The following is a 144,179-nucleotide window of genomic DNA, read 5'->3' as shown; positions in this document are numbered from 1 at the left end:
CAAACGAGACTCTTGCGTGTCCCTGGGGACAGACACATAGGAAGATCCAGGGCCTGGGGCTTCCTGTTCCACGCCGCAAGGATGCATCTTTGCAGAGGCCTTGAGTGGAACTGGGCGAATGGAACGGCCTCGAAGGAGGCGACCATTTTCCCTAACAGTCTCATGCACAACCGAATGGGGGAAGATCTTCTGCCCAGAATTAGGTGCACCAGTCCCCCAAAGGCCAAGGCTTTTGGCCTTGGTAGAAACACCCCGCCTTGAGCGGCATCGATGACCATACCCAGGTACTCCAACCTGGTAGCAGGCTGTAGGAACGATTTTTCTAGGTTTATAATCCAACCTAGGCGTTCCAGTCTAGTGTTCTGGTAACACTGTGGTTCAGGAGCGCTACTGTTTTCTCTATGAGAAGTAAATCGTCTAGATAAGCCACGACGGCTATACCCTGAGCTCTTAGGTTTGCCAAGAGAGGGTCCAGAATCTTTGTGAAGACTCGAGGAGCCGTAGCGAGCCCGAACGGCAAATTGAAAATGGCGCCGCTCTAACGCGAACCTTAGATACTTTTGGCTTGCGGAAAATATTGGCACATGAAGATATGCATCCTTGATATCTATTGATGCCATAAACTCTCCCCCTTGCAGGGAGGAGACCACAGCGCGTATTGACTGCATTCGGAAGGACCGGATGCGTAAAAACCGGTTCAGATCCTTCAGATCCAGGATAGGTCTGACACTTCCATTTGGCTTTGGAACGGTAAGGAGATTTGAGTAAAAGCCTGAACCCTGTTTTTTTGGGTCCACTTCCACTATCACCCCCTGGGATAGTAAGTGATCTAAGGCCAGGAATAGCGGTCTTTGCTTTACTGGATCCCTGGGGATCCTTGACCTTAGAAAGCAAGAAGTTGGAATCTCCTGAAACTCTAGCTTGTAGCCCAGAGATACCAAGGAGACTACCCACTTGTCCCGGATCTCTTCCCGCCAGGCTTCTGCAAACTGCAGGAGCCTTCCCCCCACTCGGTCGAGCGGGGGCACCCCTTCACAAGGAAGCTTTTGGGCTCTGCTTGGCAGGCTTTCGCCCCCAAGTCTTTTTCTGTCCCTGGGCTCGGCCTTGAGCCTTTCCTGTAGAGGAGGGTTGAGAAGGCCGTCGCCACTGCTTAGAGCTTGATGCTCCGGGAGAGAGAGAACACCTAAACGATGGACGTTTGCTCCTTTTGATTGGAAGGAGAGTAGATTTACCCCTGAAATTCTTTGGACGAATTTGTCTAATTCTTCTCCAAATAAACGTTGCCCCTTAAACAGGAACCCAATCAAATGCTTCTTGCATGATAGCTCAGCTGCCCAATATTTTAGCCATAGGGCCCTTCACATGTGTACCAAAAGGAGAGACAAACGAGATGCTTGTTGGACAGAATCCAAAATCGCATCAATCATAAAACACAGAATTTGAGGTATTTCTGCATAGTTCTCCACTTCCTCACTGGAAAGGAGGCCAAGCATCTGCTTAACTTGTTCCTTGAGGAACTGACACAACCCCACGGCTGCGACTGTAGGTTGCACTACTGCGCCAGTCATGGAAAAGGAGGCTTTCAATAAGGTTTCCAACTTCTTATCAGCTGGATCCTTAAATACCTGAGCATTATCCAAAGGACAGGTCAGGTTTCTATTCACATAAGAAACAGCCGCATCCACAGATGGGACCCCCCATTTCTTGGCGAAACTTTCCTCCAGAGGATAAAGCATAGAAAACCTTTTAGGAGGAGCAAACAGTTTATCTGGATGTCCCCAATCCTCATACAACAATTTATCCATTAAGGGATGAATTGGAAAGGAAAAGGCAGTCTGTGGGGTTTTCCTGACCCCCCAGGGAAGAAACAGAGGATGTTGCGACCTCAGCAGCAGGCATTCTGAATGTGGTACGCACCAACTCAATATAATATTGCACCTGTTTTCTGAGCGCCTGGGAGGAGGGGATTCTCTCCCCTTCCTCTGATTCATCTGACTGCTCATGATCCCTGTCCCAAGATAGGGATCTCTCCTAATTGTCAGAGGTGTCACCTGAAAGAGGAATCTCAGCAGAGGGAGGGGGGATCTACCCCTTTTCCTGCTATCTTTTAGGGAAGCTGAAATAAAATTCATGATTCTCCCTTCAAAACCCTCCAATGTAGCCCTAAGGGAGTCCTCAGTGACACATACCGGGGCTGAAATATTAGGAGAGGCTGCAAAACCTACCAGGGGCACTAACTCATCCTGTGAGGCTGGCTCCAGTCTTGCAAGAGGGGATGGTAACCTACAGGCCTTTTTAGAACCCCCAGACCTAGGCGGTGATTTACCAGTGCTTTTGTTACCTCCCCCTGAGACCCTCTTACGAGGAGACATAGTCCTAAGCTACAAAGCAGAGGTACTAGTACAAAGTGTAATCACTGTTGTGCTCAAAGTCTCACAATAAATATATATGCTTAAACTGCACAACCTGATGCTGAGTAGGTGTCTTAGGCTTGCCTGGATCCAATCCCTTAGGATGCTTACTGCCCACAGCTACTTTGTCTCCACTTACAGCCCCCTGGTGGTCTGGGCTTTTTTAAAATTGCCGCCTGGCGCCTGCGCAGTACAACGCCGTGCACACCGACGTGCACGGCTCGCAGCCACACTCCCCCCCTCCATTAGCATGGGAGCGCGCTTAGCGCGCGTGCATGAAGACCACTGGATGTCCAGGGGGTAAGGGGACCACCATCGGAGCTGCGCGGGACCCCCAGACTACGTGGGACCCCTGTATTACCTTTATTGTGGCAGGGGGTGCAGTGGAAACGTGAGTCATCTGGAGGAACCAGGCTTCACTGAGCGTGTGTATCTGAAAGGCATGTAAGTATGCATCAGGCTGCTCTTACTCCCTCTAGTGGTGGAAACCAGGTAAGACATTCAACTACTCAATGAAGAATCCATAATATACATTTATATAGGATTAACTTCCCTTACCTGTCCTCACCGCAGGAATTACTGAAACAGACAGATTCCAGCCTTCACCTATCACGGCAGGCAGAGTTGTGCCAACCTTTAGGATTTTTTGGGGTTCCTTCTCAGAGGAACCTCCTTCCTGGACCTTGTAAAAGACTCTGCCAGAAACTTTCTTGCCACTATGTAAATAGTACACCAAGTCTGGTTTTCCCAGAGCCCAGTCTTCCAATAGGAGAAGACTTACAGGCAAAACCTTGTTTCTTCGGATGATGAGGCCTGGGTACCATACCATCTTGGGAGTCAAAATATCGGCCCGAGATATGGATCCGGTTTGTTGTAGCCCTTAGGCTCCAGCAGGGACCTGCAAAGAGCTTTCTTCATAGCATATGTTTTACGTGGGGTTATATAGGGGAGGAATTCTCCTTAATTGAGGGTTAACCAGTGTCCAATCACCAGAGGTGCCTATATAACCCACTATGTAATGAAGCTCCTTTGTCCCGTGATGTATGATTAAGAAAATTCCTTTTCTTACTTCATGCTCGAGCGTGCACCATCAAACGGGACCACTAGTTCTGAGCTTTAAGCCTCTGACATTGATGGCTCAGCCGACATGTTCAGCTGGCTGATGAAGTTCACAATTATAGTTATGTGCTGCTTTCCATCCTCTGCAGCATGGGGTTCCTCACCATTTAAATAGCCCATCATCTTATTTTATCCTCTAGCGTGCACCATCAAACGGGACCACTATTTCTCCGCTTTAAGCCTCTGAGATTGATGGCTCAGCCGACACGTTCAGCTGGCTGATGCTTTTCACAATTATAATGATGTGCTGCTTTCCATTCTCCGCAGAATTGGGTTTCTCAGCATTTAAATAGGCCCTTTTCTTATTTTATGCTCGAGCGTGCACCAACAAATGAGACCACTAGATCTCAGCTTTAAGCTTCTGACATTGATGGCTTAGCAGGCACGTTCAGCTGGCTGATGCTTTCACAATTATAATGATGTGCTGCTTTCCATATTCAGCAGAATGGGGTTCCTCAGCGTTTAAATAGGCCCCCCTCTTATTTTATGCTCTAGCGTTCACCAAAGAATGGGACCACTAGATCTCAGCTTTAAGCCTCTGACATTGATGGCTCAGCCGACACATTCAGCTGGCTGATGCTGTTCACAATTTTGATGATGTGCTGCTTTCCATTCTCCGCAGACTGGGGTTCCTCAGCATTTAAATAGGCCGTCATCTTATTTTATGCTTGAGCGTGCACCATCAAACGGGACAACTCGTTCTCAGCTTTAACCGGTTCCCGACCAGCGCACACCGATGTACGTCGGCAGAATGGCAAGGGCAGGCAAATGGGCGTACCTGTAAGTCCCTTTAAATTTGCCGCCCTGCCATCGCGAGCGCGCCGGCGGCGGCGCGCTCGCGTGCTGGTCGGGACCCCAGTGAGTCCGGTCGCGGGTCCCACAGACTCGATCACCGCGGTCATACCCGCGATCGTCTCACTGGGCGGCTGAGTGGAGAGATGCCGTTGTAAACAGCATGTCCCCGTTCTGCCTAGCAACTAGTGACGCTGATCTCTGCTCCATGTGATTGGAGCAGAGAGCAGTGTTCACTAAATGAAGGGCCAGCCCCCAACAGTTAGTTACACACCCCTAGGAAAACGTAACCTCTACGCTTCCACCCACTGGTTAACCCCTTCACTGCCAGTGTCATTTACACAGCAGTGATTGCTGTATAAATGACAATGGTCCCAAAAATGTGTCAAAAATGTCCGATGTGTCTGCCATAATGTCGCAGTCACAATAAAAATCGATGATCGCCGCCATTACTAGTAAAAAAAATTATTAATAAAAATGCCATAAAACTATCCCCTATTTTGTAAACGCTGTAACTTTTGCGCAAACTAATCAATAATCGCTTATTGCAATTTTTTTTACCAAAAATATGTAGAAGAATATGTATCGGCCTAAACTGAGGGAAAAAAATGTTTTTTTTATATATTTTTGGGGGATATTTATTAAAACAAAAAGTAAAAAACAATGCGTTTTTTTCAACATTGTCGCTCTATTTTTGTTTAAAGCGCAAAAAATAAAAACCGCAGGGGTGATCAAATACCACCAAAAGAAAGCTCTATTTGTGAGAAAAAAAGGACGTCAATTTTATTTGGGAACCACGTCACATGACCGCGCAATTGTCAGTTAAAGCGACGCAGTGCCGAATCGCAAAAAGTGCTCTGGTCTTTGGTCAGCAAAATGGTCCGGGGCTGAAGTGGTTAAGCCTCTGACATTGATGGCTCAGCCGACACATTCAGCTGGCTGATGCTATGCACAATTACAATGATGCACTGCTTTCCATCCTCCGCAGAATGGGGTTCCTCAGCAAATAAAATAGTCCCTTTTCTTATATTATGCTCGAGCATGCACCAACAAATGGGACCACTAGTTCTCAGCTATAAGCCTCTGACATTGGTGGCTTGGCCGACACGTTCAGTTGGCTGATGCTGTTCACAATTATAAGGATGTGCTGCTTTTCATTCTCTGCAGAATGGGGTTCCTCAGCAATTAAATAGGCCCTCTCCTTATTTTATACTCGAGTGTGCACCAACAAACGGGACCACTAGTTCTCAACCTTAAGCCTCTCACATTGGTGGCGTTCAAACAACCACTCTGAATGAGTTCCTGCCTATCATCTTCCCATCTGGAAAGATGACCAAGTCATCAAACGGTGGCAGCATCTGCAGAGAGCAGCACTGCCAACAGGAGTCCTAATGAGACAAGAACCCTAAAATTCATCATCGTGGAAGATGAGTATGGACACTTTCGAGCACATTTCTCCCTTTGCATCCTACAGAAATGATCCCTGAAAGTATACTCTTCCCTTTTCTTATTTTATACTCGAGCGTGCACCAACAAATGGGACCACTAGATCTGAGCTTTAAGCCTCTGACACTGATGGTTCAGCCGATACGTTCAGCTGGCTGATGCTGTTCACAATTATGATGATGTGCTGCTTTCTTTTCTCTGCAGAATGGGGTTCCTATGTATTTAAATAGGCCGTCATCTTATTTTATGCTTGAGCGTGCACCATCAAACGGGACCACTATTTCTCCGCTTTAAGCCTCTGACATTGATGGCTGAGCCGACGCGTTCAGCTGGCTGATGTTGTTCACAATTATGATGATGTGCTGCTTTCCATTCTCCACAGAATGGGGTTCCTCAGCATGTAAATAGGCCCTCTCCTTATTTTATGCTCGAGAGTGCACCATCAAACGGGACCACTAGTTCTCAACTTTAAGCCTCTCACATTGGTGGCTCAGTCGACACGTTCAGTTGGCTGATGCTGTTAACAATTATAATGATGTGCTGCTTTCCAATTCTCTGCAGAATGGGGTTCCTCAGCAAATAAATAGTCCCTTTTCTTATATTATGCTCGAGCGTGCACCAACAAATGGGACCACTAGTTCTCAGCTATAAGCCTCTGACATTGGTGGCTTGGCCGACACGTTCAACTGGCTGATGCTATGAACATTTACAATGATGTGCTGCTATCCATCCTCTGCAGAATGGGGTTCCTCAGCATTTAAATAGGCCGTCATCTTTTTTTTATGCTCGAGTGTGCACCATCAAACAGGAGCCCTAGTTCTCAAATTTAATCCTCTGACATTGGTGGCTCAGCCGACACGTTCATCTGGCTGATGCTGCGTACAATTATAAATATGTGCTGCTTTCCATTCTCCGCAGAATGGGGTTCCTCAGCATTTTAATAGGCCCTCTTCCTATTTTATACTTGAGCGTGCACCATCAAACGGGACAACTAGTTCTCAACTTTAAGCCTCTATCATTGGTGGCTCAGCCAACACGTTCAAATGGCTGATGCTATGCACAATTATAATGATGCGCTGCTTTCCATCCTCCGAAGAATGGGGTTCCTCAGCATTTAAATAGGCCCTCTTATTATTTTATGCTTGAGCATGTACCAAGAAACGGGACTACTATTTCTCCGCTTTAAGCCTCTGACATTGATGGTTCAGCCGACACGTTTAACTGGCTGATGCTATGCACAATTATAATGATGTGCTGCTTTCCATCCTCCGCAGAATGGGGTTCCTCCAGCATTTAAATAGACCGTTATCTTATTTTATGCTCAAGCGTGCACCAGCAAACGTGACTGCTAGTTCTCAACGTTAAGCCTCTAACATTGGTGGCTCAGCAGACACATTCAACTGGCTGATGCTGTTCACAATTATAATGATGTGCTGCTATCCATCCTTCGCAGAATGGGGTTCCTCAGCAATTAAATAATCCCTTTTCTTATATTATGCTCGAGCGTGCACCATCAAACGACCAGTAGTTCTCAACTGGCTGATACTGTTCACAATTAAAATGATGTACTGCTTTCCATCCTCCGCAGAATGGGGTACCTCAGCATTTAAATAGGCCGTCATCTTATTTTATGCTTGAGCATGCACAAACAAACGGGACCACTATTTCTCCGCTTTAAGCCTCTGAGATTGATGGCTCAGCCAAAACGTTCAACTGCCTAATGCTTTGCACAATTATAATGATGCGCTGCTTTCCATTTTCCGCAGAATAGGGTTCCTCGAGCGTGCGCCAACAAACGGGACCACTAGTTCTCAACTTTAAGCCTCTGACATTGATGGCTAAGCCGACGCATTCAGCTGGTTGATGAAGTTCACAATTATAATTATGTGCTGCTTTCCATCCTCTGCAGCATGGGGCTCCTCACAATTTAAATAGGCCGTCATCCTATTTTATCCTCTAGCATGCACCATCAATCTGGACCACTATAACTCCGCTTTAAGCCTCTGACATTGATGGCTCAGCCGACACGTTCAGCTGGCTGATGCTATTCACAATTATAATGATGTGCTTCTATCCATTCTCCGCAGAATGGGGTTCTTCTGCATTTAAATAGGCCCTCTCCTTATTTTATGTTTGAGCGTACAACAACAAACGGGACCACTAGTTCTCAACTTTAAGCCTCTCACATTGACGGCTCAGACGAAACGTTCAACTGGCTGATGTTATGCACAATTATAATGATGCGCTGCTTTCCATCCTCCGCAGAATGGGGTTCCTCAGCATTTAAATAGGCCGTCATCTTATTTTATCCTCTGGCGTGCACCATCAAATGGGACCACTATTTCTCCGCTTTAAGCCTCTGACATTGATGGCTCAGCCGACACGTTCAGCTGGCTGATGCTGTTTACAATTATAATGATGTGCTTCTATCCATTCTCCGCAGAATGGGGTTCTTCTGCATTTAAATAGGCCCTCTCTTTATTTTATGTTTGAGCGTACACCAACAAACGGGACCACTAGTTCTCAACTTTAAGCCCCTCACATTGGTGGCTCAGCCGACACGTTCAGTTGGCTGATGCTGTTCACAATTATAATGATGTGCTGCTTTCCATTCTCTGCAAAATGGTGTTTCTCAGCAATGCAATAGTCCCTTTTCTTACTTCATGCTCGAGCGTGCACCATCAAACGGGACCACTAGTTCTCAGCTTTAAGCCTCTGACATTGGTGGCTCACCGGACACATTCAGCTGGGTGATGCTATGCACAGTTATAATGATGTGCTGCTATCCATTCTCCGCAGAATTGGATTCCTCAGCATTTAAATAGGCCCTCTTCCTATTTTATGCTCGAGCGTGCACCAACAAACGGGACCACTGGTTCTAAGCATTAAGCCTCTGATATTGATGGCTCAGCCGAAACGTTCAACTGCCTGATGCTTTGCACAATTATAATGATGTGCTGGTTTCCATTTTCCGCAGAATAGGGTTCCTCTGCATTTAAATAGGCCCTCTTCCTATTTCATGCTCGAGCGTGTACCAACAAACTGGACCACTAGTTCTTAACTTTAAACCTCTGACATTGATGGCTCAGCTGACACGTTCAGCAGGCTGATGAAGTTCACAATTATAATTATGTGCTGCTTTCCATTCTCCTCAGAATGGGGTTCCTCAGCATTTAAATAGGCCCTCTTCTTATTTTATGCTCGAGCGTGCACCAAAGAACGGGACCACTGGTTCTCAGCTTTAAGCCTCTGACATTGATGGCTCAGCTGACACATTAAGCTGGCTGATGCTGTTCACAATTTTGATGATGTGCTGCTTTCCATTCCCCGCAGACTGGGGTTCCTCAGCATTTAAATAGGCCTTCATCTTATTTTATGCTTAAGCGTGCACCATCAAACGGGACCACTCATTCTCAGCTTTAACCGGTTCCCGACCAGCGCACGGGCAGGCAAATGGGCGTACCTGTACATCCCTTTAAATTTGCCGCGGCACGCTCGCGTGCTGGTCGGGACCCCAGTGAGTCCGGTCGCGGGTCTCACGGACTCAATCGCCGTGGTCATACCCGTGATCGTCTCACAGGGCGGCTGAGTGGAGAGATGCCGTTGTAAACAGCATCTCCCCATTCTACCTAGCAACTAGTGACACTGATCTCTGCTCCATGTGATTAGAGCAGAGAGCAGTGTTCACTAAATGAAAGCCCAGCCCCCAAAAGTTAGTAACACACCCCTAAGAACACTTAACCCCTACACTTCCACCCACTGGTTAACCCCTTCACTGCCAGTGTCATTTACAGAGGAATCACTGCATTTATATAGCAGTGATTGCTGTATAAATGACAATGGTCCCAAAAATGTGTAAAAAATGTCCGATGTGATAATTTCGCAGTCACAATAAAAATCACTGATCGCCGCCATTACTAGTAAAAAAAAAAAATTATTAATAAAAATGCCATAAAACTATCCCCTATATTGTAAACGCTATAACTTTTGCGCAAACCAATCAATAATCGCTTATTGCGATTCTTTTTACCAAAAATATGTAGAAGAATATGTATCGGCCTAAACTGAGGGAAAAAAAAGTTTTTTTTATATATTTTTGGGGGATATTTATTATAACAAAAAGTAAAAAATAATGGTTTTTTTTCAAAATTGTCGCTCTATTTTTGTTTAAAGCGCAAAAAAAAAAAAACGCAGGGGTGATCAAATACCACCAAAAGAAAGCTCTATTTGTGAGAAAAAAAGGACGCCAATTTTATTTGGGAGCCATGTCGCATGACCGCGCAATTGTCAGTTAAAACGATGCAGTGCCGAATCGCAAAAAGTGGTCTGGTCTTTGGCCAGCAAAATGGTCCGGGGCTGAAGTGGTTAAGCCTCTGACATTGATGGCTCAGCCGACACGTTAAGCTGGCTGATGCTGTTCACATTTATAGTGATGTGCTGCTTTCCATCCTCCGCAGAATGGGCTTCCTCAGCATTTAAATAGGCCCTCTTCCTATTTTATGCTCGAGCGTGCACCAACAAACGGGACCACTATTTCTCAGCTTTAAGCCTCTGACATTGTTGGCTCACCCGACACATTCAGCTGGGTGATGCTATGCACAGTTATAATGATGTGCTGCTATCCATTCTCCGCAGAATGGGGTTCCTCAGCATTTTAATAGGCCCTCTTCCTATTTTATGCTCGAGCCTGCACCAACAAACGGGACCACTAGTTCTCAGATTTAAGCCTCTGTCATTGATGGCTCAGCCGAAAACGTTCAGCTGGCTGATGCTATGCACAATTATAATGATGCGCTGCTTTCCATCCTCTGCAGAATAGGGTTCCTCAGCATTTAAATAGTCAATTTTCTTATTTTATGCTTGAGTGTGCACCATCAAACGGGACAACTAGTTCTCAACTTTAAGCCTCTATCATTGGTGGCTCAGCCGACACATTCAACTGGCTGATGCTATGCACAATTATAATGATGCGCTGCTTTCCATCCTCCGCAGAATGGGGTTCCTCAGCATTTAAATAGGCCCTCTTCTTATTTTATGCTTGAGCGTGCACCAAGAAAGGGACCACTATTTCTTGATCATACATCACGGGACACAGGAACTTCATTACATAGTCGGTTATATAGGCACCTCTGGTGATTGGACACTGGTTGTCCCTAATTAAGGAGAATTCCTCCCCTATATAACCCCTCCCATATGGGAGGCACCTCAGTTTTTTTGCCAGTGTCTATGGTGGTTGGTCACGCAAAACTTTAGCTCTGTGCAGGTCCCTGCGGGGGCCTAAGGGCTACAACAAACCGGATCCATACCTCGGGCCGATATTTGACTCCCAAGATGGTATGGTACCCGGGCCTCGTCAGCCGAAGAATCGAGGTTTGGCCTGTAAGTCCTCTCCATTGGAAGACTGGGCTCTGGGAAAACCAGACTTGGTGTACTGTTTACACAGAGCGCACAAAAGTTTCTGGCAGAGTCTTTTACATGGTCCAGGTGGGAGGCTCTTCCGAGAAAGAGCCCCAGATAAACCTGAAGGTTGGCTAACACTGCCCGCCGTGATGGGTGAAGGCTGGAATTTGACTGGTTCAGCAATTCCTACGGCGGGGACAGGTAAGGGAAGTTAATCCTATATATATATAATTATATGATGGATTTCTTCATTGTGAGTAGTTGTATGTCTTACCTGGTTTCCACCACTAGAGGGAGTAAGAGCAGCCTGATGCATACTTACATGCCTTTCAGTACACACGCTCAGTGAAGCCTGGTTCTCCAGCTGTCTCACGTCTCCACTGCAATCCTTGCCACAGCAAGGTAACACAGGGGTCCCACGTAGTCTGGGGGTCCCACGCAGCTCCGGTGGAGTCTCCTTTCCCCCCTGGATCCCGCGGTCCTCGTGCACGCGCGCGGGTGCGTTCCCGGCCTAATGGAGGAGGGGGGAGTGTGGTTGTGAGCAGTGCACGTCAGTGGGCACGGAGCTGTACTGCGCAGGCGCCAGGCGGCAGTTTTATAAAGCCCAGAGTGTCAGGGGGCTGTAAGTGGAGACACAGGAGCTGTGGGCAGTAAGCATCCGTGGGGATTGGATCCAGGCAAACCTTAGACACCTACTCAGCATCAGGTTGTGCAGTTTAAGCATATATATGTTATTGTGAGACTTTGAGCACAACAGTGATTGCACTTGTACTAGTACCTCTGCTTTGTAGCTTAGGACTATGTCTCCTCGTAAGAGGGTCTCAGGGGGAGGTAGCAAAGGCACTGATAAATCACCACCTAGGTCCAGGGGTTCTAAAAGTGCCTGTAAGTTACCATCCCCCCTGCAAGACTGGAGCCAGCCTCTCAAGACGAGTCAGTGCCCCTGTCAGGTTTTGCAGCCTCTCCTAATGTCCCAGCCCCGGTTTATGTCACTGAGGACTCCCTTAGGGCTACATTGGAGGGTTTTGAAGGGAGAATAATGAATTTTATTTCTGCTTCCCTGAAAGATAGCAGGAAAAAGGGTAGACCCCCTCCCTCTGCTGAAATTCCTCTCTCAGATGATTCTTCTGAAAATGAGGAGAGATCCCTGTCTTGGGACAGGGATCATGAGCAGTCGGATGAATCAGAGGAAGAGGAGAGAGTCCCCTCCTCCCAGGCGCTCAGAAAACAGGTGCAATATTATACTGAATTGGTGCGTACCACATTCAGAATGCCTGCTGCTGAAGTCGCTACATCCTCTGTTTCTTCCCTGGGAGTCAGGAAAGCCCCACAGACTGCCTTTTCCTTTCCAATTCATCCCTTAATGGATGAATTGTTGTATGAGGATTGGGGACATCCTGATAAACTGTTTGCTCCTCCTAAAAGGTTTTCTATGCATTATCCTCTGGAGGAAAGTTTCACCAAGAAGTGGGGGGTCCCATCTGTGGATGCGGCTGTTTCTTGTGTGAATAAAAACCTGACTTGTCCCTTGGATAATGCTCAGGTATTTAAAGCGAAGGTCCACCCTAAAGTGGACCTTCCACTCATTGGAATCCTCCCCCCCTCCGGCGCCACAATTGGCACCTTTCAGGGGGGAGGGGGGTGCAGGTACCTGTACAGTACAGGTATCTGCACCCACTTCCGGGATAGCTCTCTGCAGAAAGGTGTGTAGATTACGCCCCTTTCCGAAAGTCCCCCGCTGCCTGTTGGGAAACACACAGATCCCAGAGGCATCGGGTCCATCCTTATTGCGCAGCGCGACTCGCGCATGTGCAGTAGGGAACCGGGAAATGAAGCCGAAAGGCTCCAATTCCTGATTCCCATACCCAAGATGGCGGCGGCAGCAGCCGAGAGACGATCGAGAGATCGGCTTCGGGTGCCAACATCGCGGGCGCGCTGGACAGGTAAGTGTCACTATTTTAAAAGTCAGCAGCTGCAGTATTTGTAGCTGCTGGCTTTTAAAAAAAAAAAACACGGACTCCCGTCGGACTCCCTCTTTAAGGATCCAACTGATAAGAAGCTGGAAACTTTATTAAAAGCCTCCTTTTCCATGACTGGCGCTGTGGTGCAACCTACAGTCGCAGCCGTGGGGTTGTGTCAGTTCCTTAAGGAACAGGTTAAGCAGATGCTTGGGCTCCTTCACAGTGAGGAAGTAGAAAATTATGCAGAACTGCCTCATATTCTGTGTTTCATGATTGATGCGATTTTGGATTCTGTCCAACAAGCATCATGTTTGTCCCTCATGTTGGTACACATGCGAAGGGCCCTATGGCTAAAGAATTGGGCAGCTTAGCTGTCATGCAAGAAGCATTTGATTGGGTTCCCGTTTAAAGGGGAATGTTTGTTTGGAGAAGAATAAGACAAATTCGTCCAAAAATTTCAGGAGGTAAATCTACTCTCCTTCCAGTCAAAAGGAGCAAGCGTCCTTCATTTAGGCGTGCTCTCTCTCCCAGAGCATCAAGCTCTAATCAGTGCCGACAGCCTTCTCAACCCTCCTCTACAGGAAAGGCTCAAGGCCGAGCCCAGGGACAGAAAAAGACTTGGGGGCGAAAGCCTGCCAAGCAGAGCCCAAAAGCTTCCTTGTGAAGGGGCGCCCCCGCTCAGCCGAGTGGAGGGAAGGCTCCTGCGGTTTGCAGGAGCCTGGCGGGAAGAGATCCGGGACAAGAGGGTGATCTCTTCGGTATCTCTGGGCTACAGGCTAGAGTTTCAGGAGATTCCACCTTCTCGTTTCCTAAGGTCAAGGATCCCCAGGGATCCAGTAAAGCAAAAACCGCTATTTCTGGCCTTAGATCACTTACTATCCCAGGGGGTGATAGTAGAAGTGGACCCAAAAGAACAGGGTTCGGGCTTTTACTCGAATCTCTTCACCGTTCCGAAGCCAAATGGAAGTGTCAGACTTATCCTAGATCTGAAGGATCTGAACCGGTTTTTACGCATCCGGTCCTTCCAAATGCAGTCAATCCGCACTGTGGTCTCCTCCCTGCAAGGGAGAGAGTTTATGGCATCAATAGACATCAAGGATGCATATCTCCATGTGCCAATTTTTCCCGCACACCAAAAATTTCTAAGGTTCGCGGTAGAGCGGCGCCATTTTCAATTTGTGGCCTTGCAGTTTGGGCTTGCTATGGCCCCTCGAGTCTTCACAAAGATTCTGGACCCTCTCTTGGCAAACCTAAGAGCTCAGGGTATAGCCGTCATGGCTTATCTAGACGATTTGTTCTCATAGAGAAAACAGTAGCGTTCCTGAACCACAGCGTCACCAGAACGCTAGAACACCTGGAACGCCTAGGTTGGCTCATAAACCTAGAAAAATCGTCCCTACAACCTGCCACCAGGTTGGAATACCTGGGTATGATCATCGACACCGCTCAGGGCAAGGTGTTTCTTCCAAGGCCAAAGGCCTTGGCCATTGGGGATCTGGTGCGCCTAATTCTGGGCAGGAGATCTTCCCCCATTCGATTGTGCATGAGACGGTTAGGGAAAATGGTCGCCTCCTTCGAGGCCGTCCCATTCGCCCAGTTCCACTCAAGGCCTCTGCAAAGATGCATCCTTGCGGCTTGGAACAGAAAGCCCCAATCCTTGGATCTTCCTATGCGTCTATCCCCAGGGACACGCAGAAGTCTCATCTGGTGGTTACAAACCAAGAATTTGCTGAAGGGCAAAACTTTTCTTCCTCTTCCGTGGAAGATTATCATGACAGATGCCAGCCTGACAGGCTGGGGAGCAGTGTTGGAGGAGACGTGCTCGCAGGGGAAATGGTCTGCGATCGAGAGGCTATTGCCCATAAATATCCTGGAGATCCGGGCAATTTATATGGCTCTCATAAAGTGGTCTTACAGACTACAAGGTCTCCCTGTTCAGGTTCAGTCCGACAATGACACAGCAGTGGCTTATATCAATCACCAGGGCGGTACCAGGAGTCTGGTGGCCCAAAAAGAGGTGAATCGCATACTTGTCTGGGCAGAAAAGCATGTTCCGTATCTTTCTGCGGTCTTCATTCCAGGAGTGGAAAATTGGGAGGCGGATTTTCTGAGCCGCCAGCAGTTTTGCCCAGGAGAGTGGGCTCTACACCCTGACGTGTTTCAGAACATATGTCACAGGTGGGGTACTCCAGACGTAGATCTGTTTGCATCCAGGTTCAACAAGAAACTGGACAATTTTGTATAAAGGACAAGGGATACACTTGCTCAGGGGTCAGATGCGCTGACAGTTCCCTGGGATCAGTACAATCTGATCTATGCCTTCCCCCCGAGCCCACTTCTGTCGCAGTTCCTGGGAAGAGTCAAGAGGGAGACAAAATTGGTCCTTTTGGTGGCCCCGGCTTGGCCCAGGCGACCATGGTACGCAGAGATCATGAAGTTGGCAGTAGGCAGGCCATGGATCCTCCCTCTTTACGGCCAGATCTGCTCTCACAGGGTCCGATTTACCATCCTGCTTTACACAGTCTGAATTTGACGGTTTGGCTGCTGAGACCCACATTCTGAGAGACCGTGGCCTTTCGGGGCCAGTCCTTTCTAATCTGGTCAATGCCAGAAAGCCGGCCTCCAGGCTTATTTGTTACAAAATCTGGAGGGCATATGTTTCCTGATGTGAACTCAGGAAATGGCATCCTAGAAAGTATGTCATTAGCAGGATCTTGGCCTTTCTCCAGTCAGGCCTAGAAATGAATTTGGACATAAGCACTATCAAGGTGCAGATTTCGGCCCTGTCAGTGTTTTTTCAGAAGCCACTTGCGTCGCATTCCCTGGTGCGGGCTTTCATCCAGGGGGCCATGCAGATTAGACCGCCAGTCAATGCCCATGGGATCTGAATTTGGTTCTCTCGGCTTTGCAGGGGCAACCATTTGAACCTTTGCATCTGGCTTCGTTAGCTCTCCTGACTAGAAAATTGGTCTTTTTGGTAGCCATATCTAGGGCTAGAAGAGTATCGGAGCTAGCAGCTCTTTCCAGCAAGGAGCCGTATCTAATTATTCATAAGGACCGGGTGGTCATGCGTCCCAACAGGTCCTTTCTACCTAAGGTGGTTTCGGGATTCCATTTGAATCAAGATGTAATCCTACCATCCTTTTTTCCGGACCCACAGTCCGCAGAAGAATCTTTGCACACTTTGGATGTGGTTAGAGCAATCAGTATATATCTTCAAGCAACTGCTCAGATAAGGAAAACTGATTGCTTGTTTATTTTGCCGGAAGGCCCTAGGAAGGGCCAGGCGGCGTCAAAATCCACTCTCTCAAGGTGGATTAGACAGGTTATTTCTCAGGCCTATAGTGTAAAGGGGAAGATTCCTCCTTTTCAAGAGAAAGTGCACTCTACTAGGGCTGTAAGTGCTTCTTGGGCAGTGCATAACCAGGCCTCCCTGGCTCAGATCTGTAAGGCTGCAACTTGGTCATCAGTCCACACATTCACCAGATTCTATCAGGTGGATGTCAGAGGGCAAGAGGATATCGCCTTCGGGTGCAGTGTACTGCAGGCTGCAGTTTAGATCCTCCGGTCCCTGGCGGTCTATAATTATGATCTGTGTCTCCCTCCCCTCAATCTGAGCATTGCTAAGGGACATCCCACTATTTAATGAAGCTCCTGTGTCCCGTGATGTATGATCAAGAAAATGGGATTTTTATATACAGCTTACCTGTAAAATCCTTTTCTTGAGAGTACATCACGGGACACAGGGCTCCTGTCCCTCTTGGGTTTTACATGGTTTCTTATTGCTTTGCTACAAAACTAAGGTGCCTCCCATATGGGAGGGGTTATATAGGGGAGGAATTCTCCTTAATTAGGGTCAACCAGTGTCCAATCACCAGAGGTGCCTATATAACCCACTATGTAATGAAGCTCCTGTGTCCCGTAATGTACTCTCAAGAAAAGGATTTTACAGGTAAGCTGTATATAAAAATCCAATTTTCTCCACTTTAAGCCTCTGACATTGATGGTTCAGCCGACACGTTCAACTGGCTGATGCTATGCACAATTATAATGATGCGCTGCTTTCCATCCTCCGCAGAATGGGGTTCCTCAGCATTTAAATAGGCCGTTATCTTATTTTATGCTCGAGCGCGCACCAGCAAACGTGACCACTAGTTCTCAACTTTAAGCCTCTAACATTGGTGGCTCAGCAGACACATTCAGCTGGCTGATGCTGTTCACAATTATAATGATGTGCTGCTATCCATCCTTCGCAGAATGGGGTTCCTCAGCAATTAAATAGTCCCTTTTCTTATATTATGCTCGAGCATGCACCATCAAACTTGACCACTAGTTCTCAACTGGCTGATGCTGTTCACAATTATAATGATGTACTGCTTTCCATCCTCCGCAGAATGTGGTACCTCAGCATTTAAATAGGCCGTCATCTTATTTTATGCTTGAGCATGCACCATCAAACGGGACCACTATTTCTCCACTTTAAGCCTCTGAGATTGATGGCTCAGCCGACACGTTCAGCTGGCTGATGCTTTTCACAATTATAATGATGTGCTTCCATCCATTCCACGCAGAATGGGGTTCCTCAGCATTTTAATAGGTCCTCTTCCTATTTTATGCTCGAGCATGCACCATCAAACGGGACCACTAGTTCTCAGATTTAAGCCTCTGACATTGATGGCTCAACCGAAATGTTCCACTGGTTGATGCTATGCACAATTATAATGATGCCCTGCTTTCCATCCTCTGCAGAATAGGGTTCCTCATCATTTAAATAGTCAATTTTCTTATTTTATGCTTGAGTGTGCACCAAACGGGACCACTAGTTCTCAATTTTAAGCCTCTGGCATTGATGGCTCAGCCGACATGTTCACCTGGCTGATGCTGTTCACAATTATGATGATGTGCTGTTTTCCATTCCCTGCAGAATGGGGTTCCTCAGCAATTAAATAGGCCCTCTCCTTATTTTATACTCGAGCGTGCACCAACAAACGGGACCACTGGTTCTCAACCTTAAGCCTCTCACATTGGTGGCATTCAAACAACCACTCTGAATGAATTCCTGCCTACCATCTTCCCATCTGGAAAGATGACCAAGTCATCAAACAGTGGCAGCATCTGCAGAGAGCAGCACTGCCAACAGGAGTCCTAATGAGACAAGAACCATAAAATTCATCATCGTGGAAGATGAGTATGGACACTTTCGAGCACATATCTCCCTTTGCATCCTACAGAAATGATCCCTGAAAGTATAGTCCTCTCTTTTCTTATTTTATACTCGAGCGTGCAACAACAAATGGGACCACAAGATCTGAGCTTTAAGCCGCTGACATTGATGGCTCAGCCGATACATTCAGCTGGCTGATGCTGTTCACAATTATAATGATGTGCTGCTTTCTATTCTCCGCAGAATGGGGTTCCTATGTATTTAAATAGGCCGTCATCTTATTTTATGCTTGAGCATGCACCATCAAACGGGACAACTAATTCTCAACTTTAAGCCTCTATCATTGGTGGCTCAGCCGACACGTTCAACTGGCTGATGCTATGCACAATTATAATGATGCGCTGCTTTCCATCCTGCGCAGAATGGGGTTCCTCAGCATTTAAATAGGCCCTCTTCTTATTTTATGCTTGAGCGTGCCCCAATAATTGGGACCACTATTTCTCCGCTTCAAGCCTCTGACATTGATGGTTCAGCCGACACGTTCAGCTGGCTGATGCTGTTCACAATTATAATGATGTGCTGCTATCCATCCTTCGCAGAATGGGGTTCCTCAGCAATTAAATAGTCCCTTTTCTTATATTATGCTCGAGCGCGCACCATCAAACTTGACCACTAGGTCTCAACTGGCTGATGCTGTTCACAATTATAATGATGTACTGCTTTCCATCCTTCGCAGAATGGGGTACCTCAGCATTTAAATAGGCCGTCATCTTATTTTATGCTTGAGCATGCACCATCAAACGGGACCACTATTTCTCCGCTTTAAGTTTCTTAGATTGATGGCTCAGCCGACACGTTCAGCTGGCTGATGCTGCGTACAATTATGATGATGTGCTGCTTTCCATTCTCCACAGAATGGGGTTCCTCCGCATTTAAATAGGCCCTCTTCCTATTTTATGCTCGAGTGTTCACCAACAAATGGGACCACTGTTTCCAAGCCTTAAGCCTCTGAAATTGATGGCTCAGCCAAAACGTTCAACTGGCTGATGCTTTGCACAATTATAATGATGTGCTGCTTTCCATTTTCCGCAAAATGGGGTTCCTCAGTATTAAAATAGGCCCTCTTCTTATTTTATGCTTGAGCGTGCACCAATAATTGGGACCAATATTTCTCCGCTTTAAGCCTCTGACATTGGTGGCTCAGCCAACACGTTCAGTTGGCTGATGCTGTTCACAATTATAATGATGTGCTGCTTTCCATTCTCTGCAAAATGGGGTTCTTCAGCAATGCAATAGTCCCTTTTCTTACTTCATGCTCGCGCGTGCACCATCAAAGGGGACCACTAGTTCTCAGCTTTAAGCCTCTGACATTGATGGCTCAGCCGACACCTTCAGCTGGCTGATTCTGTTCACAATTATGATAATGTGCTGCTTTCCATTCTTTGCAGAATGGGGTTCCTCAGCATTTAAATAGGCCGTCATCTTATTTTATCCTCTAGCGTGCACCAACAAACAGGACCACTAGTTCTCAGATTTAAGCCTCTGTCATTGATGGCTCAGACGAAACGTTCAACTGGCTGATGCTATGCACAATTATAATGATGCGCTGCTTTCCATCCTCCGCAGAATGGGGTTCCTCAGCATTTAAATAGGCCGTCATCTTATTTTATCCTCTAGCGTGCACCAACAAACGGGACCACTAGTTCTCAGCTTTAAGCCTCTGACATTGATGGCTCAGCCGACACGTTCAGCTGGCTGATGCTGTTCACAATTATAATGATGTGCTGTTATCCTTTATTCGCATATTGGGCTTCCTCAGCATTTAAATAGGCCCTCTTCATAGTTTATGCTCGAGCGTGCACCAACAAACGGGACCACTATATCTTCGCTTTAATTCTCTGACATTGGTGGCTCAGCAGACACGTTCAGCTGCATGATGCTGTTCACATTTATAATGATGCGCTGCTTTCCATTCTCCACAGAATGGGGTTCCTCAGCATTTAAATAGGCCCTCTCCTTATTTTATGCTCAAGCGTGCACCATCAAACAGAACCACTAGTTCTCAGCTTTAAGCCTCTGACATTGGTGGCTCGGCCGATGCTGTGTACAATTATAATGATGTGCTGCTTTCCAATTCTCTACAGAATGGGGTTCCTCAGCAAATAAATAGTCCCTTTTCTTATATTATGCTCGAGCGTGCACCATCAAATGGGACCACTAGTTCTCAGCTATAAGCCTCTGACATTGGTGGCTTGGCCAACACGTTCAACTGGCTGATGCTATGAACAATTATAATGATGTGCTGCTATCCATCCTCCGCAGAATGGGGTTCCTCAGCATTTAAATAGGCCGTCATATTTTTTTTATGCTCGAGTGTGCACCATCAAACAGGAGCCCTAGTTCTCAAATTTAAGCCTCTGACATTGGTGGCTCGGCCGACACGTTCAGCTGGCTGATGCTGCGTACAATTATAATGATGTGCTGCTTTCCATTCTCCGCAGAATGGGGTTCCTTAGCATTTTAATAGGCCCTCTCCTTATTTCATGGTCGAGCGTACACCAACAAACGGGACCACTAGTTCTCAGCTTTAAGCCTCTGACATTGATGGCTCAGCCGACACGTTCAGCTGGCTGAGGCTGTTCACAATTATAAAGATGTACGGCTTTCCATTCTCCGCAGAATGGGGTTCCTCAGCATTTAAATACGCCCTCTTCCTATTTTATGCTCGAGTGTGCACCATTAAACGGGACCACTAGTTCTCAGATTTAAGCCTCTGTCTGATGGCTCAGCCGAAACGTTCAACTGGCTGATGCTGTTCACAATTATAATGATGTGCTGCTTTCCATTCTCCGCAGAATGGGGTTCCTCAGCAATTAAATAGGCCCTCTCCTTATTTTATACTCGAGTGTGCACCAACAAACAGGATCACTAGTTCTCAACCTTAAGCCTCTCACATTGGTGGCTCGGCCGACACGTTCAGCTGGCTGATGCTGTTCACAATAATAATGATGCGCTGCTTTCCTTTCTCCGCAGAATGGGGTTCCTCAGCAATTAAATAGGCCCTATTCCTATTTTATGCTAGAGCGTGCACCAACAAACGGGACCACTGGTTCTAAGCCTTAAGTCTCTGATATTGATGGCTCAGGCAAAACGTTCAACTGCCTGATGTTTTGCACAATTATAATGATGCGCTGCTTTCCATTTTCCGCAGAATAGGGTTCCTCAGCATTTAAATAGGCCCTCTTCTTATTTCATGCTCGAGCGTGCACCAACAAACGGGAGCACTAGTTCTTAACTTTAAGGCTCTGACATTGATGGCTCAGCCGACGCGTTCAGCTGGTTGATGAAGTTCACAATTATACTTATGTGCTGCTTTCCATCCTCTGCAGCATGGGGTTCCTCAGCATTTAAATAGGCCGTCATCGTATTTTATCCTCTAGCGTGCACCATCAAACGGGACCACTATTTCTCCGCATTAAGCCTCTGACATTGATGGCTCAGCCGACACGTTCAGCTGGCTGAGGTGTGCACAATTATAATGATGTGCTTCTATCCATTCTCCGCAGAATGGGGTTCTTCTGCATTTAAATAGGTACTCTTAACCACTTCAGCTCCGGACCAATAAACACCTTAAGGACCAGAGGTCTTTTTGCAATTTCGCACTGCGCTGCTTTAACTGGTAATTGCGCGGTCATGCAATATTGCACCCAAACGAAATTTGCGTCCTTTTCTTCCCACAAATAGAGCTTTCTTTTGATGGTATTTGATTGCCTCTGCGATTTTTTTTTTTTGCGATATAAATGGAAAAAGAGCGAAAATTTTGAAAAAAAAAGATATTTTCTTCTTTTTGTTATAAGAAAAATCGAATAAACTAAATTTTAGTCATACATTGAGGGCAAAATTTATTCAGCCACATGTCTTTAGTAAAAAAAATGTCAATAAGCGTATATTTTTTGGTTTGCGCAAAAGTTATAGCGTCTACAAACTAGAGTACATTTTCTGGAATTTACACAGCTTTTAATTTATGACTGCCGATCTCATTTCTTGAGGTGCTAAAATGGCAGGGCAGTACAAATCCCCCCCAAATGACCCCATTTTGGAAAGTAGACACCCCAAGGAAATTGCTGATGGGTATGTTGAGCCCATTGAATATTTATTTTTTTTGTCCTAAGGGATTGAATAATGACAAAAAAAAAAAAAAATTTTTTTTTACAAAAAGTTGTCACTAAATGATATATTGCTCACACATGCCATGGTTATATGTGAAATGACACCCCAAAATACATTCTGCTGCTTCTCCCGAGTACGGGGATACCACATGTGTGGGACTTTTTGGGAGTCTAGTCGCGCACGGCACCCCGAAAACCAATCACCACCTTCAGGATTTCTAAGGGTGCAAATTTTTGATTTAACTCCTCACTACCTATCACAGTTTCGAAGGCCATAAAATGCCAAAATAGCACAAAACCCCCCCAAATGACCCCATTTTGGAAAGTAGACACCCCAAGCTATTTACTGAGAGGCATGTTGAGTCCATGGAATATTTTATATTTTGCCAAAAGTTGCGGGAATATTACAAACTTTTTTTTTTTTGCACAAAGTTGTCACTAAATGATATATTGCTCACACATGCTATGGGCAGAAGTCAAATTACACCCCAAAATAAATTCTGCTGCTTCTCCCGAGTACGGGGATACCACATGTGGGGGACTTTTTGGGAGCCTAGTTAACTAGCTACCTAGCGACACTAGCGACACTGATGCAGCGTTCAGAAAAATTATCGCTTAGTGACACTGGCAAAAGGGGGTGAAAGGGTTAACTAGCGGAAATCAGGGGGTTAAAACCATTATTGGGTAGTATATCGGGGTACCTAGCGCTATAAAAACCTGGCGGTGAACCTAAAAAAATAACTAGCTACCTAGCGACTGTAGCGACACTAATGCAGCGATCAGAAAAACGATCGCTTAGTGACACTGGCAAAAGGGGGTGAAAGGGTTAACTAGCGGCAATCAGGGGGTTAAAAACATTATTGGGTAGTATATCGGGGTACCTAGTGCTATAAAAACCTGGCGGTGAACCTAAAAAAATAACTAGCTACCTAGCGACACATGCAGCGATCAGAAAAATGATCGCTTAGTGACACTGGCAAAAGGGGGTGAAAGGGTTAACTAGCGGCAATCAGGGGGTTAAAAACATTATTGGGTAGTATATCGGGGTACCTAGCGCTATAAAAACCTGGCGGTGAACCTAAAAAAATAACTAGCTACCTAGCGACTGTAGCGACACTAATGCAGCGATCAGAAAAACGATCGCTTAGTGACACTGGCAAAAGGGGGTGAAAGGGTTAACTAGCGGCAATCAGGGGGTTAAAAACATTATTGGGTAGTATATCGGGGTACCTAGCGATATAAAAACCTGGCGGTGAACCTAAAAAAATAACTAGCTACCTAGCGACACTAGCGACACATGCAGCGATCAGAAAAATGATCGCTTAGTGACACTGGCAAAAGGGGGTGAAAGGGTTAACTCTAGGGGCAATCAGGGGGTTAAATCTTTATTGGGGGGTGATAGGGGGCTACCCTGGACCTAACACTAACTGTCCTGACAGTTTTTACTGTCACAACTGACACTGAATGCATTGATCAGTAAAGAAATGATCAATGCAATCAGTGACACTGTGACTGGGGGGGGAGGGGGGGCGGGGGGGGGATCGGGGGGCGATCGGGGGGGGGGTTCGGGGGGGGGTTTGTGTGCCTGTGTGTACCTACATGTCAGTGTAGTGTTCGTGCAGACTTACTTTTGCTCTTCTCCTCGTAGTCCGGTCAAAAAGACCGCCCCGAGGAGAATGACATCACTTCCTCCTTCCTGTGTAAACAATACACAGGGGAGGAAGCTTCTCATTGGCCAGGAGCGATCCAGAGGGGGTGGCCGAAAACGAACGGCCATCCCCTCATCACGGAGCGCTCCTGGACCGAATCGGACCGCCGTAACCAGCGGGAGGGGGTCCGATGGGACCCCCCACCCGCTGGAAGGCAATCACGTAGATGTACGTGATTATGCCTGCCTGTGCCATTGTGCTGACGTACAATGGCAATACGGCGGTCCTCAAGTGGTTAAATTAAATACGCCCTCTCCTTATTTTATACTCGAGTGTGCACCAACAAACAGGACCTCTAGTTCTCAACTTTAAGCCTCTCACATTGGTGGCTCAGCCGACACGTTCAGTTGGCTGATGCTGTTCACAGTTATAATGATGTGCTGCTATCCATTCTCCGCAGAATTGGGTTCCTCAGCATTTAAATAGGCCCTTTTCTTATTTTATGCTCGAGCCTGCACCAACAAATGGGACCACTAGATCTCAGCTTTAGGCTTCTGAGATTGATGGCTCAGCCGACACGTTCAGCTTGCTGATGCTGCGTACAATTATAATGATATGCTGCTTTCCATTCTCCGCAGAATGGGGTTCCTCAGCATTTTAATAGGTCTTCTTCCTATTTTATGCTCAAGCATGCACCATGAAACGGGACAACTAGTTCTCAGATTTAAGCCTCTGTCACTGATGGCTCAGCCGAAACGTTCAACTGGCTGATGCTATGCACAATTATAATGATGCGCTGCTTTCCATCCTCCGCAGAATAGGGTTCCTCAGCAATTAAATAGTCCCTTTTCTTATATTATGCTCGAGTGTGCACCATCAAACTTGACCACTAGTTCTCAACTGGCTGATGCTGTTCACAATTATTATGATGTACTGCTTTCCATCCTCCGCAGAATGTGGTACCTCAGCATTTAAATAGGCCGTCATCTTATTTTATGCTTGAGCATGCACCATCCAACGGGACCACTATTTCTCCGCTTTAAGCCTCTGAGATTGATGGCTCAGCCGACACGTTCAGCTGGCTGATGCTGTTCACAATTATAATGATGTGCTTCCATCCATTCTCCGCAGAATGGGGTTCTATTGCATTTAAATAGGCCCTCTCCTTATTTTATGTTTGAGCGTACAACAACAAACGGGACCACTAGTTCTCAACTTTAATCCTCTCACATTGGTGGCTCAGCCGACACGTTCAGTTGGCTGATGCTGTTCACAACTATAATGATGTGCTGCTTTCCATTCTCTGCAAAATGGGGTTCCTCAGCAATGCAATAGTCCCTTTTCTTACTTCATGCTCGCGTGTGCACCATCAAACGGGACCACTAGTTCTCAGCTTTAAGCCTCTGACATTGATGGCTCAGCCAACACCTTAAGCTAGCTGATTCTGTTCACAATTATGATAATGTGCTGCTTTCCATTTTCCGCAGAATGGGGTTCCTCGGCATTTAAATAGGCACTTTTCTTATTTTATGCTCGAGCCTGCACCATCAAACAGAACCACTAGTTCTCAGATTTAAGTCTCTGTCATTGATGGCTCAGACGAAACGTTCAACTGGCTGATGCTATGCACAATTATAATGATGCGCTGCTTTCCATCCTCCGCAGAATGGGGTTCCTCCAGCATTTAAATAGGCCGTCATCTTATTTTATCCTCTAGCGTGCACCAACAAACGGGACCACTAGTTCTCAGCTTTAAGCCTCTGACATTGATGGCTCAGCCGACACGTTCAGCTGGCTGATGCTGTTCAGAATTATAATGATCTGCTGTTTTCCTTTATTCGCATATTGGGGTTCCTCAGCATTTAAATAAGCCCTCTTCATAGTTTATGCTCGAGCGTGCACCATCAAACAGAACCACTAGTTCTCAGCTTTAAGCCTCTGACATTGGTGGCTCGGCCGATGCTGTGTACAATTATAATGATGTGCTGCTTTCCAATTCTCCGCAGAATGGGGTTCCTCAGCAAATAAATAGTCCCTTTTCTTATATTATGCTCGAGCGTGCACCATCAAATGGGACCACTAGTTCTTAGCTATAAGCCTCTGACATTGGTGGCTTGGCCAACACGTTCAACTGGCTGATGCTATGAACAATTATAATGTATAATGATGAGCTGCTTTCCATCCTCCGCAGAATGGGGTTCCTCAGCATTTAAATAGGCCATCATCTTTTTTTTATGCTCGAGTGTGCACCATCAAACAGGAGCCCTAGTTCTCAAATTTAAGCCTCTGACATTGGTGGCTCGGCCGACACGTTCAGCTGGCTGATGCTGCGTACAATTATAATGATGTGCTGCTTTCCATTCTCCGCAGAATGGGGTTCCTCAGCATTTTAATAGGCCCTCTCCTTATTTCATGGTCGAGCGTACACCAACAAACGGGACCACTAGTTCTCAGATTTAAGCCTCTGTCATTGATGGCTCAGCCGAAACGTTTAACTGGCTGATGCTATTCACAATTATAATGATGCGCTGCTTTCCATCCTCCGCAGAATGGGGTTCCACAGCATTTAAATAGGCCCTCTCCCTATTTTATACTCGAGTGTGCACCAACAAACAGGAACACTTGTTCTCAGCTTTAAGCCTCTGACATTGATGGCTCAGCCGACACGTTCAACTGGCTGATGGTATGCACAATTATAACGATGTGCTGCTTTCCATTCTCCGCAGAATGGGGTTCCTCAGCAATTAAATAGGCCCTCTCCCTATTTTATACTCGAGTGTGCACCAACAAACAGGAACACTAGTTCTCAACCTTAAGCCTCTCACATTGGTGGCTCAGCCGACACGTTCAGCTGGCTGATGCTGTTCACAATTATAATGGCCCTCTTCCTATTTTATGCTCGAGCGTGCACCAACAAACGGGACCACTGGTTCTAAGCCTTAAGCCTCTGATATTGATGGCTCAGGCCGCGTACACACGGGCGGACTGTTCGTCCAACTTTGTCCGCTGAACAGTGTTTCAGCGGACAGTCCGCTCGTGTTTGGGCCTCAGCGGACAGTTTCAGCGGACAGTCTGATGAACATAGTTTTTCGGAATTTCCGTAAGACTGTCCGCTGAAACTTGGTTTGAGCGGACAGTCCGCTCATGTGTAGGCTTGTTCGTCAAACTAAGTTCCGCGCATGGTTAGAAAGGATTTACACGCCGAAGGTTGCATTGCAGTGTATAGGACTTCGAATCTCTCGTCCCGTCGTACGTGGCGTTCACGTCATCGTGCAAGTTTTCAGCGGACTGTTCGTTCGTCGGGTGTGGTCAAGTCCGCTCATGCTAATTTTGAGCGGACTGTTTGTCAAACTGTTTGACGAACAAAGTTGGGCGAACAGTCCGCCCGTGTGTACGCGGCCTCAGACAAAACGTTCAACTGCCTGATGTTTTGCACAATTATAATGATGCACTGCTTTCCATTTTCCGCAGAATAGGGTTCCTCAGCATTTAAATAGGCCCTCTTCCTATTTCATGCTCGAGCGTGCACCAACAAACGGGACAACTAGTTCTTAACTTTTAGCCTCTGACATTGATGGCTCAGCCGACGCGTTCAGCTGGTTGAGGTGTGCACAATTATAATGATGTGCTTCTATCCATTCTCCGCAGAATGGGGTTCTTCTGCATTTAAATAGGCCCTCTCCTTATTTTATGTTTGAGCGTACAACAAACAGGACCACTAGTTCTCAACTTTAAGCCTCTCACATTGGTGGCTCAGCCGACACGTTCAGTTGGCTGATGCTGTTCACAATTATAATGATGCGCTGCTTTCCATCCTCCGCAGAATAGGGTTCCTCAGCATTTAAACAGTCAATTTTCTTATTTTATGCTTGAGTGTGCACCATCAAACGGGACCACTAGTTCTCAATTTTAAGCCTCTGACATTGATGGCTCAGCCGACACGTTCAGTTGGCTGATGCTGTTCACATTTATAATGATGTGCTGCTTTCCATCTCTGCAAAATGGTGTTCCTCAGCATTTAAATAGGCACTTTTCTTATTTTATGCTCAAGCCTGCACCATCAAACAGAACCACTAGTTCTCAGATTTAAGCCTCTGTCATTGATCGCTCAGACGAAACGTTCAACTGGCTGATGCTGTGCACAATTATAATGATGCGCTGCTTTCCATTCTCCGCAGAATGGGGTTCCTCAGCATTTAAATAGGCCCTCTCCTTATTTTATACTCGAGTGTGCACCAACAAACGGGACCACTAGTTCTCAACCTTAAGCCTCTCACATTGGTGGCGTTCAAACAACCACTCTGAATGAGTTCCTGCCTATCATCTTCCCATCTGGAAAGATGACCAAGTCATCAAACAGTGGCAGCATCTGCAGAGAGCAGCACAGCCAACAGGAGTTCTAATGAGACAAGAACCCTAAAATTCATCATTGTGGAAGATGAGTATGGACACTTTCGAGCACATTTCTCCCTTTGCATCCTACAGAAATGATCCCTGAAAGTATAGTCCTCCCTTTTCTTATTTTATACTCGAGCGTGCACCAACAAATGGGACCACAAGATCTGAGCTTTAAGCCTCTGACATTGATAGCTCAGCCGATACGTTCAGCTGGCTGATGCTGTTCACAATTATGATGATGTGCTGCTTTCTATTCGCAGAATGGGGTTCCTATGTATTTAAATAGGCCGTCATCTTATTTTATGCTCGAGCGTGCACCATCAAACGGGACAACTAGTTCTCAACTTTAAGCCTCTATCATTGGTGACTCAGCCGACACGGTCAACTGGCTGAAGCTATGCACAATTATAATGATGCGCTGCTTTCCATCCTCCGCAGAATGGGGTTCCTATGTATTTAAATAGGCCATCATCTTATTTTATGTTTGAGCGTGCACCATCAAACGGGACAACTAGTTCTCAACTTTAAGCCTCTATCATTGGTAGCTCAACCGACACATTCAGCTGGCTGATGCTGTTCACAATTATAATGATGTGCTGCTATCCATCCTTCACAGAATGGGGTTCCTCAGCAATTAAATTGTCCCTTTTCTTATATTATGCTCGAGCGTGCACCATCAAACTTGACCACTAGTTCTCAACTGGCTGATGCTGTTCACAATTATAATGATGTACTGCTTTCCATCCTCCGCAGAATGGGGTACCTCAGCATTTAAATAGGTCGTCATCTTATTTTATGCTTGAGCATGCACCATCCAACCGGACCACTATTTCTTCGCTTTAAGCCTCTGAGATTGATGGCTCAGCCAACATGTTCAGCTGGCTGATGCTGTTCACAATTATAATGATGTGCTGTTTTTCATTATTGGCATATTGGGGTTCCTCAGCATTTAAATAGACCCTCTTCTTAGTTTATGCTCGAGCGTGCACCAACCAACGGGACCACTATTTCTTCGCTTTAATCCTCTGACATTGATGGCTTAGCAGACACGTTCAGCTGCATGATGCTGTTCACATTTATAATGTGCTGCTTTCCATTCTCCACAGAATGGGGTTCCTCAGCATTTAAATAGGCCCTCTCCTTATTTTATGCTCGAGCGTGCACCATCAAACAGAACCACTAGTTCTCAGCTTTAAGCCTCTGACATTGGTGGCTCGGCCGATGCTGTGTACAATTATAATGATGTGCTGCTTTCCAATTCTCCACAGAATGGGGTTCCTCAGCAAATAAATAGTCCCTTTTCTTATATTATGCTCGAGCGTGCACCATCAAATGGGACCTCTAGTTCTCAGCTATAAGCCTCTGACATTGGTGGCTTGGCCAACACGTTCAACTGGCAGAAGCTATGAACAATTATAATGATGTGCTGCTATCCATCCTCCGCAGAATGGGGTTCCTCAGCATGTAAATAGGCCGTCATCTTTTTTTTATGCTCGAGTGTGCACCATCAAACAGGAGCCCGAGTTCTCAAATTTAAGCCTCTGACATTGGTGGCTCGGCCGACACGTTCAGCTGGCTGATGCTGCGTACAATTATAATAATGTGCTGCTTTCCATTCTCCGCAGAATGTGGTTCCTCAGCATTTTAATAGGCCCTCTCCTTATTTCATGGTCGAGCGTACACCAACAAACGGGACCACTAGTTCTCAGCTTTAAGCCTCTGACATTGATGGCTCAGCCGACACGTTCACCTGGCTGATGTTGTTCACAATTATAATGATGTGCTGTTTTCCTTTATTCGCATATTGGGGTTCCTAAGCATTTAAATAAGCCCTCTTCCTATTTTATGCTCGAGCGTGCACCATCAAACGGGACCACTAGTTCTCAGATTTAAGCCTCTGTCATTAATGGTTCTGCCGAAACGTTCAACTGGCTGATGCTATGCACAATTATAATGATGCGCTGGTATCCATCCTCCGCAGAATGGGGTTCCTCAGCATTTAGTCAATTTTCTTATTTTATGCTTGAGTGTGCACCAACAAACAGGACCACTAGTTCTCAACTTTAAGCATCTGACATTGATGGCTCAGCTGACACGTTCAACTGGCTGATGCTGTTCACAATTATAATGATGCGCTGCTTTCCATTCTCCGCAGAATGGGGTTCCTGAGCGATTAAATACGCCCTCTCCTTATTTTATACTCGAGTGTGCACCAACAAACAGGACCACTAGTTCTCAACCTTAAGCCTCTCACATTGGTGGCTCGGCCGACACGTTCAGCTGGCTGATGCTGTTCACAATTATAATGATGCGCTGCTTTCCATTCTCCGCAGAATGGGGTTCCTCAGCAATTAAATAGGCCCTCTTCCTATTTTATGCTCGAGCGTGCACCAACAAACGGGACCACTGGTTCTAAGCCTTTAGCCTCTGATATTAATGGCGCAGGCAAAACGTTCAACTGCCTGATGTTTTGCACAATTATAATGATGTGCTGCTTTCCATTTTCCGCAGAATAGGGTTCCTCAGCATTTAAATAGGCCCTCTTCCTATTTCATGCTCGAGCGTGCACCAACAAACGGGACCACTAGTTCTTAACTTTAAGCCTCTGACATTGATGGCTCAGCCAACGCGTTCAGCTGGTTGATGAAGTTCACAATTATAATTATGTGCTGCTTTCCATCCTCTGCAGAGCATGGGGTTCCTCAGCATTTAAATAGGCCGTCATCGTATTCTATCCTCTAGCATGCACCATCAAACGGGACACTATTTCTCCGCATTAAGCCTCTGACATTGATGGCTCAGCCGACACGTTCAGCTGGCTGAGGTGTGCACAATTATAATGATGTGCTTCTACTAATGCTCCGCAGAATGGGATTCTTCTGCATTTAAATAGGCCCTTTCCTTATATTATGTTTGAGCGTACAACAAACGGGACCACTAGTTCTCAAATTTAAGCCTCTCACATTGGTGGCTCAGCCGACACGTTCAGTTGGCTGATGCTGTTCACAATTATAATGATGTGCTGCTTTCCATTCTCTGCAAAATGGGGTTCCTCAGTAATGCAATAGTCCCTTTTCTTAATTCGTGCTCAAGCGTGCACCATCAAATGGGGCCACTAGTTCTCAGCTTTAAGCCTCTGACATTGATGGCTTAGCCGACACCTTCAGCTGGCTGATGCTGTTCACAATTATGATAATGTGCTGCTGTCCATTCTCCGCAGAATGGGGTTCCTCAGCAATTAGTCACTTTTCTTATTTTATGCTCGAGCCTGCACCATCAAACAGAACCACTAGTTCTCAGATTTAAGCCTCTGTCGTTGATGGCTCATCCGAAACATTCAACTGGGTGATGCCATGCACAGTTATAATGATGTGCTGCTATCCATTCTCAGCAGAATTGGGTTCCTCAGCATTTAAATAGGCCCTTTTCTTATTTTATGCTCGAGCCTGCACCAACAAATGGGACCACTAGATCTCAGATTTAAGCCTCTGTCACTGATTGCTCAGCTGAAACGTTCAACTGGCTGATGCTATGCACAATTATAATGATGCGCTGCTTTCCATCCTCCGCAGAACAGGGTTCCTCAGCATTTAAATAGTCAATTTTCTTATTTTATGCTTGAGTGTGCACCATCAAACGGAACCACTAGTTCTCAATTTTAAGCCTCTGACATTGATGGCTCAGCCGGCACGTTCAACTGGCTGATGCTGTTCACAATTATGATGATGTGCTGCTTTCCATTCTCTGCAGAATGGGGTTCCTCAGCAATTAAATAGGCCCTCTCCTTATTTTATACTCGAGTGTGCACCAACGGGACCACTAGTTCTCAACCTTAAGCCTCTCACATTGGTGGCGTTCAAACAACCACTCTGAATGAGTTCCTGCCTACCATCTTCCCATCTGGAAAGATGACCAAGTCATCAAACAGTGGCAGCATCTGCAGAGAGAAGCACTGCTAACAGGAGTCCTAATGAGACAAGAACCCTAAAATTCATTGTTGAAGATGAGTATGGACACTCGAGCACATTTTTCCCTTTGCATCCTACAGAAATGATCCCTGAAAGTATAGTCCTCCCTTTTCTTATTTTATACTCGAGCGTGCACCAACAAATGGGACCACAAGATCTGAGCTTTAAGCCTCTGACATTGATGGCTCAGCCGATACATTCAGCTGGCTGATGCTGTTCACAATTATGATGATGTGCTGCTTTCTATTCTCCGCAGAATGGGGTTCCTATGTATTTAAATAGGCCGTCATCTTATTTTATGCTTGAGCGTGCACCATCAAACGTGACAACTAGTTCTCAACTTTAAGCCTCTATCATTGGTGGTTCAGCCGACACGTTCAACTGGCTGATGCTATGCCAAATTATAATGATGCGCTGCTTTCCATCCTCCGCAGAATGGGGTTCCTCAGCATTTAAATAGGCTGTTATCTTATATTATGCTCGAGCGCGCACCATCAAACTTGACCACTAGTTCTCAACTGACTGATGCTGTTCACAATTATAATGATGCACTGCTTTCCATCCTCCGCAGAATGGGGTTCCTCAGCATTTAAATAGTCAATTTTCTTATTTTATGCTTGAGTGTGCACCATTAAACGGGACCACTAGTTCTCAATTTTAAGTCTCTAACATTGGTAGCTCAGCAGACACGTTCAGCTGGCTGATGCTGTTCACAATTATAATGATGTGCTGCTTTCCATTCTCCGCAGAATGGGGTTCCTCAACATTTAAATAGGTACTTTTCTTATTTTATGCTCGAGCCTGCACCATCAAACAGAACCACTAGTTCTCAGATTTAAGCCTCTGTCATTGATGGCTCAGACGAAACGTTCAACTGGCTGATGCTATGCACAATTATAATGATGTGCTGCTTTCCATCCTCCGCAGAATGGGGTTCCTCCAGCATTTAAATAGGCCGTAATCTTTTTTTATCCTCTAGCGTGCACCAACAAACGGGACCACTAGTTCTCAGCTTTAAGCCACTGACTGCTGACTCAGCCGACACGTTCAGCTGGCTGTTGCTGTTCACAATTATAATGATGTGCTGTTTTCCTTTATTCGCATATTGGGGTTCCTCAGCATTTAAATAGGCCCTCTCCTTATTTTATGCTCGAGCGTGCACCATCAAACAGAACCACTAGTTCTCAGCTTTAAGCCTCTGACATTGGTGGCTCGGCCGATGCTGTGTACAATTATAATGATGTGCTGCTTTCCAATTCTCCGCAGAATGGGGTTAATCAGCAAATAAATAGTCCCTTTTCTTTTATTATGCTCGAGCGTGCACCATCAAAAGGGACCACTAGTTCTCAGCTATAAGCCTCTGACATTGGTGGCTTGGCCAACACGTTCAACTGACTGATGCTATGAACAATTAGAATGATGTGCTGCTATCCATCCTCCGCAGAATGGGGTTCCTCAGCATTTAAATAGGCCGTTATCTTTTTTTTTATGCTCGAGTGTGCACCATCAAACAGGAGCCCTAGTTCTCAAATTTAAGCCTCTGACATTGGTGGCTCGGCCGACACGTTCAGCTGGCTGATGCTGTTCACAAATTATAATGATGTGCTGCTTTCCATTCTCCGCAGAATGGGGTTCCTCAGCAATTAAATAGGCCCTCTTCCTATTTTATGCTCGAGTGTGCACCAACAAACGGGACCACTGGTTCTAAGCCTTAAGCCTCTCATATTGATGGCTCAGGCAAAACGTTCAACTGCCTGATGTTTTGCACAATTATAATGATGCGCTGCTTTCCATTTTCCGCAGAATAGGGTTCCTCAGCATTTAAATAGGCCCTCTTCCTATTTCATGCTCGAGCGTGCACCAACAAACGGGACCACTAGTTCTTAACTTTCAGCCGCTGACATTAATGGCCCAGCTGACGCATACAGCTGGTTGATTAAGTTCACAATTGTAATTATGTGCTGCTTTCCATCCTCTGCAGAGCATGGGGTTCCTCAGCATTTAAATAGGCCGTCATCGTATTTTATCCTCTAGCGTGCACCATCAAACGGGACCACTATTTCTCCGCATTAAGCCTCTGACATTGATGGCTCATCTGACACGTTCAGCTGGCTTAGGTGTGCACAATTATAATGATGTGCTTCTATCCATTCTCCGCAGAATGGGGTTCTTCTGCATTTAAATAGGCCCTCTCCTTATTTTATGTTTGAGCGTACAACAAACGGGACCACTAGTTCTCAACTTTAAGCCTCTCACATTGATGGCTCAGCCGACACGTTCAGTTGGCTGATGCTGTTCACAATTATAATGATGTGCTGCTTTCCATTCTCTGCAAAATGGGGTTCCTCAGCAATGCAATAGTCCTTTTTCTTCATGCTCGAGCGTGCACCATCAAACGGAACCACTAGTTCTCAGCTTTAAGCCTCTGACATTGATGGCTCAGCCGACACCTTCAGCTGGCTGATGCTGTTCACACTTATGATAATGTGCTGCTGTCTATTCTCCGCAGAATAGGGTTCTTCAGCAATTAAATAGTCACTTTTCTTATTTTATGCTCGAGCCTGCACCATCAAACAGAACCACTAGTTCTCAGCTTTAAGCCTCTGACATTGCTGGCTCAGCCGACACGTTCAGCTGGCTGATGCTATGCACAGTTATAATGATGTGCTGCTATCCATTCTCCGCAGAATTGGGTTCCTCAGCATTTAAATAGGCCCTTTTCTTATTTTATGCTTGAGTGTGCACCAACAAACGGGGAAGATGAGTATGGACACTTTCGAGCACATATCTCCCTTTGCATCCTACAGAAATGATCCCTGAAAGATTAGTCCTCCCTTTTCTTATTTTATACTCGAGCGTGCACCAACAAATGGGACCACAAGATCTGAGCTTTAAGCCTCTGACATTGGTGGCTCAGCCGATACGTTCAGCTGGCTGATGCTGTTCACAATTATGATGATGTGCTGCTATCCATCCTTCGCAGAATGGGGTTCCTCAGCAATTAAATAGTCCCTTTTCTTATATTATGCTCGAGCGTGCACCATCAAACTTGACCACTAGTTCTCAACCGACTGATGCTGTTCACAATTATAATGATGTACTGCTTTCCATCCTCCGCAGAATGGGGTTCCTCAGCATTCTAATAGGCCCTCTTCCTATTTTATGCTTGAGCTTGCACCATCAAAAGGGACCACTAGTTCTCAGATTTAAGCCTCTGACATTGGTGGCTCAGCCGACACGTTCAGCTGGCTGATGCTGTTCACAATTATAATGATGTGCTGCTTTCCATTCTCTGCAAAATGGGGTTCCTCAGCAATGCAATAGTCCCTTTTCTTACTTCATACTCGAGCGTGCACCATCAAAAGGGACCACTAGTTCTCAGATTTAAGCCTCTGACATTGGTGGCTCAGCCGACACGTTCAGCTGGCTGATGCTGTTCACAATTATAATGATGTGCTGCTTTCCATTCTCTGCAAAATGGGGTTCCTCAGCAATGCAATAGTCCTTTTTCTTACTTCATGCTCGCGCGTGCACCATCAAACGGGACCACTAGTTCTCAGCTTAAAGCCTCTGACATTGATGGCTCAAACGAAATGTTTAACTGGCTGATGCTATGCACAATTATAATTATGTGCTGCTTTCCATCTTCCGCAGAATGAGGTTCCTTAGCATTTAAATATGCCGTCATCTTATTTTATCCTCTAGCGTGCACCAACAAACGGGAACACTATTTCTCCGCTTTAAGCCTCTGTCATTGATGGCTCAGCCGACACATTCAGCTGGGTGATGCCATGCACAGTTATAATGATGTGCTGCTATCCATTCTCCGCAGAATTGGGTTCCTCAGCATTTAAATAGGCCCTTTTCTTATTTTATGCTTGAGCCTGCACCAACAAATGGGACCACTAGATCTCAGCTTTAAGCTTCGGAGATGGATGGCTCAGCCAACACGTTCAGCTTGCTGATGCTGCGTACAATTATAATGATGTGCTGCTTTTCATTCTCCGCAGAATGGGGTTCCTCAGCAATTAAATAGGCCCTCTTCCTATTTTATGCTCGAGCGTGCACCAACAAACGGGACCACTGGTTCTAAGCCTTAAGCCTCTGATATTGATGGCTCAGCCAAAACGTTCAACTGCCTGATGCTTTGCACAATTATAATGATGCGCTGCTTTCCATTTTCCGCAGAATAGGGTTCTTCAGCATTTAAATAGGCCCTCTTCCTATTTCATGCTCGAGTGTGCACCAACAAACGGGACCACTAGTTCTAAACTTTAAGCCTCTGACATTGATGGCTCAGACAACACGTTCAGCTGGCTGATGCTGTTCACAATTTTGATGATGTGCTGCTCTCCTTTCTCCACAGACTGGGGTTCCTCAGCATTTAAATAGGCCGTCATCTTATTTTATGCTTGAGCGTGCACCATCAAACGGGAACACTCGTTCTCAGCTTTAACCAGTTCCCGACCAGTGCACACCGATGTATGTCGGCAGAATGGCACGGGCAGGCAAATGGGCGTACCTGTACGTCCCTTTAAATTTGCCGCAATGCCATCGCGAGCGCGCCGGCGGCGGCGTGCTCGCGTGCTTGTCGGGACCCCAGTGAGTCCGGTCGTGGGTCCCGCAGACTTGATCACCGCGGTCATACCCGCGATCGTCTCACGGGGTGGCTGAGTGGAGAGATGCTGTTGTAAACAGCATCTCCCCATTCTGCCTAGCAACTAGTGACACTGAGCTCTGCTCCATGTGATTGGAGCTGAGAGCAGTGTTCACAAAATGAAAGCCCAGCCCCCAACAGTTAGTAACACACCCCTAGGAACACTTAACCCCTACACTTCCACCCACTGATTAACCCCTTCACTGCCATTGTTATTTACTCAGCAGGGATTGCTGTATAAATGACAATGGTCCCAAAAATGTGTCAAAAATGTCCGATGTGTCCGCCACAATGTCGCAGTCACAATAAAAATCGCTGATCGCCGCCATTACTAGTAAAAAAAAAATATTAATAAAAATGCCATAAAACTATCCCCTATTTTGTAAACGCTATAACTTTTGCCTTTTGTGCAAACCAATCAATATTGCCAATCGCTTATTGAGATTTTTTTTACCAAAATATGTAGAAGAATATGTATCGGCCTAAACTGAGGGAAAAATGTTTTTTTATATATTTTTGGGGGATATTTATTATAACAAAAAGTAAAAAATAATGCGTTATTTTCAAAATTGTCGCTCTATTTTTGTTTAAAGCGCAAAAAATAAAAACCGCAGGGGTGATCAAATACCACCAAAAGAAAGCTCTATTTATGAGAAAAAAAGGATGTCAATTTTATTTGCGAGCCACGTCGCATGACCGCGCAATTGTCAGTTAAAGCGGCGCAGTGCCGAATCACAGAAAATGGTCTGGTCTTTGGCCAGCAAAATGGTCCGGGGCTGAAGTGGTTAACCCTCTGACATTGATGGCTCAGCCAACACGTTCAGCTGGCTGATGCTGTTCACAATTATAATGATGTGCTGCTTTCCATTCTCCGCAGAATGGGGTTCCTCAGCATTTAAATAGGCCGTCATCGTATTTTATGCTCGAGCGTGCACCAACAAACGGGACCACTGGTTCTAAGCCTTAAGCCTCTGATATTGATGGCTCAGCAGACACGTTCAGCTGCCTGATGTTTTGCACAATTATAATGATGCGCTGCTTTCCATTTTCCGCAGAATAGGGGTTCCTCAGCAATTAAATAGGCCCTCTTCCTATTTTATGCTCGAGCGTGCACCAACAATCGGGACCACTAGTTCTTAACTTTAAGCCTCTGACATTGATGGCTCAGCCGACGCGTTCAGCTGGTTGATGAAGTTCATAATTATAATTATGTGCTGCTTTCCATCCTCTGCAGAGCATGGGGTTCCTCAGCATTTAAATAGACCGTCATCGTATTTTATCCTCTAGCGTGCACCATCAAACGGGACCACTATTTCTCCGCATTAAGCCTCTGACATTGATGGCTCAGCCGACACGTTCAGCTGGCTGAGGTGTGCACAATTATAATGATGTGCTTCTATCCATTCTCCGCAGAATGGGGTTCTCCTGTATTTAAATAGGCCCTCTCCTTATTTTATGTTTGAGCGTACAACAAACAGGACCACTAGTTCTCAACTTTAAGCCTCTCACATTGCTGGCTCAGCCGACACGTTCAGTTGGCTGATGCTATTCACAATTATAATGATGTGCTGCTTTCCATTCTCTGCAGAATGGGGTTCCTCAGCAATGCAATAGTCCTTTTTTTTACTTCATGCTCGAGCGTGCGCCATCAAACGAGACCACTAGTTCTCAGCTTTAAGCCTCTGACATTGATGGCTCAGCCGACACCTTCAGCTGGCTGATGGTGTTCACAATTATGATAATGTGCTGCTGTCCATTCTCCACAGAATGGGGTTCCTCAGCAATTAAATAGTCACTTTTCTTATTTTATGCTCAAGCGTGCACCATCAAACAGAACCACTAGTTCTCAGATTTAAGCCTCTGTCATTGATGGCTCACCCGACACATTCAGCTGGGTGATGCCATGCACAGTTATAATGATGTGCTGCTATCTATTCTCCGCAGAATTGGGTTCCTCGGCATTTAAATAGGCCCTTTTCTTATTTTATGCTCGAGCCTGCACCAACAAATGGGACCACTAGATCTCAGTTTTAAGCTTCTGAGATTGATGGCTCAGCCGACACGTTCAGCTTGCTGATGCTGCGTACAATTATAATGATGTGCTGCTTTCCATTCTCCGCAGAATGGGGTTCCTCAGCATTTTAATAGGTCCTCTTCCTATTTTATGCTCAAGCATGCACCATAAAACGGGACCACTAGTTCTCAGATTTAAGCCTCTGTCACTGATGGCTCAGCCGAAACGTTCAACTGGCTGATGCTGTGCACAATTATGATAATGTGCTGCTTTCCATTCTCTGCAGAATGGGGTTCCTCAGCAATTAAATAGGCCCTCTCCTTATTTTATACTCGAGTGTGCACCAACAAACGGGACCACTAGTTCTCAACCTTAAGCCTCTCACATTGGTGACGTTCAAACAACCACTCTGAATGAGTTCCTGCCTACTATCTTCCCATCTGGAAAGATGACCAAGTCATCAAACGGTGGCAGCATCTGCAGAGAGCAGCACTGCCAACAGGAGTCCTAATGAGACAAGAACCCTAAAATTCATCATCGTGGAAGATGAGTATGGACACTTTCGAGCACATTTCTCCCTTTGCATCCTACAGAAATGATCCCTGAAAGATTAGTCCTCCCTTTTCTTATTTTATACTCGAGCGTGCACCAACAAATGGGACCACAAGATCTGAGCTTTAAGCCTCTGACATTGATGGCTCAGCCGATACATTCAGCTGACTGATGGTGTTCACAATTATGATGATGTGCTGCTTTCTATTCTCCGCAGAATGGGGTTCCTATGTATTTAAATAGGCCGTCATCTTATTTTATGCTTAAGCGTGCACCATGAAACGGGACAACTAGTTCTCAACTTTAAGCCTCTATCATTGGTGGCTCAGCCGACACGTTCAACTGGCTGATGCTATGCACAATTATAATGATGCGCTGCTTTCCATCCTCCGCAGAATGGGGTTCCTCAGCATTTAAATAGGCCGTTATCTTATTTTATGCTCGAGCGCGCACCAGCAAATGTGACCACTAGTTCTCAACTTTAAGCCTCTAACATTGGTAGCTCAGCAGACACATTCAGCTGGCTGATGCTGTTCACAATTATAATGATGTGCTTCCATCCATTCTCCGCAGAATGGGGTTCTTTTTGCATTTAAATAGGCCCTCTCCTTATTTTATGTTTGAGCGTACAACAACAAACGGGACCACTAGTTCTCAACTTTAAGCCTCTCACATTGGTGTCTCAGCCGACACGTTCAGTTGGCTGATGCTACTCACAATTATAATGATGTGCTGCTTTCCATTCTCTGCAAAATGGGGTTCCTGAGCAATGCAATAGTCCCTTTTCTTACTTCATGCTCGCGCGTGCACCATCAAACGGGACCACTAGTTCTCAGATTTAAGCCTCTGTCATTGATGGCTCAGACGAAACGTTCAACTGGCTCATGCTATGCACAATTATGATGCGCTGCTTTCCATCCTCCGCAGAATGGGGTTCCTCCAGCATTTAAATAGGCCGTCATCTTATTTTATCCTCTAGCGTGCACCAACAAACGGGACCATTAGTTCTCAGCTTTAAGCCTCTGACATTGATGGCTCAGCCGACACGTTCAGCTGGCTGATGCTGTTCACAATTATAATGATGTGCTGTTTTCTTTTATTCGCATATTGGGGTTCCTCAGCATTTAAATAGGCCCTCTTCATAGTTTATGCTCGAGCGTGCACCAACAAACGGGACCACTATTTCTTCGCTTTAATCCTCTGACATTGATGGCTCAGCAGACACGTTTAGCTGCCTGATGCTGTTCACAATTATAATGATGTGCTGCTTTCCATTCTCCACAGAATGGGGTTCCTCAGCATTTAAATAGGCCCTCTTCCTATTTCATGCTCGAGCGTGCACCATCAAACGGGACCACTAGTTCTTAACTTTAAGCCTCTGACATTGATGGCTCAGCCGACGCGTTCAGCTGGTTGATGAAGTTCACAATTATAATTATGTGCTGCTTTCCATCCTCTGCAGAGCATGGGGTTCCTCAGCATTTAAATAGGCCGTCATCGTATTTTATGATCTAGCATGCACCATCAAACGGGACACTATTTCTCCGCATTAGGCCTCTGACATTGATGGCTCAGCCGACACGTTCAGCTGGCTGAGGTGTGCACAATTATAATGATGTGCTTCTATCCATTCTCCGCAGAATGGGGTTCATCTGCATTTAAATAGGCCCTCTCCTTATTTTATGTTTGAGCGTACAACAAACAGAACCACTAGTTCTCAACTTTAAGCCTCTCACATTGGTGTCTCAGCCGACACGTTCAGTTGGCTGATGCTGTTCACAATTATAATGATGTGCTGCTTTCCATTCTCTGCAAAATGGGGTTCCTCAGCAATGCAATAGTTCCTTTTCTTACTTCATGCTCGAGCGTGCACCATCAAACGGGACCACTAGTTCTCAGCTTTAAGCCTCTGACATTGATGGCTCACCGGACACATTCAGCTGGTTGATGCCATGCACAGATATAATGTGCTGCTATCCATTCTCCGCAGAATTGGGTTCCTCAGCATTTAAATAGGCCCTTTTCTTATTTTATGCTTGAGCCTGCGCCAACAAATGGGACCACTAGATCTCAGCTTTAAGCTTCTGAGATTGATGGCTCAGCCGACACGTTCAGCTTGCTGATGCTGCGTACAATTATAATGATGTGCTGCTTTCCATTCTCCGCAGAATGGGATTCATCTGCATTTAACCACTTTCAGACCGGACCATTTTGCTGGTAAATGACCAGAGGTCTTTTTACACTTTGGCACTGCGCTGCTTTAACTGGTAATTGCGCGGTCATGCAATGTTGTACCCAAACAAAATTTGCGTCCTTTTCTTCCCACAAATAGAGCTTTCTTTTGATGGTATTTGATTGCCTCTGCGATTTTAATTTTTTGCGATATAAACGTAAAAAGACCGCAAATTTTGAAAAAAAATGATATTTTCTACTTTTTGTTATTAGAAAAATCCAATAAACTCAATTTTAGTCATACATTTAGGCCAAAATGTATTCAGCCACATGTCTTTGGTAAAAAAAAAGTCAATAATTGTATATTTATTGGTTTGCGCAAAAGTTGTCACATCTACAAACTAAGGTACGTTTTCTGGAATTTACGCAGCTTTTAGTTTACGACTGCCTATCTCATTTCTTGAGGTGCTAAAATGGCAGGGCAGTACAAAACCCCCCCAAATGACCCCATTTTGGAAAGTAGACCCCCTAAGGAAATTGATAAGAGGCATGTTGAGCCCATTGAATATTTTATTTTTTTGCCTCAAGCGATTGAATAATGACAAAAAAAAAAATTTTTTTTTTTTTACACAAAGTTGTCACTAAATGATATATTGCTCACACATGCTATGGGCATATGTGAAATGACACCCCAAAATAAATTCTGCTGCTTCTCCTGAGTACAGGGATACCACATATGTGGGACTTTTTGGGAGCCTAGCCGCGTACGGGGCCCCGAAAACCAAGCACCGCCTTCAGGCTTTCTAAGGGCGTAAATTTTTGAGTTCACTTCTCACTACCTATTACAGTTTTGAAGGCCATAAAATGCCAAGATGGCACAAAACCCCCACAAATGACCCCATTTTAGAAAGTAGACACCCCAAGCTATTTGCTGAGAGGCATGTTGAGTTCATGGAATATTTTATATTTTGCCACAAGTTGCGGGAAAATTACAAACTTTTTTTTTTTTTTTTTTTCACAAAGTTGTCACTAAATGATATATTGCTCATGCATGCCATGGGCATATGTGAAATGACACCCCAAAATAAATTCTGCTGCTTCTCCTGAGTACGGGGATACCACATATGTGGGACTTTTTGGGAGCCTAGCCGCGTACGGGGCCCCGAAAACCAAGCACCGCCTTCAGGCTTTCTAAGGGCGTAAATTTTTGAGTTCACTTCTCACTACCTATTACAGTTTTGAAGGCCATAAAATGCCAAGATGGCACAAAACCCCCACAAATGACCCCATTTTAGAAAGTAGACACCCCAAGCTATTTGCTGAGAGGCATGTTGAGTCCATGGAATATTTTATATTTTGCCACAAGTTGCGGGAAAATTACAAACTTTTATTTATTTATTTTTTTTTTCACAAAGTTGTCACTAAATGATATATTGCTCACGCATGCCATGGGCATATGTGAAATGACACCCCAAAATAAATTCTGCTGCTTCTCCTGAGTACGGGGATACCACATATGTGGGACTTTTTGGGAGCCTAGCCGCGTACGGGGCCCCGAAAACCAAGCACCGCCTTCAGGCTTTCTAAGGGCGTTACAGTTTTGAAGGCCATAAAATGCCAAGATGGCACAAACCCCCCCCCAAATGACCCCATTTTGGAAAGTAGACACCCCTAAATTTAGGGGTACACTAGTGAGACTAGGTAATAAATGGCGGGTGCCCTGAAACTATAAAAAAATAACTAACCAACCAGCGTCACCTGTAACAGTTATATGGTGATCACTGGTGAAAGGGTTAACTAGGGGGCAATCAGGGGGCTTTATGCGGTAGTATATGGGGGTCCCTGGCGCTATAAAAAGCTGCAGCGAACCTAAATACCTACCTGCCTAACTAGCGTCACCTGTGACACTAATACAGCGATCAGAAAAACGATCGCTTATTAGGCTGGGTTCACACTGGAGCGATGCGGGAACGCCACGAATGCGCGGCGGGTTCCCGCATCGCATGCCTCCCGGCGGCAGTTCACACTGCCCTATGCGAACTGCTGGGAGTGTCAGTGAAATGTTACTGACACCCCAGATCAGTTCGCATATCGCAGTGCGATCTGCAAACTCGGATCGCATGGTGTGAACACCCATGCGATCCGATTCTGCTGCGGGCCAAAAAAAGGGTCCCGTGCGAATTTGCGGCGGGTGCGGCGAATGGCTGAACTCGAATCGCACAGAGATCGGATGTGATTTGCACTGCAGTGCGGTGCGAATCACATCCGTTCTCATAAACCGCTGCAATGTGAACCCAGCCTTAGTGACACTGGCGACGGGGGGTGATCACAGGGTTAAACCTTTATTGGGGGGGTTAGGGGGGTACCTTAGAACTAAAGGGGGCTAACCCTAACTGCCCTAACAGTTATTAGTCACAAATGACACCCGCCGGGTGATCAGGGGGTTAAACCTTTATTAGGTAATAAATGGCGGGTGCCCTGAAACTATAAAAAAATAACTAACCAACCAGCGTCACCTGTAACAGTTATATGGTGATCACTGGTGAAAGGGTTAACTAGGGGGCAATCAGGGGGCTTTATGCGGTAGTATATGGGGGTCCCTGGCGCTATAAAAAGCTGCGGCGAACCTAAATACCTACCTGCCTAACTAGCGTCACCTGTGACACTAATACGGCGATCAGAAAAATGATCGCTTATTAGGCTGGGTTCACACTGGAGCGATGGGGAAACGCTGCGAATCCGCGGCGGGTTCCCGCATCGCATGCCTCCCGGCGGCAGTTCACACTGCCCTATGCGAACTGCTGGGAGTGTCAGTGAAATGTTACTGACACCCCCAGATCAGTTCGCATATCGCAGTGCGATCTGCAAACTCGGATCGCATGGTGTGAACACCCATGCGATCCGATTCTGCTGCGGGCCAAAAAAAGGGTCCCGTGCGAATTTGCGGCGGGTGCGGCGGGTGCGGCGAATGGCTGAACTCTAATCACACAGAGATCGGATGTGATTTGCACTGCAGTGCGGTGCGAATCACATTCGTTCTCATAAACCGCTGCAATGTGAACCCAGCCTTAGTGACACTGGCGACGGGGGGTGATCACGGGGTTAAACCTTTATTGGGGGGGTTAGGGGGGTACCTTAGAACTAAAGGGGGCTAACTCTAACTGCCCTAACAGTTATTACAGTCACAAATGACACCAATGCAAAAAATAAAAATAAATAATGACATTGGTGTCACTGTGACTGGGGGGCAGGGGTAATTGGGGGGGTGATCGGGGGGTAAAGGGGGGGGTGTGAGTGTGCCTGGCATGTTCTACTGTGTGTGTAGAGTGTTGGTGCAACTCACCGATCCGCTCTCCTCCGTGTCGGAACGAAAAATACCGACACGGAGGAGAGAATACATCACTTCCTCTCCTGTGTTTACATTACAGGAGAGGAAGTGATGTCACGGGGGATTTCTATTCGTCGGGAGCGATCGCGAGGGGGTGGCCATGAATGAATGGCCGCCCCCTCGTCCCGGATCGCTCCCGGACGAAAACCGACCGCCGCAGGCACCGGGCGGGGGCCCGATCGGGCCCCCGACCCGCGGGAGACAAGGGACGTACATGTAAGCCCTTATGCCTGCCCGTGCCATTCTGCCGACGTACATCGGCGTGCGGCGGTCGGCAACTGGTTAAATAGGCCCTCTCCTTATTTTATGCTTGAGTGTGCTCCATCAAACGGGACCACTAGTTCTCAACCTTAAGCCTCTCACATTGGTGGCGTTCAAACAAACACTCTGAATGAGTTCCTGCCTACCATCTTCCCATCTGGAAAGATGACCAAGTCATCAAACGGTGGCAGCATCTGCAGAGAGCAGGAGTCCTAATGAGACAAGAACCCTAAAATTCATCATCGTGGAAGATGAGTATGGACACTTTCGAGCACATTTCTCCCTTTGCATCCTACAGAAATGATCCCTGAAAGTATAGTCCTCCCTTTTCTTATTTTATACTCGAGCGTGCACCAACAAATGGGACCACAAGATCTGAGCTTTAAGCCTCTGACATTGGTGGCTCAGCCGATACGTTCAGCTGGCTGATGCTGTTCACAATTATGATGATGTGCTGCTATCCATCCTTCGCAGAATGGGGTTCCTCAGCAATTAAATAGTCCCTTTTCTTATATTATGCTCGAGCGTGCACCATCAAACTTGACCACTAGTTCTCAACCGACTGATGCTGTTCACAATTATGATGATGTACTGCTTTCCATCCTCCGCAAGAATGGGGTACCTCAGCATTTAAATAGGCCATCATCTTATTTTATGCTTGAGCATGCACCATCCAACAGGACCACTATTTCTCTGCTTTAAGCCTCTGAGATTGATGGCTCAGCCGACACGTTCAGCTGGCTGATGCTGTTCACAATTATAATTATGTGCTTCCATCCATTCCACGCAGAATGGGGTTCTTTTGCATTTAAATAGGCCCTCTCCTTATTTTATGTTTGAGTGTACAACAAACGGGACCACTAGTTCTCAACTTTAAGCCTCTCACATTGGTGCTCAGCCGACGCGTTCAGTTTGCTGATGCTGTTCACAATTATAATGATGTGCTGCTTTCCATTCTCTGCAAAATGGGGTTCCTCATCAATGAAATAGTCCCTTTTCTTACTGCATGCTCGCGCGTGCACCATCAAACGGGACCACTAGTTCTCAGATTTAAGCCTCTGTCATTGATGGCTCAGATGAAACGTTCAACTGGCTGATGCTATGCACAATTATGATGCGCTGCTTTCCATCCTCCGCAGAATGGGGTTCCTCCAGCATTTAAATAGGCCGTCATCTTATTTTATCCTCTAGCGTGCACCAACAAACGGGACCACTAGTTCTCAGCTTTAAGCCTCTGACATTGGTGGCTCAGCCGACACGTTCAGCTGGCTGATGCTGTTCACAATTATAATGATGTGCTGTTTTCCTTTATTCGCATATTGGGGTTCCTCAGCATTTAAATAGGCCCTCTTCATAGTTTATGCTCGAGCATGCACCAACAAACTGGACCACTATTTCTTCGCTTTAATCCTCTGACATTGGTGGCTCAGCAGACACGTTCAGCTGCATGATGCTGTTCACATTTATAATGATGTGCTGCTTTCCATTCTCCACAGAATGGGGTTCCTCAGCATTTAAATAGGCCCTCTCCTTATTTTATGCTTGAGTGTGCACCATCAAACAGAACCACTAGTTCTCAGCTTTAAAGAGGAAGTAAACCCTGATGAGTTTACTTCCTCTTTCATTCCCTGCAAAGGCAAAGCATAATGGACTACTATGCATCGCATAGTAGCCCATTATGTGTCACTTACCTGACAGTCGCCGCTGTCCCCTGTAGTCCGCCGCATCCATCTTGTTGGTGGGGTCTTGCAGCTCCGCCGCTGTCATTCGGCGAAGCCGCGATGACGTCACTCCCGCGCATGCGAACGGGAGCCGACACACGCGGCAGCTCCGCCGCTGAGAATGCCGCGCTCAGTTTGCCTGCGCGCCGCTGTCTACGGCGTTTTCGGGCAAATATCTCCTAAACCATATAGATTTAGGAGATATTGCTTGGACCTACAGGTAAGCCTAGATCAAAGTGGTTTGTAAGGGTTTACAACCACTTTAAGCCTCTGACATTGGTGGCTCGGCCGATGCTGTGTACAATTATAATGATGTGCTGCTTTCCAATTCTCCGCAGAATGGGGTTCCTCAGCAATTAAATAGGCCCTCTTCCTATTTTATGCTCTAGCGTGCACCAACAAACGGGACCACTGGTTCTAAGCCTTAAGCCTCTGATATTGATGGCTCAGGCAAAACGTTCAACTGCCTGATGTTTTGCACAATTATAATGATGCGCTGCTTTCCATTTTCCGCAGAATAGGATTCCTCAGCATTTAAATAGGCCCTCTTCCTATTTCATGCTCGAGCGTGCACCAACAAACGGGACCACTAGTTCTTAACTTTAAGCCTCTGACATTGATGGCTCAGCCGACGCGTTCAGCTGGTTGATGAAGTTCACAATTTGAATTATGTGCTGCTTTCCATCCTCTGCAGAGCATGGGGTTCCTCAACATTTAAATAGGCCGTCATCGACGGGTTCCGCCTTGCGCGGGGTCCCGGTGCCCTTGCCCTGCTCTGCGGGGGGGGGGGTGTGGGGATCCCGGGCGGCCCGCCCTTGCACTGCAGTTTTCTGCGTGCGGTTAGATCTATTGCTATGCTGCTTTCTTTCTTACTCTGGTCTTTGCTATACTATTTCTCTCCCTGTACTCCTCTCTCTTTCTTTCTCTCTCCCCTGGTTGTCCTCTTCTTCCCCGTTCCTCTCCTCGCCCGTTCTCGTCCCCCTGATGGGGGAGGGGTCCTATTTGCCTTGGTTATTCTGTACTGTGGGGGCATGGGAGGCAGTCCCCCTTTCTGAGACCCGATGGCTACGGTGAACTTTGTTTCGTTCGATGTTAGGGGCCTTCACGTCCCTGGGAAAAGACATCAATTGTTCCGAGAACTGAACCGTCTCCGCGGAGATGTGGTTTTTCTACAGGAGACCCACCTCACCCACACCACTTCAGTTAAATTATACTCCCCCAAATACCCTACTTGGTATTACGGCCTTTCAAATATTTCTAAGGCCAAGGGCGTAGCCATTGGGTTTCGGAGGGGCACCGCGTTCAAGCTAGAATCTATGTTAAGTGATCCGACTGGCCGCTTTCTGTTCTTACGAGGCACTCTGGGCAGCATGCCATGCACTCTGGCTACTCTTTACTCTCCCAATAGACACCAAGCATCATTTATTGCTTCGACACTCTCTAAACTAGGGGACTTCGCTGGGGGCTGTGTGGTCCTGACGGGTGACTTCAATGCAGCTCTGGAACCCTCTCTGGACACTTCCAGGGGGAGCTCGCCCTTGTCATATAAGCAGTTGAAATGTATCCGCACAAAACTCCATGAGCTGCAGTTGATGGACACCTGGAGGATCACGCACCCTCGCGACCGTGACTTTACATATTACTCCACGGTGCATCGTACATATTCGAGAATAGATCTCTGTTTTCTTGACCACCAGCATCTGCCACTCCTAGTACGGTCGGCCATAGAAACATCCCCCCTGTCGGATCATGCTCCGACTTTGTTCACCCTTAAAGTTGATTCTTTGCCCCTCAAGGCTGCCAATTGGCGACTGAACGAATCCCTCATATCCGAGGAAGCGGACAGGAAAGTCTTGGGTGAGGAGTTAGATTTCTACTTCCAGACTAATGTGAGTGACGAGATCTCCCCGGGCGTGTTGTGGGAAGCGCACAAGGCCTTTATTAGAGGTAAACTCATTGAACTGGGCGCCAGGAAGAAAAGGGAGCGGTTCGCACACTAACTTATGTTGATAGCGGAGATTAAGAGCCTGGATTCATAAACGGAGCCTCTCTACGTCCGTTTTACACACCCTCACCGAAAAACGTGAATCCCTGAAGACCCTCCTACATTTAGATCAGAAGTCTAGATCGCGGTTGGTGGCCCAGCGCTTTTACGAGTGGGGGGATAAACCCAGCAGATTGTTAGCTACTTCCATTAGACAACGGAAAGCCACTGCGTTCATACCTAAAACTAGAACCCCTGGGGGGTCCATGGCCTTTACCACTCCACAGATAGCTAGAGAATTCAGGGAGTTCTACCAGCATCTTTATTATGTCCGACAAAATGATGTCGGCGGAGATGATAGGCAGAGGCTTATCCGTGAGTACCTGGCCCGAGCTGCCCTTCCTCAGCTTTCCTCTGAGGCCCTGGCCGCTCTGGAAGGGGAATTTACCGCGACGGAGTTATTGAGAGCTCTACGAGATATGGCGAAGGGCAAAGCACCTGGCCCTGATGGCCTCCCAGTGGCCTATTATCGCTCCTATGCAGATAAGTTACTCCCCCACCTGTCTAATTATGCTAATGTGACCTTGACCGGCGGTGCTCTCCGCCCGGAGACTACTCATGCCCATGTTACGGTTATACCTAAGGACGGGAAAGACCCGGCCGATTGTGCAAGCTATCGCCCTATCTCGTTGCTTAACATTGACGCCAAAATCTACGCTAAAGCAATTGCGAATAGATTATTACCTCTGGTCCCACAATGGATAACACGGGACCAAACAGGCTTTATACCAGGGAGAGAGGCTCGCGACAATTCCTTACGCACCTTCACCCTGATGTCGTTTGTATGGCGTCTCTCCCGGCCCACCTTGTTGCTTTCCACAGATGCTGAAAAAGCCTTTGACAGGGTGGACTGGGAGTTTCTTATGGCGACGCTGTCCCACCTCGGGGTCGGCCCTGCCCTTAGGTCACAAATTTTAGCTCTTTATCGTCATCCCACGGCCCAATTGAGGGTTAACGGCACTCTTAGTGACCCCTTTACCCTACATAATGGCACACGCCAGGGCTGCCTGCTTTCACCCATACTATTCGCAATATCGTTGGAGCCCTTCCTGTCCATTGTCCGACGTAACCCGAACATACATGGTATTACAGTGGGCAAAATGGAACATAAATACGCTGCCTATGCAGATGATATTTTGTTTTACGTGCAACAGCCCCTGATTTCTCTCCCTAACCTCATATCCGAATTTTCAGCTTATGGCAAGGTGTCTAATTTTAAAATAAACATGTCCAAATCCGAAATTTTAAACGTAACAGTCCCCCCACGCGACGCAACACACATTAAACAGTCTTTCCCCTTTACCTGGCAGACACGGCACATGAAATATTTAGGTATCTATTTAACGCCCAACCCACTTGCTCTTTTCCGTGCCAATTTTCTACCGCTCCTCAACACGCTTAGATCGGACCTTCAGAAATGGTCCCAGTTAGATCATTCCTGGCTGGGAAGAATTGGGGTGGTAAAGATGAACCTGCTGCCCAGAGTGCTCTTTATGCTGCAAATGATCCCATTCGGGGTGCCAGTGGGGTTCTTTACTATATTAACCTCAATGGTATATAGGTATATATGGAATAGGAGGAGACCCAGACTCCCACGGTCCCTGCTCCAGCGACCACGGAGCGCTGGGGGCCTGGCAGTACCGGATTTCCGACTCTACTTCCGAGCCATTGTGCTGGCCAGGCTATCAGATTGGAAATATTGTGCAAATACTAAGCTGTGGGTCGAACTAGAAACAATGCTGGGTGAGACTGATCTTTCCAACCTTATGTGGCTTCCAAGGAAATATAGGGCTTTGTCTACCAATTCTTCACCGCTAACGACCTCCTCTCTTGCAGTATGGGACTCCCTGTGCACAAAACGGTCCTGGCCCTACAATTCACCTTTGATGGCTTTGTCGGGCCATAACTATTTTCCGCCTGGGAATATGGGCCCTCGCTCCCGCTTTTCTTGGAGTCTCGGGGATAAAACTCTCCTCCATCAGTTCACTGGCCCCTCCGGGATTCTCCCACTCTTGGCCATCATGGGGGAGTTATCTATTTCATTCATGGACCGCTGGAAATACTGTCAACTGACGGCCTTTGTTCGCTCCCTTCCTAAACCTCTACGCTCCATAAATGATCTTACACCTATAGAATCTGCTTTCTCAGGTGCCTTACCTGTGGAGAAACCTGTCTCTTATTTTTATCACACGTTGTTATCCCTGGAGTCTCACAAGACCCCTACTTTTATCCGAAACTGGGAGCTGGATCTGGATAAGGAACTCACCCCTACCCAAGTGTCTAACATTCTTACCATGGCGCATGCTGCTTCAGGCTCCTCCAAAACATCTGAGGTGACCTACAAGCTGTTGACCAGGTGGCATTACACGCCTGTGACACTGCATCGGTTTTTCCCCCAAACCTCCCCGCTCTGCTGGAGAGAGTGTGGTGAGCGAGCCTCTCACGCTCACATCTGGTGGTTTTGTCCACGAATACGCCCGTTCTGGCTCGCAGTCCTATATTGGATTCAGCAAATTCAGGGTCGGGAGGTTCCTAATGATCAATGGTATGTTTTGTTTCATTGTTCGGGTCAGCCAGCAGGCTCATATAAACGTTCTATTACACCCCATCTCCTCAATGCTGCGAAGACTCTTATACTGAGGTATTGGAAGCAGAGGAGGATCCCTACTCTCCGCTGCTGGCTGCTCAAGGTCGATCATCTATATTACATGGAAGACCTGACACTCTCTCTGAGAGGCAAGTCTGACCTTGCCAAAAAAATATGGGCCTGCTGGGTCGCCTTTAAGTACACCTCTGTATATGCGGATATGGTGTCCCAACCTGTGTGATGTGATATAACCGTGTCTTGGTATGAGAAACCTGTTTTATTTTCTAATTTTCAATCTGATGGCTGGGACAGTAAGTAGACTCTGCTGAGGCGAATGGACAACTCCCCCCCCCCCCCCCCGCTTTATTTATACTTTCTGGACTTTCCTTCTCTCTCTGAGCTTGTTCTCCTCTCAGAGCTCACTGACCTCTTATAGATAAAACTGGAGGGAGTTATATACACTTTTTGAAATATTACTATTGGAGTCTAAGTACATTTAGGGTGGTTACTGCTTGTTGTTTACACTACTCCTCTGATAATCTGTCTGTGATGAGTTGTATGTGCTCCTTTTCTTTAATAAAAACTAATTAAAAAAAATAAAATAAATAGGCCGTCATCGTATTTTATCCTCTAGTGTGCACCATCAAATGGGACCACTATTTCTCCGCATTAAGCCTCTGACATTGATGGCTCAGCCGACACGTTCAGCTGGCTGATGCTGTTCACAATTATAATGATGTGCTGTTTTCCTTTGTTCACATATTGGGGTTCCTCAGCATTTAAATAGGCCCTCTTCATAGTTTATGCTCGAGCGTGCACCAACAAACGGGACCACTATTTCTTCGCTTTAATCCTCTGACATTGGTGGCTCAGCAGACACGTTCAGCTGCATGATGCTGTTCACATTTATAATGATGTGCTGCTTTCCATTCTCCACAGAATGGGGTTCCTCAGCATTTAAATAGGCCCTCTCCTTATTTTATGCTTGAGTGTGCACCATCAAACAGAACCACTAGTTCTCAGCTTTAAAGAGGAAGTAAACCCTGATGAGTTTACTTCCTCTTTCATTCCCTGCAAAGGCAAAGCATAATGGACTACTATGCATCGCATAGTAGCCCATTATGTGTCGCTTACCTGACACAGGAGCCAGCGAAGTCGCCTCTGTCCCCTGTAGTCCGCCGCATCCATCTTGTTGGTGGGGTCTTGCAGCTATGCCGCTGTCATTCGGCGAAGCCGCAATGATGTCACTCCCGCGCATGTGAACGGGAGCCGACATGCGCGGCAGCTCCGTCGCTGAGAATGCCGCGCTCAGTGCGCCTGCGCGCCGCTGTCTACGGCGTATGCGCCGTAGACAGCGGTGCCCGTTTTTAGGCAAATATCTCCTAAACCATATAGGTTTAGGAGATATTGCTTGGACCTACAGGTAAGCCTTAATCTAGGCTTACCTGTAGGTCAAAGTGGTTTGTAAGGGTTTACAACCACTTTAAGCCTCTGACATTGGTGGCTCGGCCGATGCTGTGTACAATTATAATGATGTGCTGCTTTCCAATTCTCTGCAGAATGGGGTTCCTCAGCAAATAAATAGTCCCTTTTCTTATATTATGCTCGAGCGTGCATCATCAAATGGGACCACTAGTTCTCAGCTATAAGCCTCTGACATTGGTGGCTTGGTCAACACGTTCAACTGGCTGATGCTATGAACAATTATAATGATGTGCTGCTATCCATCCTCCGCAGAATGGGGTTCCTCAGCATTTAAATAGGCCGTAATCTTTTTTTATGCTCGAGTGTGCACCATCAAACAGAAGCCCTAGTTCTCAAATTTAAGCCTCTGACATTGGTGGCTCGGCCAACACGTTCAGCTGGCTGATGCTGCGTACAATTATAATGATGTGCTGCTTTCCATTCTCCGCAGAATGGGGTTCCTCAGCATTTTAATAGGCCCTCTCCTTATTTCATGGTCGAGCGTACACCAACAAACGGGACCACTAGTTCTCAGCTTTAAGCCTCTGACATTGATGGCTCAGCCGACACCTTCAGTTGGCTGATGCTGTTCACAATTATAAAGATGTACCGCTTTCCATTCTCCGCAGAATGGAGTTCTTCAGCAATTAAATAGGCCCTCTCCTTATTTTATACTCGAGTGTGCACCAACAAACAGGACCACTAGTTCTCAACCTTAAGCCTCTCACATTGGTGGCTCGGCCGACACGTTCAGCTGGCTGATGCTGTTCACAATTATAATGATGCGCTGCTTTCCATTCTCTGCAGAATGGGGTTCCTCAGCAATTAAATAGGCCCTCTTCCTATTTTATGCTCGAGCGTGCACCAACAAACGGGACCACTGGTTCTAAGCCTTAAGCCTCTGATATTGATGGCTCAGGCAAAACGTTCAACTGCCTGATGCTGTTCACAATTATAATGATGTGCTGCTTTCTATTCTCTGCAGAATGGGGTTCCTCGGCATTTAATTAGGCCCTCTTCCTATTTCATGCTCGAGCGTGCACCATCAAACGGGACCACTAGTTCTCAGCTTTAAGCCTCTGACATTGATGGCTCAGCCGACGCGTTCAGCTGGTTGATGAAGTTCACAATTATAATTATGTGCTGCTTTCCATCCTCTGCAGAGCATGGGGTTCCTCAGCATTTAAATAGGCCGTCATCGTATTTTATCATCTAGCGTGCACCATCAAACGGGACACTATTTCTCCGCATTAAGCCTCTGACATTGATGGCTCAGCCGACACGTTCAGCTGGCTGAGGTGTGCACAATTATCATGATGTGCTTCTATCCATTCTCTGCAGAATGGGGTTCCTCAGCATTTAAATAGGCCGTCATCGTATTTTATCCTCTAGCGTGCACCATCCAACAGGACCACTATTTCTCCGCATTAAGCCTCTGACATTGAGGGCTCAGCCGACACGTTCAGCTGGCTGATGCTGTTCACAATTATAATGATGTGCTGCTTTCCATTCTCCGCAGAATGGGGTTTTTCTGCATTTAAATAGGCCCTCTCCTTATTTTATGTTTGAGCGTACAACAAACAGGACCACTATATGTCAACTTTAAGCCTCTGACATTGATGGCTCAGCCGACACCTTCAGTTGGCTGATGCTGTTCACACTTATGATAATGTGCTGCTGTCCATTCTCCGCAGAATGGGGTTCCTCAGCAATTAAATAGTCACTTTTCTTATTTTATACTCGAGCCTGCACCATCAAACAGAACCACTAGTTCTCAGTTTTAAGCCTCTGTCATTGATGGCTCACCCGACACATTCAGCTGGTTGATGCCATGCACAGTTATAATGTGCTGCTATCCATTCTCCGCAGAATTGGGTTCCTCAGCATTTAAATAGGCCCTTTTCTTATTTTATGCTTGAGCCTGCGCCAACAAATGGGACCACTAGATCTCAGCTTTAAGCTTCTGAGATTGATGGCTCAGCCGACACGTTCAGCTTGCTGATGCTGCGTACAATTATAATGATGTGCTGCTTTCCATTCTCCGCAGAATGGGGTTCCTCAGCATTTAAATAGTCAATTTTCTTATTTTATGCTTGAGTGTGCACCATCAAACGGGACCACTAGTTCTCAACCTTAAGCCTCTCACATTGGTGGCATTCAAACAACCACTCTGAATGAGTTCCTGCCTATCATCTTCCCATCTGGAAAGATGACCAAGTCATCAAACGGTGGCAGCATCTGCAAAGAGCAGCACTGCCAACAGGAGTCCTAATGAGACAAGAACCCTAAAATTCATCATCGTGGAAGATGAGTATGGACACTTTTGAGCACATTTCTCCCTTTGCATCCTACAGAAATGATCCCTGAAAGTATAGTCCTCCCTTTTCTTATTTTATACTCGAGCGTGCACCAACAAATGGGACCACAAGATCTGAGCTTTAAGCCTCTGACATTGGTGGCTCAGCCGATACGTTCAGCTGGCTGATGCTGTTCACAATTATGATGATGTGCTGCTTTCTATTCGCAGAATGGGGTTCCTATGTATTTAAATAGGCCGTCATCTTATTTTATGCTCGAGCGTGCACCATCAAACGGGACAACTAGTTCTCAACTTTAAGCCTCTATCATTGGTGACTCAGCCGACACGGTCAACTGGCTGAAGCTATGCACAATTATAATGATGTGCTGCTATCCATCCTTCACAGAATGGGGTTCCTCAGCAATTAAATAGTCCCTTTTCTTATATTATGCTCGAGCGTGCACCATCAAACTTGACCACTAGTTCTCAACCGACTGATGCTGTTCACAATTATAATGATGTACTGCTTTCCATCCTCCGCAGAATGGGGTACCTCAGCATTTAAATAGGCCGTCATCTTATTTTATGCTTGAGCATGCACCATCCAACGGGACCACTATTTCTCTGCTTTAAGCCTCTGAGATTGATGGCTCAGCCGACACGTTCAGCTGGCTGATGCTGTTCACAATTATAATGATGTGCTTCCATCCATTCCATGCAGAATGGGGTTCTTTTGCATTTAAATAGGCCCTCTCCTTATTTTATGTTTGAGTGTACAACAAACGAGACCACTAGTTCTCAACTTTAAGCCTCTCACATTGGTGCTCAGCCAACGCGTTCAGTTTGCTGATGCTGTTCACAATTATAATGATGTGCTGCTTTCCATTCTCTGCAAAATGGGGTTCCTCAGCAATGCAATAGTCCCTTTTCTTACTTCATGCTCGCGCGTGCACCATCAAACGGGACCACTAGTTCTCAGATTTAAGCCTCTGTCATTGATGGCTCAGACGAAACGTTCAACTGGCTGATGCTATGCACAATTATGATGCGCTGCTTTCCATCCTCCGCAGAATGGGGTTCCTCCAGCATTTAAATAGGCCGTCATCTTATTTTATCCTCTAGCGTGCACCAACAAACGGGACCACTAGTTCTCAGCTTTAAGCCTCTGACATTGATGGCTCAGCAGACATGTTCAGCTGCATGATGCTGTTCACATTTATAATGATGTGCTGCTTTCCATTCTCCACAGAATGGGGTTCCTCAGCATTTAAATAGGCCCTCTCCTTATTTTATGCTTGAGTGTGCACCATCAAACAGAACCACTAGTTCTCAGCTTTAAAGAGGAAGTAAACCCTGATGAGTTTACTTCCTCTTTCATTCCCTGCAAAGGCAAAGCATAATGGACTACTATGCATCGCATAGTAGCCCATTATGTGTCACTTACCTGACACAGGAGCCAGCGAAGTCGCCGCTGTCCCCTGTAGTCCGCCGCATCCATCTTGTTGGTGGGGTCTTGATGCTCTGCCGCTGTCATTCGGCGAAGCCGCGATGACGTCACTCCCGCGCATGCGAACGGCCGCTGTCTACGGCGCATGCGCCGTAGACAGCGGTGCCCGTTTTCGGGCAAATATCTCCTAAACCATATAGGTTTAGGAGATATTGCTTGGACCTACAGGTAAGCCTTAATCTAGGCTTACCTGTAGGTCAAAGTGGTTTGTAAGGGTTTACAACCACTTTAAGCCTCTGACATTGGTGGCTCGGCCGATGCTGTGTACAATTATAATGATGTGCTGCTTTCCAATTCTCCGCAGAATGGGGTTCCTCAGCAAATAAATAGTCCCTTTTCTTATATTATGCTCGAGCGTGCACCATCAAATGGGACCACTAGTTCTCAGATATAAGCCTCTGACATTGGTGGCTTGGCCAACACGTTCAACTGGCTGATGCTGCGAACAATTATAATGATGTGCTGCTATCCATCCTCTGCAGAATGGGGTTCCTCAGCATTTAAATAGGCCGTAATCTTTTTTTATGCTCGAGTGTGCACCATCAAACAGAAGCCCTAGTTCTCAAATTTAAGCCTCTGACATTGGTGGCTCGGCCAACACGTTCAGCTGGCTGATGCTGCGTACAATTATAATGATGTGCTGCTTTCCATTCTCCGCAGATTGGGGTTCCTCAGCATTTTAATAGGCCCTCTCCTTATTTCATGGTCGAGCGTACACCAACAAACGGGACCACTAGTTCTCAGCTTTAAGCCTCTGACATTGATGGCTCAGCCGACACGTTCAGCTGGCTGAGGCTGTTCACAATTATAAAGATGTACCGCTTTCCATTCTCCGCAGAATGGGGTTCTTCAGCAATTAAATAGGCCCTCTCCTTATTTTATACTCGAGTGTGCACAAACAAACAGGACCACTAGTTCTCAACCTTAAGCCTCTCACATTGGTGGCTCGGCCGAGACGTTCAGCTCGCTGATGCTGTTCACAATTATAATGATGCACTGCTTTCCATTCTCTGCAGAATGGGGTTCCTCAGCAATTAAATAGGCCCTCTTCCTATTTTATGCTCGAGCGTGCACCAACAAACGGGACCACTGGTTCTAAGCCTTAAGCCTCTGATATTGATGGCTCAGGCAAAACGTTCAACTGCCTGATGCTGTTCACAATTATAATGATGTGCTGCTTTCTATTCTCTGCAGAATGGGGTTCCTCAGCATTTAAATAGGCCCTCTTCCTATTTCATGCTCGAGCGTGCACCATCAAACGGGACCACTAGTTCTTAACTTTAAGCCTCTGACATTGATGGCTCAGCCGACGCGTTCAGCTGGTTGATGAAGTTCACAATTATAATTATGTGCTGCTTTCCATCCTCTGCAGAGCATGGGGTTCCTCAGCATTTAAATAGGCCGTCATCGTATTTTATCATCTAGCGTGCACCATCAAACGGGACACTTTTTCTCCGCATTAGGCCTCTGACATTGATTGAGGTGTGCACAATTATAATGATGTGCTTCTATCCATTCTCCGCAGAATGGGGTTCATCTGCATTTAAATAGGCCCTCTCCTTATTTTATGTTTGAGCGTACAACAAACAGGACCACTAGTTCTCAACTTTAAGCCTCTCACATTGGTGTCTCAGCCGACACGTTCAGTTTGCTGATGCTGTTCACAATTATAATGATGTGCTGCTTTCCATTCTCTGCAAAATGGGGTTCCTCAGCAATGCAATAGTCCCTTTTCTTACTTCATGCTCGCGCGTGCACCATCAAACAGAACCACTAGTTCTCAGATTTAAGCCTCTGTCATTGATGGCTCAGACGAAACGTTCAACTGGCTGATGCTATGCACAATTATGATGCGCTGCTTTCCATCCTCCGCAGAATGGGGTTCCTCCAGCATTTAAATAGGCCGTCATCTTATTTTATCCTCTAGCGTGCACCAACAAACGGGACCACTAGTTCTCAGCTTTAAGCCTCTGACATTGATGGCTCAGCCGACACGTTCAGCTGGCTGATGCTGTTCACAATTATAATGATGTGCTGTTTTCCTTTGTTCACATATTGGGGTTCCTCAGCATTTAAATAGGCCCTCTTCATAGTTTATGCTCGAGCGTGCACCAACAAACGGGACCACTATTTCTTCGCTTTAATCCTCTGACATTGGTGGCTCAGCAGACACGTTCAGCTGCATGATGCTGTTCACATTTATAATGATGTGCTGCTTTCCATTCTCCACAGAATGGGGTTCCTCAGCATTTAAATAGGCCCTCTCCTTATTTTATACTTGAGTGTGCACCATCAAACAGAACCACTAGTTCTCAGCTTTAAAGAGGAAGTAAACCCTGATGAGTTTACTTCCTCTTTCATTCCCTGCAAAGGCAAAGCATAATGGACTACTATGCATCGCATAGTAGACCATTATGTGTCACTTACCTGACACAGGAGCCAGCGAAGTCACCGCTGTCCCCTGTAGTCCACCGCATCCATCTTGTTGGTGGGGTCTTGCAGCTCCGCCGCTGTCATTTGGCGAAGCCGCGATGACGTTACTCCCGCGCATGCGAACGGGAGCCGACACGCGCGGCAGCTCCGTCGCTGAGAATGCCGCGCTCAGTGCGCCTGCGCGCCGCTGTCTACGGTGCATGCGCCGTAGACAGCGTTGCCCGTTTTCGGGCAAATATCTCCTAAACCATATAGGTTTAGGAGATATTGCTTGGACCTACAGGTAAGCCTTAATCTAGGCTTACCTGTAGGTCAAAGTGGTTTGTAAGGGTTTACAACCACTTTAAGCCTCTGACATTGGTGGCTCGGCCGATGCTGTGTACAATTATAATGATGTGCTGCTTTCCAATTCTCCTCAGAATGGGGTTCCTCAGCAAATAAATAGTCCCTTTTCTTATATTATGCTCGAGCGTGCACCATCAAATGAGACCACTAGTTCTCAGCTATAAGCCTCTGACATTGGTGGCTTGGCCAACACGTTCAACTGGCTGATGCTATGAACAATTATAATGATGTGCTGCTATCCATCCTCCGCAGAATGGGGTTCCTCAGCATTTAAATAGGCCGTAATCTTTTTTTATGCTCGAGTGTGCACCATCAAACAGAAGCCCTAGTTCTCAAATTTAAGCCTCTGACATTGGTGGCTCGGCCAACACGTTCAGCTGGCTGATGCTGCGTACAATTATAATGATGTGCTGCTTTCCATTCTCCGCAGAATGCGGTTCCTCAGCATTTTAATAGGCCCTCTCCTTATTTCATGGTCGAGCGTACACCAACAAACGGGACCACTAGTTCTCAGCTTTAAGCCTCTGACATTGATGGCTCAGCCGACACGTTCAGCTGGCTGAGGCTGTTCACAATTATAAAGATGTACCGCTTTCCATTCTCCGCAGAATGGGGTTCTTCAGCAATTAAATAGGCCCTCTCCTTATTTTATACTCGAGTGTGCACCAACAAACAGGACCACTAGTTCTCAACCTTAAGCCTCTCACATTGGTGGCTCGGCCGACACGTTCAGCTGGCTGATGCTGTTCACAATTATAATGATGCGCTGCTTTCCATTCTCTGCAGAATGGGGTTCCTCAGCAATTAAATAGGCCATCTTCCTATTTTATGCTCGAGCGTGCACCAACAAACGGGACCACTGGTTCTAAGCCTTAAGCCTCTGATATTGATGGCTCAGGCAAAACGTTCAACTGCCTAAAGCTGTTCACAATTATAATGATGTGCTGCTTTCTATTCTCTGCAGAATGGGGTTCCTCAGCATTTAAATAGGCCCTCTTCCTATTTCATGCTCGAGCGTGCACCATCAAACGGGACCACTAGTTCTTAACTTTAAGCCTCTGACATTGATGGCTCAGCCGACGCGTTCAGCTGGTTGATGAAGTTCACAATTATAATTATGTGCTGCTTTCCATCCTCTGCAGAGCATGGGGTTCCTCAGCATTTAAATAGGCCGTCATCGTATTTTATCATCTAGCGTGCACCCTCAAACGGGACACTATTTCTCCGCATTAAGCCTCTGACATTGATGGCTCAGCCGACACGTTCAGCTGGCTGAGGTGTGCACAATTATAATGATGTGCTTCTATCCATTCTCCGCAGAATGGGGTTCATCTGCATTTAAATAGGCCCTCTCCTTATTTTATGTTTGAGCGTACAACAAACAGGACCACTAGTTCTCAACTTTAAGCCTCTCACATTGCTGGCTCAGCCGACACGTTCAGTTGGCTGATGCTGTTCACAATTATAATGATGTGCTGCTTTCCATTCTTTGCAAAATGGGGTTCCTCAGCAATGCAATAGTCCCTTTTCTTACTTCATGCTCGAGCGTGCACCATCAAACGGGACCACTAGTTCTCGGCTTTAAGCCTCTGACATTGATGGCTCAGCCGATACCTTCAGTTGGCTGATGCTGTTCACACTTATGATAATGTGCTGCTGTCCATTCTCCGCAGAATGGGGTTCCTCAGCAATTAAATAGTCACTTTTCTTATTTTATACTCGAGCGTGCACCATCAAACAGAACCACTAGTTCTCAGTTTTAAGCCTCTGTCATTGATGGCTCACCCGACACATTCAGCTGGTTGATGTCCAGGGGCGTAACTAGAAATCACAGGGCCCCATAGCAAAATGTTGCATGGGCCCCCCCCCACCAAAAAAAAATGAACTAATGCCATTAAACAACAGACTACCACACCCATGTGGCACAGTACCCAGGCAAGCGCTTATATTAATTTTGAACAACAAAGTATGCAGTATACTGTATGCAGCCCCTGAAGGGAACACATTGCTGACATCCATGCCTTCTAACCAATTTCTGTTCTGTTATATAAAATGAAATAGTTCAACTCACCATAATGCTAAATCAGTGGGATCCCTGAGCGTGTCACTTGCCATCATCGCCTGCCACCAGATGCAGATTGTAACTTATCACACATTGCGGAATGTCACCTACCACATGTTGCGGATTGTCCACTTGCCACATCCCAGATTGTCACTTGCCAAGTCACCTGCCACACATTATGGATTGTCACTTGCCACGTCCTGGATTGTCACTTGCCACACATTATGGATTGTCACTTGCCACACATTATGGATTGTCACTTGCCACGTCCTGGATTGTCACTTGCCACACATTATGGATTGTCACTTGCCACGTCCTGGATTGTCACTTACCACACATTAAGGATTGTCACTTGTCACATCACCTGCTACACATTGCGGATTGTCCACTTGCCACGTCGCCTGCCACCAGATGCAGATTGTCACTTGTCACACGTTGCAGAATGTCACCTGCCACATGTTGCGGATTGTCCACTTGCCACGTCCTGGATTGTCACTTGCCACGTTACCTGCCACACATTACGGATTGTCACTTGCCATGTCCTAGATTGTCACTTGCCACGTCTCGAGTTGTCACTTGCCCCGTCACCTGCCACACATTACGGATTGTCACTTGCCACGTCACCTGCCACACATTACGGATTGTCACTTGTCACGTCACGGATTTTCACTTGCCACGTCACCTGCCACATGTTATGGATTGTCACTTGCCACATTCAGGTTGTCACTTGACACGTCACCTGCCACACATTACGGATTGTCACTTGCCACGTCCTAGCTTGCCACACATTACAGATTGTCACTTACCACATCCTAGATTGTCACTTGCCACACATTATGGATTGTCACTTGCACGTCCCGGGTTGTCACTTGCCACGTCACCTGCCACACATTACGGATTGTCACTTGTCACGTCACGGATTTTCACTTGCCATGTCACCTGCCACACGTTACGGATTGTCACTTGCCACGTCCCTGGTTGTCACTTGCCATGTTGCCTGCCACACATTATGGATTGTCATTTGCCACGTCATGGATTTTCACTTGCCACGTCACCTGCCACACGTTACAGATTGTCACTTGCCACGTCCCGGGTTGTCACTTGCCACGTCGCCTGCCACACATTATGGATTGTCACTTGCTCTGCCACTTTCCTGCTGTGTCACAGAGTCAGGCAGCAGAGAGATAATGTCATCTCTCTGCTTCCTGGCTGCCTGCACAGTGAGGGGGAACTGCACTGCAGGGATGAGAGGTCGGCGAGAGATGATGTCATCTCTATGCTCCCTCGCCCGTCAGCTCCCTGATTGGCCAGCCCGCTCATGCCCACTCTCTCACAAGCGGACCGGCCACTCTCATCTGCCTCCCACTATCACCCGCGGAGCCGCCCGCGGACCGCCCGTGGAGCCGCCCGAGGACCACCCGCGGACCACCCGCGGAGCCGCCCGCTGACTACCCGCGGAGCCGCCCGCTATCTCCCGCGGAGCCACAGCGCCTATCCTCACCGGGCCCCACTTGACTGTGGGCCCCATAGCGCCCGCATGTGTTGCTATGGCGGTAGTTCCGCCACTGTTGATGTCATGCACAGTTATAATGTGCTGCTATCCATTCTCCGCAGAATTGGGTTCCTCAGCATTTAAATAGGCCCTTTTCTTATTTTATGCTTGAGCCTGCGCCAACAAATGGGACCACTAGATCTCAGCTTTAAGCTTCTGAGATTGATGGCTCAGCCGACACGTTCAGCTTGCTGATGCTGCGTACAATTATAATGATGTGCTGCTTTCCATTCTCCGCAGAATGGGGTTTCTCAGCATTTAAATAGTCAATTTTCTTATTTTATGCTTGAGTGTGCACCATCAAACGGGACCACTAGTTCTCAACCTTAAGCCTCTCACATTGGTGGCGTTCAAACAACCACTCTGAATGAGTTCCTGCCTATCATCTTCCCATCTGGAAAGATGACCAAGTCATCAAACGGTGGCAGCATCTGCAGAGAGCAGCACTGCCAACAGGAGTCCTAATGAGACAAGAACCCTAAAATTCATCATCGTGGAAGATGAGTATGGACACTTTTGAGCACATTTCTCCCTTTGCATCCTACAGAAATGATCCCTGAAAGTATAGTCCTCCCTTTTCTTAATTTATACGCGAGCGTGCACCAACAAATGGGACCACTAGATCTGAGCTTTAAGCCTCTGACATTGGTGGCTCAGCCGATACGTTCAGCTGGCTGATGCTGTTCACAATTATGATGATGTGCTGCTATCCATCCTTCGCAGAATGGGGTTCCTCAGCAATTAAATAGTCCCTTTTCTTATATTATGCTCGAGCGCGCACCATCAAACTTGACCACTAGTTCTCAACCGACTGATGCTGTTCACAATTATAATGATGTACTGCTTTCCATCCTCCGCAGAATGGGGTACCTCAGCATTTAAATAGGCCGTTATCTTATTTTATGCTTGAGCATGCACCATCCAACGGGACCACTATTTCTCTGCTTTAAGCCTCTGAGATTGATGGCTCAGCCGACACGTTCAGCTGGCTGATGCTGTTCACAATTATAATTAGGTGCTTCCATCCATTCCACGCAGAATGGGGTTCTTTTGCATTTAAATAGGCCCTCTCCTTATTTTATGTTTGAGTGTACAACAAACGGGACCACTAGTTCTCAACTTTAAGCCTCTCACATTGGTGCTCAGCCGACACGTTCAGTTTGCTGATGCTGTTCACAATTATAATGATGTGCTGCTTTCCATTCTCTGCAAAATGGGGTTCCTCAGCAATGCAATAGTCCCTTTTCTTACTTCATGCTCGCGCGTGCACCATCAAACGGGACCACTAGTTCTCAGATTTAAGCCTCTGTCATTGATGGCTCAGACGAAACGTTCAACTGGCTGATGCTATGCACAATTATAATGTGCTGCTTTCCATCCTCCGCAGAATGGGGTTCCTCCAGCATTTAAATAGGCCGTCATCTTATTTTATCCTCTAGCGTGCACCAACAAACGGGACCACTAGTTCTCAGCTTTAAGCCTCTGACATTGATGGCTCGGCCGACACGTTCAGCTGGCTGATGCTGTTCACAATTATAATGATGTGCTGTTTTCCTTTATTCGCATACTGGGGTTCCTCAGCATTTAAATAGGCCCTCTTCATAGTTTATGCTCGAGCATGCACCAACAAACGGGACCACTATTTCTTCGCTTTAATCCTCTGACATTGGTGGCTCAGCAGACACGTTCAGCTGCATGATGCTGTTCACATTTATAATGATGTGCTGCTTTCCATTCTCCACAGAATGGGGTTCCTCAGCATTTAAATAGGCCCTCTCCTTATTTTATGCTTGAGTGTGCACCATCAAACAGAACCACTAGTTCTCAGCTTTAAAGAGGAAGTAAACCCTGATGAGTTTACTTCCTCTTTCATTCCCTGCAAAGGCAAAGCATAATGGACTACTATGCATCGCATAGTAGCCCATTATGTGTCACTTACCTGACACAGGAGCCAGCAAAGTCGCCGCTGTCCCCTGTAGTCCGCCGCATCCATCTTGTTGGTGGGGTCTTGCAGCTCCGCCGCTGTCATTCGGCGAAGCCGCGATGACGTCACTCCCACGCATGCGAACGGGAGCCGACACACACGGCAGCTCCGTCGCTGAGAATGCCTCGCTTAGTGGTGCCCGTTTTCGGGCCAATATCTCCTAAACCATATAGGTTTAGGAGATATTGCTTGGACCTACAGGTAAGCCTTAATCTAGGCTTACCTGTAGGTCAAAGTGGTTTGTAAGGATTTAAAACCACTTTAAGCCTCTGACATTGGTGGCTCGGCCGATGCTGTGTACAATTATAATGATGTGCTGCTTTCCAATTCTACGCAGAATGGGGTTCCTGAGCAATTAAATAGGCCCTCTTCCTATTTTATGCTCGAGCGTGCACCAACAAACGGGACCACTAGCTCTAAGCCTTAAGCCTCTGATATTGATGGCTCAGGCAAAACATTCAACTGCCTGATGTTTTGCACAATTATAATGATGCGCTGCTTTCCATTTTCCGCAGAATAGGGTTCCTCAGCATTTAAATAGGCCCTCTTCCAATTTCATGCTCGAGCGTGCACCAACAAACGGGACCACTAGTTCTTAACTTTAAGTCTCTGACATTGATGGCTCAGCCGACGCATTCAGCTGGTTGATGAAGTTCACAATTATAATTATGTGCTGCTTTCCATCCTCTGCAGAGCATGTGGTTCTTCAGCATTTAAATAGGCCGTCATCGTATTTTATCCTCTAGCGTGCACCATCAAACGGGACCACTATTTCTCCGCATTAAGCCTCTGACATTGATGGCTCAGCCGACACGTTCAGCTGGCTGAGATGTGCACAATTATAATGATGTGCTTCTATCCTTTCTCCGCAGAATGGGGTTCTTCTGCATTTAACTAGGCCCTCTCCTTATTTTATGTTTGAGCGTACAACAAACGGGACCACTAGTTCTCAACTTTAAGCCTCTCACATTGATGGCTCAGCCGACAGGTTCAGTTGGCTGATGCTGTTCACAATTATAATGATGTGCTGCTTTCCATTCTCCGCAGAATGGGGTTCCTCAGCATTTTAATAGGTCCTCTTCCTATTTTATGCTCAAGCATGCACCATAAAACGGGACCAGTAGTTCTCAGATTTAAGCCTCTGTCACTGATGGCTCAGCCGAAATGTTCAACTGGCTGATGCTGTGCACAATTATGATAATGTGCTGCTTTCCATTCTCTGCAGAATGGGGTTCCTCAGCAATTAAATAGGCCCTCTCCTTATTTTATACTCGAGTGTGCACCAACAAACGGGACCACTAGTTCTCAACCTTAAGCCTCTCACATTGGTGGCGTTCAAACAACCACTCTGAATGAGTTCCTGCCTACTATCTTCCCATCTGGAAAGATGACCAAGTCATCAAACGGTGGCAGCATCTGCAGAGAGCAGCACTGCCAACAGGAGTCCTAATGAGACAAGAACCCTAAAATTCATCATCGTGGAAGATGAGTATGGACACTTTCGAGCACATTTCTCCCTTTGCATCCTGCAGAAATGATCCCTGAAAGTATAGTCCTCCCTTTTCTTATTTTATACTCGAGCGTGCACCAACACATGGGACCACAAGATCTGAGCTTTAAGCCTCTGACATTGATGGCTCAGCTGATACATTCAGCTGGCTGATGGTGTTCACAATTATGATGATGTGCTGCTTTCTATTCTCTGCAGAATGGGGTTCCTATGTATTTAAATAGGCCGTCATCTTATTTTATGCTTGAGCGTGCACCATGAAACGGGACAACTAGTTCTCAACTTTAAGCCTCTATCATTGGTGGCTCAGCCGACACGTTCAACTGGCTGATGCTATGCACAATTATAATGATGCGCTGCTTTAAATCCTCCGCAGAATGGGGTTCCTCAGCATTTAAATAGGCCGTTATCTTATTTTATGCTCGAGTGCGCACCATCAAACTTGACCACTAGTTCTCAACTTTAAGCCTCTAACATTGGTAGCTCAGCAGACACATTCAGCTGGCTGATGCTGTTCACAATTATAATGATGTGCTGCTATCCATCCTTCACAGAATGGGGTTCCTCAGCAATTAAATAGTCCCTTTTCTTATATTATGCTCGAGCGCGCACCATCAAACTTGACCACTAGTTCTCAACTGGCTGATGCTGTTCACAATTATAATGATGTACTGCTTTCCATCCTCCGCAGAATGGGGTACCTCAGCATTTAAACAGGCCGTCATCTTATTTTATGCTTGAGCATGCACCATCCAACGGGACCACTATTTCTCCGCTTTAAGCCTCTGAGATTGATGGCTCAGCCAACACGTTCAGCTAGCTGATGCTGTTCACAATTATAATGATGTGCTTCCATCCATTCTCCGCAGAATGGGGTTCTTTTGCATTTAAATAGGCCCTCTCCTTATTTTATGTTTGAGCGTACAACAACAAACGGGACCACTAGTTCTCAACTTTAAGCCTCTCACATTGGTGGCTCAGCCGACAGGTTCAGTTGGCTGATGCTATTCACAATTATAATGCGCTGCTTTCCATCCTCCGCAGAATGGGGTTCCTCCAGCATTTAAATAGGCCGTCATCTTATTTTATCCTCTAGCGTGCACCAACAAACGGGACCACTAGTTCTCAGCTTTAAGCCTCTGACATTGATGGTTCAGCCGACACGTTCAGCTGGCTGATGCTGTTCACAATTATAATGATGTGCTGTTTTCCTTTATTCGCATATTGGGTTTCCTCAGCATTTAAATAGGCCCTCCTCATAGTTTATGCTCGAGCGTGCACCAACAAACGGGACCACTATTTCTTCGCTTTAATCCTTTGACATTGGTGGCTCAGCAGACACGTTCAGCTGCATGATGCTATTCACATTTATAATGATGTGCTGCTTTCCATTCTCCACAGAATGGGGTTCCTCAGCATTTAAATAGGCCCTCTCCTTATTTTATGCTTGAGTGTGCACCATCAAACAGAACCACTAGTTCTCAGCTTTAAAGAGGAAGTAAACCCTGATGAGTTTACTTCCTCTTTCATTCCCTGCAAAGGCAAAGCATAATGGACTACTATGCATCGCATAGTAGCCCATTATGTGTCACTTACCTGACACAGGAGCCAGCGAAGTCGCCGCTGTCCCCTGTAGTCCGCCGCATCCATCTTGTTGGTGGGGTCTTGCAGCTATGCAGCTGTCATTCGGCGAAGCCGCGATGACGTCACTCCCGCGCATGCGAACGGGAGCCGACACGCGCGGCAGCTCCGTCGCTGAGAATGCCGCGCTCAGTGCGCCTGCGCGCCGCTGTCTACGGCGCATGCGCCATAGACAGCGGTGCCCGTTTTCGGGCAAATATCTCCTAAACCATATAGGTTTAGGAGATATTGCTTGGACCTACAGGTAAGCCTTAATCTAGGCTTACCTGTAGGTCAAAGTGGTTTGTAAGGGTTTACAACCACTTTAAGCCTCTGACATTGGTGGCTCGGCCGATGCTGTGTACAATTATAATGATGTGCTGCTTTCCAATTCTCCGCAGAATGGGGTTCCTCAGCAAATATATAGTCCCTTTTCTTATATTATGCTCGTGCGTGCATCATCAAATGGGACCACTAGTTCTCAGCTATAAGCCTCTGACATTGGTGGCTTGGCCAACACGTTCAACTGGCTGATGCTATGAACAATTATAATGATGTGCTGCTATCCATCCTCCGCAGAATGGGGTTCCTCAGCATTTAAATAGGCCGTAATCTTTTTTTATGCTCGAGTGTGCACCATCAAACAGAAGCCCTAGTTCTCAAATTTAAGCCTCTGACATTGGTGGCTCGGCCAACACGTTCAGCTGGCTGATGCTGCGTACAATTATAATGATGTGCTGCTTTCCATTCTCCGCAGAATGGGGTTCCTCAGCATTTTAATAGGCCCTCTCCTTATTTCATGGTCGAGCGTACACCAACAAACGGGACCACTAGTTCTCAGCTTTAAGCCTCTGACATTGATGGCTCAGCCGACACGTTCAGCTGGCTGAGGCTGTTCACAATTATAAAGATGTGCCGCTTTCCATTCTCCGCAGAATGGGGTTCTTCAGCAATTAAATAGGCCCTCTCCTTATTTTATACTCGAGTGTGCACCAACAAACAGGACCACTAGTTCTCAACCTTAAGCCTCTCACATTGGTGGCTCGGCCGACACGTTCAGCTGGCTGATGCTGTTCACAATTATAATGATGCGCTGCTTTCCATTCTCCGCAGAATGGGGTTCCTCAGCAATTAAATAGGCCCTCTTCCTATTTTATGCTCGAGCGTGCACCAACAAACGGGACCACTGGTTCTAAGCCTTTAGCCTCTGATATTAATGGCGCAGGCAAAACGTTCAACTGCCTGATGTTTTGCACAATTATAATGATGTGCTGCTTTCCATTTTCCGCAGAATAGGGTTCCTCAGCATTTAAATAGGCCCTCTTCCTATTTCATGCTCGAGCGTGCACCAACAAACGGGACCACTAGTTCTTAACTTTAAGCCTCTGACATTGATGGCTCAGCCAACGCGTTCAGCTGGTTGATGAAGTTCACAATTATAATTATGTGCTGCTTTCCATCCTCTGCAGAGCATGGGGTTCCTCAGCATTTAAATAGGCCGTCATCGTATTCTATCCTCTAGCATGCACCATCAAACGGGACACTATTTCTCCGCATTAAGCCTCTGACATTGATGGCTCAGCCGACACGTTCAGCTGGCTGAGGTGTGCACAATTATAATGATGTGCTTCTACTAATGCTCCGCAGAATGGGATTCTTCTGCATTTAAATAGGCCCTTTCCTTATATTATGTTTGAGCGTACAACAAACGGGACCACTAGTTCTCAAATTTAAGCCTCTCACATTGGTGGCTCAGCCGACACGTTCAGTTGGCTGATGCTGTTCACAATTATAATGATGTGCTGCTTTCCATTCTCTGCAAAATGGGGTTCCTCAGTAATGCAATAGTCCCTTTTCTTAATTCGTGCTCAAGCGTGCACCATCAAATGGGGCCACTAGTTCTCAGCTTTAAGCCTCTGACATTGATGGCTTAGCCGACACCTTCAGCTGGCTGATGCTGTTCACAATTATGATAATGTGCTGCTGTCCATTCTCCGCAGAATGGGGTTCCTCAGCAATTAGTCACTTTTCTTATTTTATGCTCGAGCCTGCACCATCAAACAGAACCACTAGTTCTCAGATTTAAGCCTCTGTCGTTGATGGCTCATCCGAAACATTCAACTGGGTGATGCCATGCACAGTTATAATGATGTGCTGCTATCCATTCTCAGCAGAATTGGGTTCCTCAGCATTTAAATAGGCCCTTTTCTTATTTTATGCTCGAGCCTGCACCAACAAATGGGACCACTAGATCTCAGATTTAAGCCTCTGTCACTGATTGCTCAGCTGAAACGTTCAACTGGCTGATGCTATGCACAATTATAATGATGCGCTGCTTTCCATCCTCCGCAGAACAGGGTTCCTCAGCATTTAAATAGTCAATTTTCTTATTTTATGCTTGAGTGTGCACCATCAAACGGAACCACTAGTTCTCAATTTTAAGCCTCTGACATTGATGGCTCAGCCGGCACGTTCAACTGGCTGATGCTGTTCACAATTATGATGATGTGCTGCTTTCCATTCTCTGCAGAATGGGGTTCCTCAGCAATTAAATAGGCCCTCTCCTTATTTTATACTCGAGTGTGCACCAACGGGACCACTAGTTCTCAACCTTAAGCCTCTCACATTGGTGGCGTTCAAACAACCACTCTGAATGAGTTCCTGCCTACCATCTTCCCATCTGGAAAGATGACCAAGTCATCAAACAGTGGCAGCATCTGCAGAGAGCAGCACTGCTAACAGGAGTCCTAATGAGACAAGAACCCTAAAATTCATTGTTGAAGATGAGTATGGACACTCGAGCACATTTTTCCCTTTGCATCCTACAGAAATGATCCCTGAAAGTATAGTCCTCCCTTTTCTTATTTTATACTCGAGCGTGCACCAACAAATGGGACCACAAGATCTGAGCTTTAAGCCTCTGACATTGATGGCTCAGCCGATACATTCAGCTGGCTGATGCTGTTCACAATTATGATGATGTGCTGCTTTCTATTCTCCGCAGAATGGGGTTCCTATGTATTTAAATAGGCCGTCATCTTATTTTATGCTTGAGCGTGCACCATCAAACGTGACAACTAGTTCTCAACTTTAAGCCTCTATCATTGGTGGTTCAGCCGACACGTTCAACTGGCTGATGCTATGCCAAATTATAATGATGCGCTGCTTTCCATCCTCCGCAGAATGGGGTTCCTCAGCATTTAAATAGGCTGTTATCTTATATTATGCTCGAGCGCGCACCATCAAACTTGACCACTAGTTCTCAACTGACTGATGCTGTTCACAATTATAATGATGCACTGCTTTCCATCCTCCGCAGAATGGGGTTCCTCAGCATTTAAATAGTCAATTTTCTTATTTTATGCTTGAGTGTGCACCATTAAACGGGACCACTAGTTCTCAATTTTAAGTCTCTAACATTGGTAGCTCAGCAGACACGTTCAGCTGGCTGATGCTGTTCACAATTATAATGATGTGCTGCTTTCCATTCTCCGCAGAATGGGGTTCCTCAACATTTAAATAGGTACTTTTCTTATTTTATGCTCGAGCCTGCACCATCAAACAGAACCACTAGTTCTCAGATTTAAGCCTCTGTCATTGATGGCTCAGACGAAACGTTCAACTGGCTGATGCTATGCACAATTATAATGATGTGCTGCTTTCCATCCTCCGCAGAATGGGGTTCCTCCAGCATTTAAATAGGCCGTAATCTTTTTTTATCCTCTAGCGTGCACCAACAAACGGGACCACTAGTTCTCAGCTTTAAGCCACTGACTGCTGACTCAGCCGACACGTTCAGCTGGCTGTTGCTGTTCACAATTATAATGATGTGCTGTTTTCCTTTATTCGCATATTGGGGTTCCTCAGCATTTAAATAGGCCCTCTCCTTATTTTATGCTCGAGCGTGCACCATCAAACAGAACCACTAGTTCTCAGCTTTAAGCCTCTGACATTGGTGGCTCGGCCGATGCTGTGTACAATTATAATGATGTGCTGCTTTCCAATTCTCCGCAGAATGGGGTTAATCAGCAAATAAATAGTCCCTTTTCTTTTATTATGCTCGAGCGTGCACCATCAAAAGGGACCACTAGTTCTCAGCTATAAGCCTCTGACATTGGTGGCTTGGCCAACACGTTCAACTGACTGATGCTATGAACAATTAGAATGATGTGCTGCTATCCATCCTCCGCAGAATGGCTGATGCTGTTCACAATTATGATGATGTGCTGCTTTCTATTCTCTGCAGAATGGGGTTCCTCAGCAATTAAATAGGTCCTCTTCCTATTTTATGCTCGAGCGTGCACCAACAAACGGGACCACTGGTTCTAAGCCTTAAGCCTCTGATATTGATGGCTCAGGCAAAACGTTCAACTGCCTGATGCTGTTCACAATTATAATGATGTGCTGCTTTCTATTCTCTGCAGAATGGGGTTCCTCAGCATTTAAATAGGCCCTCTTCCTATTTCATGCTCGAGCGTGCACCATCAAACGGGACCACTAGTTCTTAACTTTAAGCCTCTGACATTGATGGCTCAGCCGACGCGTTCAGCTGGTTGATGAAGTTCACAATTATAATTATGTGCTGCTTTCCATCCTCTGCAGAGCATGGGGTTCCTCAGTATTTAAATAGGCCGTCATCGTATTTTATCATCTAGCGTGCACCATCAAACGGGACACTATTTCTCCGCATTAAGCCTCTGACATTGATGGCTCAGCCGACACGTTCAGCTGGCTGAGGTGTGCACAATTATAATGATGTGCTTCTATCCATTCTCCGCAGAATGGGGTTCATCTGCATTTAAATAGGCCCTCTCCTTATTTTATGTTTGAGTGTACAACAAACAGGACCACTAGTTCTCAACTTTTAGCCTCTCACATTGGTGTCTCAGCCGACACGTTCAGTTGGCTGATGCTGTTCACAATTATAATGATGTGCTGCTTTCCATTCTCTGCAAAATGGAGTTCCTCAGCAATGCAATAGTCCCTTTTCTTACTTCATGCTCGAGCGTGCACCATCAAACGGGACCACTAGTTCTCAGCTTTAAGCCTCTGACATTGATGGCTCAGCCGACACCTTCAGTTAGCTGATGCTGTTCACACTTATGATAATGTGCTGCTGTCCATTCTCCGCAGAATGGGGTTCCTCAGCAATTAAATAGTCACTTTTCTTATTTTATACTCAAGCCTGCACCATCAAACAGAACCACTAGTTCTCAGTTTTAAGCCTCTGTCATTGATGGCTCACCCGACACATTCAGCTGGTTGATGCCATGCACAGTTATAATGTGCTGCTATCCATTCTCCGCAGAATTGGGTTCCTCAGCATTTAAATAGGCCCTTTTCTTATTTTATGCTTGAGCCTGCGCCAACAAATGGGACCACTAGATCTCAGCTTTAAGCTTCTGAGATTGATGGCTCAGCCGACACGTTCAGCTTGCTGATGCTGCGTACAATTATAATGATGTGCTGCTTTCCATTCTCCGCAGAATGGGGTTCCTCAGCATTTAAATAGTCAATTTTCTTATTTTATGCTTGAGTGTGCACCATCAAACGGGACCACTAGTTCTCAACCTTTTTTTTTTTTTTTTTTTCTTCAGCACATCCCTCCCAAACGCCCAAATGCACAGAGACATCAATATGCTACCACTATATCTCCTATATCTCTCTCTACACATTCCTTTTAATCTATAGGGTGTCCCATCTCAGTTATCCATGGGGTCCATATTCCCTTCCACTCTCTAAAATTTCCTCTCCTTACATACAATGTCTTCTCTTTCCAAACTAGTTCGTTAATACTTTGGGTCCTTTCTCCTACCGTAGGGGCCCTCTCAGCTTGCCATCTTTGCACAATCAATCTGCGTGCTTGATATAGGCATCGTACCACTGCCACCGTGATGTATTTCCCTTCTCTCGGCTCCTGCCTACATCCCAACACGCACAGAATCGGGTCCAATGCCATTTCTAGCTTAAAGATCCTATTAATACTCGCCACTACTTCTCTCCAATACCGAAAAAGCTTCGGGCAGCGCCATACCATGTGTAGAAGATCTCCCTGTCCCCGGCATCTAGGGCATCTGTCGTCTACTCTCCTACCAAACAGGCATAATCTTTTAGGCGTATAATAAGCCCTATGCACTAACATCAATTGTGAGATCTTTTGGGAAGGGGAGATCGAGGTCACTGGCCCTAATTCCATTATTCTCCTCCACTGCGTATCTAATATTTCCCCTATATCCTCTTCCCATTTCCTCTTCAGATTCGGATAATCAATTTCCTGATTAGAATTCATACCTAGCTGCTTATAAATTCCTGAGGTGCACCCCTTTGCCCTATCTGACATGAGCACCTTCCGGAGTAGAGGTATTTTATCCCACTGTGGCATATTTCCCCCAAACTGTGCTGCTAAGGCGTGTCTCACCTGCAGGTAACTGAAAAATGAGTGTTGTGGTATATCGTATATTTTTTTTAAATCCGAGAATGTCCTTAAGACCCCTCCGTCATGAAGATGGATCAGTTTAGTTATACCCTTCCTTTCCCATGACTTAATCTTACCGATAATAAATATTTCCGGTAGGTTTTTGTTGTCCCAAAGAGGTGTAGATTCTAACAGCCCTGAAAAGCCCATTTTTAATTTCACCGCTTTCCAAGTCTTACCTAACATTTTAGTTATCGAGTTGTTGTGCTGAAAGGAGTCGGCCTCCAGGACCTCGGCTATAAGCTCATGTGGGGCTCCTATCATTCTAATCCCTCCTTTTAGCTTTCTTCCCTGCTCCGAGTCGCAACCCGCCAGGTGCTGCATCTGCGCCGCCAGGTAGTAATTCCTAGGGTGTGGAACTGCCAGGCCTCCTCTATCTATTGTCATCTGCAGCGTCTGGAGTCGTATCCGGGCCGTGCCTTTCTTCCAGATAAGCTCCCAAAAAAGGGTCTCCAATTTCTTAAACCATTTTTTACATATCCATACCGGTGCATTATGCAAAACATACAGCAGCTGTGGCAACCAGATCATCTTGATCAGGCTGCAACGACCCATTACTGAGAGCAGGAGTTTACTCCAGACGTCGCATTTGCGCTTAAATTTATGCAGGAGAGGAATTAAATTTTTATTGATATATTGATCAGGGTTCAATGTCAAATATATGCCAAGGTACTTCAGCGCATCTACCTCTCTCACCCTTATCCCCGGCAGCGGAGCTGCAGCATCCAGGGGGTCGACTTGGAGCAGCTCGGATTTCGCCCAATTAATAGCCAGCCCTGAAAAATTTCCGAAACCTTCTACTAAGGTAACTGCCTGCGCCAGAGATGGTCCGGTATCTCCCAGGAACAGTAACACGTCATCTGCGTATAAAGCGATCTTTTCCTGTCTCTCTCCGCTTCTTTGAAATCCCCTGATCCCGGAATTGGCCCTAATAGCTATAGCTAATGGCTCTATGGCCAACGCAAAGAGCAGAGGGGACAAGGGACAACCTTGCCTTGTCCCTCTGCTCATTTCAATCTTTTCTGAGTACCTACCATTGGCCCTTACCCTGGCGCTAGGGGCATGGTACATCTTTTTAATCCAGCCAATAAAGGCGGGGCCCAGTCCTACTTTCTCCAACACCCGCCACAGAAAATTTCACTCTAGGCTGTCAAAAGCTTTTGTTACATCCAAAGACATTATGGCCCTTGCCCCCACATTCTCTACTGGGATCTGCATATTTAGGAAGGTTCTTCTGATGTTCATACTAGTGGATCTTCCCATAATAAACCCCGTTTGATCTGGGTGTACTAACTTTGTCATGAATTGATTCAACCTATTTGAAAGTACTTTAGCTAAGATTTTTTCATCCGCATTCAATAGCGATATTGGCCTGTACGAGGCTACTTCCAGCGGGTCCTTATCCGCTTTGGGGATCACTATAATCGTTGCCTCTGTCATTGATGCAGGTAAATGTCTCCCTTCCGCTGAGTCTATTAATGTCTTATGCAACTCAGGGAGTAGGAGTTCTCCATAATATTTATATATTTCTACCGGGAGCCCATCCGGGCCGGGGGCCTTCTGATTTGGCATCCCAGCCACTGCCTGTTGTAGCTCATTAATGGTTATCGGGGCATCTAAGGTTTCCCGTTCCTCCCGAGTAAGAGTCACCATTTCTAGATTTTCCAGGAAGCTATCCATTACACCTTCCTCCCCTGAACCTTGTGACTGGTACAGCTCCCTGTAGTAATTTCCAAAAATTTCTACTATCTCCTCACTCTTACATGATGTCACCCCGTTTGAGTTTCTAATACTTGAAATGACTGAGGGGGGAGAGTTTGTCTTAACCAACTGTGCGAGCAATCTTCCCACCCCCTCCCCTTCTCCAAAATAGCGCTGTTTCACAAATATTCATTTACTCTCTTCTTTTTTTATAATCGCTATTTTATAACCTTGTTGTTTATTTAACCAAATTTTTTGATTTTCTGGGGTTGGGTCCATGACATAGGCACTCTCTGCTTCTAAGAGTTCCTTCCTAATACTCTCCTCCCATAGCCTGGATTTTCTCTTCATTCTTGCTACCTGTTGGATCAAAGTACCCCTAATAAACGCCTTTAGGGTATCCCAGATCACACTCATTGGCGCCGTGCCCGCATTAAAGCTTATAAACTCTCTTAATCTTAGTTTAACCTCCGCTTCGTCCTTCATGAGTTCCAGCCAAAAAGGACTAATCTTCCAACACCCTTGAATTTTTTTGACCCCCGTATTAAGCACGACCCTCACCAAGGAGTGGTCTGAGATCCCTCTAGGCATATATTCTATCTCCCTTATGTTTTGTGCCATTTCCACATTTCCTATAACCATATCTATCCTAGAAAGGGTACCATGAGATCCTGACGAGCAAGAGTATTGTTTAACTCTCGGATGCCTCTCTCTCCAAAGGTCCTTTAAACCTATTTCATTCAGGAAGCAGCTCAGCCTGGTTTCACCTAAGTCCCCGGGCCGCACCTTAGGGGGGAACCTATCATAATTTACATCCAGGACTTTATTGAAGTCTCCCATCGCTATAATCGGGATGTCTTCTTTATCCCCAATAAATTCCATCAGTTTGTACATAACTTCCATTTTAAACGGTGGGGGTATATATATATTTGCCAGAATACAATGGCTGCCCTCAAGTTTACCATACAGGAAAACATATCGACCCAACTCATCTATGCTGACCTGGTTGCAGGAGAAGTTCACCCCCTCCTTTATTATCACACTTACCCCCCTTGAATAGGAGGAGTATACTGAGTGATATTGTTGTTGATATTTCCTGTTATTTAACAGTGATTTAGACATATTGGTTAGGTGGGTCTCCTGCAAACAAGCCAGTCCAACATCAAATCTCTCCAACATAGCAAAAACTATCGCTTTTTTTACCGGGGTGCCCAAGCCCCTCACATTCCAAGACCCGATATTAATGGATTTACCCTGTATCAATTGTGCCATCGGTTAAAAAAGAAGACAAACTAACGAGCGGAGAACGCCACACAGCTAAACAATGAACAACTACGTAATGCTTATAAAATATAAAGTCTACTGGGATACCTATCTTCAATAAGTGCACCCACCCAAATATCATAATCCGTTGGTATTTCCCAACTTTGTTCATTAGTAACTTACAATTAAATTTAACCCTAAGATAAAATATCTTGTGATAGTGCTTTGTGTTAGTATTCTTTCTCTCTTGTGCATTTATCCTATCATTTTCATGTTTTCCCTTCACATATTTACTCTCTTGTGTATTTATCGTGCTATCTTCAAATATTCCCTTCACGTGTTTACTTTATTCAGACAATTTTACCCCCCCCACCCACCCCAACCCCTCTGAACCCTCCTCCCCCCCCCACCCCTCCCACCCCAACCCCACCAAACCCTTCCCCCCCCAACCCTCCTTCCCGTCTGTTTAATACCAAGCCCTCCCTTCCTTCCCCCCACCTAACAAGGTGCTCCCTACGGGAGTTTAACGTGACCGAACCATCCATAACCCACCTCACACCCTATCTCACAGACACCACCGCGGTGATCCCCCCCCCCCCCCCCCCATCCTACCAATTCTTAACTTCGGTATCCAACCAAGAATTTATCAAAACCGCTTACAACCACCCCCCCTCCCCCACTATCTCCCCTCCCTTTCCCCTCGGCTACTTCGTAAAGACTCCTTATTATCCTCCAGCCATTGCGATGCTCCATCTGCAGAGTCAAAGATCTGTACCCCAACCGGGGTTGCCACTCGCAGTCTTGCTGGGTATAAAAGAGCATATGTTACATTATATGACTGTAAGGTGGCTTTAATTGTCCGAAATTCCGCTCTGCGTCTCTGCAAGTCGGGGGAGTAGTCTGGGTAAAGTGAAATCCTTGAGCCATTAAAGGAAATGTCCCCCATCTCCCTTGCCTTACGCATTAATGTCACCTTATCCTTGTAGTTAAAAAACTTCAGCAGCAGGGGTCTGGGACGCCCCCCAGGCGGTGGTATTCTAAAGGGATACCGATGGGCTCGTTCTATCGAAAAGAAAGGTGAAAAACCTTCCTTTCCGAACTTGTCTAGTAACCAGGACTCCAAGAATTTTATAGCGTCAGGGCCTTCGCTTTTCTCGGGTAGCCCCAGCAACCTGATGTTAACCCGGCGGGATCTATTTTCTAGCTCATCCATTTTAGTAGCATAGCTGTCCAAGTTCTTTTGCATGTTCTTAACCGTATGCTGTATTGGGTTTAAATCGTCCTCCAGCTGACTTATTCTTAATTCCAGCTCCGCTGTTCTTTCAACTACTTTCTGGATGTCTTGTCGCACTAACAGTATATCCTCCTTCATTCCTGTTAGCTGGGCTGCCAGGTTTCCCAGGGACTGTTGACATGCGTTTACCGCATGTAATACATCCTTCAATGTTGGGGCCTCCTCCTCTTGCGGCCTGCCAGACCTATCAGACTCCAAATCTCCTTGGGTACCCACCATGCTCTTTTTACTCTTGCCCTCAGGGACTAGCATGGTTAGAGAGGCCGCTTGGCCATGGCTTTTTCTATCGGCAGGACCCCCGGTATGAGATTTGGTTTGTGCCGTCTGTGCTCCTTTTGTTGGTGTTTGGTCTGGGGTGTGCACTGGAGTATGCACAAACCGTTCTAATTTTGCCGCGGCTGATATTGCTGCCTGATTACTTTTTTCTTTTTCTTTGGAGGAGCGGAGATGTTGTGTCCCCGCCCCCTCATGCTGCGACTGTTCCTCCCCGCGTCGCCTAGACATTTTAACTTATAGAGGCCGTTGCCCCAAAATAAAGCAGGGAAAATGGAGACCCAATGCCAAGACCTCTCAGACAGACCCCCAGATCCGTACTACGCACAGGAGAGAAAACAAAAAAAAAAAAAAAAAAAATCGATCCCACAGGCCACTACCTGCTGAAGCCCACCCCCAAGAAATAACCTAATCTCTCTTCCTTTCCTTTCTCCCTATCCTTCCCTATTGCCCCCCTATCTTTCCCTTACCGTACCCTTCCCTACCCCCGCCTCCCCGCCCCCTTTTTCCCCCTGTATTTATTTAAAGCGTTTCTGGCTGTATCCACCATTTGCTGCGTCCGGAAGTCATTTAAATGAATGTGAACATGCCATTATACAGTTATATGTCAATGGAGTATCATTCAGGAGGTTTGAAAAAAAAAAAAAAATAAAAAAAAAAAAAAGGTTCTTGTCATCCTCAATGATAACATATTGTGGCAGCACGCAGGTAAAATCACCTGGTTGTATTCAGGATGGGAAATATGTGTGTCCTAGATTCAGGCTTTATGCAGACTTTTACAATTAGAGGGGAAGAGTTAATGAGCCCAGCTGAAGTAAGTGGGCTCATTAAGACCTCTACAAAAAACCCCAGCATGCATAGGGAGATGCTCCATCCTGGAACCAGTTTTGTGTGTATAGACTGGGGAGTCTGAGATCTGTTCTGTGCGGTGAGTTAACGCCTGTGTGGCAAACCCCTACAATAGAGACCGGGACTGGGGCAGCACAAGGCTGCACCCAGTTGTTAGACAGGGAGTCTACGTGTGTAGTTAGAGGTCAAGCTGACCAGGATTTATTTTCTTGTTTTATTTTGTTTGGCTGTTATATGTATCACTGCATGTAGCCTAAATAAACCGGACCTTTTGTTTTTTGCACCTACACCGCTGTCTGCTGTGCCTGACTTTGTGTTGTGAACCCATCCAGGGGGTCACACACACCCGCTACCGAGCGAACCCCCTCACAATATCTAGTAGCAGTTCAATAGATGGCAATATGGGCATATATATCCCATCAGCGGGAGGTACATAGCATAACATAAAAAGCATGAAGAGTGTAGATTACATCCTGCTGTCTTAACTCCTATATGCCAGATGGAAAACGAAAGGAACAGCTATCACAGTCTTTTTAAACAATCACAGTCAGTGCGCTAGACTTGTCTCCTCGCCTCAGGAGGGGCTATTCCTCAACTATTTTCCCCCACTGGGGGTACTCACGGATACCATTGGTTATGGCTGGGAAGTGCCGGCGTCTGAGTGCTGCCTAGGCTGATCTCGTTCAGCCTGTATCTTCGGCCGTTAGCGGCCGGCTCATGTGACCGCGCCTTCGCTCCTGCGATGCCCGGGAAATCCTCGGCCGGGCTCGACTTGCATCTAGGAATCTTCGGCCGCTTTCGGCCAGCTTCGACATATGCCGGCGCTTCCGTCCTCCTGAACTTCAGGCCACGCTCCTCTCTTGGCTGTTCGTCGGGTCCTCCAGCGTGTGGCACTCGGAGACAGGACGAGGAGGAGACAGCGCAGCGGTGTCTCACTCACCTCAACCTAGCCACATCCTCCCCCTCACACCACGCCCCACACACATCCGGTCCAGTTCTCAACCTTAAGCCTCTCACATTGGTGGCGTTCAAACAACCACTCTGAATGAGTTCCTGCCTACCATCTTCCCATCTGGAAAGATGACCAAGTCATCAAATGGTGGCAGCATCTGCAGAGAGCAGCACTGCCAACAGGAGTCCTAATGAGACAAGAACCCTAAAATTCATCATCGTGGAAGATGAGTATGGACACTTTCGAGCACATTTCTCCCTTTGCATCCTACAGAAATGATCCCTGAAAGTATAGTCCTCCCTTTTCTTATTTTATACTCGAGCGTGCACCAACAAATGGGACCACAAGATCTGAGCTTTAAGCCTCTGACATTGGTGGCTCAGCCGATACGTTCAGCTGGCTGATGCTGTTCACAATTATAATGATGTGCTGCTATCCATCCTTCGCAGAATGGGGTTCCTCAGCAATTAAATAGTCCCTTTTCTTATATTATGCTCGAGCGTGCACCATCAAACTTGACCACTAGTTCTCAACCGACTGATGCTGTTCACAATTATAATGATGTACTGCTTTCCATCCTCCGCAGAATGGGGTACCTCAGCATTTAAATAGGCCGTCATCTTATTTTATGCTTGAGCGTGCACCATCCAACGGGACCACTATTTCTCTGCTTTAAGCCTCTGAGATTGATGGCTCAGCCGACGCGTTCAGTTTGCTGATGCTGTTCACAATTATAATGATGTGCTGCTTTCCATTCTCTGCAAAATGGGGTTCCTCAGCAATGCAATAGTCCCTTTTCTTACTTCATGCTCGCGCGTGCACCATCAAACAGAACCACTAGTTCTCAGATTTAAGCCTCTGTCATTGATGGCTCAGACGAAACGTTCAACTGGCTGATGCTATGCACAATTATGATGCGCTGCTTTCCATCCTCCGCAGAATGGGGTTCCTCCAGCATTTAAATAGGCCGTCATCTTATTTTATCCTCTAGCGTGCACCAACAAACGGGACCACTAGTTCTCAGCTTTAAGCCTCTGACATTGATGGCTCAGCCGACACGTTCAGCTGGCTGATGCTGTTCACAATTATAATGATGTGCTGTTTTCATTTGTTCACATATTGGGGTTCCTCAGCATTTAAATAGGCCCTCTTCATAGTTTATGCTCGAGCGTGCACCAACAAACAGGACCACTATTTCTTCGCTTTAATCCTCTGACATTGGTGGCTCAGCAGACACGTTCAGCTGCATGATGCTGTTCACATTTATAATGATGTGCTGCTTTCCATTCTCCACAGAATGGGGTTCCTCAGCATTTAAATAGGCCCTCTTCCTATTTTATGCTCGAGCGTGCACCAACAAACGGGACCACTGGTTCTAAGCCTTAAGCCTCTGATATTGATGGCTCAGTCAAAACGTTCAACTGCCTGATGCTGTTCACAATTATAATGATGTGCTGCTTTCCATCCTCTGCAGAGCATGGGGTTCCTCAGCATTTAAATAGGCCGTCATCGTATTTTATCATCTAGTGTGCACCATCAAACGGGACACTATTTCTCCGCATTAAGCCTCTGACATTGATGGCTCAGCTGACACGTTCAGCTGGCTGAGGTGTGCACAATTATAATGATGTGCTTCTATCCATTCTCCGCAGAATGGGGTTCTTCTGCATTTAACTAGGCCCTCTCCTTATTTTATGTTTGAGCGTACAACAAACGGGACCACTAGTTCTCAACTTTAAGCCTCTCACATTGATGGCTCAGCCGACAGGTTCAGTTGGCTGATGCTGTTCACAATTATAATGATGTGCTGCTTTCCATTCTCTGCAAAATGGGGTTCCTCAGCAATGCAATAGTCCTTTTTCTTACTTCATGCTCGAGCGTGCGCCATCAAACGAGACCACTAGTTCTCAGCTTTAAGCCTCTGACATTGATGGCTCAGCCGACACCTTCAGCTGGCTGATGCTGTTCCCAATTATGATAATGTGCTGCTGTCCATGCTCCACAGAATAGGGTTCCTCAGCAATTAAATAGTCACTTTTCTTATTTTATGCTCGAGCGTGCACCATCAAACAGAACCATTAGTTTTCAGATTTAAGCCTCTGTCATTGATGGCTCACCCGACACATTCAGCTGGGTGATGCCATGCACAGTTATAATGATGTGCTGCTATCCATTCTCCGCAGAATTGGGTTCCTCAGCATTTAAATAGGCCCTTTTCTTATTTTATGCTCGAGCCTGCACCAACAAATGGGACCACTAGATCTAATTTTTAAGCTTCTGAGATTGATGGCTCAGCCGACACGTTCAGCTGGCTGATGCTGCGTACAATTATAATGATGTGCTGCTTTCCATTCTCCGCAGAATGGGGTTCCTCAGCATTTTAATAGGTCCTCTTCCTATTTTATGCTCAAGCATGCACCATAAAACGGGACAACTAGTTCTCAGATTTAAGCCTCTGTCACTGATGGCTCAGCCGAAATGTTCAACTGGCTGATGCTGTGCACAATTATGATAATGTGCTGCTTTCCATTCTCTGCAGAATGGGGTTCCTCAGCAATTAAATAGGCCCTCTCCTTATTTTATACTCGAGTGTGCACCAACAAACGGGACCACTAGTTCTCAACCTTAAGCCTCTCACATTGGTGGCATTCAAACAACCACTCTGAATGAGTTCCTGCCTACTATCTTCCCATCTGGAAAGATGACCAAGTCATCAAACGGTGGCAGCATCTGCAGAGAGCAGCACTGCCAACAGGAGTCCTAATGAGACAAGAACCCTAAAATTCATCATCGTGGAAGATGAGTATGGACACTTTCGAGCACATTTCTCCCTTTGCATCCTACAGAAATGATCCCTGAAAGTATCGTCCTCCCTTTTCTTATTTTATACTCGAGCGTGCACCAACAAATGGGACCACTAGATCTGAGCTTTAAGCCTCTGACATTGATGGCTCAGCTGATACATTCAGCTGGCTGATGGTGTTCACAATTATAATGATGCGCTGCTTTCCATCCTCCGCAGAATAGGGTTCCTCAGCATTTAAATAGGCCGTTATCTTATTTTATGCTCGAGCGCGCACCAGCAAATGTGACCACTAGTTCTCAACTTTAAGCCTCTAACATTGGTAGCTCAGCAGACACATTCAGCTGGCTGATGCTGTTCACAATTATAATGATGTGCTGCTATCCATCCTTCACAGAATGGGGTTCATCAGCAATTAAATAGTCCCTTTTCTTATATTATGCTCGAGCGCGCACCATCAAACTTGACCACTAGTTCTCAACTGGCTGATGCTGTTCACAATTATAATGATGTACTGCTTTCCATCCTCCGCAGAATGGGGTACCTCAGCATTTAAACAGGCTGTCATCTTATTTTATGCTTGAGCATGCACCATCCAACGGGACCACTATTTCTCCGCTTTAAGCCTCTGAGATTGATGGCTCAGCCAACACGTTCAGCTAGCTGATGCTGTTCACAATTATAATGATGTGCTTCCATCCATTCTCCGCAGAATGGGGTTCTTTTGCATTTAAATAGGCCCTCTCCTTATTTTATGTTTGAGCGTACAACAACAAACGGGACCACTAGTTCTCAACTTTAAGCCTCTCACATTGGTGACTCAGCAGACAGGTTCAGTTGGCTGATGCTATTCACAATTATAATGCGCTGCTTTCCATCCTCCGCAGAATGGGGTTCCTCCAGCATTTAAATAGGCCGTCATCTTATTTTATCCTCTAGCGTGCACCAACAAACGGGACCACTAGTTCTCAGCTTTAAGCCTCTGACATTGATGGTTCAGCCGACACATTCAGCTGGCTGATGCTGTTCACAATTATAATGATGTGCTGTTTTCCTTTATTCGCATATTGGGTTTCCTCAGCATTTAAATAGGCCCTCTTCATAGTTTATGCTCGTGCGTGCACCAACAAACGGGACCACTATTTCTTCGCTTTAATCCTCTGACATTGGTGGCTCAGCAGACACGTTCAGCTGCATGATGCTGCTCACATTTATAATGATGTGCTGCTTTCCATTCTCCACAGAATGGGGTTCCTCAGCATTTAAATAGGCCCTCTCCTTATTTTATGCTTGAGTGTGCACCATCAAACAGAACCACTAGTTCTCAGCTTTAAAGAGGAAGTAAACCCTGATGAGTTTACTTCCTCTTTCATTCCCTGCAAAGGCAAAGCATAATGGACTACTATGCATCGCATAGTAGCCCATTATGTGTCACTTACCTGACACAGGAGCCAGCGAAGTCACCGCTGTCCCCTGTAGTCCGCCGCATCCATCTTGTTGGTGGGGTCTTTTTAATCCAGCCAATAAAGGCGGGGCCCAGTCCTACTTTCTCCAACACCCGCCACAGAAAATTCCACTCTAGGCTGTCAAAAGCTTTTGTTACATCCAAAGACATTATGGCCCTCGCCCCCACATTCTCTACTGGGATCTGCATATTTAGGAAGGTTCTTCTGATGTTCATACTAGTGGATCTTCCCATAATAAACCCCGTTTGATCTGGGTGTACTAACTTTGTCATGAATTGATTCAACCTATTTGAAAGTACTTTAGCTAAGATTTTTTCATCCGCATTCAATAGCGATATTGGCCTGTACGAGGCTACTTCCAGCGGGTCCTTATCCGCTTTGGGGATCACTATAATCGTTGCCTCTGTCATTGATGCAGGTAAATGTCTCCCTTCCGCTGAGTCTATTAATGTCTTATGCAACTCAGGGAGTAGGAGTTCTCCATAATATTTATATATTTCTACCGGGAGCCCATCCGGGCCGGGGGCCTTCTGATTTGGCATCCCAGCCACTGCCTGTTGTAGCTCATTAATGGTTATCGGGGCATCTAAGGTTTCCCGTTCCTCCCGAGTAAGAGTCACCATTTCTAGATTTTCCAGGAAGCTATCCATTACACCTTCCTCCCCTGAACCTTGTGACTGGTACAGCTCCCTGTAGTAATTTCCAAAAATTTCTACTATCTCCTCACTCTTACATGATGTCACCCCGTTTGAGTTTCTAATACTTGAAATGACTGAGGGGGGAGAGTTTGTCTTAACCAACTGTGCGAGCAATCTTCCCACCCCCTCCCCTTCTCCAAAATAGCGCTGTTTCACAAATATTCGTTTACTCTCTTCTTTTTTTATAATCGCTATTTTATAACCTTGTTGTTTATTTAACCAAATTTTTTGATTTTTCTGGGGTTGGGTCCATGACATAGGCACTCTCTGCTTCTAAGAGTTCCTTCCTAATACTCTCCTCCCATAGCCTGGATTTTCTCTTCATTCTTGCTACCTGTTGGATCAAAGTACCCCTAATAAACGCCTTTAGGGTATCCCAGATCACACTCATTGGCGCCGTGCCCGCATTAAAGCTTATAAACTCTCTTAATCTTAGTTTAACCTCCGCTTCGTCCTTCATGAGTTCCAGCCAAAAAGGACTAATCTTCCAACACCCTTGAATTTTTTTGACCCCCGTATTAAGCACGACCCTCACCAAGGAGTGGTCTGAGATCCCTCTAGGCATATATTCTATCTCCCTTATGTTTTGTGCCATTTCCACATTTCCTATAACCATATCTATCCTAGAAAGGGTACCATGAGATCCTGACGAGCAAGAGTATTGTTTAACTCTCGGATGCCTCTCTCTCCAAAGGTCCTTTAAACCTATTTCATTCAGGAAGCAGCTCAGCCTGGTTTCACCTAAGTCCCCGGGCCGCACCTTAGGGGGGAACCTATCATAATTTACATCCAGGACTTCATTGAAGTCTCCCATCGCTATAATCGGGATGTCTTCTTTATCCCCAATAAATTCCATCAGTTTGTACATAACTTCCATTTTAAACGGTGGGGGTATATATATATTTGCCAGAATACAATGGCTGCCCTCAAGTTTACCATACAGGAAAACATATCGACCCAACTCATCTATGCTGACCTGGTTGCAGGAGAAGTTCACCCCCTCCTTTATTATCACACTTACCCCCCTTGAATAGGAGGAGTATACTGAGTGATATTGTTGTTGATATTTCCTGTTATTTAACAGTGATTTAGACATATTGGTTAGGTGGGTCTCCTGCAAACAAGCCAGTCCAACATCAAATCTCTCCAACATAGCAAAAACTATCGCTTTTTTTACCGGGGTGCCCAAGCCCCTCACATTCCAAGACCCGATATTAATGGATTTACCCTGTATCAATTGTGCCATCGGTTAAAAAAGAAGACAAACTAACGAGCGGAGAACGCCACACAGCTAAACAATGAACAACTACGTAATGCTTATAAAATATAAAGTCTACTGAGATACCTATCTTCAATAAGTGCACCCACCCAAATATCATAATCCGTTGGTATTTCCCAACTTTGTTCATTAGTAACTTACAATTAAATTTAACCCTAAGATAAAATATCTTGTGATAGTGCTTTGTGTTAGTATTCTTTCTCTCTTGTGCATTTATCCTATCATTTTCATGTTTTCCCTTCACATATTTACTCTCTTGTGTATTTATCGTGCTATCTTCAAATTTTCCTTTCACGTGTTTACTTTTTTCAGACAATTTTACCCCCCCACCCACCCCAACCCCACCGAATCCTCCTCCCCCCCCCCACCCCTCCCACCCCAACCCCACCAAACCCTCCCCCCCCCAACCCTCCTTCCCGTCTGTTTAATACCAAGCCCTCCCTTCCTTCCCCCCACCTAACAAGGTGCTCCCTACGGGAGTTTAACGTGACCGAACCATCCATAACCCACCTCACACCCTATCTCACAGACACCACCGCGGTGATCCCCCCCCCCCCCCCCCCCATCCTACCAATTCTTAACTTCGGTATCCAACCAAGAATTTATCAAAACCGCTTACCGAACTTGTCTAGTAACCAGGACTCCAAGAATTTTATAGCGTCAGGGCCTTCGCTTTTCTCGGGTAGCCCCAGCAACCTGATGTTAACCCGGCGGGATCTATTTTCTAGCTCATCCATTTTAGTAGCATAGCTGTCCAAGTTCTTTTGCATGTTCTTAACCGTATGCTGTATTGGGTTTAAATCGTCCTCCAGCTGACTTATTCTTAATTCCAGCTCCGCTGTTCTTTCAACTACTTTCTGGATGTCTTGTCGCACTAACAATATATCCTCCTTCATTCCTGTTAGCTGGGCTGCCAGGTTTCCCAGGGACTGTTGACATGCGTTTACCGCATGTAATACATCCTTCAATGTTGGGGCCTCCTCCTCTTGCGGCCTGCCAGACCTATCAGACTCCAAATCTCCTTGGGTACCCACCATGCTCTTTTTACTCTTGCCCTCAGGGACTAGCATGGTTAGAGAGGCCGCTTGGCCATGGCTTTTTCTATCGGCAGGACCCCCGGTATGAGATTTGGCTTGTGCCGTCTGTGCTCCTTTTGTTGGTGTTTGGTCTGGGGTGTGCACTGGAGTATGCACAAACCGTTCTAATTTTGCCGCGGCTGATATTGCTGCCTGATTACTTTTTTCTTTTTCTTTGGAGGAGCGGAGATGTTGTGTCCCCGCCCCCTCATGCTGCGACTGTTCCTCCCCGCGTCGCCTAGACATTTTAACTTATAGAGGCCGTTGCCCCAAAATAAAGCAGGGAAAATGGAGACCCAATGCCAAGACCTCTCAGACAGACCCCCAGATCCATACTACGCACAGGAGAGAAAACAAACAAAAATAAATAAATAAATAAATCGATCCCACCCCCAAGAAATAACCTAATATCTCTTCCTTTCCTTTCTCCCTATCCTTCCCTATTGCCCCCCTATCTTTCCCTTACCGTACCTTTCCCTACCCCCGCCTCCCCGCCCCCTTTTCCCCGCCCCCTTTTTCCCCCTGTATTTATTTAAAGCGTTTCTGGCTGTATCCACCATTTGCTGCGTCCGGAAGTCATTTAAATGAATGTGAACATGCCATTATACAGTTATATGTCAATGGAGTATCATTCAGGAGGTTTGAAAAAATAAAATAAAAAAGGTTCTTGTCATCCTCAATGATAACATATCTAGTAGCAGTTCAATAGATGGCAATATGGGCATATATATCCCATCAGCGGGAGGTACATAGCATAACATAAAAAGCATGAAGAGTGTAGATTACATTCTGCTGTCTTAACTCCTATATGCCAGATGGAAAACGAAAGGAACAGCTATCACAGTCTTTTTAAACAATCAGTCAGTGCGCTAGACTTGTCTCCTCTCCTCAGGAGGGGCTATTCCTCAACTATTTTCCCCCACTGGGGGTACTCACGGATACCATTGGTTATGGCTGGGAAGTGCCGGCGTCTGAGTGCTGCCTAGGCTGATCTCGTTCAGCCTGTATCTTCGGCGGTTAGCGGCCGGCGCATGTGACCGCGCCTTCGCTCCTGCGATGCCCGGGAAATCCTCGGCTGGGCTCGACTTGCATCTAGGAATCTTCGGCCGCTTTCGGCCAGCTTCGACATATGCCGGCGCTTCCGTCCTCCTGAACTTCAGGCCTCGCTCCTCCCTTGGCTGTTCGTCGGGTCCTCCAGCGTGTGGCACTCGGAGACAGGACGAGGAGGAGACAGCGCAGCGGTGTCTCACTCACCTCAACCTAGCCACATCCTCCCCCTCACACCACGCCCCACACACATCCGGTCCAGTTCTCAACCTTAAGCCTCTCACATTGGTGGCGTTCAAACAACCACTCTGAATGAGTTCCTGCCTACCATCTTCCCATCTGAAAAGATGACCAAGTCATCAAACGGTGGCAGCATCTGCAGAGAACAGCACTGCCAACAGGAGTCCTAATGAGACAAGAACCCTAAAATTCATCATCGTGGAAGATGAGTATGGACACTTTCGAGCACATTTCTCCCTTTGCATCCTACAGAAATGATCCCTGAAAGTATAGTCCTCCCTTTTCTTATTTTATACTCGAGTGTGCACCAACAAATGGGACCACAAGATCTGAGCTTTAAGCCTCTGACATTGGTGGCTCAGCCGATACGTTCAGCTGGCTGATGCTGTTCACAATTATAATGATGTGCTGCTATCCATCCTTCGCAGAATGGGGTTCCTCAGCAATTAAATAGTCCCTTTTCTTATATTATGCTCGAGCGTGCACCATCAAACTTGACCACTAGTTCTCAACCGACTGATGCTGTTTTGATGGCTCACCCGACACATTCAGCTGTTTGATGCCATGCACAGTTACAATGTGCTGCTATCCATTCTCCGCAGAATTGGGTTCCTCAGCATTTAAATAGGCCCTTTTCTTATTTTATGCTTGAGCCTGCGCCAACAAATGGGACCACTAGATCTCAGCTTTAAGCTTCTGAGATTGATGGCTCAGCCGACACGTTCAGCTTGCTGATGCTACGTACAATTATAATGATGTACTGCTTTCCATCCTCCGCAGAATGGGGTACCTCAGCATTTAAATAGGCCGTCATCTTATTTTATGCTTGAGCGTGCACCATCCAACGGGACCACTATTTCTCTGCTTTAAGCATCTGACATTGATGGCTCAGCCGACACGTTCAGCTGGCTGATGCTGTTCACAATTATAATGATGTGCTTCCATCCATTCCACGCAGAATGGGGTTCTTTTGCATTTAAATAGGCCCTCTCCTTATTTTATGTTTGAGCGTACAACAAACGGGACCACTAGTTCTCAACTTTAAGCCTCTCACATTGGTGCTCAGCCGACGCGTTCAGTTTGCTGATGCTGTTCACAATTATAATGATGTGCTGCTTTCCATTCTCTGCAAAATGGGGTTCCTCAGCAATGCAATAGTCCCTTTTCTTACTTCATGCTCGCGCGTGCACCATCAAACAGAACCACTAGTTCTCAGATTTAAAGAGGAGCTGCACAAAAAAAAAAAATATTAAAAGCCAGCAGCTACTAATATTGCAGCTGCTGACTTTTAATAATATCACACTTACCTGTCCCAGGTTCCAGCGATGTCGGCGGCAGATGACGAGCAAACGCTCGTCTCGCTGCAGCCACCGCCGCCATCCTCTGTCAGGGAATCGGGAAGTGAAGCAAGAGGGCTTCACTGCCCGGTTCCCTACTGCGCATGCGCGAGTCGCGCTGCGCTGGTTCCCCGCTGTGTCTCTGGGAACTGTGTGTTTCCCAGAACACAACGGGGGGGGCGGAGCCATGCGGCGGTGGGCGGAGCCATGCAGCGGTCTGGCCGGAAGTGGGTGCAGTTACCTGGATTATCCAGGTAACTGCACCCCCCTCCCCCCCGAAAGGTGCCGATTGTGGCACCGGAGGGGGGGAGGGATAATACTAGCGGAACTTCCCCTTTAGGGTGAAGAACCGCTTTAAGCCTCTGTCATTGATGGCTCAGACGAAACGTTCATCTGGCTGATGCTATGCACAATTATGATGCGCTGCTTTCCATTCTCCGCAGAATGGGGTTCTTCAGCAATTAAATAGGCCCTCTCCTTATTTTATACTCGAGTGTGCACCAACAAACAGGATCACTAGTTCTCAACCTTAAGCCTCTCACATTGGTGGCTCAGCCGACACGTTCAGCTGGCTGATGCTGTTCACAATTATAATGATGTGCTGCTTTCCATTCTCTGCAGAATGGGGTTCCTCAGCAATTAAATAGGCCCTCTTCCTATTTTATGCTCGAGCGTGCACCAACAAACGGGACCACTGGTTCTAAGCCTTAAGCCTCTGATATTGATGGCTCAGGCAAAACGTTCAACTGCCTGATGCTGTTCACAATTATAATGATGTGCTGCTTTCTATTCTCTGCAGAATGGGGTTCCTCAGCATTTAAATAGGCCCACTTCCTATTTCATGCTCGAGCGTGCACCATCAAACAGGACCACTAGTTCTTAACTTTAAGCCTCTGACATTGATGGCTCAGCCGACGCGTTCAGCTGGTTGATGAAGTTCACAATTATAATTATGTGCTGCTTTCCATCCTCTGCAGAGCATGGGGTTCCTCAGCATTTAAATAGGCCATCATCGTATTTTATCATCTAGTGTGCACCATCAAACGGGACACTATTTCTCCGCATTAAGCCTCTGACATTGATGGCTCAGCCGACACGTTCAGCTGGCTGAGGTGTGCACAATTATAATGATGTGCTTCTATCCATTCTCCGCAGAATGGGGTTCATCTGCATTTAAATAGGCCCTCTCCTTATTTTATGTTTGAGCGTACAACAAACAGGACCACTAGTTCTCAACTTTAAGCCTCTCACATTGGTGTCTCAGCCGACACGTTCAGTTGGCTGATGCTGTTCACAATTATAATGATGTGCTGCTTTCCATTCTCTGCAAAATGAGGTTCCTCAGCAATGCAATAGTCCCTTTTCTTACTTCATGCTCGAGCGTGCACCATCAAACGGGACCACTAGTTCTCAGCTTTAAGCCTCTGACATTGATGGCTCAGCCGACACCTTCAGTTGGCTGATGCTGTTCACACTTATGATAATGTGCTGCTATCCATTCTCCGCAGAATTGGGTTCCTCAGCATTTAAATAGGCCCTTTTCTTATTTTATGCTTGAGCCTGCGCCAACAAATGGGACCACTAGATCTCAGCTTTAAGCTTCTGAGATTGATGGCTCAGCCGACACGTTCAGCTTGCTGATGCTGCGTACAATTATGATAATGTGCTGCTATCCATTCTCCGCAGAATGGGGTTCCTCAGCATTTAAATAGTCAATTTTCTTATTTTATGCTTGAGTGTGCACCATCAAACGGACCACTAGTTCTCAACCTTAAGCCTCTCACATTGGTGGCGTTCAAACAACCACTCTGAATGAGTTCCTGCCTATCATCTTCCCATCTGGAAAGATGACCAAGTCATCAAACGGTGGCAGCATCTGCAGAGAGCAGCACTGCCAACAGGAGTCCTAATGAGACAAGAACCCTAAAATTCATCATCGTGGAAGATGAGTATGGACACTTTTGAGCACATTTCTCCCTTTGCATCCTACAGAAATGATCCCTGAAAGTATAGTCCTCCCTTTTCTTATTTTATACTCGAGCGTGCACCAACAAATGGGACCACAAGATCTGAGCTTTAAGCCTCTGACATTGGTGGCTCAGCCGATACGTTCAGCTGGCTGATGCTGTTCACAATTATGATGATGTGCTGCTTTCTATTCTTCGCAGAATGGGGTTCCTATGTATTTAAATAGGCCGTCATCTTATTTTATGCTTGAGCGTGCACCATGAAACGGGACAACTAGTTCTCATCTTTAAGCCTCTATCATTGGTGGCTCAGCCGACACGTTCAACTGGCTGATGCTATGCACAATTATAATGATGCGCTGCTTTCCATCCTCTGCAGAATGGGGTTCCTCAGCATTTAAATAGGCCGTTATCTTATTTTATGCCCGAGCGCGCACCAGCAAATGTGACCACTAGTTCTCAACTTTAAGCCTCTAACATTGGTAGCTCAGCAGACACATTCAGCTGGCTGATGCTGTTCACAATTATAATGATGTGCTGCTATCCATCCTTCACAGAATGGGGTTCCTCAGCAATTAAATAGTCCCTTTTCTTATATTATGCTCGAGCGCGCACCATCAAACTTGACCACTAGTTCTCAACTGGCTGATGCTGTTCACAATTATAATGATGTACTGCTTTCCATCCTCCGCAGAATGGGGTACCTCAGCATTTAAACAGGCCGTCATCTTATTTTATGCTTGAGCATGCACCATCCAACGGGACCACTATTTCTCCGCTTTAAGCCTCTGAGATTGATGGCTCAGCCAACACGTTCAGCTAGCTGATGCTGTTCACAATTATAATGATGTGCTTCCATCCATTCTCCGCAGAATGGGGTTCTTTTGCATTTAAATAGGCCCTCTCCTTATTTTATGTTTGAGCGTACAACAACAAACGGGACCACTAGTTCTCAACTTTAAGCCTCTCACATTGGTGACTCACAGGTTCAGGTTCAGTTGGCTGATGCTATTCACAATTATAATGCGCTGCTTTCCATCCTCCGCAGAATGGGGTTCCTCCAGCATTTAAATAGGCCGTCATCTTATTTTATCCTCTAGCGTGCACCAACAAACGGGACCACTAGTTCTCAGCTTTAAGCCTCTGACATTGATGGTTCAGCCGACACGTTCAGCTGGCTGATGCTGTTCACAATTATAATGATGTGCTGTTTTCCTTTATTCGCATATTGGTGTTCCTCAGCATTTAAATAGGCCCTCTTCATAGTTTATGCTCGAGCGTGCACCAACAAACAGGACCACTATTTCTTCGCTTTAATCCTCTGACATTGGTGGCTCAGCAGACACGTTCAGCTGCATGATGCTGTTCACATTTACCGTATATACTCGAGTATAGGCCGACCCGAGTATAAGCCGAGGCCCCCAATTTACCCCCAAAAAACTGGAAAACTTATTGACTCGTGTATAAGCCGAGGGTGAGACATGGCTGTCCATCCCTGTGTGTCCGTCCATCCCTGTGTGTGTGTCCGTCCATCCATCCCTGTGTGTGTGTCCATCCATCCATCCATCCCTGTGTGTGTATCCATCCATCCATCCATCCCTGTGTGTGTGTGTGTGTGTGTGTGTGTATCCATCCATCCATCCATCCATCCCTATGTGTGTGTGTGTGTGTGTATCCATCCATCCATCCATCCATCCATCCATCCCTGTGTGTGTGTGTGTGTGTGTGTGTGTGTATCCATCCATCCATCCATCCATCCCTGTGTGTGTGTGTGTGTGTGTGTGTATCCATCCATCCATCCATCCATCCCTGTGTGTGTGTGTGTGTGTGTGTGTGTGTGTGTGTGTGTGTGTGTGTGTGTGTGTGTGTGTGTGTGTGTGTGTCCGTGCAGCCTTGTGTGTGTGTCCAGCCTACCTGTGTCCCAAGCCTCCGTCCCGAGCCGCCGTCGTCCCGAGCCTCCTCCGTCCCGTGCCGTGCCTCCTCCGTCCCGTGCCTCCCCCGTGCCGTGCCTCCTCCGTCCCGTGTCTCCTCCGTCCCGTGCCGTGCCGTGCCTCCTCCGTCCCGTGCCGATGGATCGCCGCTCTTCTCGGCGGCCATTCTACAATTCAAAATTCCGCCTCCGCCTGTGATAGGCGGAACACTCAATTTCCCAGCAGCCTGTGTTCCGCCTATCACAGACATCCTCTCATACTCGTCCGTAGTATGAGAATGAGCGGATGTCCGTGATAGGCGGAACACTGACTGCTGGGAAATTCAGTGTTCCGCCTATCACAGGCGGAGGCGGAGAAGGAGGCGCGGCTTTTGAAAATTAATGTCCGCCGTCTGTCTGCTCGATACGCTGATCGAGCAGTCAGACAGCGGCGACTCGAGTATAAGCCGAGGGGGCACTTTCAGCCTCAAAAAAGAGGCTGAAAATCTCGGCTTATACTCGAGTATATACGGTATAATGATGTGCTGCTTTCCATTCTCCACAGAATGGGGTTCCTCAGCATTTATTAGGCCCTCTCCTTATTTTATGCTTGAGTGTGCACCATCAAACAGAACCACTAGTTCTTAGCTTTAAAGAGGAAGTAAACCCTGATGAGTTTACTTCCTCTTTCATTCCCTGCAAAGGCAAAGCATAATGGACTACTATGCATCGCATAGTAGCCCATTATGTGTCACTTACCTGACACAGGAGCCAGCGAAGTCGCCGCTGTCCCCTGTAGTCCGCCGCATCCATCTTGTTGGTGGGGTCTTGCAGCTCCGCCGCTGTCATTTGGCGAAACCGCGATGACGTCACTCCCACGCATGCGAACGGGCGCCGACACGCGCGGCAGCTCTGTCGCTGAGAATGCCGCGCTCAGTGCGCCTGCGCGCCGCTGTCTACGGCGCATGCACCGTAGACAGCGGTGCCGGTTTTCGGGCAAATATCTCCTAAACCATATAGGTTTAGGAGATATTGCTTGGACCTACAGGTAAGCCTTAATCTAGGCTTACCTGTAGGTCAAAGTGGTTTGTAAGGGTTTACAACCACTTTAAGCCTCTGACATTGGTGGCTCGGCCGATGCTGTGTACAATTATAATGATGTGCTGCCTTCCAATTCTCTGCAGAATGGGGTTCCTCAGCAAATAAATAGTCCCTTTTCTTATATTATGGTTCTAAGCCTTAAGCCTCTGATATTGATGGCTCAGGCAAAACGTTCAACTGCCTGATGCTGTTCACAATTATAATGATGTGCTGCTTTCTATTCTCTGCAGAATGGGGTTCCTCAGCATTTAAATAGGCCCTCTTCCTATTTCATGCTCGAGCGTACACCATCAAACGGGACCACTAGTTCTTAACTTTAAGCCTCTGACATTGATGGCTCAGCCGACGCGTTCAGCTGGTTGATGAAGTTCACAATTATAATTATGTGCTGCTTTCCATCCTCTGCAGAGCATGGGGTTCCTCAGCATTTGAGGTGTGCACAATTATAATGATGTGCTTCTATCCATTCTCCGCAGAATGGGGTTCATCTGCATTTAAATAGGCCCTCTCCTTATTTTATGTTTGAGCGTACAACAAACGGGACCACTAGTTCTCAACTTTAAGCCTCTCACATTGGTGTCTCAGCCGACACGTTCAGTTGGCTGATGCTGTTCACAATTATAATGATGTGCTGCTTTCCATTCTCTGCAAAATGGGGTTCCTCAGCAATGCAATAGTCCCTTTTCTTACTTCATGCTCGAGCGTGCACCATCAAACGGGACCACTAGTTCTCAGCTTTAAGCCTCTGACATTGATGGCTCAGCTGACACCTTCAGTTGGCTGATGCTGTTCACACTTATGATAATGTGCTGCTGTCCATTCTCCGCAGAATGGGGTTCCTCAGCAATTAAATAGTCACTTTTCTTATTTTATACTCGAGCGTGCACCATCAAACAGAACCACTAGTTCTCAGTTTTAAGCCTCTGTCATTGATGGCTCACCCGACACATTCAGCTGGTTGATGCCATGCACAGTTATAATGTGCTGCTATCCATTCTCCGCAGAATTGGGTTCCTCAGCATTTAAATAGGCCCTTTGACTTATTTTATGCTTGAGCCTGCGCCAACAAATGGGACCACTAGATTTAGCTTTAAGCTTCTGAGATTGATGGCTCAGCCGACACGTTCAGCTTGCTGATGCTGCGTACAATTATAATGATGTGCTGCTTTCCATTCTCCGCAGAATGGGGTTCCTCAGCATTTAAATAGTCAATTTTCTTATTTTACGCTTGAGTGTGCACCATCAAACGGGACCACTAGTTCTCAACCTTAAGCCTCTCACATTGGTGGCCTTCAAACAACCACTCTGAATGAGTTCCTGCCTATCATCTTCCCATCTGGAAAGATGACCAAGTCATCAAACGGTGGCAGCATCTGCAAAGAGCAGCACTGCCAACAGGAGTCCTAATGAGACAAGAACTCTAAAATTCATCATCGTGGAAGATGAGTATGGACACTTTTGAGCACATTTCTCCCTTTGCATCCTACAGAAATGATCCCTGAAAGTATAGTCCTCCCTTTTCCTATTTTATACTCGAGCGTGCACCAACAAATGGGACCACAAGATCTGAGCTTTAAGCCTCTGACATTGGTGGCTCAGCCGATATGTTCAGCTGGCTGATGCTGTTCACAATTATGATGATGTGCTGCTATCCATCCTTCGCAGAATGGGGTTCCTCAGCAATTAAATAGGCCGTCATCTTATTTTATGCTTGAGCATGCACCATCCAACGGGACCGCTATTTCTCTGCTTTAAGCCTCTGAGATTGATGGCTCAGCCGACACGTTCAGCTGGCTGATGCTGTTCACAATTGTAATTATGTGCTTCCATCCATTCCACGCAGAATGGGGTTCTTTTGCATTTAAATAGGCCCTCTCCTTATTTTATGTTTGAGCGTACAACAAACGGGACCACTAGTTCTCAACTTTAAGCCTCTCACATTGGTGCTCAGCCGGCGCGTTCAGTTTGCTGATGCTGTTCACAATTATAATGATGTGCTGCTTTCCATTCTCTGCAAAATGGGGTTCCTCAGCAATGCAATAGTCCCTTTTCTTACTTCATGCTCGCGCGTGCACCATCAAACGGGACCACTAGTTCTCAGATTTAAGCCTCTGTCATTGATGGCTCAGACGAAACGTTCAACTGGCTGATGCTATGCACAATTATGATGCGCTGCTTTCCATCCTCCGCAGAATGGGGTTCCTCCAGCATTTAAATAGGCCGTCATCTTATTTTATCCTCTAGCGTGCACCAACAAACGGGACCACTAGTTCTCAGCTTTAAGCCTCTGACATTGATGGCTCAGCCGACACGTTCAGCTGGCTGATGCTGTTCACAATTATAATGATGTGCTGTTTTCCTTTATTCGCATATTGGGGTTCCTCAGCATTTAAATAGGCCCTCTTCATAGTTTATGCTCGAGCGTGCACCAACAAACGGGACCACTATTTCTTCGCTTTAATCTTCTGACATTGGTGGCTCAGCAGACACGTTCAGCTGCATGATGCTGTTCACATTTATAATGATGTGCTGCTTTCCATTCTCCACAGAATGGGGTTCCTCAGCATTTAAATAGGCCCTCTCCTTATTTTATGCTTGAGTGTGCACCATCAAACAGAACCACTAGTTCTCAGCTTTAAAGAGGAAGTAAACCCTGATGAGTTTACTTCCTCTTTCATTCCCTGCAAAGGCAAAGCATAATGGACTACTATGCATCGCATAGTAGCCCATTATGTGTCACTTACCTGACACAGGAGTCAGCGAAGTCGCCGCTGTCCCCTGTAGTCCGCCGCATCCATCTTGTTGGTGGGGTCTTGCAGCTCCGCCGCTGTCATTCGGCGAAGCCGCGATGACGTCACTCCCGCGCATGCGAACGGGAACCGACAAGCGCGGCAGCTCCGTCGCTGAGAATGCTGCGCTCAGTGCGCCTGCGCGCCGCTGTCTACGGTGCATGCGCCGTAGACAGCGGTGCCCGTTTTCGGGCAAATATCTCCTAAACCATATAGGTTTAGGAGATATTGCTTGGACCTACAGGTAAGCCTTAATCTAGGCTTACCTGTAGGTCAAAGTGGTTTGTAAGGGTTTACAACCACTTTAAGCCTCTGACATTGGTGGCTCGGCCGATGCTGTGTACAATTATAATGATGTGCTGCTTTCCAATTCTCCGCAGAATGGGGTTCCTCAGCAAATAAATAGTCCCTTTTCTTATATTATGCTCGAGCGCGCACCATCAAACTTGACCTAGATCTCAACTGGCTGATGCTGTTCACAATTCTAATGATGTACTGCTTTCCATCCTCCGCAGAATGGGGTACCTCAGCATTTAAACAGGCCGTCATCTTATTTTATGCTTGAGCATGCACCATCCAACGGGACCACTATTTCTCCGCTTTAAGCCTCTGAGATTGATGGCTCAGCCAACACGTTCAGCTAGCTGATGCTGTTCACAATTATAATGATGTGCTTCCATCCATTCTCCGCAGAATGGGGTTCTTTTGCATTTAAATAGGCCCTCTCCTTATTTTATGTTTGAGCGTACAACAACAAAGGGGACCACTAGTTCTCAACTTTAAGCCTCTCACATTGGTGGCTCAGCCGACAGGTTCAGTTGGCTGATGCTATTCACAATTATAATGCGCTGCTTTCCATCCTCCGCAGAATGGGGTTCCTCCAGCATTTAAATAGGCCGTCATCTTATTTTATCCTCTAGCGTGCACCAACAAACGGGACCACTATTTCTTCGCTTTAATCCTCTGACATTGGTGGCTCAGCCGACACCTTCAGCTTGCTGATGCTGTTCACAATTATGATAATGTGCTGCTATCCATGCTCCACAGAATGGGGTTCCTCAGCAATTAAATAGTCACTTTTCTTATTTTATGCTCGAGCGTGCACCATCAAGCAGAACCATTAGCTTTCAGATTTAAGCCTCTGTCATTGATGGCTCACCCGACACATTCAGCTGGGTGATGCCATGCACAGTTATAATGATGTGCTGCTATCCATTCTCCGCAGAATTGGGTTCCTCAGCATTTAAATAGGCCCTTTTCTTATTTTATGCTCGAGCCTGCACCAACAAATGGGACCACTAGATCTCATTTTTAAGCTTCTGAGATTGATGGCTCAGCCGACACATTCAGCTGGCTGATGCTGCGTACAATTATAATGATGTGCTGCTTTCCATTCTCCGCAGAATGGGGTTCCTCAGCATTTTAATAGGTCCTCTTCCTATTTTATGCTCAAGCATGCACCATAAAACGGGACCACTAGTTCTCAGATTTAAGCCTCTGTCACTGATGGCTCAGCCGAAATGTTCAACTGGCTGATGGTGTGCACAATTATGATAATGTGCTGCTTTCCATTCTCTGCAGAATGGGGTTCCTCAGCAATTAAATAGGCCCTCTCCTTATTTTATACTCGAGTGTGCACCAACAAACGGGACCACTAGTTCTCAACCTTAAGCCTCTCACATTGGTGGCGTTCAAACAACCACTCTGAATGAGTTCCTGCCTACTATCTTCCCATCTGGAAAGATGACCAAGTCATCAAACGGTGGCAGCATCTGCAGAGAGCAGCACTGCCAACAGGAGTCCTAATGAGACAAGAACCCTAAAATTCATCATCGTGGAAGATGAGTATGGACACTTTCGAGCACATTTCTCCCTTTGCATCCTACAGAAATGATCCCTGAAAGTATAGTCCTCCCTTTTCTTATTTTATACTCGAGCGTGCACCAACACATGGGACCACAAGATCTGAGCTTTAAGCCTCTGACATTGATGGCTCAGCTGATACATTCAGCTGGCTGATGGTGTTCACAATTATGATGATGTGCTGCTTTCTATTCTCCGCAGAATGGGGTTCCTATGTATTTAAATAGGCCGTCATCTTATTTTATGCTTGAGCGTGCACCATGAAACGGGACAACTAGTTCTCAACTTTAAGCCTCTATCATTGGTGGCTCAGCCGACACGTTCAACTGGCTGATGCTATGCACAATTATAATGATGTGCTGCTTTCCATCCTCCGCAGAATGGGGTTCCTCAGCATTTAAATAGGCCGTTATCTTATTTTATGCTCGAGCGCGCACCAGCAAATGTGACCACTAGTTCTCAACTTTAAGCCTCTAACATTGGTAGCTCAGCAGACACATTCAGCTGGCTGATGCTGTTCACAATTATAATGATGTGCTGCTATCCATCCTTCACAGAATGGGGTTCCTCAGCAATTAAATAGTCCCTTTTCTTATATTATGCTCGAGCGCGCACCATCAAACTTGACCTAGATCTCAACTGGCTGATGCTGTTCACAATTATAATGATGTACTGCTTTCCATCCTCCGCAGAATGGGGTACCTCAGCATTTAAACAGGCCGTCATCTTATTTTATGCTTGAGCATGCACCATCCAACGGGACCACTATTTCTCCGCTTTAAGCCTCTGAGATTGATGGCTCAGCCAACACGTTCAGCTAGCTGATGCTGTTCACAATTATAATGATGTGCTTCCATCCATTCTCCCCACAATGGGGTTCTTTTGCATTTAAATAGGCCCTCTCCTTATTTTATGTTTGAGCGTACAACAACAAACGGACCACTAGTTCTCAACTTTAAGCCTCTCACATTGGTGGCTCAGCCGACAGGTTCAGTTGGCTGATGCTATTCACAATTATAATGTGCTGCTTTCCATCCTCCGCAGAATGGGGTTCCTCCAGCATTTAAATAGGCCGTCATCTTATTTTATCCTCTAGCGTGCACCAACAAACGGGACCACTAGTTCTCAGCTTTAAGCCTCTGACATTGATGGTTCAGCCGACACGTTCAGCTGGCTGATGCTGTTTACAATTATAATGATGTGCTGTTTTCCTTTATTCGCATATTGGGGTTCCTCAGCATTTAAATAGGCCCTCTTCATAGTTTATGCTCGAGCGTGCACCAACAAACGGGACCACTATTTCTTCGCTTTAATCCTCTGACATTGGTGGCTCAGCAGACACGTTCAGCTGCATGATGCTGTTCACATTTATAATGATGTGCTGCTTTCCATTCTCCACAGAATGGGGTTCCTCAGCATTTAAATAGGCCCTCTCCTTATTTTATGCTTGAGTGTGCACCATCAAACAGAACCACTAGTTCTCAGCTTTAAAGAGGAAGTAAACCCTGATGAGTTTACTTCCTCTTTCATTCCCTGCAAAGGCAAAGCATAATGGACTACTATGCATCGCATAGTAGCCCATTATGTGTCACTTACCTGACACAGGAGCCAGCGAAGTCGCCACTGTCCCCTGTAGTCCGCCGCATCCATCTTGTTGGTGGGGTCTTGCAGCTCCGCCGCTGTCATTCGGCGAAGCCGCGATGACGTCACTCCCGCGCATGCGAACGGGAACCGACACGCGCGGCAGCTCCGTCGCTGAGAATGCTGCGCTCAGTGCGCCTGCGCGCCGCTGTCTACGGCGCATGCGCCGTAGACAGCGGTGCCCGTTTTCGGGCAAATATCTCCTAAACCATATAGGTTTAGGAGATATTGCTTGCACCTACAGGTAAGCCTTAATCTAGGCTTACCTGTAGGTCAAAGTGGTTTGTAAGGGTTTACAACCACTTTAAGCCTCTGACATTGGTGGCTCGGCCGATGCTGTGTACAATTATAATGATGTGCTGCTTTCCAATTCTCCGCAGAATGGGGTTCCTCAGCAAATAAATAGTCCCTTTTCTTATATTATGCTCGAGCGCGCACCATCAAACTTGACCTAGATCTCAACTGGCTGATGCTGTTCACAATTCTAATGATGTACTGCTTTCCATCCTCCGCAGAATGGGGTACCTCAGCATTTAAACAGGCCGTCATCTTATTTTATGCTTGAGCATGCACCATCCAACGGGACCACTATTTCTCCGCTTTAAGCCTCTGAGATTGATGGCTCAGCCAACACGTTCAGCTAGCTGATGCTGTTCACAATTATAATGATGTGCTTCCATCCATTCTCCGCAGAATGGGGTTCTTTTGCATTTAAATAGGCCCTCTCCTTATTTTATGTTTGAGCGTACAACAACAAAGGGGACCACTAGTTCTCAACTTTAAGCCTCTCACATTGGTGGCTCAGCCGACAGGTTCAGTTGGCTGATGCTATTCACAATTATAATGCGCTGCTTTCCATCCTCCGCAGAATGGGGTTCCTCCAGCATTTAAATAGGCCGTCATCTTATTTTATCCTCTAGCGTGCACCAACAAACGGGACCACTAGTTCTCAGCTTTAAGCCTCTGACATTGATGGTTCAGCCGACATGTTCAGCTGGCTGATGCTGTTCACAATTATAATGATGTGCTGTTTTCCTTTATTCGCATATTGGGGTTCCTCAGCATTTAAATAGGCCCTCTTCATAGTTTATGCTCGAGCGTGCACCAACAAACGGGACCACTATTTCTTCGCTTTAATCCTCTGACATTGGTGGCTCAGCAGACACGTTCAGCTGCATGATGTTGTTCACATTTATAATGATGTGCTGCTTTCCATTCTCCACAGAATGGGGTTCCTCAGCATTTAAATAGGCCCTCTCCTTATTTTATGCTTGAGTGTGCACCATCAAACAGAACCACTAGTTCTCAGCTTTAAAGAGGAAGTAAACCCTGATGAGTTTACTTCCTCTTTCATTCCCTGCAAAGGCAAAGCATAATGGACTACTATGCATCACATAGTAGCCCATTATGTGTCACTTACCTGACACAGGAGCCAGCGAAGTCGCCGCTGTCCCCTGTAGTCCGCCGCATCCATCTTGTTGGTGGGGTCTTGCAGCTCCGCCGCTCTCATTCGGCGAAGCCGCGATGACGTCACTCCTGCGCATGCGAACGGGAGCCGACACGCCCGGCAGCTCCGTCGCTGAGAATGCCGCGCTCAGTGCGCCTGCGCGCCGCTGTCTACGGCGCATGCGCCGTAGACAGCGGTGCCCGTTTTCGGGCAAATATCTCCTAAACCATATAGGTTTAGGAGATATTGCTTGGACCTACAGGTAAGCCTTAATCTAGGCTTACCTGTAGGTCAAAGTGGTTTGTAAGGGTTTACAACCACTTTAAGCCTCTGACATTGGTGGCTCGGCCGATGCTGTGTACAATTATAATGATGTGCTGCTTTCCAATTCTCTGCAGAATGGGGTTCCTCAGCAAATAAATAGTCCCTTTTCTTATATTATGCTCGAGCGTGCACCATCAAATGGGACTACTAGTTCTAAGCTATAAGCCTCTGACATTGGTGGCTTGGCCAACACGTTCAACTGGCTGATGCTATGAACAATTATAATGATGTGCTGCTATCCATCCTCCGCAGAATGGGGTTCCTCAGCATTTAAATAGGCCGTAATCTTTTTTTATGCTCGAGTGTGCACCATCAAACAGAAGCCCTAGTTCTCAAATTTAAGCCTCTGACATTGGTGGCTCGGCCAACACGTTCAGCTGGCTGATGCTGCGTACAATTATAATGATGTGCTGCTTTCCATTCTCCGCAGAATGGGGTTCCTCAGCATTTTAATAGGCCCTCTCCTTATTTTATACTCGAGTGTGCACCAACAAACGGGACCACTAGTTCCCAACCTTTAGCCTCTCACATTGGTGGCTCGGCCGACACGTTCAGCTGGCTGATGCTGTTCACAATTATAATGATGCGCTGCTTTCCATTCTCTGCAGAATGGGGTTCCTCAGCAATTAAATAGGCCCTCTTCCTAGTTTATGCTCGAGCGTGCACCATCAAATGGGACCACTGGTTCTAAGCCTTAAGCCTCTGATATTGATGGCTCAGGCAAAACGTTCAACTGCCTGATGCTGTTCACAATTATAATGATGTGCTGCTTTCTATTCTCTGCAGAATGGGGTTCCTCAGCATTTAAATAGGCCCACTTCCTATTTCATGCTCGAGCGTGCACCATCAAACGGGACCACTAGTTCTTAACTTTAAGCCTCTGACATTGATGGCTCAGCCGACGCGTTCAGCTGGTTGATGAAGTTCACAATTATAATTATGTGCTGCTTTCCATCCTCTGCAGAGCATGGGGTTCCTCAGCATTTAAATAGGCCGTCATCGTATTTTATCATCTAGCGAGCACCATCAAACGGGACACTATTTCTCCGCATTAAGCTTCTGACATTGATGGCTCAGCCAACACGTTCAGCTGGCTGAGGTGTGCACAATTATAATGATGTGCTTCTATCCATTCTCCGCAGAATGGGGTTCATCTGCATTTAAATAGGCCCTCTCCTTATTTTATGTTTGAGCGTACAACAAACAGGACCACTAGTTCTCAACTTTAAGCCTCTCACATTGGTGTCTCAGCCGACACGTTCAGTTGGCTGATGCTGTTCACAATTATAATGATGTGCTGCTTTCCATTCTCTGCAAAATGGGGTTCCTCAGCAATGCAATAGTCCCTTTTCTTACTTCATGCTCAAGCGTGCACCATCAAACGGGACCACTAGTTCTCAGCTTTAAGCCTCTGACATTGATGGCTCAGCCGACACCTTCAGTTGGCTGATGCTGTTCACACTTATGATAATGTGCTGCTGTCCATTCTCCGCAGAATGGGGTTCCTCAGCAATTAAATAGTCACTTTTCTTATTTTATACTTGAGCCTGCACCATCAAACAGAACCACTAGTTCTCAGTTTTAAGCCTCTGTCATTGATGGCTCACCCGACACATTCAGCTGGTTGATGCCATGCACAGTTATAATGTGCTGCTATCCATTCTCCGCAGAATTGGGTTCCTCAGCATTTAAATAGGCCCCTTTCTTATTTTATGCTTGAGCCTGCGCCAACAAATGGGACCACTAGATCTCAGCTTTAAGCTTCTGAGATTGATGGCTCAGCCGACATGTTCAGCTTGCTGATGCTGCGTACAATTATAATGATGTGCTACTTTCCATTCTCCGCAGAATGGGGTTCCTCAGCATTTAAATAGTCAATTTTCTTATTTATGCTTGAGTGTGCACCATCAAACGGGACCATTAGTTCTCAACCTTAAGCCTCTCACATTGGTGGCGTTCAAACAACCACTCTGAATGAGTTCCTGCCTATCATCTTCCCATCTGGAAAGATGACCAAGTCATCAAACGGTGGCAGCATCTGCAGAGAGCAGCACTGCCAACAGGAGTCCTAATGAGACAAGAACCCTAAAATTCATCATCGTGGAAGATGAGTATGGACACTTTCGAGCACATTTCTCTCTTTGCATCCTACAGAAATGATCCCTGAAAGTATAGTCCTCCCTTTTCTTATTTTATACTCGAGCGTGCACCAACAAATGGGACCACAAGATCTGAGCTTTAAGCCTCTGACATTGGTGGCTCAGCCGATACGTTCAGCTGGCTGATGCTGTTCACAATTATAATGATGTGCTGCTATCCATCCTTCGCAGAATGGGGTTCCTCAGCAATTAAATAGTCCCTTTTCTTATATTATGCTCGAGCGTGCACCATCAAACTTGACCACTAGTTCTCAACCGACTGATGCTGTTCACAATTATAATGATGTACTGCTTTCCATCCTCCGCAGAATGGGGTACCTCAGCATTTAAATAGGCCGTCATCTTATTTTATGCTTGAGCATGCACCATCCAACGGGACCACTATTTCTCTGCTTTAAGCCTCTGAGATTGATGGCTCAGCCGACACATTCAGCTGGCTGATGCTGTTCACAATTATAATGATGTGCTTCCATCCATTCCACGCAGAATGGGGTTCTTTTGCATTTAAATAGGCCCTCTCCTTATTTTATGTTTGAGTGTACAACAAACGGGACCACTAGTTCTCAACTTTAAGCCTCTCACATTGGTGCTCAGCCGACGCGTTCAGTTTGCTGATGCTGTTCACAATTATAATGATGTGCTGCTTTCCATTCTCTGCAAAATGGGGTTCCTCAGCAATGCAATAGTCCCTTTTCTTACTTCATGCTCGCGCGTGCACCATCAAACAGAACCACTAGTTCTCAGATTTAAAGAGGAGCTGCACAAAAAAAAAAAATATTAAAAGCCAGCAGCTACTAATATTGCAGCTGCTGACTTTTAATAATATCACACTTACCTGTCCCAGGTTCCAGCGATGTCGGCGGCAGATGACGAGCAAACGCTCGTCTCGCTGCAGCCACTGCCGCCATCCTCTGTCAGGGAATCGGGAAGTGAAGCAAGAGGGCTTCACTGCCCGGTTCCCTACTGCGCATGCGCGAGTCGCGCTGCGCTGGTTCCCCGCTGTGTCTCTGGGAACTGTGTGTTTCCCAGAACACAACGGGGGGGGGGGGGGGGCCATGCGGCGGTGGGCGGAGCCATGCGGCGGTCTGGCCGGAAGTGGGTGCAGTTACCTGGATTATCCAGGTAACTGCACCCCCCTCCCCCCCGAAAGGTGCCGATTGTGGCACCGGAGGGGGGGAGGGATAATACTAGCGGAACTTCCCCTTTAGGGTGAAGAACCGCTTTAAGCCTCTGTCATTGATGGCTCAGACGAAACGTTCAACTGGCTGATGCTATGCACAATTATAATGCGCTGCTTTCCATCCTCCGCAGAATGGGGTTCTTCAGCAATTAAATAGGCCCTCTCCTTATTTTATACTCGAGTGTGCACCAACAAACAGGACCACTAGTTCTCAACCTTAAGTCTCTCACATTGGTGGCTCAGCCGACACGTTCAGCTGGCTGATGCTGTTCACAATTATAATGATGTGCTGCTTTCCATTCTCTGCAGAATGGGGTTCCTCAGCAATTAAATAGGCCCTCTTCCTATTTTATGCTCGAGCGTGCACCAACAAACGGGACCACTGGTTCTAAGCCTTAAGCCTCTGATATTGATGGCTCAGGCAAAACGTTCAACTGCCTGATGCTGTTCACAATTATAATGATGTGCTGCTTTCTATTCTCTGCAGAATGGGGTTCCTCAGCATTTAAATAGGCCCACTTCCTATTTCATGCTCGAGCGTGCACCATCAAACGGGACCACTAGTTCTTAACTTTAAGCCTCTGACATTGATGGCTCAGCCGACGCGTTCAAATGGTTGATGAAGTTCACAATTATAATTATGTGCTGCTTTCCATCCTCTGCAGAGCATGGGGTTCCTCAGCATTTAAATAGGCCGTCATCGTATTTTATCATCTAGTGTGCACCATCAAACGGGACACTATTTCTCCGCATTAAGCCTCTGACATTGATGGCTCAGCCGACACGTTCAGCTGGCTGAGGTGTGCACAATTATAATGATGTGCTTCTATCCATTCTCCGCAGAATGGGGTTCATCTGCATTTAAATAGGCCCTCTCCTTATTTTATGTTTGAGCGTACAACAAACAGGACCACTAGTTCTCAACTTTAAGCCTCTCACATTGGTGTCTCAGCCGACACGTTCAGTTGGCTGATGCTGTTCACAATTATAATGATGTGCTGCTTTCCATTCTCTGCAAAATGAGGTTCCTCAGCAATGCAATAGTCCCTTTTTTTACTTCATGCTCGAGCGTGCACCATCAAACGGGACCACTAGTTCTCAGCTTTAAGCCTCTGACATTGATGGCTCAGCCGACACCTTCAGTTGGCTGATGCTGTTCACACTTATGATAATGTGCTGCTATCCATTCTCCGCAGAATTGGGTTCCTCAGCATTTAAATAGGCCCTTTTCTTATTTTATGCTTGAGCCTGCGCCAACAAATGGGACCACTAGATCTCAGCTTTAAGCTTCTGAGATTGATGGCTCAGCCGACACGTTCAGCTTGCTGATGCTGCGTACAATTATTATGATGTGCTGCTTTCCATTCTCCGCAGAATGGGGTTCCTCAGCATTTAAATAGTCAATTTTCTTATTTTATGCTTGAGTGTGCACCATCAAACGGGACCACTAGTTCTCAACCTTAAGCCTCTCACATTGGTGGCGTTCAAACAACCACTCTGAATGAGTTCCTGCCTACCATCTTCCCATCTGGAAAGATGACCAAGTCATCAAACGGTGGCAGCATCTGCAGAGAGCAGCACTGCCAACAGGAGTCCTAATGAGACAAGAACCCTAAAATTCATCATCGTGGAAGATGAGTATGGACACTTTTGAGCATCCTTTGCATCCTACAGAAATGATCCCTGAAAGTTGAGTCCTCCCTTTTCTTATTTTATACTCGAGCGTGCACCAACAAATGGGACCACAAGATCTGAGCTTTAAGCCTCTGACATTGGTGGCTCAGCCGATACGTTCAGCTGGCTGATGCTGTTCACAATTATGATGATGTGCTGCTTTCCATCCTTCGCAGAATGGGGTTCCTCAGCAATTAAATAGTCCCTTTTCTTATATTATGCTCGAGCGCGCACCATGAAACTTGACCACTAGTTCTCAACCGACTGATGTTGTTCACAATTATAATGATTTACTGCTTTCCATCCTCCGCAGAATGGGGTACCTCAGCATTTAAATAGGCCGTCATCTTATTTTATGCTTGAGCATGCACCATCCAACGGGACCACTATTTCTCTGCTTTAAGCCTCTGAGATTGATGGCTCAGCCGACACGTTCAGCTGGCTGATGCTGTTCACAATTGTAATTATGTGCTTCCATCCATTCCAAGCAGAATGGGGTTCTTTTGCATTTAAATAGGCCCTCTCCTTATTTTATGTTTGAGTGTACAACAAACGGGACCACTAGTTCTCAACTTTAAGCCTCTCACATTGGTGCTCAGCCGACGCGTTCAGTTTGCTGATGCTGTTCACAATTATAATGATGTGCTGCTTTCCATCCTCCGCAGAATGGGGTTCCTCCAGCATTTAAATAGGCCGTCATCTTGTTTTATCCTCTAGCGTGCACCAACAAACGGGACCACTAGTTCTCAGCTTTAAGCCTCTGACATTGATGGCTCCGCCGACACGTTCAGCTGGCTGATGCTGTTCATAATTATAATGATGTGCTGTTTTCCTTTGTTCACATATTGGTGTTCCTCAGCATTTAAATAGGCCCTCTTCATAGTTTATGCTCGAGCGTGCACCAACAAACAGGACCACTATTTCTTCGCTTTAATCCTCTGACATTGGTGGCTCAGCAGACACGTTCAGCTGCATGATGCTGTTCACATTTATAATGATGTGCTGCTTTCCATTCTCCACAGAATGGGGTTCCTCAGCATTTATTAGGCCCTCTCCTTATTTTATGCTTGAGTGTGCACCATCAAACAGAACCACTAGTTCTCAGCTTTAAAGAGGAAGTAAACCCTGATGAGTTTACTTCCTCTTTCATTCCCTGCAAAGGCAAAGCATAATGGACTACTATGCATCGCATAGTAGCCCATTATGTGTCACTTACCTGACACAGGAGCCAGCGAAGTCGCAGAGTAAGAAAAAATTGTTTTTTTGTGCGTTGCGCTGCTGGATTATATATGTCCTGGATGGGGGGAGTGAGGAAGGAAAAAAGAGGGGGTTTTTTATGGGGGAGGGGAAAAAGGTTTGGGGGAAAAAAACCGCTGAAGTTGATAAATTGGTGTGGCGGATTTAGGGATGTCAAGTCTGCTTATCACAGAGTTTTGCAATCCTTGCTGTGTATGTCAGTAAATGCAGCAGAAGTAATGGATAGCTGGCAGGATCACAAATTATAGTCCACAGTTACTGGTTGTGGAAAATAGTCATAGAAAGGGGATGATTTCTTTAGCACAGGCAGGTAGGCAGCATGTTCAAGGATAGAAGGTACCTTGTAAAAGACATATAAACAGAAGAAAAAACAGCGCCAATCTAAGTGCAGTATTGTTGAATCAAAGACATTTAATTTGTGAAGTTATGCACTCACACTCTACCAGAAGGTTTTTTTTGTTGGTGGGGTCTTGCAGCTCCGCCGCTGTCATTCAGCGAAGCCGCGATGACGTCACTCCCGCGCATGCGAACGGGAGCCGACACACGCGGCAGCTCCGTCGCTGAGAATGCCTCGCTTAGTGCGCCTGCGCGCCGCTGTCTACGGCGCACGCGCCGTAGACAGTGGTGCCCGTTTTCGTGCAAATATCTCCTAAACCATATAGGTTTAGGAGATATTGCTTGGACCTACAGGTAAGCCTTAATCTAGGCTTACCTGTAGGTCAAAGTGGTTTGTAAGGGTTTACAACCACTTTAAGCCTCTGACATTGGTGGCTCGGCCGATGCTGTGTACAATTATATATACAATTATTTATTAAATAGGCCCTCTTCCTATTTTATGCTCGAGCGTGCACCAACAAACGGGACCACTGGTTCTAAGCCTTAAGCCTCTGATATTGATGGCTCAGGCAAAACGTTCAACTGCCTGATGTTTTGCACAATTATAATGATGCGCTGCTTTCCATTTTCCGCAGAATAGGGTTCCTCAGCATTTAAATAGGCCTTCTTCCTATTTCATGCTCGAGCGTGCACCAACAAACGGGACCACTAGTTCTTAACTTTAAGCCTCTGACATTGATGGCTCAGCCGACGCGTTCAGCTGGTTGATGAAGTTCACAATTATAATTATGTGCTGCTTTCCATCCTCTGCATCGCATAGTAGCCCATTATGTGTCACTTACCTGACACAGGAGCCAGCGAAGTCGCCGCTGTCCCCTGTAGTCCGCCGCATCCATCTTGTTGGTGGGGTCTTGCAGCTCCGCCGCTGTCATTTGGCGAAACCGCGATGACGTCACTCCCACGCATGCGAACGGGAGCCGACACGCGCGGCAGCTCTGTCGCTGAGAATGCCGCGCTCAGTGCGCCTGCGCGCCGCTGTCTACGGCGCATGCACCGTAGACAGCGGTGCCGGTTTTCGGGCAAATATCTCCTAAACCATATAGGTTTAGGAGATATTGCTTGGACCTACAGGTAAGCCTTAATCTAGGCTTACCTGTAGGTCAAAGTGGTTTGTAAGGGTTTACAACCACTTTAAGCCTCTGACATTGGTGGCTCGGCCGATGCTGTGTACAATTATAATGATGTGCTGCCTTCCAATTCTCTGCAGAATGGGGTTCCTCAGCAAATAAATAGTCCCTTTTCTTATATTATGGTTCTAAGCCTTAAGCCTCTGATATTGATGGCTCAGGCAAAACGTTCAACTGCCTGATGCTGTTCACAATTATAATGATGTGCTGCTTTCTATTCTCTGCAGAATGGGGTTCCTCAGCATTTAAATAGGCCCTCTTCCTATTTCATGCTCGAGCGTGCACCATCAAACGGGACCACTAGTTCTTAACTTTAAGCCTCTGACATTGATGGCTCAGCCGACGCGTTCAGCTGGTTGATGAAGTTCACAATTATAATTATGTGCTGCTTTCCATCCTCTGCAGAGCATGGGGTTCCTCAGCATTTAAATAGGCCGTCATCGTATTTTATCATCTAGCGTGCACCATCAAACGGGACACTATTTCTCCGCATTAAGCCTCTGACATTGATGGCTCAGCCGACATGTTCAGCTGGCTGAGGTGTGCACAATTATAATGATGTGCTTCTATCCATTCTCCGCAGAATGGGGTTCATCTGCATTTAAATAGGCCCTCTCCTTATTTTATGTTTGAGCGTACAACAAACGGGACCACTAGTTCTCAACTTTAAGCCTCTCACATTGGTGTCTCAGCCGACACGTTCAGTTGGCTGATGCTGTTCACAATTATAATGATGTGCTGCTTTCCATTCTCTGCAAAATGGGGTTCCTCAGCAATGCAATAGTCCCTTTTCTTACTTCATGCTCGAGCGTGCACCATCAAACGGGACCACTAGTTCTCAGCTTTAAGCCTCTGACATTGATGGCTCAGCTGACACCTTCAGTTGGCTGATGCTGTTCACACTTATGATAATGTGCTGCTGTCCATTCTCCGCAGAATGGGGTTCCTCAGCAATTAAATAGTCACTTTTCTTATTTTATACTCGAGCCTGCACCATCAAACAGAACCACTAGTTCTCAGTTTTAAGCCTCTGTCATTGATGGCTCACCCGACACATTCAGCTGGTTGATGCCATGCACAGTTATAATGTGCTGCTATCCATTCTCCGCAGAATTGGGTTCCTCAGCATTTAAATAGGCCCTTTTCTTATTTTATGCTTGAGCCTGCGCCAACAAATGGGACCACTAGATTTAGCTTTAAGCTTCTGAGATTGATGGCTCAGCCGACACGTTCAGCTTGCTGATGCTGCGTACAATTATAATGATGTGCTGCTTTCCATTCTCCGCAGAATGGGGTTCCTCAGCATTTAAATAGTCAATTTTCTTATTTTACGCTTGAGTGTGCACCATCAAACGGGACCACTAGTTCTCAACCTTAAGCCTCTCACATTGGTGGCCTTCAAACAACCACTCTGAATGAGTTCCTGCCTATCATCTTCCCATCTGGAAAGATGACCAAGTCATCAAACGGTGGCAGCATCTGCAGAGAGCAGCACTGCCAACAGGAGTCCTAATGAGACAAGAACTCTAAAATTCATCATCGTGGAAGATGAGTATGGACACTTTTGAGCACATTTCTCCCTTTGCATCCTACAGAAATGATCCCTGAAAGTATAGTCCTCCCTTTTCCTATTTTATACTCGAGCGTGCACCAACAAATGGGACCACAAGATCTGAGCTTTAAGCCTCTGACATTGGTGGCTCAGCCGATATGTTCAGCTGGCTGATGCTGTTCACAATTATGATGATGTGCTGCTATCCATCCTTCGCAGAATGGGGTTCCTCAGCAATTAAATAGGCCGTCATCTTATTTTATGCTTGAGCATGCACCATCCAACGGGACCGCTATTTCTCTGCTTTAAGCCTCTGAGATTGATGGCTCAGCCGACACGTTCAGCTGGCTGATGCTGTTCACAATTGTAATTATGTGCTTCCATCCATTCCACGCAGAATGGGGTTCTTTTGCATTTAAATAGGCCCTCTCCTTATTTTATGTTTGAGCGTACAACAAACGGGACCACTAGTTCTCAACTTTAAGCCTCTCACATTGGTGCTCAGCCGGCGCGTTCAGTTTGCTGATGCTGTTCACAATTATAATGATGTGCTGCTTTCCATTCTCTGCAAAATGGGGTTCCTCAGCAATGCAATAGTCCCTTTTCTTACTTCATGCTCGCGCGTGCACCATCAAACGGGACCACTAGTTCTCAGATTTAAGCCTCTGTCATTGATGGCTCAGACGAAACGTTCAACTGGCTGATGCTATGCACAATTATGATGCGCTGCTTTCCATCCTCCGCAGAATGGGGTTCCTCCAGCATTTAAATAGGCCGTCATCTTATTTTATCCTCTAGCGTGCACCAACAAACGGGACCACTAGTTCTCAGCTTTAAGCCTCTGACATTGATGGCTCAGCCGACACGTTCAGCTGGCTGATGCTGTTCACAATTATAATGATGTGCTGTTTTCCTTTATTCGCATATTGGGGTTCCTCAGCATTTAAATAGGCCCTCTTCATAGTTTATGCTCGAGCGTGCACCAACAAACGGGACCACTATTTCTTCGCTTTAATCTTCTGACATTGGTGGCTCAGCAGACACGTTCAGCTGCATGATGCTGTTCACATTTATAATGATGTGCTGCTTTCCATTCTCCACAGAATGGGGTTCCTCAGCATTTAAATAGGCCCTCTCCTTATTTTATGCTTGAGTGTGCACCATCAAACAGAACCACTAGTTCTCAGCTTTAAAGAGGAAGTAAACCCTGATGAGTTTACTTCCTCTTTCATTCCCTGCAAAGGCAAAGCATAATGGACTACTATGCATCGCATAGTAGCCCATTATGTGTCACTTACCTGACACAGGAGTCAGCGAAGTCGCCGCTGTCCCCTGTAGTCCGCCGCATCCATCTTGTTGGTGGGGTCTTGCAGCTCCGCCGCTGTCATTCGGCGAAGCCGCGATGACGTCACTCCCGCGCATGCGAACGGGAACCGACAAGCGCGGCAGCTCCGTCGCTGAGAATGCTGCGCTTAGTGCGCCTGCGCGCCGCTGTCTACGGTGCATGCGCCGTAGACAGCGGTGCCCGTTTTCGGGCAAATATCTCCTAAACCATATAGGTTTAGGAGATATTGCTTGGACCTACAGGTAAGCCTTAATCTAGGCTTACCTGTAGGTCAAAGTGGTTTGTAAGGGTTTACAACCACTTTAAGCCTCTGACATTGGTGGCTCGGCCGATGCTGTGTACAATTATAATGATGTGCTGCTTTCCAATTCTCCGCAGAATGGGGTTCCTCAGCAAATAAATAGTCCCTTTTCTTATATTATGCTCGAGCGCGCACCATCAAACTTGACCTAGATCTCAACTGGCTGATGCTGTTCACAATTCTAATGATGTACTGCTTTCCATCCTCCGCAGAATGGGGTACCTCAGCATTTAAACAGGCCGTCATCTTATTTTATGCTTGAGCATGCACCATCCAACGGGACCACTATTTCTCCGCTTTAAGCCTCTGAGATTGATGGCTCAGCCAACACGTTCAGCTAGCTGATGCTGTTCACAATTATAATGATGTGCTTCCATCCATTCTCCGCAGAATGGGGTTCTTTTGCATTTAAATAGGCCCTCTCCTTATTTTATGTTTGAGCGTACAACAACAAAGGGGACCACTAGTTCTCAACTTTAAGCCTCTCACATTGGTGGCTCAGCCGACAGGTTCAGTTGGCTGATGCTATTCACAATTATAATGCGCTGCTTTCCATCCTCCGCAGAATGGGGTTCCTCCAGCATTTAAATAGGCCGTCATCTTATTTTATCCTCTAGCGTGCACCAACAAACGGGACCACTATTTCTTCGCTTTAATCCTCTGACATTGGTGGCTCAGCCGACACCTTCAGCTTGCTGATGCTGTTCACAATTATGATAATGTGCTGCTATCCATGCTCCACAGAATGGGGTTCCTCAGCAATTAAATAGTCACTTTTCTTATTTTATGCTCGAGCGTGCACCATCAAGCAGAACCATTAGCTTTCAGATTTAAGCCTCTGTCATTGATGGCTCACCCGACACATTCAGCTGGGTGATGCCATGCACAGTTATAATGATGTGCTGCTATCCATTCTCCGCAGAATTGGGTTCCTCAGCATTTAAATAGGCCCTTTTCTTATTTTATGCTCGAGCCTGCACCAACAAATGGGACCACTAGATCTCATTTTTAAGCTTCTGAGATTGATGGCTCAGCCGACACATTCAGCTGGCTGATGCTGCGTACAATTATAATGATGTGCTGCTTTCCATTCTCCGCAGAATGGGGTTCCTCAGCATTTTAATAGGTCCTCTTCCTATTTTATGCTCAAGCATGCACCATAAAACGGGACCACTAGTTCTCAGATTTAAGCCTCTGTCACTGATGGCTCAGCCGAAATGTTCAACTGGCTGATGGTGTGCACAATTATGATAATGTGCTGCTTTCCATTCTCTGCAGAATGGGGTTCCTCAGCAATTAAATAGGCCCTCTCCTTATTTTATACTCGAGTGTGCACCAACAAACGGGACCACTAGTTCTCAACCTTAAGCCTCTCACATTGGTGGCGTTCAAACAACCACTCTGAATGAGTTCCTGCCTACTATCTTCCCATCTGGAAAGATGACCAAGTCATCAAACGGTGGCAGCATCTGCAGAGAGCAGCACTGCCAACAGGAGTCCTAATGAGACAAGAACCCTAAAATTCATCATCGTGGAAGATGAGTATGGACACTTTCGAGCACATTTCTCCCTTTGCATCCTACAGAAATGATCCCTGAAAGTATAGTCCTCCCTTTTCTTATTTTATACTCGAGCGTGCACCAACACATGGGACCACAAGATCTGAGCTTTAAGCCTCTGACATTGATGGCTCAGCTGATACATTCAGCTGGCTGATGGTGTTCACAATTATGATGATGTGCTGCTTTCTATTCTCCGCAGAATGGGGTTCCTATGTATTTAAATAGGCCGTCATCTTATTTTATGCTTGAGCGTGCACCATGAAACGGGACAACTAGTTCTCAACTTTAAGCCTCTATCATTGGTGGCTCAGCCGACACGTTCAACTGGCTGATGCTATGCACAATTATAATGATGCGCTGCTTTCCATCCTCCGCAGAATGGGGTTCCTCAGCATTTAAATAGGCCGTTATCTTATTTTATGCTCGAGCGCGCACCAGCAAATGTGACCACTAGTTCTCAACTTTAAGCCTCTAACATTGGTAGCTCAGCAGACACATTCAGCTGGCTGATGCTGTTCACAATTATAATGATGTGCTGCTATCCATCCTTCACAGAATGGGGTTCCTCAGCAATTAAATAGTCCCTTTTCTTATATTATGCTCGAGCGCGCACCATCAAACTTGACCTAGATCTCAACTGGCTGATGCTGTTCACAATTATAATGATGTACTGCTTTCCATCCTCCGCAGAATGGGGTACCTCAGCATTTAAACAGGCCGTCATCTTATTTTATGCTTGAGCATGCACCATCCAACGGGACCACTATTTCTCCGCTTTAAGCCTCTGAGATTGATGGCTCAGCCAACACGTTCAGCTAGCTGATGCTGTTCACAATTATAATGATGTGCTTCCATCCATTCTCCCCACAATGGGGTTCTTTTGCATTTAAATAGGCCCTCTCCTTATTTTATGTTTGAGCGTACAACAACAAAGGGGACCACTAGTTCTCAACTTTAAGCCTCTCACATTGGTGGCTCAGCCGACAGGTTCAGTTGGCTGATGCTATTCACAATTATAATGTGCTGCTTTCCATCCTCCGCAGAATGGGGTTCCTCCAGCATTTAAATAGGCCGTCATCTTATTTTATCCTCTAGCGTGCACCAACAAACGGGACCACTAGTTCTCAGCTTTAAGCCTCTGACATTGATGGTTCAGCCGACACGTTCAGCTGGCTGATGCTGTTTACAATTATAATGATGTGCTGTTTTCCTTTATTCGCATATTGGGGTTCCTCAGCATTTAAATAGGCCCTCTTCATAGTTTATGCTCGAGCGTGCACCAACAAACGGGACCACTATTTCTTCGCTTTAATCCTCTGACATTGGTGGCTCAGCAGACACGTTCAGCTGCATGATGCTGTTCACATTTATAATGATGTGCTGCTTTCCATTCTCCACAGAATGGGGTTCCTCAGCATTTAAATAGGCCCTCTCCTTATTTTATGCTTGAGTGTGCACCATCAAACAGAACCACTAGTTCTCAGCTTTAAAGAGGAAGTAAACCCTGATGAGTTTACTTCCTCTTTCATTCCCTGCAAAGGCAAAGCATAATGGACTACTATGCATCGCATAGTAGCCCATTATGTGTCACTTACCTGACACAGGAGCCAGCGAAGTCGCCACTGTCCCCTGTAGTCCGCCGCATCCATCTTGTTGGTGGGGTCTCGCAGCTCCGCCGCTGTCATTCGGCGAAGCCGCGATGACGTCACTCCCGCGCATGCGAACGGGAACCGACACGCGCGGCAGCTCCGTCGCTGAGAATGCTGCGCTCAGTGCGCCTGCGCGCCGCTGTCTACGGCGCATGCGCCGTAGACAGCGGTGCCCGTTTTCGGGCAAATATCTCCTAAACCATATAGGTTTAGGAGATATTGCTTGGACCTACAGGTAAGCCTTAATCTAGGCTTACCTGTAGGTCAAAGTGGTTTGTAAGGGTTTACAACCACTTTAAGCCTCTGACATTGGTGGCTCGGCCGATGCTGTGTACAATTATAATGATGTGCTGCTTTCCAATTCTCCGCAGAATGGGGTTCCTCAGCAAATAAATAGTCCCTTTTCTTATATTATGCTCGAGCGCGCACCATCAAACTTGACCTAGATCTCAACTGGCTGATGCTGTTCACAATTCTAATGATGTACTGCTTTCCATCCTCCGCAGAATGGGGTACCTCAGCATTTAAACAGGCCGTCATCTTATTTTATGCTTGAGCATGCACCATCCAACGGGACCACTATTTCTCCGCTTTAAGCCTCTGAGATTGATGGCTCAGCCAACACGTTCAGCTAGCTGATGCTGTTCACAATTATAATGATGTGCTTCCATCCATTCTCCGCAGAATGGGGTTCTTTTGCATTTAAATAGGCCCTCTCCTTATTTTATGTTTGAGCGTACAACAACAAAGGGGACCACTAGTTCTCAACTTTAAGCCTCTCACATTGGTGGCTCAGCCGACAGGTTCAGTTGGCTGATGCTATTCACAATTATAATGCGCTGCTTTCCATCCTCCGCAGAATGGGGTTCCTCCAGCATTTAAATAGGCCGTCATCTTATTTTATCCTCTAGCGTGCACCAACAAACGGGACCACTAGTTCTCAGCTTTAAGCCTCTGACATTGATGGTTCAGCCGACACGTTCAGCTGGCTGATGCTGTTCACAATTATAATGATGTGCTGTTTTCCTTTATTCGCATATTGGGGTTCCTCAGCATTTAAATAGGCCCTCTTCATAGTTTATGCTCGAGCGTGCACCAACAAACGGGACCACTATTTCTTCGCTTTAATCCTCTGACATTGGTGGCTCAGCAGACACGTTCAGCTGCATGATGTTGTTCACATTTATAATGATGTGCTGCTTTCCATTCTCCACAGAATGGGGTTCCTCAGCATTTAAATAGGCCCTCTCCTTATTTTATGCTTGAGTGTGCACCATCAAACAGAACCACTAGTTCTCAGCTTTAAAGAGGAAGTAAACCCTGATGAGTTTACTTCCTCTTTCATTCCCTGCAAAGGCAAAGCATAATGGACTACTATGCATCACATAGTAGCCCATTATGTGTCACTTACCTGACACAGGAGCCAGCGAAGTCGCCGCTGTCCCCTGTAGTCCGCCGCATCCATCTTGTTGGTGGGGTCTTGCAGCTCCGCCGCTCTCATTCGGCGAAGCCGCGATGACGTCACTCCTGCGCATGCGAACGGGAGCCGACACGCGCGGCAGCTCCGTCGCTGAGAATGCCGCGCTCAGTGCGCCTGCGCGCCGCTGTCTACGGCGCATGCGCCGTAGACAGCGGTGCCCGTTTTCGGGCAAATATCTCCTAAACCATATAGGTTTAGGAGATATTGCTTGGACCTACAGGTAAGCCTTAATCTAGGCTTACCTGTAGGTCAAAGTGGTTTGTAAGGGTTTACAACCACTTTAAGCCTCTGACATTGGTGGCTCGGCCGATGCTGTGTACAATTATAATGATGTGCTGCTTTCCAATTCTCTGCAGAATGGGGTTCCTCAGCAAATAAATAGTCCCTTTTCTTATATTATGCTCGAGCGTGCACCATCAAATGGGACTACTAGTTCTAAGCTATAAGCCTCTGACATTGGTGGCTTGGCCAACACGTTCAACTGGCTGATGCTATGAACAATTATAATGATGTGCTGCTATCCATCCTCCGCAGAATGGGGTTCCACAGCATTTAAATAGGCCGTAATCTTTTTTTATGCTCGAGTGTGCACCATCAAACAGAAGCCCTAGTTCTCAAATTTAAGCCTCTGACATTGGTGGCTCGGCCAACACGTTCAGCTGGCTGATGCTGCGTACAATTATAATGATGTGCTGCTTTCCATTCTCCGCAGAATGGGGTTCCTCAGCATTTTAATAGGCCCTCTCCTTATTTTATACTCGAGTGTGCACCAACAAACGGGACCACTAGTTCCCAACCTTTAGCCTCTCACATTGGTGGCTCGGCCGACACGTTCAGCTGGCTGATGCTGTTCACAATTATAATGATGCGCTGCTTTCCATTCTCTGCAGAATGGGGTTCCTCAGCAATTAAATAGGCCCTCTTCCTATTTTATGCTCGAGCGTGCACCATCAAATGGGACCACTGGTTCTAAGCCTTAAGCCTCTGATATTGATGGCTCAGGCAAAAAGTTCAACTGCCTGATGCTGTTCACACTTATGATAATGTGCTGCTGTCCATTCTCCGCAGAATGGGGTTCCTCAGCAATTAAATAGTCACTTTTCTTATTTTATACTTGAGCCTGCACCATCAAACAGAACCACTAGTTCTCAGTTTTAAGCCTCTGTCATTGATGGCTCACCCGACACATTCAGCTGGTTGATGCCATGCACAGTTATAATGTGCTGCTATCCATTCTCCGCAGAATTGGGTTCCTCAGCATTTAAATAGGCCCCTTTCTTATTTTATGCTTGAGCCTGCGCCAACAAATGGGACCACTAGATCTCAGCTTTAAGCTTCTGAGATTGATGGCTCAGCCGACATGTTCAGCTTGCTGATGCTGCGTACAATTATAATGATGTGCTACTTTCCATTCTCCGCAGAATGGGGTTCCTCAGCATTTAAATAGTCAATTTTCTTATTTATGCTTGAGTGTGCACCATCAAACGGGACCATTAGTTCTCAACCTTAAGCCTCTCACATTGGTGGCGTTCAAACAACCACTCTGAATGAGTTCCTGCCTATCATCTTCCCATCTGGAAAGATGACCAAGTCATCAAACGGTGGCAGCATCTGCAGAGAGCAGCACTGCCAACAGGAGTCCTAATGAGACAAGAACCCTAAAATTCATCATCGTGGAAGATGAGTATGGACACTTTCGAGCACATTTCTCTCTTTGCATCCTACAGAAATGATCCCTGAAAGTATAGTCCTCCCTTTTCTTATTTTATACTCGAGCGTGCACCAACAAATGGGACCACAAGATCTGAGCTTTAAGCCTCTGACATTGGTGGCTCAGCCGATACATTCAGCTGGCTGATGCTGTTCACAATTATAATGATGTGCTGCTATCCATCCTTCGCAGAATGGGGTTCCTCAGCAATTAAATAGTCCCTTTTCTTATATTATGCTCGAGCGTGCACCATCAAACTTGACCACTAGTTCTCAACCGACTGATGCTGTTCACAATTATAATGATGTACTGCTTTCCATCCTCCGCAGAATGGGGTACCTCAGCATTTAAATAGGCCGTCATCTTATTTTATGCTTGAGCGTGCACCATCCAACGGGACCACTATTTCTCTGCTTTAAGCCTCTGAGATTGATGGCTCAGCCGACACATTCAGCTGGCTGATGCTGTTCACAATTATAATGATGTGCTTCCATCCATTCCACGCAGAATGGGGTTCTTTTGCATTTTAACAAACGGGACCACTAGTTCTCAACTTTAAGCCTCTCACATTGGTGCTCAGCCGACGCGTTCAGTTTGCTGATGCTGTTCACAATTATAATGATGTGCTGCTTTCCATTCTCTGCAAAATGGGGTTCCTCAGCAATGCAATAGTCCCTTTTCTTACTTCATGCTCGCGCGTGCACCATCAAACAGAACCACTAGTTCTCAGATTTAAAGAGGAGCTGCACAAAAAAAAAAATATTAAAAGCCAGCAGCTACTAATATTGCAGCTGCTGACTTTTAATAATATCACACTTACCTGTCCCAGGTTCCAGCGATGTCGGCGGCAGATGACGAGCAAACGCTCGTCTCGCTGCAGCCACTGCCGCCATCCTCTGTCAGGGAATCGGGAAGTGAAGCAAGAGGGCTTCACTGACCGGTTCCCTACTGCGCATGCGCGAGTCGCGCTGCGCTGGTTCCCCGCTGTGTCTCTGGGAACTGTGTGTTTCCCAGAACACAACGGGGGGGGGGGGCGGAGCCATGCGGCGGTGGGTGGAGCCATGCGGCGGTCTGGCCGGAAGTGGGTGCAGTTACCTAGATTATCCAGGTAACTGCACCCCCCTCCCCCCCGAAAGGTGCCGATTGTGGCACCGGAGGGGGGAGGGATAATACTAGCGGAACTTCCCCTTTAGGGTGAAGAACCGCTTTAAGCCTCTGTCATTGATGGCTCAGACGAAACGTTCAACTGGCTGATGCTATGCACAATTATGATGCGCTGCTTTCCATCCTCCGCAGAATGGGGTTCTTCAGCAATTAAATAGGCCCTCTCCTTATTTTATACTCGAGTGTGCACCAACAAACAGGACCACTAGTTCTCAACCTTAAGTCTCTCACATTGGTGGCTCAGCCGACACGTTCAGCTGGCTGATGCTGTTCACAATTATAATGATGTGCTGCTTTCCATTCTCTGCAGAATGGGGTTCCTCAGCAATTAAATAGGCCCTCTTCCTATTTTATGCTCGAGCGTGCACCAACAAACGGGACCACTGGTTCTAAGCCTTAAGCCTCTGATATTGATGGCTCAGGCAAAACGTTCAACTGCCTGATGCTGTTCACAATTATAATGATGTGCTGCTTTCTATTCTCTGCAGAATGGGGTTCCTCAGCATTTAAATAGGCCCACTTCCTATTTCATGCTCGAGCGTGCACCATCAAACGGGACCACTAGTTCTTAACTTTAAGCCTCTGACATTGATGGCTCAGCCGACGCGTTCAAATGGTTGATGAAGTTCACAATTATAATTATGTGCTGCTTTCCATCCTCTGCAGAGCATGGGGTTCCTCAGCATTTAAATAGGCCGTCATCGTATTTTATCATCTAGTGTGCACCATCAAACGGGACACTATTTCTCCGCATTAAGCCTCTGACATTGATGGCTCAGCCGACATGTTCAGCTGGCTGAGGTGTGCACAATTATAATGATGTGCTTCTATCCATTCTCCGCAGAATGGGGTTCATCTGCATTTAAATAGGCCCTCTCCTTATTTTATGTTTGAGCGTACAACAAACAGGACCACTAGTTCTCAACTTTAAGCCTCTCACATTGGTGTCTCAGCCGACACGTTCAGTTGGCTGATGCTGTTCACAATTATAATGATGTGCTGCTTTCCATTCTCTGCAAAATGAGGTTCCTCAGCAATGCAATAGTCCCTTTTTTTACTTCATGCTCGAGCGTGCACCATCAAACGGGACCACTAGTTCTCAGCTTTAAGCCTCTGACATTGATGGCTCAGCCGACACCTTCAGTTGGCTGATGCTGTTCACACTTATGATAATGTGCTGCTATCCATTCTCCGCAGAATTGGGTTCCTCAGCATTTAAATAGGCCCTTTTCTTATTTTATGCTTGAGCCTGCGCCAACAAATGGGACCACTAGATCTCAGCTTTAAGCTTCTGAGATTGATGGCTCAGCCGACACGTTCAGCTTGCTGATGCTGCGTACAATTATTATGATGTGCTGCTTTCCATTCTCCGCAGAATGGGGTTCCTCAGCATTTAAATAGTCAATTTTCTTATTTTATGCTTGAGTGTGCACCATCAAACGGGACCACTAGTTCTCAACCTTAAGCCTCTCACATTGGTGGCGTTCAAACAACCACTCTGAATGAGTTCCTGCCTACCATCTTCCCATCTGGAAAGATGACCAAGTCATCAAACGGTGGCAGCATCTGCAGAGAGCAGCACTGCCAACAGGAGTCCTAATGAGACAAGAACCCTAAAATTCATCATCGTGGAAGATGAGTATGGACACTTTTGAGCACATTTCTCCCTTTGCATCCTACAGAAATGATCCCTGAAAGTTGAGTCCTCCCTTTTCTTATTTTATACTCGAGCGTGCACCAACAAATGGGACCACAAGATCTGAGCTTTAAGCCTCTGACATTGGTGGCTCAGCCGATACGTTCAGCTGGCTGATGCTGTTCACAATTATGATGATGTGCTGCTTTCCATCCTTCGCAGAATGGGGTTCCTCAGCAATTAAATAGTCCCTTTTCTTATATTATGCTCGAGCGTGCACCATGAAACTTGACCACTAGTTCTCAACCGACTGATGTTGTTCACAATTATAATGATTTACTGCTTTCCATCCTCCGCAGAATGGGGTACCTCAGCATTTAAATAGGCCGTCATCTTATTTTATGCTTGAGCATGCACCATCCAACGGGACCACTATTTCTCTGCTTTAAGCCTCTGAGATTGATGGCTCAGCCGACACGTTCAGCTGGCTGATGCTGTTCACAATTGTAATTATGTGCTTCCATCCATTCCAAGCAGAATGGTGTTCTTTTGCATTTAAATAGGCCCTCTCCTTATTTTATGTTTGAGTGTACAACAAACGGGACCACTAGTTCTCAACTTTAAGCCTCTCACATTGGTGGCTCAGCCGACAGGTTCAGTTGGCTGATGCTATTCACAATTATAATGCGCTGCTTTCCATCCTCCGCAGAATGGGGTTCCTCCAGCATTTAAATAGGCCGTCATCTTATTTTATCCTCTAGCGTGCACCAACAAACGGGACCACTAGTTCTCAGCTTTAAGCCTCTGACATTGATGGTTCAGCCGACACGTTCAGCTGGCTGATGCTGTTCACAATTATAATGATGTGCTGTTTTCCTTTATTCGCATATTGGGGTTCCTCAGCATTTAAATAGGCCCTCTTCATAGTTTATGCTCGAGCGTGCACCAACAAACGGGACCACTATTTCTTCGCTTTAATCCTCTGACATTGGTGGCTCAGCAGACACGTTCAGCTGCATGATGTTGTTCACATTTATAATGATGTGCTGCTTTCCATTCTCCACAGAATGGGGTTCCTCAGCATTTAAATAGGCCCTCTCCTTATTTTATGCTTGAGTGTGCACCATCAAACAGAACCACTAGTTCTCAGCTTTAAAGAGGAAGTAAACCCTGATGAGTTTACTTCCTCTTTCATTCCCTGCAAAGGCAAAGCATAATGGACTACTATGCATCACATAGTAGCCCATTATGTGTCACTTACCTGACACAGGAGCCAGCGAAGTCGCCGCTGTCCCCTGTAGTCCGCCGCATCCATCTTGTTGGTGGGGTCTTGCAGCTCCGCTGCTCTCATTCGGCGAAGCCGCGATGACGTCACTCCTGCGCATGCGAACGGGAGCCGACACGCGCGGCAGCTCCGTCGCTGAGAATGCCGCGCTCAGTGCGCCTGCGCGCCGCTGTCTACGGCGCATGCGCCGTAGACAGCGGTGCCCGTTTTCGGGCAAATATCTCCTAAACCATATAGGTTTAGGAGATATTGCTTGGACCTACAGGTAAGCCTTAATCTAGGCTTACCTGTAGGTCAAAGTGGTTTGTAAGGGTTTACAACCACTTTAAGCCTCTGACATTGGTGGCTCGGCCGATGCTGTGTACAATTATAATGATGTGCTGCTTTCCAATTCTCTGCAGAATGGGGTTCCTCAGCAAATAAATAGTCCCTTTTCTTATATTATGCTCGAGCGTGCACCATCAAATGGGACCACTAGTTCTAAGCTATAAGCCTCTGACATTGGTGGCTTGGCCAACACGTTCAACTGGCTGATGCTATGAACAATTATAATGATGTGCTGCTATCCATCCTCCGCAGAATGGGGTTCCTCAGCATTTAAATAGGCCGTAATCTTTTTTTATGCTCGAGTGTGCACCATCAAACAGAAGCCCTAGTTCTCAAATTTAAGCCTCTGACATTGGTGGCTCGGCCAACACGTTCAGCTGGCTGATGCTGCGTACAATTATAATGATGTGCTGCTTTCCATTCTCAGCAGAATGGGGTTCCTCAGCATTTTAATAGGCCCTCTCCTTATTTTATACTCGAGTGTGCACCAACAAACGGGACCACTAGTTCCCAACCTTTAGCCTCTCACATTGGTGGCTCGGCCGACACGTTCAGCTGGCTGATGCTGTTCACAATTATAATGATGCGCTGCTTTCCATTCTCTGCAGAATGGGGTTCCTCAGCAATTAAATAGGCCCTCTTCCTATTTTATGCTCGAGCGTGCACCATCAAATGGGACCACTGGTTCTAAGCCTTAAGCCTCTGATATTGATGGCTCAGGCAAAACGTTCAACTGCCTGATAATGTTCACAATTATAATGATGTGCTGCTTTCTATTCTCTGCAGAATGGGGTTCCTCAGCATTTAAATAGGCCCTCTTCCTATTTCATGCTCGAGCGTGCACCATCAAACGGGACCACTAGTTCTTAACTTTAAGCCTCTGACATTGATGGCTCAGCCGACGCGTTCAGCTGGTTGATGAAGTTCACAATTATAATTATGTGCTGCTTTCCATCCTCTGCAGAGCATGGGGTTCCTCAGCATTTAAATAGGCCGTCATCGTATTTTATCATCTAGCGAGCACCATCAAACGGGACACTATTTCTCCGCATTAAGCCTCTGACATTGATGGCTCAGCCAACACGTTCAGCTGGCTGAGGTGTGCACAATTATAATGATGTGCTTCTATCCATTCTCCGCAGAATGGGGTTCATCTGCATTTAAATAGGCCCTCTCCTTATTTTATGTTTGAGCGTACAACAAACAGGACCACTAGTTCTCAACTTTAAGCCTCTCACATTGGTGTCTCAGCCGACACGTTCAGTTGGCTGATGCTGTTCACAATTATAATGATGTGCTGCTTTCCATTCTCTGCAAAATGGGGTTCCTCAGCAATGCAATAGTCCCTTTTCTTACTTCATGCTCAAGCGTGCACCATCAAACGGGACCACTAGTTCTCAGCTTTAAGCCTCTGACATTGATGGCTCAGCCGACACCTTCAGTTGGCTGATGCTGTTCACACTTATGATAATGTGCTGCTGTCCATTCTCCGCAGAATGGGGTTCCTCAGCAATTAAATAGTCACTTTTCTTATTTTATACTTGAGCCTGCACCATCAAACAGAACCACTAGTTCTCAGTTTTAAGCCTCTGTCATTGATGGCTCACCCGACACATTCAGCTGGTTGATGCCATGCACAGTTATAATGTGCTGCTATCCATTCTCCGCAGAATTGGGTTCCTCAGCATTTAAATAGGCCCCTTTCTTATTTTATGCTTGAGCCTGCGCCAACAAATGGGACCACTAGATCTCAGCTTTAAGCTTCTGAGATTGATGGCTCAGCCGACACGTTCAGCTTGCTGATGCTGCGTACAATTATAATGATGTGCTACTTTCCATTCTCCGCAGAATGGGGTTCCTCAGCATTTAAATAGTCAATTTTCTTATTTATGCTTGAGTGTGCACCATCAAACGGGACCATTAGTTCTCAACCTTAAGCCTCTCACATTGGTGGCGTTCAAACAACCACTCTGAATGAGTTCCTGCCTATCATCTTCCCATCTGGAAAGATGACCAAGTCATCAAACGGTGGCAGCATCTGCAGAGAGCAGCACTGCCAACAGGAGTCCTAATGAGACAAGAGCCCTAAAATTCATCATCGTGGAAGATGAGTATGGACACTTTCGAGCACATTTCTCTCTTTGCATCCTACAGAAATGATCCCTGAAAGTATAGTCCTCCCTTTTCTTATTTTATACTCGAGCGTGCACCAACAAATGGGACCACAAGATCTGAGCTTTAAGCCTCTGACATTGGTGGCTCAGCCGATACGTTCAGCTGGCTGATGCTGTTCACAATTATAATGATGTGCTGCTATCCATCCTTCGCAGAATGGGGTTCCTCAGCAATTAAATAGTCCCTTTTCTTATATTATGCTCGAGCGTGCACCATCAAACTTGACCACTAGTTCTCAACCGACTGATGCTGTTCACAATTATAATGATGTACTGCTTTCCATCCTCCGCAGAATGGGGTACCTCAGCATTTAAATAGGCCGTCATCTTATTTTATGCTTGAGCGTGCACCATCCAACGGGACCACTATTTCTCTGCTTTAAGCCTCTGAGATTGATGGCTCAGCCGACACATTCAGCTGGCTGATGCTGTTCACAATTATAATGATGTGCTTCCATCCATTCCACGCAGAATGGGGTTCTTTTGCATTTAAATAGGCCCTCTCCTTATTTTATGTTTGAGTGTACAACAAACGGGACCACTAGTTCTCAACTTTAAGCCTCTCACATTGGTGCTCAGCCGACGCGTTCAGTTTGCTGATGCTGTTCACAATTATAATGATGTGCTGCTTTCCATTCTCTGCAAAATGGGGTTCCTCAGCAATGCAATAGTCCCTTTTCTTACTTCATGCTCGCGCGTGCACCATCAAACAGAACCACTAGTTCTCAGATTTAAAGAGGAGCTGCACAAAAAAAAAAATATTAAAAGCCAGCAGCTACTAATATTGCAGCTGCTGACTTTTAATAATATCACACTTACCTGTCCCAGGTTCCAGCGATGTCGGCGGCAGATGACGAGCAAACGCTCGTCTCGCTGCAGCCACTGCCGCCATCCTCTGTCAGGGAATCGGGAAGTGAAGCAAGAGGGCTTCACTGCCCGGTTCCCTACTGCGCATGCGCGAGTCGCGCTGCGCTGGTTCCCCGCTGTGTCTCTGGGAACTGTGTGTTTCCCAGAACACAACGGGGGGGGGGGGGCGGAGCCATGCGGCGGTGGGCGGAGCCATGCGGCTGTCTGGCCGGAAGTGGGTGCAGTTACCTGGATTATCCAGGTAACTGCACCCCCCTCCCCCCCGAAAGGTGCCGATTGTGGCACCGGAGGGGGGGAGGGATAATACTAGCGGAACTTCCCCTTTAGGGTGAAGAACCGCTTTAAGCCTCTGTCATTGATGGCTCAGACGAAACGTTCAACTGGCTGATGCTATGCACAATTATGATGCGCTGCTTTCCATCCTCCGCAGAATGGGGTTCTTCAGCAATTAAATAGGCCCTCTCCTTATTTTATACTCGAGTGTGCACCAACAAACAGGACCACTAGTTCTCAACCTTAAGCCTCTCACATTGGTGGCTCAGCCGACACGTTCAGCTGGCTGATGCTGTTCACAATTATAATGATAGCTGCTTTCCATTCTCTGCAGAATGGGGTTCCTCAGCAATTATATAGGCCCTCTTCCTATTTTATGCTCGAGCGTGCACCAACAAACGGGACCACTGGTTCTAAGCCTTAAGCCTCTGATATTGATGGCTCAGGCAAAACGTTCAACTGCCTGATGCTGTTCACAATTATAATGATGTGCTGCTTTCTATTCTCTGCAGAATGGGGTTCCTCAGCATTTAAATAGGCCCACTTCCTATTTCATGCTTGAGCGTGCACCATCAAACGGGACCACTAGTTCTTAACTTTAAGCCTCTGACATTGATGGCTCAGCCGACGCGTTCAAATGGTTGATGAAGTTCACAATTATAATTATGTGCTGCTTTCCATCCTCTGCAGAGCATGGGGTTCCTCAGCATTTAAATAGGCCGTCATCGTATTTTATCATCTAGTGTGCACCATCAAACGGGACACTATTTCTCCGCATTAAGCCTCTGACATTGATGGCTCAGCCGACACGTTCAGCTGGCTGAGGTGTGCACAATTATAATGATGTGCTTCTATCCATTCTCCGCAGAATGGGGTTCATCTGCATTTAAATAGGCCCTCTCCTTATTTTATGTTTGAGCGTACAACAAACAGGACCACTAGATCTCAACTTTAAGCCTCTCACATTGGTGTCTCAGCCGACACGTTCAGTTGGCTGATGCTGTTCACAATTATAATGATGTGCTGCTTTCCATTCTCTGCAAAATGAGGTTCCTCAGCAATGCAATAGTCCCTTTTTTTACTTCATGCTCGAGCGTGCACCATCAAACGGGACCACTAGTTCTCAGCTTTAAGCCTCTGACATTGATGGCTCAGCCGACACCTTCAGTTGGCTGATGCTGTTCACACTTATGATAATGTGCTGCTGTCCATTCTCCGCAGAATTGGGTTCCTCAGCATTTAAATAGGCCCTTTTCTTATTTTATGCTTGAGCCTGCGCCAACAAATGGGACCACTAGATCTCAGCTTTAAGCTTCTGAGATTGATGGCTCAGCCGACACGTTCAGCTTGCTGATGCTGCGTACAATTATTATGATGTGCTGCTTTCCATTCTCCGCAGAATGGGGTTCCTCAGCATTTAAATAGTCAATTTTCTTATTTTATGCTTGAGTGTGCACCATCAAACGGGACCACTAGTTCTCAACCTTAAGCCTCTCACATTGGTGGCGTTCAAACAACCACTCTGAATGAGTTCCTGCCTACCATCTTCCCATCTGGAAAGATGACCAAGTCATCAAACGGTGGCAGCATCTGCAGAGAGCAGCACTGCCAACAGGAGTCCTAATGAGACAAGAACCCTAAAATTCATCATCGTGGAAGATGAGTATGGACACTTTTGAGCACATTTCTCCCTTTGCATCCTACAGAAATGATCCCTGAAAGTTGAGTCCTCCCTTTTCTTATTTTATACTCGAGCGTACACCAACAAATGGGACCACAAGATCTGAGCTTTAAGCCTCTGACATTGGTGGCTCAGCCGATACGTTCAGCTGGCTGATGCTGTTCACAATTATGATGATGTGCTGCTTTCCATCCTTCGCAGAATGGGGTTCCTCAGCAATTAAATAGTCCCTTTTCTTATATTATGCTCGAGCGTGCACCATGAAACTTGACCACTAGTTCTCAACCGACTGATGCTGTTCACAATTATAATGATTTACTGCTTTCCATCCTCCGCAGAATGGGGTACCTCAGCATTTAAATAGGCCGTCATCTTATTTTATGCTTGAGCATGCACCATCCAACGGGACCACTATTTCTCTGCTTTAAGCCTCTGAGATTGATGGCTCAGCCGACACGTTCAGCTGGCTGATGCTGTTCACAATTGTAATTATGTGCTTCCATCCATTCCACGCAGAATGGTGTTCTTTTGCATTTAAATAGGCCCTCTCCTTATTTTATGTTTGAGTGTACAACAAACGGGACCACTAGTTCTCAACTTTAAGCCTCTCACATTGGTGCTCAGCCGACGCGTTCAGTTTGCTGATGCTGTTCACAATTATAATGATGTGCTGCTTTCCATTCTCTGCAAAATGGGGTTCCTCAGCAATGCAATAGTCCCTTTTCTTACTTCGCGCTCGCGCCTGCACCATCAAACAGAACCACTAGTTCTCAGATTTAAGCCTCTGTCATTGATGGCTCAGACGAAATGTTCAACTGGCTGATGCTATGCACAATTATGATGCGCTGCTTTCCATCCTCCGCAGAATGGGGTTCCTCCAGCATTTAAATAGGCCGTCATCTTGTTTTATCCTCTAGCGTGCACCAACAAACGGGACCACTAGTTCTCAGCTTTAAGCCTCTGACATTGATGGCTCCGCCGACACGTTCAGCTGGCTGATGCTGTTCACAATTATAATGATGTGCTGTTTTCCTTTGTTCACATATTGGTGTTCCTCAGCATTTAAATAGGCCCTCTTCATAGTTTATGCTCGAGCGTGCACCAACAAACAGGACCACTATTTCTTCGCTTTAATCCTCTGACATTGATGGCTCAGCAGACACGTTCAGCTGGCTGATGCTGTTCACAATTATAATGATGTGCTGTTTTCCTTTGTTCACATATTGGTGTTCCTCAGCATTTAAATAGGCCCTCTTCATAGTTTATGCTCGAGCGTGCACCAACAAACAGGACCACTATTTCTTCGCTTTAATCCTCTGACATTGATGGCTCCGCCGACACGTTCAGCTGGCTGATGCTGTTCACAATTATAATGATGTGCTGTTTTCCTTTGTTCACATATTGGTGTTCCTCAGCATTTAAATAGGCCCTCTTCATAGTTTATGCTCGAGCGTGCACCAACAAACAGGACCACTATTTCTTCGCTTTAATCCTCTGACATTGGTGGCTCAGCAGACACGTTCAGCTGCATGATGCTGTTCACATTTATAATGATGTGCTGCTTTCCATTCTCCACAGAATGGGGTTCCTCAGCATTTATTAGGCCCTCTCCTTATTTTATGCTTGAGTGTGCACCATCAAACAGAACCACTAGTTCTCAGCTTTAAAGAGGAAGTAAACCCTGATGAGTTTACTTCCTCTTTCATTCCCTGCAAAGGCAAAGCATAATGGACTACTATGCATCGCATAGTAGCCCATTATGTGTCACTTACCTGACACAGGAGCCAGCGAAGTCGCCGCTGTCCCCTGTAGTCCGCCGCATCCATCTTGTTGGTGGGGTCTTGCAGCTCCGCCGCTGTCATTCAGCGAAGCCGCGATGACGTCACTCCCGCGCATGCGAACGGGAGCCGACACACGCGGCAGCTCCGTCGCTGAGAATGCCTCGCTTAGTGCGCCTGCGCGCCGCTGTCTACGGCGCACGCGCCGTAGACAGTGGTGCCCGTTTTCGTGCAAATATCTCCTAAACCATATAGGTTTAGGAGATATTGCTTGGACCTACAGGTAAGCCTTAATCTAGGCTTACCTGTAGGTCAAAGTGGTTTGTAAGGGTTTACAACCACTTTAAGCCTCTGACATTGGTGGCTCAGCCGATGCTGTGTACAATTATATATACAATTATTTATTAAATAGGCCCTCTTCCTATTTTATGCTCGAGCGTGCACCAACAAACGGGACCACTGGTTCTAAGCCTTAAGCCTCTGATATTGATGGCTCAGGCAAAACGTTCAACTGCCTGATGTTTTGCACAATTATAATGATGCGCTGCTTTCCATTTTCCGCAGAATAGGGTTCCTCAGCATTTAAATAGGCCCTCTTCCTATTTCATGCTCGAGCGTGCACCAACAAACGGGACCACTAGTTCTTAACTTTAAGCCTCTGACATTGATGGCTCAGCCGACGCGTTCAGCTGGTTGATGAAGTTCACAATTATAATTATGTGCTGCTTTCCATCCTCTGCAGAGCATGGGGTTCCTCAGCATTTAAATAGGCCGTCATCGTATTTTATCCTCTAGCGTGAACCATCAAACGGGACCACTATTTCTCCGAAATAAGCCTCTGACATTGATGGCTCAGCCGACACGTTCAGCTGGCTGAGGTGTGCACAATTATAATGATGTGCTTCTATCCATTCTCCGCAGAATGGGGTTCTTCTGCATTTAAATAGGCCCTCTCCTTATTTTATGTTTGAGCGTACAACAAACGGGACCACTAGTTCTCAACTTTAAGCCTCTCACATTGATGGCTCAGCCGACAGGTTCAGTTGGCTGATGCTGTTCACAATTATAATGATGTGCTGCTTTCCATTCTCTGCAAAATGGGGTTCCTCAGCAATGCAATAGTCCTTTTTCTTACTTCATGCTCGAGCGTGCGCCATTAAACGAGACCACTAGTTCTCAGCTTTAAGCCTCTGACATTGATGGCTCAGCCGACACCTTCAGCTGGCTGATGCTGTTCACAATTATGATAATGTGCTGCTGTCCATGCTCCACAGAATGGGGTTCCTCAGCAATTAAATAGTCACTTTTCTTATTTCATGCTCGAGCGTGCACCATCAAACAGAACCACTAGTTCTCAGTTTTAAGCCTCTGTCATTGATGGCTCAGACGAAACGTTCAACTGGCTGATGCTATGCACAATTATGATGCGCTGCTTTCCATCCTCCGCAGAATGGGGTTCCTCCAGTATTTAAATAGGCCGTCATCTTATTTTATCCTCTAGCGTGCACCAACAAACGGGACCACTAGTTCTCAGCTTTAAGCCTTTGACATTGATGGTTCAGCCGACACGTTCAGCTGGCTAATGCTGTTCACAATTATAATGATGTGCTGTTTTCCTTTATTCGCATATTGGTGTTCCTCAGCATTTAAATAGGCCCTCTTCATAGTTTATGCTCGAGCGTGCACCAACAAACAGGACCACTATTTCTTCGCTTTAATCCTCTGACATTGGTGGCTCAGCAGACACGTTCAGCTGCATGATGCTGTTCACATTTATAATGATGTGCTGCTTTCCATTCTCCACAGAATGGGGTTCCTCAGCATTTATTAGGCCCTCTCCTTATTTTATGCTTGAGTGTGCACCATCAAACAGAACCACTAGTTCTCAGCTTTAAAGAGGAAGTAAACCCTGATGAGTTTACTTCCTCTTTCATTCCCTGCAAAGGCAAAGCATAATGGACTACTATGCATCGCATAGTAGCCCATTATGTGTCACTTACCTGACACAGGAGCCAGCGAAGTCGCCGCTGTCCCCTGTAGTCCGCCGCATCCATCTTGTTGGTGGGGTCTTGCAGCTCCGCCGCTGTCATTTGGCGAAACCGCGATGACGTCACTCCCACGCATGCGAACGGGAGCCGACACGCGCGGCAGCTCTGTCGCTGAGAATGCCGCGCTCAGTGCGCCTGCGCGCCGCTGTCTACGGCGCATGCACCGTAGACAGCGGTGCCGGTTTTCGGGCAAATATCTCCTAAACCATATAGGTTTAGGAGATATTGCTTGGACCTACAGGTAAGCCTTAATCTAGGCTTACCTGTAGGTCAAAGTGGTTTGTAAGGGTTTACAACCACTTTAAGCCTCTGACATTGGTGGCTCGGCCGATGCTGTGTACAATTATAATGATGTGCTGCCTTCCAATTCTCTGCAGAATGGGGTTCCTCACAGGCCTGTACTGGCCATCGGGACTACCGGGAGTTTCCCGGTGGGCCGATTGGCTCAGTGGGCCGGTTGTCAGACAGTGTGTTATGTGTTTGAATCACTACACTCTCCCTGGACTCTCCGTGTCTGTCCTGTGTTACAATAAGGCTGGCGGCGGCAGCTCCGCTCCTGCACCCGGCACACAAGCACCACCCCCTCGTGATGCTGGCATAAATTGTCCCGGAATGAAATTGACAATCTGGGAACAGGGGCGGACCGAGCTGCCATAGCGCTGGCTCTATCTCCGCCTCCACCTCCTCCTGATCACTGGTTGCTATAGCCGCCTTGCGTCTGGCAACCAGTGACGTCACAGCCCAGCGTTGAATGCGGAGGAGGATTTTACATCCTCCTCCTCCGCGCTAGTGCTGCTGGGAGTCACTGCTGGTTCTTTTACCTCCGCAATTGGCTCCAGTGACTGGCTTGCAGCTTGTGTGGGGTGTTTCTGTTCCCACACACTGCGATTACAGTGTGTACTGCACGGCTTCTCTCCCTTCCTCCCACCTCACACTAACACATGGACTGAAGTCCCCTCCCCCTTTTCCTCGGCTCACAGACAGGAGAAGGAGGGGGAGGAGAACGGACACAACAGGACGGGATGTGCTGATCTGAGGTTTGTGCTTGGCACTTGCAGGAGAAGACACAGAGACGGGGGGCAAGTTGTCAAAAAAGAATACTTGCAGCGATTTGGGGGTATAAGAGCATGCTGTATGTGCTAGGAGGTACTTTAGCAGAGGAGAGAAATTGTGCTGGGGGGGGGGGGTCAGATTTTTTTATTCAACCCCCCCCCCCCTTCCTGCACAATTTCTCTCCCCTCCCAAAGTGTGCCCTCCTAGCACATCCAGCACGCTCTTATCCCCCCAAATCACTGCAAGTATTCTTCTTTCACAACTTGCCCCCTTCCCCATCTTCAAAGACAAACTGGCTGCTATCACGGGGATAATTGTACTGTCTGGTATCCTTGGAACTTTGACAGACTATCAGGAGGTGCACTCCTCTTCCTCCTCTCTCCACTAACTACCCCCCTGCCATACACTCCGCACTCCTCCACTGTACATGTTACCCCCCTGCCATACACTCCGCACTCCTCTCCTGTACATGTTACCCCCCTGCCATACACTCCGCACTCCTCCACTGTACATGTTACCCCCCCTGCCATACACTCTGCACTCCTCCACTGTACATGTTACCCCCCCTGCCATACACTCCGCACTCCTCCACTGTACATGTTACCCCCCCTGCCATACACTCCGCACTCCTCCACTGTACATGTTACCCCCCCTGCCATACACTCCGCACTCCTCCACTGTACATGTTACCCCCCCTGCCATACACTCTGCACTCCTCCACTGTACATGTTACCCCCCCTGCCATACACTCTGCACTCCTCCACTGTACATGTTACCCCCCCTGCCATACACTCCGCACTCCTCCACTGTACATGTTACCTCCCCTGCCATAGACTCCGCACTCCTCCACTGTACATGTTACCCCCCCTGCCATACACTCTGCACTCCTCCACTGTACATGTTACCCCCCTGCCATACACTCCGCACTCCTCCACTGTACATGTTACCCCCCTGCCATACACTCCGCACTCCTCCACTGTACATATTACCCCCCTGCCATACACTCCGCACTCCTCTCCTGTACATGTTACCCCCCTGCCATACACTCCACACTCCTCCCCTGTACATATTACCCCCCTGCCATACACTCCGCACTCCTCCACTGTACATATTACCCCCCTGCCATACACTCCGCACTCCTCTCCTGTACATGTTACCCCCCTGCCATACACTCCACACTCCTCCCCTGTACATATTACCCCCCTGCCATACACTCCACACTCCTCCCCTGTACATATTACCCCCCTGCCATACACTCCGCACTCCTCTCCTGTACATATTACCCCCCTGCCATACACTCCTCTCTTGTACATATCACCCCCCGCCATACACTCCGCACTCCTCTCCTGTACATATTACTCACCACCATACACTCTGCATTCCCTATTTATTAAACGTCAATTTGACCCACTTTTTTTTTTAAGGTTATTAACCGATTAATCAAAACAATAATCGGCCAACTAATCGATTCTGAAAATAATTGTTAGTTGCAGCCCTAAACAACACCCCCTTTAAGCCAATATTTAGTGCAATTTAAGACATGTGTTGTTGTTCTTAATGCCTAGGGCCCGCTTTTGATCTTTCACACAGGTTTGCTGATTTCATATGCCCCTGCCCCAAAAATTGGCTAAAAAATCATCTTTTTTGGGGGGGGGGGGGGGGGGTGTCCCTGAATTACCAGTGGCATTAAATAATAATCAGTTACCGTGACCAGTGGCATTAATATTAATTTAATGCCACTGGTCAATTATTAATTTAATGTCACTGGCTACAGTAACTGATCATCAATTACCGTGAGCAGTGGCATTAAATTATTGATCAGTTACCGTGGCCAGTGACATTAAATTAATAATTGACCAGTGACATTAAATTAATAATTGACCAGTGGCATTAAATTAATATTAATGTCACTGGTCACGGTAACTGATTATTATTTAATGCCACTGGTCAATTATTAATTTAATGGCACTGGCCACGGTAACTGATGAATAATTTAATGGCACTGGCCACGGTAACTGATGAATAATTTAATGGCACTGGCCACGGTAACTGATGAATAATTTAATGGCACTGGCCACGGTAACTAATGTATAATTTAATGGCACTGGTCACAGTAACTGATGAATAATTTTATCTTATTTTTTTGCGCAATTGTGTATAGTTTACATACTGTTTTTGTGCGTGTTTGCAAAATTAAAGTGGGCCGGTCTGAATGAAGTCCAGGGCCAATTTTCTGTCCCAGTCCAGCCCTGGTTCCTCAGCAAATAAATAGTCCCTTTTCTTATATTATGGTTCTAAGCCTTAAGCCTCTGATATTGATGGCTCAGGCAAAACGTTCAACTGCCTGATGCTGTTCACAATTATAATGATGTGCTGCTTTCTATTCTCTGCAGAATGGGGTTCCTCAGCATTTAAATAGGCCCTCTTCCTATTTCATGCTCGAGCGTGCACCATCAAACGGGACCACTAGTTCTTAACTTTAAGCCTCTGACATTGATGGCTCAGCCGACGCGTTCAGCTGGTTGATGAAGTTCACAATTATAATTATGTGCTGCTTTCCATCCTCTGCAGAGCATGGGGTTCCTCAGCATTTAAATAGGCCGTCATCGTATTTTATCATCTAGCGTGCACCATCAAACGGGACACTATTTCTCCGCATTAAGCCTCTGACATTGATGGCTCAGCCGACATGTTCAGCTGGCTGAGGTGTGCACAATTATAATGATGTGCTTCTATCCATTCTCCGCAGAATGGGGTTCATCTGCATTTAAATAGGCCCTCTCCTTATTTTATGTTTGAGCGTACAACAAACGGGACCACTAGTTCTCAACTTTAAGCCTCTCACATTGGTGTCTCAGCCGACACGTTCAGTTGGCTGATGCTGTTCACAATTATAATGATGTGCTGCTTTCCATTCTCTGCAAAATGGGGTTCCTCAGCAATGCAATAGTCCCTTTTCTTACTTCATGCTCGAGCGTGCACCATCAAACGGGACCACTAGTTCTCAGCTTTAAGCCTCTGACATTGATGGCTCAGCTGACACCTTCAGTTGGCTGATGCTGTTCACACTTATGATAATGTGCTGCTGTCCATTCTCCGCAGAATGGGGTTCCTCAGCAATTAAATAGTCACTTTTCTTATTTTATACTCGAGCCTGCACCATCAAACAGAACCACTAGTTCTCAGTTTTAAGCCCCTGTCATTGATGGCTCACCCGACACATTCAGCTGGTTGATGCCATGCACAGTTATAATGTGCTGCTATCCATTCTCCGCAGAATTGGGTTCCTCAGCATTTAAATAGGCCCTTTTCTTATTTTATGCTTGAGCCTGCGCCAACAAATGGGACCACTAGATTTAGCTTTAAGCTTCTGAGATTGATGGCTCAGCCGACACGTTCAGCTTGCTGATGCTGCGTACAATTATAATGATGTGCTGCTTTCCATTCTCCGCAGAATGGGGTTCCTCAGCATTTAAATAGTCAATTTTCTTATTTTACGCTTGAGTGTGCACCATCAAACGGGACCACTAGTTCTCAACCTTAAGCCTCTCACATTGGTGGCCTTCAAACAACCACTCTGAATGAGTTCCTGCCTATCATCTTCCCATCTGGAAAGATGACCAAGTCATCAAACGGTGGCAGCATCTGCAGAGAGCAGCACTGCCAACAGGAGTCCTAATGAGACAAGAATTCTAAAATTCATCATCGTGGAAGATGAGTATGGACACTTTTGAGCACATTTCTCCCTTTGCATCCTACAGAAATGATCCCTGAAAGTATAGTCCTCCCTTTTCCTATTTTATACTCGAGCGTGCACCAACAAATGGGACCACAAGATCTGAGCTTTAAGCCTCTGACATTGGTGGCTCAGCCGATATGTTCAGCTGGCTGATGCTGTTCACAATTATGATGATGTGCTGCTATCCATCCTTCGCAGAATGGGGTTCCTCAGCAATTAAATAGGCCGTCATCTTATTTTATGCTTGAGCATGCACCATCCAACGGGACCGCTATTTCTCTGCTTTAAGCCTCTGAGATTGATGGCTCAGCCGACACGTTCAGCTGGCTGATGCTGTTCACAATTGTAATTATGTGCTTCCATCCATTCCACGCAGAATGGGGTTCTTTTGCATTTAAATAGGCCCTCTCCTTATTTTATGTTTGAGCGTACAACAAACGGGACCACTAGTTCTCAACTTTAAGCCTCTCACATTGGTGCTCAGCCGGCGCGTTCAGTTTGCTGATGCTGTTCACAATTATAATGATGTGCTGCTTTCCATTCTCTGCAAAATGGGGTTCCTCAGCAATGCAATAGTCCCTTTTCTTACTTCATGCTCGCGCGTGCACCATCAAACGGGACCACTAGTTCTCAGATTTAAGCCTCTGTCATTGATGGCTCAGACGAAACGTTCAACTGGCTGATGCTATGCACAATTATGATGCGCTGCTTTCCATCCTCCGCAGAATGGGGTTCCTCCAGCATTTAAATAGGCCGTCATCTTATTTTATCCTCTAGCGTGCACCAACAAACGGGACCACTAGTTCTCAGCTTTAAGCCTCTGACATTGATGGCTCAGCCGACACGTTCAGCTGGCTGATGCTGTTCACAATTATAATGATGTGCTGTTTTCCTTTATTCGCATATTGGGGTTCCTCAGCATTTAAATAGGCCCTCTTCATAGTTTATGCTCGAGCGTGCACCAACAAACGGGACCACTATTTCTTTGCTTTAATCTTCTGACATTGGTGGCTCAGCAGACACGTTCAGCTGCATGATGCTGTTCACATTTATAATGATGTGCTGCTTTCCATTCTCCACAGAATGGGGTTCCTCAGCATTTAAATAGGCCCTCTCCTTATTTTATGCTTGAGTGTGCACCATCAAACAGAACCACTAGTTCTCAGCTTTAAAGAGGAAGTAAACCCTGATGAGTTTACTTCCTCTTTCATTCCCTGGAGGAGAGGTGTGAGGACCACATGAAATGGCCTGCAGAATGGGGTTCCTCAGCAATTAAATAGGCCCTCTTCCTATTTTATGCTCGAGTGTGCACCAACAAACGGGACCACTGGTTCTAAGCCTTAAGCCTCTGATATTGATGGCTCAGGCAAAACGTTCAACTGCCTGATGCTGTTCACAATTATAATGATGTGCTGCTTTCTATTCTCTGCAGAATGGGGTTCCTCAGCATTTAAATAGGCCCACTTCCTATTTCATGCTCGAGCGTGCACCATCAAACGGGACCACTAGTTCTTAACTTTAAGCCTCTGACATTGATGGCTCAGCCGACGCGTTCAAATGGTTGATGAAGTTCACAATTATAATTATGTGCTGCTTTCCATCCTCTGCAGAGCATGGGGTTCCTCAGCATTTAAATAGGCCGTCATCGTATTTTATCATCTAGTGTGCACCATCAAACGGGACACTATTTCTCCGCATTAAGCCTCTGACATTGATGGCTCAGCCGACACCTTCAGCTTGCTGATGCTGTTCACATTTATAATGATGTGCTGCTTTCCATTCTCCACAGAATGGGGTTCCTCAGCATTTAAATAGGCCCTCTCCTTATTTTATGCTTGAGTGTGCACCATCAAACAGAACCACTAGTTCTCAGCTTTAAAGAGGAAGTAAACCCTGATGAGTTTACTTCCTCTTTCATTCCCTGCAAAGGCAAAGCATAATGGACTACTATGCATCGCATAGTAGCCCATTATGTGTCACTTACCTGACACAGGAGTCAGCGAAGTCGCCGCTGTCCCCTGTAGTCCGCCGCATCCATCTTGTTGGTGGGGTCTTGCAGCTCCGCCGCTGTCATTCGGCGAAGCACGCGGCAGCTCCGTCGCTGAGAATGCCTCGCTTAGTGCGCCTGCGCCTCGCTTAGTGCGCCTGCGCGCCTGCTCGCCTGCGCGCCTAGTGCGCTTAGTGCGCCTAGTGCGCTTAGTGCGCCTGCGCGCCTGCTCGCCTGCGCGCCGCTGTCTACGGCGCATGCGCCGTAGACAGCGGTGCCCGTTTTCGGGCAAATATCTCTTAAACCATATAGGTTTAGGAGATATTGCTTGGACCTACAGGTAAGCCTTAATCTAGGCTTACCTGTAGGTCAAAGTGATTTGTAAGGGTTTACAACCACTTTAAGCCTCTGACATTGGTGGCTCGGCCGATGCTGTGTACAATTATAATGATGTGCTGCTTTCCAATTCTCCGCAGAATGGGGTTCCTCAGCAATTAAATAGGCCCTCTTCCTATTTTATGCTCGAGCGTGCACCAACAAACGGGACCACTGGTTCTAAGCCCTGAGCCTCTGATATTGATGGCTCAGGCAAAACACTCAACTGCCTGATGTTTTGCACAATTATAATGATGTGCTGCTTTCCATTTTCCGCAGAATAGAGTTCCTCAGCATTTAAATAGGCCCTCTTCCTATTTCATGCTCGAGCGTGCACCAACAAACGGGACCACTAGTTCTTAACTTTAAGCCTCTGACATTGATGGCTCAGCCGACGCATTCAGCTGGTTGATGAAGTTCACAATTATAATTATGTGCTGCTTTCCATCCTCTGCAGAGCATGGGGTTCCTCAGCATTTAAATAGGCCGTCATCGTATTTTATCCTCTAGCGTGCACCATCAAACGGGACCACTATTTCTCCGCATTAAGCCTCTGACATTGATGGCTCAGCCGACACATTCAGCTGGCTGAGGTGTGCACAATTATAATGATGTGCTTCTATCCATTCTCCGCAGAATGGGGTTCTTCTGCATTTAACTAGGCCCTCTCCTTATTTTATGTTTGAGCGTACAACAAACGGGACCACTAGTTCTCAACTTTAAGCCTCTCACATTGATGGCTCAGCCGACAGGTTCAGTTGGCTGATGCTGTTCACAATTATAATGATGTGCTGCTTTCCATTCTCTGCAAAATGGGGTTCCTCAGCAATGCAATAGTCCTTTTTCTTACTTCATGCTCGAGCGTGCGCCATCAAACGAGACCACTAGTTCTCAGCTTTAAGCCTCTGACATTGATGGCTCAGCCGACACCTTCAGCTTGCTGATGCTGTTCACAATTATGATAATGTGCTGCTATCCATGCTCCACAGAATGGGGTTCCTCAGCAATTAAATAGTCACTTTTCTTATTTTATGCTCGAGCGTGCACCATCAAGCAGAACCATTAGCTTTCAGATTTAAGCCTCTGTCATTGATGGCTCACCCGACACATTCAGCTGGGTGATGCCATGCACAGTTATAATGATGTGCTGCTATCCATTCTCCGCAGAATTGGGTTCCTCAGCATTTAAATAGGCCCTTTTCTTATTTTATGCTCGAGCCTGCACCAACAAATGGGACCACTAGATCTCATTTTTAAGCTTCTGAGATTGATGGCTCAGCCGACACATTCAGCTGGCTGATGCTGCGTACAATTATAATGATGTGCTGCTTTCCATTCTCCGCAGAATGGGGTTCCTCAGCATTTTAATAGGTGCTCTTCCTATTTTATGCTCAAGCATGCACCATAAAACGGGACCACTAGTTCTCAGATTTAAGCCTCTGTCACTGATGGCTCAGCCGAAATGTTCAACTGGCTGATGGTGTGCACAATTATGATAATGTGCTGCTTTCCATTCTCTGCAGAATGGGGTTCCTCAGCAATTAAATAGGCCCTCTCCTTATTTTATACTCGAGTGTGCACCAACAAACGGGACCACTAGTTCTCAACCTTAAGCCTCTCACATTGGTGACGTTCAAACAACCACTCTGAATGAGTTCCTGCCTACTATCTTCCCATCTGGAAAGATGACCAAGTCATCAAACGGTGGCAGCATCTGCAGAGAGCAGCACTGCCAACAGGAGTCCTAATGAGACAAGAACCCTAAAATTCATCATCGTGGAAGATGAGTATGGACACTTTCGAGCACATTTCTCCCTTTGCATCCTACAGAAATGATCCCTAAAAGTATAGTCCTCCCTTTTCTTATTTTATACTCGAGCGTGCACCAACAAATGGGACCACAAGATCTGAGCTTTAAGCCTCTGACATTGATGGCTCAGCCGATACATTCAGCTG

The 144,179-nt window shown here is 46.4% G+C and overlaps 24 non-coding genes and 2 pseudogenes across 24 annotated transcripts; all 26 read right to left on the bottom strand.

The window, feature by feature from the left end:
• Positions 1 to 5,606: 5,606 nt before the first annotated feature.
• On the bottom strand, positions 5,607 to 5,821 carry LOC143932488 (small nucleolar RNA U3). Its single transcript, XR_013262921.1, has one exon. It is a non-coding gene; the product is annotated as a small nucleolar RNA U3 (small nucleolar RNA).
• A 12,349-nt stretch (positions 5,822 to 18,170) lies between these two features.
• On the bottom strand, positions 18,171 to 18,385 carry LOC143932522 (small nucleolar RNA U3). The gene has a single exon (XR_013262949.1). It is a non-coding gene; the product is annotated as a small nucleolar RNA U3 (small nucleolar RNA).
• Positions 18,386 to 28,406: 10,021 nt separating this feature from the next.
• On the bottom strand, positions 28,407 to 28,621 carry LOC143932521 (small nucleolar RNA U3). Its single transcript, XR_013262948.1, has one exon. It is a non-coding gene; the product is annotated as a small nucleolar RNA U3 (small nucleolar RNA).
• A 3,751-nt stretch (positions 28,622 to 32,372) lies between these two features.
• LOC143932525 (small nucleolar RNA U3) lies at positions 32,373 to 32,582 on the bottom strand. The gene has a single exon (XR_013262951.1). It is a non-coding gene; the product is annotated as a small nucleolar RNA U3 (small nucleolar RNA).
• A 6,969-nt stretch (positions 32,583 to 39,551) lies between these two features.
• Positions 39,552 to 39,766, bottom strand: LOC143932507 (small nucleolar RNA U3). The gene has a single exon (XR_013262937.1). It is a non-coding gene; the product is annotated as a small nucleolar RNA U3 (small nucleolar RNA).
• Positions 39,767 to 45,641: 5,875 nt separating this feature from the next.
• On the bottom strand, positions 45,642 to 45,844 carry LOC143932524 (small nucleolar RNA U3; annotated as a pseudogene).
• Positions 45,845 to 55,501: 9,657 nt separating this feature from the next.
• LOC143932478 (small nucleolar RNA U3) lies at positions 55,502 to 55,716 on the bottom strand. Its single transcript, XR_013262912.1, has one exon. It is a non-coding gene; the product is annotated as a small nucleolar RNA U3 (small nucleolar RNA).
• An 8,176-nt stretch (positions 55,717 to 63,892) lies between these two features.
• Positions 63,893 to 64,107, bottom strand: LOC143932485 (small nucleolar RNA U3). The gene has a single exon (XR_013262918.1). It is a non-coding gene; the product is annotated as a small nucleolar RNA U3 (small nucleolar RNA).
• A 2,754-nt stretch (positions 64,108 to 66,861) lies between these two features.
• LOC143932509 (small nucleolar RNA U3) lies at positions 66,862 to 67,076 on the bottom strand. Its single transcript, XR_013262939.1, has one exon. It is a non-coding gene; the product is annotated as a small nucleolar RNA U3 (small nucleolar RNA).
• Positions 67,077 to 71,292: 4,216 nt separating this feature from the next.
• LOC143932523 (small nucleolar RNA U3) lies at positions 71,293 to 71,502 on the bottom strand. The gene has a single exon (XR_013262950.1). It is a non-coding gene; the product is annotated as a small nucleolar RNA U3 (small nucleolar RNA).
• A 10,037-nt stretch (positions 71,503 to 81,539) lies between these two features.
• LOC143932479 (small nucleolar RNA U3) lies at positions 81,540 to 81,754 on the bottom strand. The gene has a single exon (XR_013262913.1). It is a non-coding gene; the product is annotated as a small nucleolar RNA U3 (small nucleolar RNA).
• A 2,358-nt stretch (positions 81,755 to 84,112) lies between these two features.
• Positions 84,113 to 84,327, bottom strand: LOC143932510 (small nucleolar RNA U3). Its single transcript, XR_013262940.1, has one exon. It is a non-coding gene; the product is annotated as a small nucleolar RNA U3 (small nucleolar RNA).
• A 5,800-nt stretch (positions 84,328 to 90,127) lies between these two features.
• On the bottom strand, positions 90,128 to 90,342 carry LOC143932508 (small nucleolar RNA U3). Its single transcript, XR_013262938.1, has one exon. It is a non-coding gene; the product is annotated as a small nucleolar RNA U3 (small nucleolar RNA).
• Positions 90,343 to 93,204: 2,862 nt separating this feature from the next.
• Positions 93,205 to 93,419, bottom strand: LOC143932484 (small nucleolar RNA U3). The gene has a single exon (XR_013262917.1). It is a non-coding gene; the product is annotated as a small nucleolar RNA U3 (small nucleolar RNA).
• A 4,259-nt stretch (positions 93,420 to 97,678) lies between these two features.
• LOC143932470 (small nucleolar RNA U3) lies at positions 97,679 to 97,893 on the bottom strand. Its single transcript, XR_013262904.1, has one exon. It is a non-coding gene; the product is annotated as a small nucleolar RNA U3 (small nucleolar RNA).
• A 2,973-nt stretch (positions 97,894 to 100,866) lies between these two features.
• Positions 100,867 to 101,081, bottom strand: LOC143932496 (small nucleolar RNA U3). The gene has a single exon (XR_013262927.1). It is a non-coding gene; the product is annotated as a small nucleolar RNA U3 (small nucleolar RNA).
• Positions 101,082 to 106,407: 5,326 nt separating this feature from the next.
• On the bottom strand, positions 106,408 to 106,622 carry LOC143932476 (small nucleolar RNA U3). The gene has a single exon (XR_013262910.1). It is a non-coding gene; the product is annotated as a small nucleolar RNA U3 (small nucleolar RNA).
• Positions 106,623 to 109,273: 2,651 nt separating this feature from the next.
• On the bottom strand, positions 109,274 to 109,481 carry LOC143932513 (small nucleolar RNA U3; annotated as a pseudogene).
• Positions 109,482 to 113,641: 4,160 nt separating this feature from the next.
• Positions 113,642 to 113,856, bottom strand: LOC143932473 (small nucleolar RNA U3). The gene has a single exon (XR_013262907.1). It is a non-coding gene; the product is annotated as a small nucleolar RNA U3 (small nucleolar RNA).
• Positions 113,857 to 116,829: 2,973 nt separating this feature from the next.
• LOC143932495 (small nucleolar RNA U3) lies at positions 116,830 to 117,044 on the bottom strand. Its single transcript, XR_013262926.1, has one exon. It is a non-coding gene; the product is annotated as a small nucleolar RNA U3 (small nucleolar RNA).
• A 4,618-nt stretch (positions 117,045 to 121,662) lies between these two features.
• Positions 121,663 to 121,877, bottom strand: LOC143932475 (small nucleolar RNA U3). The gene has a single exon (XR_013262909.1). It is a non-coding gene; the product is annotated as a small nucleolar RNA U3 (small nucleolar RNA).
• Positions 121,878 to 124,492: 2,615 nt separating this feature from the next.
• Positions 124,493 to 124,707, bottom strand: LOC143932519 (small nucleolar RNA U3). The gene has a single exon (XR_013262946.1). It is a non-coding gene; the product is annotated as a small nucleolar RNA U3 (small nucleolar RNA).
• Positions 124,708 to 128,212: 3,505 nt separating this feature from the next.
• LOC143932502 (small nucleolar RNA U3) lies at positions 128,213 to 128,427 on the bottom strand. Its single transcript, XR_013262933.1, has one exon. It is a non-coding gene; the product is annotated as a small nucleolar RNA U3 (small nucleolar RNA).
• Positions 128,428 to 131,078: 2,651 nt separating this feature from the next.
• On the bottom strand, positions 131,079 to 131,293 carry LOC143932518 (small nucleolar RNA U3). The gene has a single exon (XR_013262945.1). It is a non-coding gene; the product is annotated as a small nucleolar RNA U3 (small nucleolar RNA).
• An 8,400-nt stretch (positions 131,294 to 139,693) lies between these two features.
• Positions 139,694 to 139,908, bottom strand: LOC143932506 (small nucleolar RNA U3). Its single transcript, XR_013262936.1, has one exon. It is a non-coding gene; the product is annotated as a small nucleolar RNA U3 (small nucleolar RNA).
• A 3,955-nt stretch (positions 139,909 to 143,863) lies between these two features.
• LOC143932505 (small nucleolar RNA U3) lies at positions 143,864 to 144,078 on the bottom strand. Its single transcript, XR_013262935.1, has one exon. It is a non-coding gene; the product is annotated as a small nucleolar RNA U3 (small nucleolar RNA).
• Between the last annotated feature and the right edge of the window lie 101 nt (positions 144,079 to 144,179).

The sequence above is a fragment of the Lithobates pipiens genome, unplaced genomic scaffold, assembly GCF_037356315.1.
Source record: "Lithobates pipiens isolate NorthernLeopardFrog02 unplaced genomic scaffold, aLitPip1_a1.2 Scaffold_25, whole genome shotgun sequence".
NCBI lineage: Eukaryota > Metazoa > Chordata > Amphibia > Anura > Ranidae > Lithobates > Lithobates pipiens.
This window is presented reverse-complemented; position numbering and strand designations above follow the sequence as displayed.